The sequence below is a fragment of the Trichomycterus rosablanca genome, chromosome 17 (assembly GCF_030014385.1).
Source record: "Trichomycterus rosablanca isolate fTriRos1 chromosome 17, fTriRos1.hap1, whole genome shotgun sequence".
Classification (NCBI taxonomy): Eukaryota; Metazoa; Chordata; class Actinopteri; order Siluriformes; family Trichomycteridae; genus Trichomycterus; species Trichomycterus rosablanca.
Genome location: NC_086004.1, coordinates 27,967,552 through 28,111,730, shown reverse-complemented (window position 1 = coordinate 28,111,730; position 144,179 = coordinate 27,967,552). Strand labels below are relative to the sequence as shown.

The 144,179-nt window shown below is 40.5% G+C and overlaps 4 protein-coding genes across 4 annotated transcripts; 3 read left to right on the top strand and 1 right to left on the bottom strand.

Moving 5' to 3' along the window:
* Nucleotides 1-28,673: 28,673 nt before the first annotated feature.
* On the bottom strand, nucleotides 28,674-117,084 carry LOC134331909 (A-kinase anchor protein 13). Its single transcript, XM_063013446.1, has 37 exons — nucleotides 117,058-117,084; nucleotides 105,420-105,585; nucleotides 100,779-101,066; nucleotides 96,249-96,432; nucleotides 93,867-94,062; nucleotides 88,929-90,552; nucleotides 86,647-86,729; nucleotides 72,304-72,391; nucleotides 67,409-67,524; nucleotides 64,408-64,712; nucleotides 61,446-61,493; nucleotides 61,204-61,269; nucleotides 58,495-58,663; nucleotides 58,301-58,403; nucleotides 56,064-56,100; nucleotides 55,869-55,980; nucleotides 52,573-52,723; nucleotides 49,333-49,394; nucleotides 49,170-49,227; nucleotides 48,258-48,405; nucleotides 47,613-47,719; nucleotides 47,227-47,370; nucleotides 45,142-45,383; nucleotides 44,162-44,287; nucleotides 43,947-44,064; nucleotides 42,309-42,560; nucleotides 41,072-41,148; nucleotides 40,112-40,293; nucleotides 39,052-39,134; nucleotides 38,754-38,936; nucleotides 38,423-38,575; nucleotides 38,160-38,221; nucleotides 37,576-37,620; nucleotides 36,869-36,919; nucleotides 34,771-35,187; nucleotides 33,630-33,927; nucleotides 28,674-31,835 (listed from the first exon to the last, which is right to left on the bottom strand). The coding sequence occupies exons 1-37, from the start codon at nucleotides 117,082-117,084 to the stop codon at nucleotides 31,777-31,779; spliced, it is 6,630 nt and encodes a 2,209-aa protein (XP_062869516.1). The 3' UTR covers nucleotides 28,674-31,776.
* Nucleotides 117,085-120,463: 3,379 nt separating this feature from the next.
* Nucleotides 120,464-127,887, top strand: sv2ba (synaptic vesicle glycoprotein 2Ba). Its single transcript, XM_063012734.1, has 12 exons — nucleotides 120,464-120,926; nucleotides 121,864-122,044; nucleotides 122,156-122,307; nucleotides 122,630-122,763; nucleotides 122,853-122,942; nucleotides 124,032-124,145; nucleotides 124,235-124,323; nucleotides 124,424-124,588; nucleotides 125,964-126,097; nucleotides 126,182-126,385; nucleotides 127,463-127,622; nucleotides 127,704-127,887. The coding sequence occupies exons 1-12, from the start codon at nucleotides 120,464-120,466 to the stop codon at nucleotides 127,885-127,887; spliced, it is 2,070 nt and encodes a 689-aa protein (XP_062868804.1).
* A 5,296-nt stretch (nucleotides 127,888-133,183) lies between these two features.
* Nucleotides 133,184-134,723, top strand: mespba (mesoderm posterior ba). The gene is made up of 2 exons (XM_063013445.1): nucleotides 133,184-133,900; nucleotides 134,682-134,723. The coding sequence occupies exons 1-2, from the start codon at nucleotides 133,184-133,186 to the stop codon at nucleotides 134,721-134,723; spliced, it is 759 nt and encodes a 252-aa protein (XP_062869515.1).
* A 5,853-nt stretch (nucleotides 134,724-140,576) lies between these two features.
* mespaa (mesoderm posterior aa) lies at nucleotides 140,577-141,464 on the top strand. Its single transcript, XM_063013444.1, is given in 3 exon segments — nucleotides 140,577-141,055; nucleotides 141,057-141,225; nucleotides 141,363-141,464. Coding segments are annotated over 3 exon segments (750 nt in total).
* The last annotated feature ends 2,715 nt before the right edge of the window (nucleotides 141,465-144,179 follow it).

Genomic DNA, 144,179 nt, shown 5'->3' with positions numbered 1-144,179 from the left:
CCTTAGGACCAGGGTGTAACACAACACAACACAACACACACAGTGTAGATTAAATAAACAGTAAATAAATACAAAAACCTACAAAACATACAAGGAACATTTTCTAACCACAAACTGAAGGTGTTTTAATGAGTGATTAAGTGGATTGGGACAAATCCTAAATATTGTCTAACCCAGGGGTGTCAAACTCACGGCCCGCAGGCAAGATCCGGCCCGCCACGTCATTTTATGTGGCCCGCGAGAGGTTTAACGACTGTATGATTGTTGTGATGGTTCGAGTCGTTACAGAGACGCGCTTATAATTTAACGGGACTCCTGCGCCTTTAAGAGACAACCGTGACATCGTAGTCATGGCAACTAACTTTAACCTTCGCTAAGAAGCCATGTGACTTTTACGGCAAAGAGAATGCGAAGTAGCGTAGTCAGTAATGTAAACAATAATAAATAAATACAAATAATTATCTTTCAGTATAATACCAAAGCATCGTCTGTAAGTAGTGGCCTTTATATTCTCAGTTGTTAGTAAATGTTTAGTGAGTATATCACAGCGTTTTAGTTACAAATTTACCGTAATTAAATACTGTTGTTACCGTTACTATAGCAATTAGTATCTTTACACACAATTTTTAACTCGTTAGCGTTATTTTACGTTTGGTTAAATCTCATATTGTACCAGATGTAACACTTGACTACAGCTGTGTGCTTTTTACTGTATTAAGTTCTTTATTGTTTTTATTGTTTGTATTTTTACTTCATTTTGATGCACACAGCTGGGGAGCAAATAAACCGACTGTATTCTGAAGAGAGCTGTCTGTCTGTCTGTCTGTCTGTCTGTCTGTCTGTCTAGCTGAGAAAGGGGGATAAACTATTAGTGAGGACAGAATGATTGTCTTAAAAATACACTGTAAAATCCTAAACAAACTGCATCTCTCAAAATGCATGCTGATTTTGTGACCTGCAAAGTGACACATCCCACCAGTAGATGATGTTACACATATTTACACATGATTCTAAAATGTACAAGAAGATAAGTAAGAAAATTCAGCATAAGGAGGAAATTTAATGAAAGTGAAAACAAGTTTGTGCTTCAGGAAGAGAAACCGGTGCGTCTCTTGTGTTATGAGGCCGTGTCTGTGGTAAAGTAGAACAATATAAATGCAGAATTCAGCCTCCAAGAAAAACAACAGACTGCAATCACAGCAGGATACGTTACAATCGGCCCTTTGAGGGCCACAATAATGCTGATGTGGCCCTCGGTGAAAATGAGTTTGACACCCCTGGTCTAACCCCTTTACTTACACTGATCAGCCATAACATTAAAACCACCTCCTTGTTTCTACACTCACTGTCCATTTGATCAGCTCCACTTACCATATAGAAGCACTTTGTAGTTCTACAATTACTGACTGTAGTCCATCTGTTTAGAAGATGACCAACTCAAACAGCAGCAATAGATGAGCGATCGTCTCTGACTTTACATCTACAAGGTGAACTAGGAAGGAGTGTCTAATAGAGTGGACAGTGAGTGGACACGGTATTTAAAAACTCCAGCAGCGCTGCTGTGTCTGATCCACTCATACCAGCACAACACACACTAACACACCACCACCATGTCAGTGTCACTGCAGTGCTGATAATGATCCACCACCTAAATAATACCTGCTCTGTGGGGGTCCCGACCATTGAAGAACAGGGTGAACGCAGGCTAAAAAGGTATGTAGAGAAACAGATGGACTACAGTCAGTAATTGTAGAACTACAAAGTGCTTCTATATGGTAAGTGGAGCTGATAAAATGGACAGTGAGGGTAGAAACAAGGAGGTGGTTGTAATGTTATGGCTGATCGGTGTATATGTACAAATAGGTAGAGACATACCTTGGCGAAGGTTCTGAACAACAATAAACATTTTCAGAAAAGGTGGTTTCTCACAGTGACCATCATGTATCGAAGGTTAATCCAGTTGCTGGTATGAGTAGAGAACGAGTATGTAAAGCAAGAAGTTTTGAGAGTGGTGTAAGAAGCTCAGCTAAAAAAAAAAACCCAGTGGCTTTAAAATACAACCCTGTTAAACTGAAGGTTTGCAAAGGAAATCGCTCCTAAACGAAATATTGCAGAATCTGATTTGAAACGCATTTCTGCTGAGACCAGCGACTTTGGAAAAAGAAAGTTAAATAATTCAAGCGGAATATTTATCATAATAAAATATTGGCCAAGAGCAGAGCTAAATGATTACACTGGGGTATCATCTCATTGCAGCTACAGTGAATTTCAGTGGAAATTTTGCATGTTTTCCTGTGTGTTAGAGCTCTGATGAGAAATAAGGCCCGATGGATTCACGACAGCACATTACATTAATGGTAAACTGGACATGAGTACACAATAGTGCAAAAACACAAACAACTAAAACAAAACCACGGCTGCTTATATTAAAATGAACTGTACAGAAGCGCTTGTACTGTTTTAATGTGAGTGAGATGAGGAGATGAGGCTGATTTTATTAAAAGTAAAGCTTAATAGGTTTAATAATAATAATAATAATTTAATAATTAATAATAATAGTGCTGGTGTAATGGCTTAAAAAGAACATGATCTTGTTTCTGGTAAGTGATTATTGTCTTTTTGGCAGTATGTGGTGTTAATGGTAAGTGTGTTAGAGCTTTGTTAATCCCTGGTTATTGTTTTTGTACATTAAATTATTATTAAACTGATTTTACTTTATGTGTTTGGGTTTTTTTTGTTTGTTTTTGGATCTATTAGCTCCACCAGATTTGTAGTGTGAATAAAAATTAGCCCCTAAAGATCCAACACAGTGCAGAAAATATCACTTGTTTCCACCACTGAAAAAACTGTGCCATAATAGAACTGCATTGTCGGTGTAATTTTAAATTATTTACACACTGATTGAGATTTTTGGATATATCAGCCTCCCCCTTGTGTTGGGATAGGCAAGGAGGCTCGAGATGGGAACACACAACACACACATATGTATATACACCAGTTAGGCATAACATTATGACCACCTTCCTAATATGTGTCCCCATTTTGCTGCCAAAACAGCCCTGCAACTGTGATGCTCTGTGTATTCTGACACCTTTCTATCAGAACCAGCATTAACTTCTTCAGCAATTTGAGCTACAGTAGCTTGTTTGTTGGCCATGGCCACACGGGCCAGCCATGACCTTGTCCCCGCTTTACCACTGTTTCTTCCTCGGACCACTTTTGATAGATACTGACCACTGCAGACCGGGAACACCCCACAAGAGCTGCAGTTTTGGAGATGCTATGACCCAGTCGTCTAGCCATCACAATTTGTCCCTTCCTTGTCAAAATCGCTCAGATCCTCATGCTCGCCCATTTTTCTGCTTCTAACATCAACTTTCAGGATAAAATGTTCACTTGCTGCCTAATATATCCCCCCCACTAACAGGTGCCGTGATGAGGAGATAATCAGTGTTATTCACTTCACCTGTCAGTGCTCATAATGTTATGCCTGGTTGGTGTATATATAGTGTTTTTCTGTATAGTTGTAATTTGTACATGTACTCACTCACTTCGAATAAACTGATCAATTTTTAAGCATCAGATTTTTAAGCATCAATCACTTATGGCTTTCAAATGCACCAGTAATTCATTTAAATGCCTAACAATCATCCACATGTGTAAATAAGACTCCTAATTCTGTGAGGAGGTACAAAGAGCCGAGGTGCGATTTGGGAGCAGCGTTTATAATGCTCTATAAAACGTATCATTTACTTTGAGAGGTACAAAGTTCCCTCTGTTCATTGTGTGATTTAAATTAACCAAAGGTGCATTTTACAGAACAAACAAACAAATAAATAAATAAATAAACTGTTTTTCTACCAGGCTGAATAAAATGAACAGTGATTAATTACCCTTATATTTTTATTTTATTTATTTATTTATTCCATCTTTAACTGTGCTTACTCTGTGCTGGAGTTGATGTAAAGCTCAATTTTCCTTCCATAGGGATCAATAAATAAATGAAGAAATCTTATATCTTATATGAATTTAATTTCTGAGCTACAGATCTTCCCTTACGGATTTCAAATGCACCAGCAATGCATTTAAATCCTGAAAAATCATGCACATGTGTAAATAAGACTCATTTGCTTAACAGGATCACTGCCTGTGCTCGAGCTGAAGCTTCTAGCCGTACAACGTTTGACCCCAATCACACACAATTACCACACTTCATATTATTTGCCACTGGGAAACAGCATTAGAAATTACCAAAACGTTTACAAGGGTGGCATTAATCCTGTCTCACTAATGCAATTGACCCAATTTAGTCCTGGAAAAAAAAAACAACAGCACGTCTGCAACCGATTTGTTTTGTTAATAACAAGATTTCCCACAAGATAAAAGCAACATCATTATAGCAGAGTGCAAGATTCAACAGTGGCCGTGCACATAAACTCTGTAAGAAATACTGTAAATTGCATCATTATTTGTTGTTTATTTGGGTTTTAATGTCTCATTCATTCATTTATTGTTACATTCATGACAGGACAGGTAATTACTGGTCACCCATGATTAATCAGACTGTTAAACACAGTCACAGTTCATTTTGTATCTCTAGTTCACCTCACTTGCACGTCTTTGGACTGTGGGAGGAAACCCACACTGGTAGGGGGAGAACATGCAAACATCTCACAGAAACAACCCGGACCGCTCCACCTGGGAATCGAACCCAGGACCTTCTTGCTGTGAAGTGACTGTGCTAGCCACCGAGCCATTGTGTCGCCATTGTGTATTTCCAAAAATCCTATAAAGGAACTTGCTCCCAATTGGCTGATTTAAAAAAAAAAAAGCTTGAAAAAGGGGGTTGCTAGTATTAATACTGTAACGCTATGGGCTATGACAAGACAAGAGGGGAGGACACACATGCAGAGATGTCGAACAAAACTTTTATTAATAACTAAAGACAAGACAAAACAAACGGACACAAGAGCAAAGGCTAACAAACAAAGACAAAGGCTGAACTAACTGAGAGACAGACAGATGCTAAACAGGCTAAGTTCAATTAATGGCAAACCAACCAATCAAACAGTCTCCAATGAGTCCTTCAAAGCTGCCCTCTTATATCTCTTGACCTTAAACAAGATACAGCTGTAGATGATTAGCTGGAGACCAATGACAGTGAAGGGTGCGTGGCGGGAGACTAAAAGTGCTCCCAGAGAGAGGGGCAGGGCACATAGGAGCACAGAGAGGCTGGATTTGTGACAAATACATTATAGTAGTACACACCTACTGTTAGAGCAACTGGAGCTGGAATAGGTGGTTGTAGCCTAGTGGTTAAGGTACTGGTCAGAGGGTTGCTGGTTCAAACCCCACCACTGTCAGGTTCCCGCTGTTGGGCCCTTGAGCATGGCCCTTAACCCTCAGGTGCTTAGACTGTATACTGTAAGTTGCTTTGGATAAAAGCATCTGCTAAATGCTGAAAACGTAAATAAAAATAAATCAGTAGACACACACTAATTCCACACACTACATGTGGTTTGGTTTAGGTTTTTTATTAGGTTTTTATTTATTAGGTTTTTATTTTTTATTACTACTACTGATTCAAAATTATCAGAAATCTCATATGAACCTTTTATAACCTGACTGATAAACAAACACACCCTGGTTTAAGCCAGCACAAGTAAATATGTTAAGAAAATTGCTCAAGGACCATAAGGGGGCATCTTGGCAGTGGTGGGGCTTGTACCAGCGACCCTCTGATTGACAGTCTAGTAGCTAAAACACCAAGCAACACAGATCAAATAAAAAAAAACAATAATCTTAATAAATAATCATTTTTCTTAATAAATGAACCAAATGAATCATTTGTGTTTCTAACTATTGTACTTTTTAAATAATAACCTGACTTTTTTTTTGGCCGTTTACATTAAGGGTCGACACAGTGGATTATTTGTCTCCGTCTTGCCCTGTCCTAAACATCCTCCTCCCTCACTACATCCATAAACCTCCTCTCTGTCCTTCCTCAGTCCTTACAGAACTCTCATCCCTTTTCTGCACATGCTCAAACCATCTCACCCTCTCCTCCCTGTCTCCAAAACTCCTTCCTAATCCTGTCTGTCCTCGTCAGTCCCAGTAAGAATCTCAGCATCTCCGTCTCTGCCACCTAATAACCCAGTAAATACAGCGACCTCCCCCACCCCTCAGCTCGGTCCCTAACCTGAGACACTGATTTTAACATTTACAAAAAACACAGAACCTTGTGAAAATCATACCGAACTTGCTTACGAGTGTCCCAGGGGCTGAGAGCGAGATTAAAAACTCATTTTCCGGTGCTTAGGTGGAGTTGTTTTTGGCAACAGTTCCGGTACAGCAGCTCTGAACTAATCCTGTGAGGAGGTGCAAAGAGCCGAGGTGCGATTTGGGAGCAGCGTCTGTGGTCCAGGTCTATAAAACGTATCATTTACTTTGAGAGGGTACGAAGTTCCAAAAGATCATTGTGTGGTTTGAATTAAACAAAGGTGCATTTTATTGAACAAATAAACAAATAAATAAACAAACAAACAAACAAATAAAACAGTGTTTTCCTACCTGGCTGCGTAGAACATACAGTGATCAGTCTGAATCAGTTCCGTGTGAGAACTGAGGTTGACTAGAATGACTAGATGGGGAAGCAGCACCGGTACCGGCTGAACACAGCACAGCTATCATGACATCAGAATACAAATTGGGCTTTATTGGCCAAGTATGCTCACACATACAGTACAACACATTTGACTTTGTCTTATCACACACAACTCTTTCTCACACACACACATTCATACCTGTAAACATTCACATGTGCTATCCACGTTGTGGGTTCAAAAATGCCTTTATTTTTCTGTGCAATATGGAAAAATATATAAAGTGTGACCAGTGTATGGAAAATTGTGTATAAAAGTAATTTGTAGATGTACAAGAGTCCCGAGGATGAACAGTTGTGTGCATTCAGCAGTGTTCACTTGTTCATGAGGATGATGAAGTGTGGAAAAACGCTTCTCTGTAGGCTGGTCGGTCTGATCTTCTGATCTTTGCGTGGCTGAAGCGTCGGCCTGATGGAAGCCGCTGAAACAGGCGATGGTCAGGGTGAGACGGGTCAGCGATTATTTTACCTTGTAGAGGCAAATTCAACCTTTTCTAATTTAGCCTGTAGAGGTTAGCAGAGAAGTCTCCTGACATGCATTTCCAGTAAGCAGGGACAGAGAGCAGGTCCCAACAACGAATACGAGGGATCTTCAAAAAGTTGAGACGCTCACGGAAGCGTTAAAGGGAAGAAGATTTTCCTGTGATGATGATGTGAAAGCAGCGCTGCATCAGTGACTACACGCTCAACCAAAAACGTTTTTGCTGATGGGATTAAAACGTTGGTACAATGCTGGGAAAATGCATCGGAAGGTGACGATGTAGAAAAGTCATATTATTTGTTTTTGAAATTCTTAATAAATAGTTTATTAGACAAAAAAAACCTCCGGTTGACTTCCCAGAGATAAAAAAAGGAATGCATATGATACAGTCCATGAGATAAGTGAAATAAATCCAGAAAACGCCTAACCTGACCCGATCCTTTTTAACCAGTCTGATTATAAGGCACACATGCGAACCATAGTGACCAAGTTACCAAGTTATGGCTCCTGGATCCTGAGATTCTTGTTTCCAGTTTTCCATTGTAATGGTTTCATGCTAAAAGCCACAAATGTTAGTGGTCCTTACACAAAAACCTCAACGTTTCTTTTCTGTCTGTTAAACGTGAGCGTGACTGGGCGAGTTCAAAACCAGGCGCTTCATATTAAGACAAATCTGGACAAAAAGATGGACAGAGGTTTTATCATCCTGACGATAACGTGTTACGAATTCAGTGAGAAAATAAAATTTCTCTTCCCAACTCCAGAAAAGTTAGATAAAAGACTCGCTGATGGCCAGTTATCAATTCTTTATATGAACTCCCATCCTGAGAGAGGCGAGGACGGACGTGAGGCGAAGGTGCCGCGGCGGCTTTTGATGGAGGTAATAGAGTTGGATTATGAAGCAGTAGGTGACTGGGTTAATTCCCCGGAGTGACGGGTGAGATGGTTTGATGTGATAATATGCTCTCGAGCCTTTTGTGCCAGCGCTGTCTGCCATATGCCCAAACCTTCACTGGGGAAATTGGTGCAGATGGCAGAACTTGCCGTTAATGTGCATCAAAGAAGGTGTGAGAGTGTGTGTGTGTGTGTGTGTGTGTGTGTGTGTGTAAGAAGGATGGACGAGGACGTCTCAGGTAGAACACCCTGGTGAATCACACACTGTCTGTAGCTACACAGGAGTCAGCACGTGTCTCCGCTCTTCACTGCACCTCACACATCCATCACAGAGGCAGCGGTGGGATGTTGCGCCTTTCTGACAGTTTCCGATCCTGGGATTGAACCTGATGAGAAGCTTCGCATGTGGCTGTGGAACTTGAGCTGTAAGGTAAACTTATATCTGCTTTTTAGGAAATGCATTCACTCAAAACCTGAGTAAACTTTACAGGTAATTGTGCATGCTAAAGATTTTTAATGCCATACCAGTTCTTGTCTCGGTCGCCTGCCTTCACTTGGCATTATTGAGCATGCCAGAGAAGTCGCTGTATGCTAATATAGGGTCTGTCTGAAAACCTAGTGAGCTCCTACTACCTACCTGATCAGCTGCCTCAGAAGAGAGGATTCTAATAAGACATCAAACTCATAAGTCAGATTATTTAGACGCATTACTTAGACAGCGATTATGTCACAGCAGTTTTAGCTTACTAAGCTAACACAGTTAGCCTCAGGACATTCAAACCAGTGGGCTGAGGCGGCACAACCCGCTAGCACTCCAGCTAACGTCTCCCTCAGTGTACCGAAAACGGTTAAACTGTCCCTGACACTTGTGCACCTTTATACAAATTACAAATCAATGAGAATTTATTTACATTTGAAAAGAACTCCGTTGGTTGCTCCGCATTTCATTCGTCCACCACGTTTGTCATTTTTTGTAAGAAAAGTCGTGCTGCACTGAATGCTGGGATTGCCTTCAGCGCTGAGGAAGCGTCGGACGCTCCCTCGTTATTCAGTCAGATTATCACTCAGAATTAAGGCACCTCAGTAGGAGCATTTTAATGAATCTAAGAATTTAGACACGCCCTCTTCTCTGGAGTGTAGGTTGACGTAAAATGTGTCTATGTAGAGAGATCACTAAGTTTTCAGCTAGCATCCCTCCAAACTATTGTTTTTACCTCTTTTTGGGGGGTCCAGGTGTTAATTAGGAGGGTCAGACCCACCAATCTCCCCATAATTCGAACCAATTAAGGTTATTTTTTCCCCACCGTTTGCATTTAACAAAGTATTTGCTGGTTTCTCACGACACTTTGCTTATGACTCTCTCTCTAAAATGGCATCATATGTACATAAACAACTGTATCTTATTATTCCAACTCGCTGCATGTCTTAATGAGTGATTTTTAGCAATCGTACTGGTTCAGTTCACTAAATGATGAAGGTTATTTATCATGCATTGTAATGTCTATGAGCTGTAACGCTCATGAGGGATTCACCACTGTGACTGCGTTTGTGAGTAATGTGTTTTGGTGAGTGAAACCAGACAATATTCTATAATAGATACGACACATTACATTTAGACGCCCATTACTGTGATTTACAATATGTTGTTTTTTTCATATCGTTCAGGTGGTTTGTTCTGAGTAAAGCTCAGCTGCAGAACTGAGGAAGGAAGCGCAAAAGGCTTCTTTATTTTACAAACCAATAAAATGCTGGAATAGATGCTCACAAAAAGTGGTGTGAATAACAACCAGACTTCTGCTACTAATGCATGGATGAGACGATGTAAGTTTCTTCCTGTCATTTTAAGGGAGTTTTTCCTTGTCACTGTCGCCCTCGGCTTGCTCAACAGGGGTTTTTGGTCTGTTGGTTCTGGATTCTGTAAAGTTGCTTTGAGACAGTGTTCATTGTAAAACGTGCTATACAAATAAATTTGACTTGACAATGTACATTGATCAGCCATAACATTAAAACCACCTCCTTGTTTCTACACTCGCTGTGCATTTTATCAGCTCCACTTACCATATAGAAGCACTTTGTAGTTCTACAATTACTGACTGTAGTCCATCTGTTTCTCTACATACTGTACCTTTTTAGCCTGCTTTCATGCTGTTCTTCAATGGTCAGGACCCCCACAGGACCACCACAGAGCAGGTATTATTTAGGTGGTGGATCATTCTTAGCACTGCAGTGACACTGACATGGTGGTGGTGTGTTAGTGTGTGTTGTGCTGGTATGACACAGGACGCTGCCCACATGGCGCTGTTGGCTGGATATTTTTGGTTGGTGGACTAATCTCAAGTCCAGCAGTGACAGTGAGGTGTTGAGAAACTCCAGCAGCGCTGCTGTGTCTTATCCACTCATACCAGCACAACAGACACTAACACACCACCACCTAAATAATACCTGCTCTGTAGTGGTCCTGTGGGGGTCCTGACCATTGAAGAACAGCATGAAAGGGGGCTAACAAAGCATGCAGAGAAACAGATGGACTACAGTCAGTAATTGTAGAACTACAAAGTGCTTCTATATGGTAAGTGGAGCTGATAAAATGGACAGTGGTTGTAGAAACAAGGAGGTGGTTTTAATGTTATGGCTGATCGGTGTATATATGAAGGCAGACAGAATTAGTTTAGGTCATGATAAACATCACCACACTTTTATTCTTTATGATTTGTGTCCTGCTTTACAAAGAAACACCTGATCCAGCAGCAGTGGTTCTTCTACTTGTCCTCTGAGCTTCAAAATGACAAAAGCTGCTGGCTGAGTTCCCGAGCGTTTCCGGCTCTGGTCATTGTGTGGGAATCCAGACACGTTCCTTCAGTCACTGGCTTCACGCTCCGATCAGCTCTTGCATTTCCATTCTTCTCAGCAGTCAATAGATTTGTCAGCATTAATAATTTGGAGGGACTCATTTCTTTGACTCATTGGTAATGTCGGAACGGTGACTGCAGTGAATCAATCATCGAACAGAGGAAGATGAAGAAACAGAAAGGAAAAAAAATGTTGCCCGGGCAACTCCCGTGACGTCTGTCGGATTTACAGCACTTTCGCAGGGAGTCACATTTGTCACGCCATCCATCAGGTTTTATAAGCAGCTCACCGCACCAACGACACGTCAGATGTACAGTATAAATAAAAGCTTTATTAATAATCTTCCCAAGGCTGTGTGCATTAGAATCAGGTCTCAAGCACCTAGACTAAATATAATAGTATGTTTAGAAAGATTTGCATGTTCTCCCCGTGTCTGTGTGGGTTTCCTCCCGGAGCTCCGGTTTCCTCCTACAGTTCAAAGATGTGCAAGTGAGGTGAACTGGAGATACAAAATTAAACTTGACCTCATGAATCTTAACCAGTGTAACCAGTAACTACCTGTCCTGTCATGAATGTAAAACATGACGTTAAAATCCTAATAAATAAATAAACATCTAGAGCTCTGCGAACATTTACTTTACTGGTGATGTTCGGACAGCTTTCAAGCTGCAGTTTACCAGAATGAACATTTTATTTTTAACATTTTTAATATTTCAAATTGTGGAGTAAGAGCAGAGAAAAACTCTCAGTGAAAATGACCAATTTTATGCAAGGATAAACAAGTTGTGCTCTTCACCGCTGGCACCAAAACGTTGTCCTGACCTTCTTGTGAGGACAACGAGTCCTCAAGATAGCACAACCTGGTCTCCGGAAGTGACAGGGCTTTCTTGGTTTCCTTGGACCTAAAAAGAAGTCAGGTCACCTTCAACTCAAGTGCTCAAGTCTACCATGACCTGGATGACTGAGAACCTAAACAGATATATTGGTCTGCATCACTGCCAGTCTAAATGATCTGGGTTTCGGTGCTGTGCTCTGTTAGTCCATTTTACACATGTGTGTATACATGAGAGACTGAATGAAGTCTTGTTTTCACTGGTACCGGCAGTACCGGCTTCCTACCACATCAAAACACATTATTATACTATTATTATTATACTATCCACAATATAATAATAGTATACACAGACCAGCCATAACATTAAAACCACCTCCTTGTTTCAAGACTCACTGTCCATTTTATCAGCTCCACTTACCATATAGAAGCACTTTGTTGTTTTACAATTACTGACTGTAGTCCATCTGTTTCTCTGAATACTTTTTTAGCCTGCTTTCACCCTGTTCTTCAATGGTCAGGACTGGTCAGCACTGCAGTGACACTGACATGGTGGTGGTGTGTTAGTGTGTGTTGTGCTAGTATGAGTGGATCAGACACAGCAGCGCCGCTGGAGTTCTTAAACACCGTGTCCACTCACTGTCCACTCTATTAGACACTCCTACCTAGGTGGTCCACCTTGTAGATGTAAAGGCAGAGAAGATCGCTCATCTATTGCTGCTGTTTGAGTCGGTCATCTTCTAGACCTTCATCAGTGGTCACAGGACGCTGCCCACGGGGCGCTGTTGGCTGGATATTTTTGGTTGGTGGACTACTCTCAGTCCAGCAGTGACAGTGAGGTGTTTAAAAACTCCATCAGTACTCATACCAGCACAACACACACTAACACACCACCACCATGTCAGTGTCACTGCAGTGCTGAGAATGATCCACCACCTAAATAATACCTGCTCTGTGGTGGTCCTGTGAGAGTCCTGACCATTGAAGAACAGCATGAAAGGGGGCTAACAAAACATGCAGAGAAACAGATGGACTACAGTCAGTAATTGTAGAACTACAAAGTGCTTCTATATGGTAAGTGGAGCTGATAAAATGGACAGTGAGTGTAGAAATAGTAGAAATGGCTGGTCTGTGTATACTATTATTATTATACTATACACATTATTAAACTAAAAGAAGCTTTTTATTAAACTCAGTGATTTTGTGTCTCGTTGTTTCACCACATTTTTACTCTGTCTTATTATTCCGCCACCGTTTACACCGGTTGATAGACTCTCTGTTCTCTGCAGGCTATTTTGATGTGCTGTGATAAAGCAGCCATCTCGTTGGTGTCATCATTGTCTGCTCTAATGGGTTGGCACAATGTGCAACACTTAACTGCTGCTAATATATCAAAAAGTTCCTTTTTCCACCAAGTTTTTTACTCACACCGATGTGTCCGGCCTGTGTAACACAATGACAAAATCATCTACAACAGCGACTGATGATCTGCCAACGGTGTGAGGACGTTAGAGATTAAAAATAAGCTTTATTTAGTTTCTTTTTGCCTTTTAGAATCGAAATAAAGGTTTTTTAATGCAAATGATTTAATCAACTGCCTTAAAAGTTGTCACAGGATCTTTTAGTGATAATAAAGCTTCGGTTCACACCGAATCATCAGCCCTCCTTCACCAGAATTCTACTGGGTCTTGTCTTGTCTACCTTATTAAATACTGTTGTTTTGATTCTGTGGTTGGTGTAGGGACAAACGTAGCATTTGTGGTTTAACAGGGTGGGACAGAGATCCAGCAACCAAAATATCTCATGCACACAGACCTCAGAGGCTTCGTATTTGAAACAAACTTAGTCTCATTAAAAAATTCAGCATAGCTGCTTGGGCTGCAGTAGCTCAGTAGTTAAGGTATTGCTGCAAAGTTGCTACTGTTGGACCCATGAGCAAGGCCCTTCACCCTCAATTACTCAAACTGTATTCAGTTATAATTGTAAGTCACTTTGGATAAAAGTCTCAACTAAATGCTGCAAAAGTAAATTTAATGCTTTCCTACTAACATTGTAAACTGTCGTTTTCTAAAAAAATATATATGCACACCTCCAGAGTATGTCAAGCCATCTACAAATTCTTTCATCATATTTCACTATCATTAATGTCGATCTTTACGTAAATGGTTTCTCGGTGCCATTTTTATGCCCACACACCCCTCACACGTTTATCTTCGGGTCTGTCGAAGCTTGATGGACGTTTCTGCTATACTTCTGTTTTGTCGGAGTCTATATTTACCCGTGGTCTTCGCCTCGCTCTGATCGAAGCCAGATTCAGAGAGCAAACAGATCAGTAATATAGCGGCAGCAGCAGCAGGAGCAGCATTGTGAACGACGTAAATACACCAGCGTACTATCAGAAACGTCTGAGCGATGCTGCGGGGATGTAAAAGCTTGCTATCAGCACCGACTCTCCTGTATAGCAACATTACTCTGCTGTAAACCTAAAAGTTTCTCATTTCTTGTAGCTTCTCTATATTGTTTTGTTCCCCCTGAAGCTGTAGCAGACTAGAAAAAAATCCTAATCCCTAATCCCAACTATCCCAATATACTCCTTGTACTTTCATGTCAATGGAACCCTCTCAAGCCATCTGACGGTTTGAAGGTCATGTAAATTTAACAGTGGTTTCCATTCTTGCCCTAAACAGACTGAGATTTCTCCAGATTCCCTGAAGACTGCAATCTTGCATTGAGAATGATTTTTTAGCTTATTGACAATTCTATCACAAAGTTTGGCAGAAGTGGTGAGCCACAACCTATCACTGCTTGTAAAGACGGATCCATTGATGGTCCTTTTTTATACCCAGTCATGATTCTCTCACCTGCTACTAATTCATCTGCTTATTGAGGAACATTTCAAAACATTTAAATGTACATTTAATGTTTCATGTTTCACTGCACCATAATGACTTTTTTGATGGATGCAGGCATCAAATTTGCTCATACTTACAAAATAAATAGTTGCTCAGACAAAATATTACGATTTATTTCTTTCTACTTTTGTCAGGTAAGTAAAGGTTCAAGAGAATTAACAATGAAAATGTCCAAAATGTTCTGGAAATGGTGTTTGTATGTGACACCAAAGCTATAATACCAAGGTTGGAAAAAATCTTACAACCTTCGATAAGATTCTTTTTGATAGTCACCACAACTAAAGAACTTAGAAAGTCTGTGAGTCTCAATTCAAGTCAGGTCAATTAGTTTTTTACAATGGACTTTGTTTCACAGCAACTTTACAGACTCCAGGACCAACACACCAAAAACCTCTGTTGAGCAAGCCGAGGGCGACGGTGGCAAGAAAAAACTCCCCTAATAATACAGGAAGAAGATACGGGGAGAACATGCTTACAGCATAACTAAAAGGGAGAGCGAGCAGGTAACAAGGTCATGAAGGCTTTCACAGGACATCAGCGCCCACCTCCACCACCGTCATCAAACTTGAGTGATCGGACAAGAGAGGCAGAACGACAACAACCCTTTGTCTATAGTCGGGGTGGGCAGCTTCAGTCCTAGGGGTCAGAGATCAGGCACATCCAGAAGCCAACACGTCAATTCAGCATTCATGACTCGAGAGAAATAATCACTTTTTTTTTTTAAACAAATTCACTCTTTTATTTGCTATGTTGTGCTAACAAACACTGTGTGTCATGTTTTCATGCTACTCTGTAGTTAATGACACTCTTTAAATAAAAATACTAAATGCTTACATGCCACGTCTAAAAATACTTCTGTAATATTTCAGTAATATTTCTGTAATCACTCCTGAAAAGTGGTCAGAAATCTCTAACTGAAGTGTTTTTCTTTATGGAGAATTGTTTTATCATAAAGAACTGAAGCAATCAGAGAAATCAACACATTAAATGCAGCTCTATGTGAAGCACAGAACTAAACATACAAGACAGAAACAATTTTTATTATTACTTCTTTATTTCTTTGGCTTTTTTGCACCTGCTGATTCAGGTACAGTGACTCAGGAACAGGTCGACATTTCATTCACCCCGGTGTACAGACAACATGTCGACTCATTTATTACGTGAGGAACATCGTGTCAAGGTGTCCGGCACTACGCTACTTTTTTGTACAGCTCGATCTATTCAAAAAATGATGTGGTGATAATGATGTGCTGAGAGGGGAGGACATTATTTCTGGAGTACTGAATTTTAAAGACATGGTTTATGGATAGAATGGCATAAAAAAGGGAAAATTCATGGTAGGAGAACCAGCAAATTCAATTTATCACTGTTTCACCTTCTAGCTTTACATAGATCTCAGTTTTTCCACCTACAGTTGGGAGAAAGAAGATGAAGAAGCCTTTACTTGTCATATATACTGTACATATACATGAGTACAGTACAACAAAACAGTGTTTCCACATATCCTAGTTTGTTTGGAAGCTGGGGGCAGAGCGCAGGGTCAGCCATTATACGGCACCCCTGGAGCAGACAGGGTTAAGGGCTTTGCTCAAGGGTCCAACAGTTCCTACATAGCAAAGCTTGGATTCAGACCGAGAATCTTCTGATTGATAGCCCAAAGCTCTACGCACTAGGCTACCACTGTCCAGTCATATGAGCTGAATCATTTGGTCCAAACTAATAACACCAACAGTTTAATGCAAATACTGATTAATCATTGTGAGTCCTGAGTAGAAAAGAAAGTATGTGAACCTTTAAATTTAGAAGCTCTTAAGGCTGCATTACCATTTTCTGGTGGTTAAAATCACTGATGAGGTTGAATTTTAGTCCATTCTGGTACTTCTTTCATGAACGGCTCTCAGTCGACAGCATCTTTAGTCCAAAGTTTAGACTTGGCTCTTCCAAAACCTACCATTGACATTGATTTACTTGTGTTTTAGTCAGGAGTCTTGTTGCGTCAACTTCTACTTCACGTCAGTGGTTTTTTTACCCTAAAATCCTCCAGTACAATTTCATGATATGATTTCAGAAACACCCAGTGGTACTTTTTGTTCCTTTTTACCTTTTTTATTTGAGAACGTTGACTTTTCTCAGAGTGTGCTGTACTGTTTCCACCTATGTGAATATCCTAATCTGAGCACTAATCTGTCACTTTATACACACAAACCCATCAAATCTATACTTCAATTGTACTGGTTCATTCTGTGTAAATACTCAGATGTTATGTAAATACTTTTACTTCTTTCTTTTTATCTTTTTTGGAGAGAGTCACACTAAATTTCGATGTATGCAAGTATAATGACAATAAACGTTCTTCTTCTTCTTTCTTTGCAGTGTTTTTATATGGACATTGTTGCGGGTCTATTTTCTTTAAGCTTTTCACTTGGAGCTTTGTAGGACGCCCAGTCTTGGTAAGAGTTTGGAATTATTGAATTTCCCTTATTTGTGGACAGTTTGTTTTATCATGAATTGATAACAGTTGTTGAACACAGTCACCTTCTGTTGAGCCAGTTCATACAGATCTAGCATCAGCTCTGATGTCGTGACTAACGTCTATTATTCATAGCAGTCAAATTTCAGATAAATGTAATGCCCCCGAGTTCATTTCAGCAGCCCATCATCGTCTCAGATGAGAGAAGTAAAAGAGAGAAAAGTAAAAGGGGCTTTTTGAAGCCAGTGGGATCCACATGAATCTGGTTTGCTGGTAATGAGAGACTTGTCTAAATGAGTCAGCTCAGAGTGTGTGCAGGACGTGATTTCAGACTGATTGAATGCGGATTGACTGAAATAGTCTCTGCGCCGACTCACTACAGGCTCTTCGGTGGTGGAGTGGGAGCTCATAACTCGCTCTAACCAAATTCATGAAGCATTTATTATTTAACTTTTAACAGAATTGATTTAAATGTCAACCTAGACGTGGTTGGTACGAGCTGCACGTTTCGGGAGTTTAATTTGAAGCAGTGGAGATCATTTTTATCCTTCATATTAGAGTTGTATGATAATTAGTGCAAAATGGATAGGCTGGTCAGATACCTGACCCACGCCTTAGACAATCAGGTCTGTGTAGACGCCCGACAGGCCGGTAGCACTGCTGTGATTCGAGCCCACTGTTCCACTCAAACACCCTACAATGATATATTAATATGTTACTTTAAATAAGACTATATAAATATGTGCATTTAAGAAAATGTAAAAAACACACATGATTTGAACAGATTTATTGTCTGTTTGTGTGTTTGTGCAGTTTTATCTGTTTATATAGAACGTATGACTGATGTTCGGTCGATCCTTCTGAAACATGGCAGCACATTCATCAGAGACGCTGTACTTATGTGCTGCAGGGCTCCAGTGAGGGTGAGTTGCTCCCTACTGCTGTTTGTGTTTCTCTGCCTGTAAGAACAACAAGTCATACAGCACGGCATTAGCTGCTCTATATCAGCTGTTCTGTATTAGCTGCTCTATATTTGCTGCTCTATATCGGCTGTTCTGTACTAGCTGCTTTATATTAGCTGCTCTATATCAGCTGTTCTGTGTTATCTGCTCTATATTAGCTGCTCTATATCAGCTGTTCTGTACTAGCTGCTCTATATTAGCTGCTCTATATCAGCTGTTCTGTATTAGCTGGTCTATATTAGCTGTTCTGTATTAGTTGTCCAATATTCGCTGGTCTGTATAAGCTGTTCTGTATCAGCTGCCTTATATCATCTGCTCTATATTAGCTGCTCTATATCAGTTGTTCTATATTAGCTGTTCTATATTAGCTATTATATATATATATATTATAAATATATTATATATATATTAGCTGTTCTATATTAGCTGTTCTATATCACCTATTATATATTAGCTGTTCTCTATTAGCTGTTCTATATCAGCTATTATATATATTAGCTGTTCTGTATCAGCTGTTCTAAATTAGCTGTTCTGTATTAGCTGTTCTGTATGTGCTGTTCTATATCATCTATTGTGTTGTAGCTGTTCTGTATCAGCTGTTCTGTATTAGCTGTTTTATTTCAGCTGTTCTGTATTAGTTGTTTTATTTCAGCTGTTCTGTATCAGCTGTACTATATTAGTTGTTCTATGTTAGCTGTTCTGAATTAGCTGTTCTGTATCAGCGGTTCTATCCTAGCTGTTCTGTATTAAATGTTCTATATAAGCTGTTCCCTATTAGCTGTTCTGTATAAGATGTTCTATATCAGCTGTTCTGTATCAGCTATTGCATTTTAGCTGTTCTATATTAGCTGTCCTGTATTAGCTGTTTTAGCTGTTCATTATGGGCTTTTCTGTATTAGCTGTTCTATATCAGCTCTTCTATATCAGCTGTCTATATTCGCTGATTTACATTAGCTGTTCTATATCAACTGTTATGTGTTATGTAATAGCTGGTCTGTATTAGCCATTCTGTGTTGTTGTTTGTCCTGTAGTCTTGTTATGCTACATTAAATGACATGAATCGTATAAATGTTATTTGGGAAGTCTGTAATATTGTTTTGACAGAGTAAATGGTCCATATTAGGGTTTTTTTTTTAATCCAAGGAGCCATTAAAGATTATTTGTTCTCAGAACCTTCGGGGACCCCATTTATACCTGCTCCAGATCTATACATGTTACATTATGTGTTGTTTTCTTCGTCTCCGGCGAGGTTCCATGTTTATATTGATTTTCCTGCACCGTGTGTAGTTAGTTGTAAAAGCTAATCGTCGTTGCACCAATAAAGAATATTAAATAGCCAGGAGACGTTTTAACATTCTAACTGCTGGTAGTTTTACACACAGTCTGTATTTTTTATGAATGAATGAGTGAATATCTGTCAGCACTGCTGAAGTAAAATGCGTTAATGCGTTTAACAGTGACCTCAGTAACCACGAGTTTCTCTACAGAATTCATGTGGGAAGCGAATATTTGCTTCATTGACGTCTTTAGTCTGAATGCATGACACACACACACACACACACACACACACACACACACAGACACACACACACACACACACACACACACACAGACACACACACACACACACAGACACACAGACACACAGACACACACACACACAGACACACACACACACACACTGTAACAGGTCTGAGCTCAGCACACAGAGCACACAGCGCCATCTGCCGGTCATCACAGTATCTCTGAATATAAACGATTTTTGCTTGCATTATTTTTCAAAATCACACATTTCTGTACTTTTATTTCAATTCCCCGCACCAAAAAAAAAAAAATAATAATAATAATAAACCATAAAAGTAATGATCTAACATGAAGTATTTGGCTGGCTTGAAAAGACGTCGTGTAGCATCAACATTAGCATCAATGCTGCCTTCACTGATGTGCAAGTTACAGATGCTAACACTCCATCATACCATTATAAACACTGGATTTTATTGGTAACAATCAAAATGTTCTTTTTTCTTTATGGTCCTTGGAATTATTATTTAAAACGCTCCTCCACTTTACATCAGTGTATCTCATGTTTGTTTACACTTAGTTCAGATCTTGAAAGACAATTTGGACTGGTGATCAGAAGGTTGCCAGCTCAATCCCCAGCACCAGTGTTGCCACTCTCCATTTTAAGAATTCCCAAGATCTTGCCAGAAAATCCCAAGATTGTACTAAAAATCCCAAGAAAATGACAAAATTGTGAAGATGTATATTTTCACTTATTCACAAAAACAAAAATCCTGAGTAAGCTGAGAAAGAAAAGCGAGATCATTATCAGTATTAACATTTACAAATTGCAATATTAAAATATATATATTAATGTCTTTTAAACCCAGAGAGAGTCCTGTCCTGTCTCAATCATCAAACAATGCCATCAGATTTTAAGCTGTTTGCACTACGACGAATTGCAAATCCCAAGTCGATCCTTCAAATCCCAAGATCTTGGGGAAAATCCCAAGGAGTGGCAACACTGCCTACCACTGCCAAGTTGTCCCTGAGCAAGATCCTTAACCCTCAATTGCTTGCAAGGTATCTGATCATAACTGTAAACTGGAGCTGATAAATGCTGTAAATGTAAATATTTGTGGAATATTACAGATAGTGTATAAAATGTTTTTTTTTTATATTATCATTATTGTTATTTTCTCATGTCTTGCTGTCTGGACATCCTTTGTTTTTAATTAGGTCCCCTGTTTCGGCTAGTCCAAGTCTAGTTTTAATGAGTAGATGACCAAATGTCTTCTATTTTATATAAAACAAGTGTAGCACAGTATTAACATAACAGCATCTTCTTGCAAGTGTGATGTCAGCCATCCATGTTTCCTGTTTGCCTCTTTGTCAGGCACTGTTTTCACATTTATTCATTCATTCATCCTTCATCATCCTTCAGGATTCATTCATCCTTCATTCATCAACACTTATTTGACCTGGTTAATGTGTTTAATAAAGCTAAAAATGAATTAATGGGTTGTTGGCTACTTGTTAGAAGTAATCTGGTCATCTAGAAAATGTCTATAGGTACATTTTTTTTTACAAGCAACGTTGCTGCACCTGATGAGCTCGTACCTGAGCAACACGTACCATTGCGGAGCCAGATTACAGTTACAAAAAATATTTGTATACCAGCAAAGTGTGTTGCTAAAACATTGCACTCCAGGTGATTTCAGCATCAAATACTAACTGGTGGCGGATTTTGTATCACTTGATACTCAACCATATTCCACTGGTTGCTCCTTTCAGTTTGCTGCCTTGTTGCTCGATGAAGCCTAACGTTTATCATTAGCAGTCAGTGAATCATGAAACGTCTTTACTCGGCGACGGCCATGATGCTGCATACAGATCCATTAACCCGCTAAGACAGAGGAATGTTACAGCTGTGATTAACTAGCCTCTAATCTACGCCATCTTCTATTAGTCTCGAGAGGTTCAATATAGCGTAACGGTGCTATCCAACAGCCAGCACCAAGATACTCATGCATAATTCACCATCAGCTGATTTATATGCACCTCCATTAGTCCTGTGGGCAAACACTATGAGTATGTGTATGTGTTCATGAGCTACTGGATTTACTGTACAGAACTGTTAAAAAGTATGCGTCTCATATCACATTCTAAGCTGCATGCAGGCTAGAAGCTTCTCTTTGCAGTTACCTACTCACTGCAAGACTAGCAATGTAGCTTTTATCTACACAAAAAAGTAGAAATCACTTCAGGAATAATTTGTGATCTGTCTCCCCTGTGAGAACTGATGTTTGTAGACTTCACAGGCTCTAATAATGCCTAATAATGCATCATGCATTGCTCTTTGTGTTTTTTTACTGAATTAACTTTCACAAAGTTTTGGTTGTTTTAATTGTCTACAACAGCACAGTAGAGTTATGTAATGGGTAATAAATTAATATGTATAATTAAATTGAGTTTCAGCTTTAATTTAAAGGTATTCAGATCCCCTTTCCAAGTACTCCTTTTATTTTAAAGGGACCAAAAGTAAGTTGACAGCTAATTGGCTGCTCAGACCTTCCATAGCCAGGGTAAGTGTTTCCTAAAGTTTGGATAAAGCAGTGGTAAACAGACAGTGAATGAATGTATTGCACCAGCTGAACACAGACCTGAAAACTGAGCACCCCTAAAACAAGCAGGAATTAAAGACAGCCTGGCAGAGAAGAAAGCTGGTGGATGAAGGACATCTGGTGATGGCTGTAGGTTCCAGACTTTCAAATTATCGACTGCAAATGATTTTCAACCAATTATTAGAAATGACATTTTAATTTCAAATTGTTAGTCTGTCCAATTACTTTTGAAATCTGTGCCTTCTGTTTAGAAAATGATTGCTATTCCCACATGGTTTGTAAAATTTTTTTTTTTGGACTTAACTTCTCAAAGCACAAAGTCTCCACTTTAATATTAGACCCATTACTAATCGTTTCAACTCCAGTAGCATGTGATAGACAGTTAAAATTACAACACCGTAATCAGCCGCCAAAGATCTATGCTTGATAGTCAGTGAAAGAATTACAATGTACAAGGAGTAAACTATAATGTTTTGAACTTTAAGCAGGTTAGTGTTAGATTATGGCGCCTCCACCAAGAACATTTGTTTGAATTCACCAGTTTGGGCTGAAATCTAGTGGACTCAGTGTGATACGTTTATTTTCAGAAGCTGGCGGAGATGCTGCAGACTTTGCGATCACTTCGGAACTTTGCGCTGACCTATTTTCCCGGTGAGAAGTGCTTCTCAAACACGGGCCATATGGCTGATCCGCGGAAAAGCTGCGTCCACAGATTGCACGCTCTGAACTCGATCTCGGTGAAGAGCTCCTTGGGCTAAAGTTATGCTGCTTTTCCTGAAGGAATAGCGTGTAAACATGATCGGTGTTTGGGGGGCGTGGGGCCGCAGTGGGTAGTGCTGTCACATCACAGCAAGAAGGGCCTGGGTTTGATTCCCCAGCCGGGCGTCCAAAGTTCTTTCTGTGTCTGTGTGGGTTTTCATCCGGGTGCTCTGGTTTCCTTTTTGCCTAATAAATTAGACCCACTGCAACCTTGACCAGGATGAAGCAGTGGTAAAACAGACAATGATTGAATGAATGATTGATCAGTGTCTGATGATCTTAATAAGAAGATATAGATACAATATAAACTTGCGGTGTCGTAAATGATGATTTTACCTGCTAAATATTTAATCCAGACCTTCAGAACGTGCTCTCTGCAGGTAGCACTTTCATGTGTGTGTGTGTGTGTGTGTGTGTGTGTGTGTTTAATTTTGGATGATGACTAAGTGCATTATTTAAAAGTTTAAGCATGAACAGATTCCAGAGAAGCACTTTGACCCGTTACCTCCTACAGAGATGAACTCCATTCATTTTATAACAAACCATTTATGCTAATTTTAATATGTTCCAGAAAGTTTTAGAACTGCAGCTCCTTGTCAGCTCCTCAACCCAAAAACTTTTATACCGGGAACCTTGCGGGTGTGAAAAAAGAATAGAAATGTTTTGATTACTAAGTGTGACTGATCAGCTTTGTGTTGTAGGACATCTGTACAAAGATGTGTGACTCTCTGTGCACTATACGGATCTCCATATGAACCCACCTCTCCTAGCAGACAGCCAAGCGCCTACACGGACGATGGTTGGCTGCTTCAATTACGACCTCTGCTGGCTGAATGATAGTGCCTGCACAAAGACGCGGGATCAGGACGTCCGTACAACGCTTCCAAAAGAAAATATTAGCTCTTTATTTTGGGTTGAAATGTTTAATGCTGTATTTAATCTCTGGATTAACACCTCAGCTACTGGGCAGATTATACTCTATATGGACAAAAGTATTGAGACACCACTTTTAGTTTTTGAATTCATGTGTTTCATCCAGAACAATTGCTATCAGGTGTAATAAATCAGTTATATAAAGGAAATTATGCTATAAGCTTCCATATTTGCAGCAACACTTTATGGATAGACCTCTGTACACAAAACAAGCTCTACAAAGACATGAAGAACAGCTCTGCACAGACCCCTGACCTCAGCCCCACTCAACAGCTCTGAAGTGAACTAGAACATCAATTCAGGCTTATTTGACCAACATCAGTGCTCAGTCAGATTATTCATTTGTCTAGCTTGAGCTGTGCAGCACCAACACCACTTGCTATCCCACTATGTGAGCTATATATTAGCTTGTAACAGTAGACGTTACTGCATAAAAGCTTCACACATCTATAAGTTCTCTAGAGGAGCAGATTCAGGATCAGGTTCTCCACTAAACCCTCTAAACCCTCCGATTCAAATAACTCACTGCAGAACTGGAAACGTTCAGAAAAGTTTATTAAGTCGAATTCTCTGTATAAACTTTCTAAAGAGGGTTTAACATCAGACTTTAAGATCAGAAAGCTCTTTGAACCTTTGTTCAGTACATGATGATGAAAAGCAAGAGCGCTGGAGAGTTATGAAACATGACATCAGAGTATTTTATTCACTGATGCTCCGACCGGCGGTCCAGTTTCATCCCAGTGGACGCTATTAGGCGTACTTAGAGTATGAGCTATGAAGATTTAGAAATTGAAACCCTCGAAACATTTCACTGAGGCATTAGAATAACTTCTTACTGTCCAAAAATAAGAATTTGTCCTGAAGTGACCACAACACCCAGTCAGGGGTGGACAAAGCAGCAGACAAACAAAAATATCTAGGCTAGCAAACTTCTGCTCAACTATATATGTTTTATTTATGAATGTTTTTGACCTCTTCGTATAGCTTGCTTCCTTTTTCCTGCCGCATTGCAGTCAGCAATCAGGACACTTTCTGGCTTTTTCTAAGAAATTCTAATGATCTACTTATTCCTCTTTGATAATCATATCCTACTACAGCTTGTGACGTTTCTGTATTTATATAAATAGGACTAGATGATTGTACCTCAAGTGTTACAGTGAAAAAGTCTAGAAAGCTCTGAGCAGATCTCAAAATCAGATCTTGCCACTTGAAGCCATTTGTAAGGAAGCTCAGGTCTCAGAGCTTGGAGATGAAACCCAAAATTGTCACCCAGTGATGAAAGGAAAATTTGCCTGGATGGTCATTCCAAAGACACCAGGTCTGCTCTCCGTCAGAAGCTGCTGAAGTACAGGTATCACTGTCCACAATCAAGCAAGCTTTATTTCCGTGTTAAAGCTCAGCTGAAGTTTTTAATGATCACATGTACAAACAAAAATGACTTTTGGCCTCAGTGACCTGAAGTATGGATGAGAAAACCTAAGGCATTTAAACCCAACAACACTGCACCTACTGCTGAGCATGGTGCTGGTAATATTATGACCTGTAGCAGATTTAACGCCTTCATAAATGGTGCATTGCAGAAAATAAACGTAATAAAAAGTAATGAATATTAATTCAAGGTTTAGTTGAAGAAGGTTAAATCTCGAACGCAATCGGGAGTTCCAGCAGAGCAGAGACCCAAAAACTCACACTAAAAACTACAGATCTTTAGGATTTGCTAATCCAGGCTGAACTGAAATATTCTAGAAGTGGTGAACGTAGCACTTTGGAATATACACCGATTAGGCATAACATTATGACCACCTCCTTGTGTCTACACTCACTGCCCATTTTATCAGCTCCACCTTTTTAGCCTGCTTTCACCCTGTTCTTCAATGGTCAGGACCACCACAGAGCAGGTATTATTTAGGTGGTGGATCATTCTCAGCACTGCAGTGACACTGACATGGTGGTGGTGTGTTAGTGTGTGTTGTGCTGGTATGAGTGGATCAGACACAGCAGCGCTGCTGGAGTTTTTAAACATCGTGTCCACTCACTGTCCACTCTATTAGACACTCCTACCTACTTGGTCCACCTTGTAGATGTAAAGTCAGAGACGATCGCTCATCTATTGCTGCGGTTTGAGTCGGTCATCTTCTAGACCTTCATCAGTGGTCACAGGACGCTGCCCACGGGGCAGGTGGACTACTCTCAGTCCAGCGGTGACAGTGAGGGTGTTTAAAAACTCCAGCAGCACTGCTGTGTCTGATCCACTCATACCAGCACAACACACACTAACACACCACCACCATGTCAGTGTCACTGCAGTGCTGAGAATGATCCACCACCTAAATAATACCTGCTCTGTGGTGGTCCTGACCATTGAAGAACAGCATGAAAGGGGGCTAACAAAGAATGCAGAGAAACAGATGGACTACAGTCAGTAATTGTAAAACTACAAAGTGTTTCTATATGGTAAGTGGAGCTGATAAAATGGACAGTGAGTGTAGAAACAAGGAGGTGGTTTTAATGTTATGGCTGATCTGTGTATGTGGTTTTGATCCCCTTTTTGTCGGTTTTTTTTTTAAGTTTTACACCAAAAATAACAGTTGCAACGATCGTTGAAATCCCGCTGCTACACCACACACGTCCTAGAAGCGACATTCTGACTATTACAGCGTGGAAAGTAAAGGGGTCTGAATGTTGACGAGCGTTTCCTGTCTCATTCTTCTCACAGATAGAAAATATCTGTTTTACATGAAGGCCACTCAACTAAAAAAGCAATTTGATTTTATTCAATGATCTCCGAACACGCTCGCTCTACCTGAACCCGAGACGGACCGTTTCCTTAGCAACAGGTTTCACCTTCCTGTACCCGACAGTTGGTGAGCAGTCGCTCCTCCACCGAGCAGCAGCTGCTCTGAAACAAACACACCACACACACAGCGTCATTACAAAAATCTCACATCTCAGCTACTGCAGACACGATGTTTGTTTCAGCCGCGGTCTGTCAAAATATCACACAGTGGTAAGACACACGAGTCCACCAGAGCTCGAGAGTTCGAATCCCGGCTCTGCTAACGGCCAGCTGGGTGCCTACACGCATGATATTTGGCTGCACAGATCTCCATGTGAACTCACCACTACATGGATGGACGATGATTGTCTGCTGCAATTACACCTCTGCTGGCTGACTGATGGTGCCTGCACAGAGAGACGGGGGATAATCGAGATGGGTGCATGACTCTCTGTGCACTATACGGATCTCCATATGAACCCGCCTCTCCGAATGACAGCCAGGTGCCTACACGGACTGGCAATGATTGTCTGCTGCAAGTATGACCACACGCTAGTCGATTGATGGCTCCCGCACACTGAGACAGGGGACAGACAGCCGGGCACCTATACGGACGATGATTGGCTGCTGCAAGTACGACCTCTGCTGGCTGACTGATGGTGCCTGCACATTGAGATGGGTGCATGACTCTCTGTGCGCTATACAGATCTCTATATGAACCTGCCTTTGCGAACGGACAGCCGGGCACCTATACGGACGATGATTGGCTAATGCAATTATGACCTCTGCTGGCTGATTGATGGTGCCTGCACAGACACAAGGGATAATGGAGATCATGCGTGACTCTCTGTGCACGATACGGATCTCCATATGAACCTGCCTCTGCTAACGAATTGCCAGGCGCCTACACAGGCGATGATTGGCTAGTCCGAGGAAGGGAAGGCCATAGGGATTCCTCATAACTGCTGCAATTACGACCTCTGCTGGTCGATTGATGGCTCCCGCACACTGAGACGGGGATAACGGAGATGCGTGTGACCCTCTGTGCCCGATACGGATCTCCATATAACCTGTGCAGGTAAAAAAGAAGTGGTCGTCTACTGCACATGTGTCAGAGGGGCCGTGTGTAAGTTACAGCACTCCTTAATCAGGAGTGAAGGTCTGCAGGAGTAGCAGTATTTAGAAGGTTAAATACGATCGGGTAATTTAGTATGACTAGACTGGAAGGGAAATTGGGGGAAGAAGGCATAAACAATTATGTTCATTCAACAGTTGATTCAGTCATTCATGCTACGTTCAGACCGGGTGAGATTGTGATATTCGAGCTGATGAAGTCAAATACAAGAAAGAAAACTTTTATAAATTTGTTCCAATTATTTAGTCACCAAAAAGTCAGAGAACAGCAGAAGTGGAAACTCTCTGTCCTGAGATCAGGTCACTACTTATTTTATTTTCAAAATGCATCTCTAAATAAGAATTACAAACATTTTAGTCATGTAATTTTTATTCCAGTATTTTATGATAATTAAACCGTTGTTTGTTCACATTTTTATATCTGTTGCAAAATCATTGTTTAATTAAATTGCAGAAAAAAATGCAAGTTATTTTTTAATTTTGTGTGGTTTATATTTTATATGATAAAGGATCAAACAAAGTGATTGAATCCTTTAAACACAGGACGCTCAGCTGGTGCTAATGAATTAAAATCTCAGCAGAACCACCAACCTGGTCGGGTGTGCACACAACACAATTGTGGAGGGAAGGTCAGACGGTCCTTGGACCGGTCCAGGTGTCTGCGTCACATGGAGCTTAGCGTGGCTCTCCGTACACAATACGGCTCTGTGTGGAAACTCAAAACTAACAGGTGATTAGAAGTGGCATCAGATTGGACGTGTCGAAGGGGGCGTGTGGTGATTCAAGGGTTGTGGAAGTAGCAGTGGATTCACAATGGGGAATGAAAAACAACTTGTTTGGAAGATAAAGAGGAAAAATAACGAAACTTAGACGTTTCACATTTTCTTAATTATTATTTTTATTATTTGAGTAAATTACATATTTGCCTCCAAATGCAGGAATGATAGATAAATAGACTTTACAAAATAGTAAAATTAACTACAAATTAAACACACATGGTCAATTCTCATACAGTAAATATATATAACATTCACAAAATATTAATATTTACAAATTTATTCTTTAGTTTTGTCCCTTTACACAAATCTGCATAAAAACAATACTGTAACCTCTGAGTACAAAGTACTTCTGACTTTTAATTTACAAAAGGATGAAACCTGAGAAGATGCTGCGTCTTACTTTAGTGCATTTTGTGATCAGTTTAAGCTAACGTGGACTCGTGAGTGAATATAAATACCTGGTCTGATCTGATGTTCCCTGTTTCATCCTGTAGAAAACGCAGGTCCTGAATTCTGAAGGGCCGTAACAGGAAGTGACTACAGACGTGTTTTATCAGTGTGTATTTACAACTACATCAGTGTTGAGGAACACGAGACTGGGTGTCACCTCCTCCTGGGACAGATATTTAGTGCAAGCAGGTAAAACAAAAGCTGAAGTGTGATTTTGATCAACACAGCAGGGGCCGAACTACTGAAACATGTAAAATACTGTAAATACTGTAATCTGTTCCCTAATCATGATTCAGTTATTACAGAATAACGTTTCCTAACTTTATTATCAAACCTCCACATATAAAGAACTTTTACCTTAAGCTCCTGTTTCTAACACTAAACATTCTAATAAGTAAATGCTGCACGTTCCATAGTACTGTCTACCTCACACATTCTGTATCTGCAGAATTATATACCCATTATAGTTACTTATTTTACATAGTATTATTATTATACACACCAAATATTCTCATTCTGATCTTATTTTTATTATTATGTATATTTTACCATGTATATAGACCTAATACCACATATGTAAATAGCTATAGGAGTAATATTTTTATACTATTCATAGATATGTACGTTTACTGATGTTCTATCTATCCATCCATCCATCTAGCTATATATCCATCCATCCAGCTATATATCCATCCATCTATCTATCTATCCATCCATCCATCCATCCATCCATCCATCCAGCTATATATCCATCCATCTAACCCTATATCTATATATCCATCCATCCATCTATGCCATCTGCTTCGAATAAGCCAGCATGATAGCATTTACACATCTCTCTCACCCATCATATCTGTGCAGACGCCAGTCTGGCCCGATAACGCAGCGATTTAAACCAGGGATCCCCACATCTCAGTGGTAGTGGGCTACATCTTTACAGACATTACGGCTACGTCCCTATAGCGCCTACACAGCTAACATGCCAAACCTGAACTGCTGAAGCTGTGTGTAACCACTGTACACACTAAACTGAAACACCTTTTAAAAGTTGCTACTAAAATAAGTAAATAAATGATTAAATAAATGACCTTTAACTTGTGATGGACCTGTAAATTGTACCCTGAACAGGTGGTGGTAAAAAACAGACAGTGAATAATTGAATGACCCTGCATTTACCTAAGTACCAGGGAAATCAAGCAATTGAGGGTTGAGGGCCTTCCCTAAGGCAAGGCCACAACCTGGCAGTGGTGGGGTTTGAAAGAGTGACCTTTCAAGTACTAGTCCAGTTGCTTAACCACTAGGCTACAACAACCTACAACTTGCCGGTCAACTTGATTTGCTGTGTACGAGTTCCTGACATGAGGAAAATAATTTATTATGAATAAGAAAATGTAAAACATCATATCTTATATTTAGACTTAAAACTAAGGACAGATTGTTTCTGTAATTCGGCCCCTGATGAGAGAAAGAATTCAGTCTCACACCTCTGAAACAGGATGAACATTTCGGTGCATAATAAAAGTAAATCATTTCCTGTACTGTAACACTGCGACTCCGGTTTCAGTGGTTTGTGTATGAGATTGAGTACTTGAGTTGATGCAGTATTGTGTGGGTGTTGCATTTATTGTGCAGACTCGCTACCTGTCCAGCAGGTAATGAAACTTTCTACACTATTTACACTTTGTGTCTTTTGATTTTTTGCTAGAATCAAACACAGTACTAGCAAGACGTCCACAGTATTAAAATCCCAAACAATAAAATCTCAGAACGGTAGAGCGGGGTGAAACTTTTACTTAATAGATTGTATTAAGCTGATACACTATATGGCCAAAAGTATTAGGACATGTGCTAATTACTGAATTCAAGTGTTTCAGACACATCCAGTGTCACGAGGTGTTTAATGTGAATGACATAAAGTAAATCACATGCTTTTAACTTAGTACCAACAGTTTAAGGAAGGCCATTTTATTTTTCAGAGCCATTTCTATAAAGACATGATTTGATGAGTTTGGTGTACAGAAACTTCAACCCCAGTCATCACTACTGGGATGAATTGGAAGGCTAGTTTCAAGCCAGGCCTTCTCATCCGACCTCAGTTCCCGACCTTAATAAATACTGTTTTGATTTACTCACTCACTCCCTTGAGGGGGGTGGGGGGCTGTTGGAGCCTATCCCAGCTTTTCAGTGGGCGCAAGGCACACAGTAACACCCGGGACGGGGCGCCAGTCCATCGCAGGGCAGACACACACACACACACACACACACACCCATTCACCTATAGGGCAATTCAGTGTCTCCAATTAACCTGACTGCATGTTTTTGGACTGGAGAACATGCAAACTCTGCACAGAAAGGACCCAGACCGCCCCACCTGGGGATCGAACTCAGGACCTTCTTGCTGTGAGGCCACAGTGCTACCCACTGAGCCACCATGCCGCCCCGTTTTGATTTGAAAAGTTTCCCAGAAAAGTATAGGTCTTTATAGCCACAATCAGGATCCCAGCTCCATAATATTTCCATGGTTTTGGAACTGAATGTTCAAATGCTCATGGTTCAGGTGTCCACATATTTTTGGCTATATAGTGTATATTCTTTTTGTCTGATTGTCGTTGCTGTAATTAGCTGAGGTCCGTAAAGTGCTTTCTCTTTCTGATAATCAGAGGCAGAGCGTATAGAATAAAGATTGCAGTGAATAACCGGCGTCCTGCATGGATTTACATTCAGCAGGTACAGGCCGAGTGAAGAAGTGAAGAGGAGGTTCAGCAGAAGAAAATCTCTGGTTCCAGTGGAGCCTCGGTCAGCAGCAGCAGATGAGATTCTGCAAAAACACACAGAGGTGACGTTTACACTCGATGAAAAATGACTGAGAGTCGCAACAGCAATACAGAACTTCACCTGAGAAACGATGTGGGATAAACTGATAAACAAATAACTGAAAACCATTTTGGAAGTAAACAAACCTACAGTGATAGACTGAAGGGTTTCATTTTTATTTGATAGTTTAAGGTCACAAACAACTGATTTCATTGGAAATTTTCCACTGAAAATTTGCAAGGGCAGAACAGTAGCACAGTGGGTAGCGCTGTCGCCTTACAGCAAGAAGGGCTTGAGTTCTATTCCCTGGCAGCGTAGCCAATCTGTGCTTGGAGCTACTAAAAATTTGCACTAATGTGTGTGTCTGAACTGTAATGGACTAACGATCTGTCCGGGGTGTGAATATGAATAGGACCCACCACGACCCTGACCAGGATAAAGTGGTGGTAAAACAGACAAAGAATGAATGAATTAAGAGATTCATGTTAAAAAAAACAGTACAGTAAATAAATAATGTATATTAGAACTGAGCCGAGCTTTCGACTATTAGGGGTTTTGCTCAGGGGCCCGACAGTGAAACTGGGATATGAACATGCATCCAGAGCTCTCACCGCCTCATCAAGTAATTCCATTGGACAAGTGCCTTCTAAAGGGTTTTTACTGTATGTATTACTCCGCTTTACAGGTGTAATTATCATTAATTACATACATTGACAATCGTTACTGCTAAGCTTGCACCACAATGACGAACATTTCCACAAATAACAAATAACTACTGATTTAAACTATAAATGGAAACAGGCCTGAAAAGTTCCTGCAGAGCATCATGGAGAGGAGAAACGATGGAGCAACAGTAGAGCAGGGTGAAAACTTTCTGTTTAATAGATTGTATTGAGCCGATACACGATATGGCCAGAAGTATTGAGACATCCGCTAATTATCAGCTTGAGTTCGTGTTTCAGCCACATTCACTGCTAAGAGGTGTTTAATATGAATGACATAAATCATAAGCCATTATACTTTGTTCCCATGCACACATGCATTTTAATAGAGACGTGGTTTGATGAGTTTGGTGTGCAGAAACCCCAACCACACTCATCACTATTGGGATGAATTGGAAGACTAGTTTCAGGCCGGACCTTCTTATCCAACATCAGTGCTCAACCTTAACAAATACTGCTTTCATTTAATAAGTACAAATTCTCCAAATCTTCTGGAAAAACTGCATAATATTGTCCATGGTTTTGAAACCGGATGTTCAAAAAGCTCATGGTCAGGTGTCCACATATTTTTGGCAACATACTATCTGACTGTACTGACCAATCAGAATCACGCACGTCACCAAAACGCCTGTGAAAAGACTTTTCACATCGCTGAGTAAATGGAAACGTACTAATAAACGTACATGGTATAAATCAGTCGACCTGCGAGCCTGTATTTACAGTGTGCTGATATTCAGTACGACATCATGACGTGTCCTGATACTGTTTAATCAACACAGGTGAATCCAAATCTGTCAAAAACTGTTCAAATGAATAAATGCGAACATCAAAATGTCAGCTGTAAAAGACACGTCAATCTAAACAAACAGTCAAAGCAGGTCATTCTTTAATCAATCTGGGTAAACATTTATATTGAACTACTTTCATGTCTTTTGTGTCATGATGATTCACGGATGCAGAAAAACAGAAACGTTTACACATTTTAAGGTAATTGCAGATTAGAAACAAATGCACCTGTCTAAAATATATCAAAAATAAACATAAAATAATGAGTTGTAGATGCACAGAAACGTTACCTGCTTCCTGAGAGGGTTTGCACTTGTTCTTCTTCTTCTTCTTGTCCTTTTTGTCCTTGGACTTGGTGAGCTGCAGCAGCCGGTTGGGAAGCTGCGACTGTCCTTCCGCACACAGAGCTTTAGGAGCGAAGCCGCTGAACGGATTGAGGTTGCGACCCTTCTGTTTCGAGTCCATTCTGGAGAGGGAGTTCTTCTTGGGACTGGAGGAGAGTCCGGCCTCGTCTTGCTCCGCGTAACCGCCGCTCTGGACGCTCACCGCGTCCGACGACGTGTTCGACAGAGTCCGACACACGCTCCTCTGGAAAACACGGCCGAAAGAGAACGATCGGTTATTTGGACTGCTGTGTTTTAGATCCTTTCGCTTCTTAGAAATGGAAACTAGAAGGTATGTGACGTTATACACGGCTTTTATTTAAGAATCTGAACAGTATTCTAGTCATCGTACAAGTGCAATAAAATTAGAAGGTGTTAATGAATCAATATAAATCAAATGTTTGTTTTCTTTGGGTCTTTTTGTTTGATTGACATTGCTGAAAAGCTTATACAACATAATATGGTTAAGAACTACGAATAATTAAATTCATTTTTATCAGCAGCTGTATACTGGTCAGGGTTGCAGCAGGTCCAGTTCCACCTGGAAACACTGGGTACAAGATAGGAATACCCTAGACAAGCAGCAGCCTCTAAGCACTCCCTGCTTCCTGGCGTCACAACCCACTAGCGCCTTTATACAAATTAAACATCAGTGAGAATTTATTTACATTTGAAAGGAACTCCGTTGGTTGCTCCGCATTCGTCCGACAGAAAAGTTGTGCCGCACTGAATGCTGGGATTGCCCTCAGCGCTGAGGAGGCTCCCTCGTTATTCAGTCAGATTATCACTCAGAATTAAGGCCCCTCAGTAGGAGCATTTTAAGGGAGGAAGAATTTAGACACGCCCTCTTCTCAGGAGTGTAGGATGACGTGAAATGTGTCTGTATAGAGAGATCACGGAGTTTTTAGAAAGACCCGAACATTGGCATTATAATCTGCCTTATGAGTTCGATGTCTTATTAGAATCCTCTCTACTGAGGCAGCTGATCGGGTAGGCAGTAGGCAGCGAGGCAGCTCACTAGGTTTTCACACAGACCCTATAGTCTCACCTCAGCCTTCCGAAGCTCTTCCAGAGTTTCCGCCTCCCTCTGCATCAGCTCCTTTTCCCTCTCCAGTCTCCTCTGAGCGTCCCTCAGCCTCTCCAGATCTTTCTGGTAGTCCTCTTTCCTCGCCTGCAGCTCCCGCCGAGTCTCCTCCAGCCCGCCGCGCCTCCTCCGTGCCTCCTCCTCTTTCGTTTGAAGGATGATCTCTCTGCTGCCGAGTTCCTTATCTCGGGCCTCCCACTCCCTCTCCCTGCGCCTCCTCTCCTCGGCGTGAGCGGCTAATTCCTGCCGGTGGCGCTCGGCGCTGCGCTGCTTTTCCTGCTCTACCAGAGACGGGAGCCGAGACGGGGGACGGGCAGATACGCGCTCGTTCAGAGCGACGCGCTGCTCCTCTAGGTAGGTGTCCTGCTGTACCACCACTGCCTGAGCATACAAATACACACAGGGTACATTATTATAGATTATAGTTGGGAATTTAAACACACAAATCAGGTTAATGAACCAAATAACACCTAAAACTGGTAACTATTGCATTATCTTTTCAGAGAGGATAAAAGGAATATAGAAATACCAGCCTGTCATCTAAAGAGATAAATGTATATACACTGATCAGCCATAACATTAAAACCACCTCCTTGTTCCTACACACACTGTCCATTTTATCAGCTCCACTTACCATATAGAAGCACTTTGTAGTTCTACAATTACTGACTGTAGTCCATCTGTTTCTTTGCATACTGTTTTAGCCTGCTTTCACCATGGTCTTCAATGGTCAGGACCCCCACAGGACCACCACAGAGCAGGTATTATTTAAGTGGTGGACCATTCTCAGCACTGTAGTGACACTGACATGGTGGTGGTGTGTTAGTGTGTGTTGTGCTGGTATGAGTGGATCAGACACAGCAGCACTGCTGGAGTTTTAAACACCTCACTGTCACTGCTGGACTGAGAATAGTCCACCAACCAAAAACATCCAGCCAGCAGAGTCCTGTGGGCAGCGTCCTGTGACCACTGATGAAGGTCTAGAAGATGACCGACTCAAACAGCAGCAATAGATGAGCGATCGTCTCTGACTTTACATCTACAAGGTGGACCGACAAGGTAGGAGTGTCTAATAGAGTGGACAGTGAGTGGACACGGTATTTAAAAACTGATTCACTCATACCAGCACAACACACACTAACACACCACCACCACGTCAGTGTCACTGCAGTGCTGAGAATGATCCACCACCTAAATAATACCTGCTCTGTGGGGGTCCTGACCAATAAAGAACAGCATGAAAGGGGACTAACAAAGCATGCAAAAAATACAGATGGACTACAGTCAGTAATTGTAGAACTACAAAGTGCTCCTATATGGTAAGTGGAGCTGATAAAATGGACAGTGAGTGTAGAAACAAGGAGGTGGTTTTAATGTTATGGCTGATCAGTGTATTTACATATAGAATGTATAGTGTTTTATCATATGGTTGTGATTGTCATACTGCTGTATAATAGTAATTGCATTTTTATATTATTTACTCTATCTACTGTACTTACACTGTACTGGAGCTGCTGTAACACTCGAATTTCCCCCATGGGGATCAATAAAGGAATCTTATCTGAAGAGCACAATCAGTTCTGCTTTTATTCTATATGCTGTAGCAGCTGCTGGCACTGATTTCCCTGTTGTGTCACTTAGAAGCCCAAGATGATCATTTTAATTCTTTTATTTCACCTTAATTTCTGTTTAGATTTGTTCCATTTCTTTATATAAACCTTCGTGTGCTATGGGACTCTAAGGGTTGCATGTGAATTTAGCTTTTTGTTGTAATTACCGCTGGGATCTTTGGAAACCTTTGGTTCTTTGGTTCGGTGGTTAAAGGTGGATGATTCCTTATTATTTTTAAATAAAACTTAAAGCTTTTAGCAGGCATATTTGGGCTTTAGACACATCTGCATTCATTATTTAAATATTTTTTAGAGGTTTTACCATAGGGAAATGTTAGAAAAACAGCACAATAGAAGCTAGACAACACTCAAAGCAACAACTTAATAATCATACATTATAAATACAGCATAATATACTGTAGTCTAGAGGTAGTAAGAGCTCCAGCACTCACCTGCAGTGAACTGAGGACGTCATGAAGGTGTGTAACACTACTCAGGACCTGCTATTAAAAATAATAAATACATAAACAAATAGAAAACAGAGAAATCCAATATTTTGTTAATCCAAATTACATGTAATTATTTATTCATTAGGATTTTAGGGTGATTTTAACATCATGTTTTACACTTTGGTTCCATTCATGACAGGACAGGTTACTGGTTACACATGATTTATCAGTTCAAATTCAATAATAAACACTGGCGTGGGCAATTGTGCATCTCCAATTCACCTCACTTGCATGTCTTTGTACTGTGGGAGGAAGCCGGAGCTCCCGGAGGAAACCCACAGAGACACGGGGAGAACATGCAAACCCCACACAGAAAGGACCCGGACTGCTCCACCTGGGAATCAAACCCAGGACCTTCTCGCTGTGTGGTGACAGTGCTACCCATCAAGCCACCATTGTGCCCTAATTTAATGTGAAACCTTTCACCTATTTAATAAATGGATCTCACTGGCAATAACTAGCATTTCAGTTTAATCCCTAATGTACCAGATTCGTTGAGCTCTTAAAACCCTGTCCAACACCGGAACAAAACAAATCACTAGCACCCCTGCTGTATGTGTCACTTTTGGTCTGTTAGGTTGCTAAACCCAGCAGCCATCGACTACCGATAACACGACTCGTCGGAAAGGAAGCATGTTCAGCAGTGTTACCTCTTTGTTTCTCTTCAGCACGAGCTGCAGGTTGGTGTTCCCCCCCTGTAAAGAAGACAAAGCGCAGAGTGAAGCCCAGCCGAGAGACTCCTTTAATCAGCTCGACCCCCACAGGTGGACAACCATGAGCCCGGCACAGCGCTGCTCATTACAAGCTCTACGGAGCGGTGCTGCACTCAACAGTCCTTTAACTTACACTTATTTATCCACTTCCACCCCCTTATCTCCACGGACATCAGTGCACAGTGCGTTTTGTGCCGAATTTGCAGTTTTGAATAGGTTTGCATTGAGAGTTAAATAATTTTTGGTCTGATGTTACATTAAAGGTCAAACTAATGAAGACGGCAAAGAATCTAATATGGAAAAATCTGTAACATTAACAAAAGATTTTAAGTTAATTAAAAAAAACACCAAACAGCTGCTTTGGACTTGCTTCTCTCTCTTACTCTGGCGCCCCTGATTGGATAAGACAGTGAGAGTGAGTGAGTGAGTGAGCTGCTTGGTCAAGGGTCAACTGTTACAATCACGTTTTAACAGAGGCTCTTGGGCAATCATGTGACTTGGCATCGAAATTGTGACTTTACCTTCTTTAGAACGCCGTCAGACTCTGTCCTCCTCAGGTCTTCAGCCTCTTCTTTATCTCCATCTGCAAACACACACAAACAAACAGACAATGTTTAACTGTTGATTGTATGATTGCATTAAAGACCAGAGATCTTCCAATATAAAAACAATCGTGATAGAAACAGGCGCAGGCACAATTCCATTACAATCGCATCAGACACGTGTTTTTTATGATTAACAGATTATGACACAATCTGAAAATGATACAGAAAGCAGGTCTCACGTTTGGAGCTGCTCATCTGGTGGCTATCAAATCCTCCGAAGGTCTCAGATCTGCGTGGAAGAAACACTGACGTGGTGTTTACGGGATCTCCGGCTGCCTGCTGTCCCACGGCTCCGCCCAGGCCGCTGTGCACCAGAGTCTGCAGCATCTCCACTGTGTAACACACAAACCGACAGCGACAGACGCGTCACTAACCACATTACTGTAAACCAGTTAGCACAAGGGTCCTGCAGGACTGGAAATGAGCCCTAATGACTTCAGCAGGGATTCTGCTTTCATGAAACAATAATCTACTGATTCGACAGGACACCAGAACTCTACAGAAGTTTACCTTCTTTAATAGCGTCCTTCAGGAGACGATCCCCTTTGGGCCTGTCGTCACTACAGGATCTGAAAAGCATTCTGGTGGCTGAGGGCGCGTCATCGGCGGATCCAGATCCACACATGTCGTGAAAGAGCTTCATCTTCTCCTGTAGGAGAGTCAGGATCTGATCGTCCTTCCTCTGGAGCATGTCTGTCAGAGAACAAAGTAGAAACGGAGCTGTCGATTAGAACAAAAGGCTGTCGGTGACGATTATATTACAGAATAAAAACCTACAGAATAAATCATCACCCTCGCCTCTGCTCACCTCTCATCTCTTTCGCTTTGGATTCCAGCAGCTTTTTATCTTCCTCTGTCTCGCTAGGGATGCCCTCGTCGTCGTCTTTCTCTCTGTGAAAGCAAAAACGGTTTGTTGGATTCAATTTAGTTCAAACTGATCTTTATCCGTCGCTGCTTTAGTTTCTCTTTTAGAATGACAACTCTTAGAAGTACGATTCGTTTAAAACAGCGAAACAATGGCTGCTCGGTGAGGAACACATTAAGCTGGTCGTGATAGAGCTAAACAGCTGGGTTCCTGGAATTAATGCTAATAATAAGAACAATAAAAATGACTTTTTAATGGATTAAACTGAACCTATTTTAAGCTATGAGATGTGTTCTCATGTGGAAGCTGTAAGTGAACTGGATTTAATAATCAAAGTCCTAGTAAAGTGTAACATTGCCCACAATTCTCATATGTTGCTGTACCCGGTTACTGCAGGCAGATTTTGTGGCTGGACTATTTGTTATTAATTTATAATAGCTTGGTAAACAAGTTTAATTAGTGATATTTACATAGAGAGTCTGCAAAAAAGGGCATTTTAGATGTAAATTTAAGATGTAAAACTTTAAAATTACTGCTGAATGTTGCTAATTGCTGAATATACTGTATATTGGTCTAAAACTAAACTGCATCTATACATTTTAGCTAGACTCCATAAAAAAGCCCTGTACAGCTGATGCTGATCCATTTTGCTTGTTATGCGAGTGGCATGAGCGGCTGAATCATCTCTGACTTCCCAAAAGTCAAGAGAGGCTTTTTTTCATTTCAGATATATAAAGGTACATATTGAAATGAAACAACGTTCCTCCAGGACCAGGACCAGGGTGCAACACAGAACAAAAGTGCAAAACAATACAATAAACACAGTGTAGATAAAAAAAAAACAGTGCAATAAATACAATAGACATGTCTGATGTCTGAAATTGAGTTGAACAGGACCAAAGACAAGTGTAGCGTTGGCCAGTAAATAATAAGTGAGGTAAAAACATATAAAGCGAGTGCTACCAGTGCAAGCCAGCGCTGCAGTGCAGCTAGTGGTACTTACATCGACTGCATGGCGTCCTGGATGAGCTGCATCCAGGTGTTGCGCTCGTCCCGCGACGTGGCGTGAACCTCCACCATCTCGGGCTGCTGTATCCCAGCGGTGATGAGAAACAGACCCCGGTCCTCGTTAGCCACCTCTCGGACGATCAGCTTTTGTAAAGAGATGACGGTGGCGCGCCGGTCCTGGTCAGAGACGAAGTGAATATGGAGGAGGACACGGGTGGACAGAATGAGAGAGAGAGAGAGTGAAAGGTAATCGAGTAAAAGACACAGAGGGAATGGGTGAGGGCGGGTGGCGTCAGAGCGAGGTAGAGAGAAAGAGAAGCAGAATAAAAACAGATCAATAAAAACACACGGCCATGATGTACGGTGTGTAGTAAGCAGTTAAGTTAGCAATTATTTTCTGGTGTTTCTTTAATTCTAGCCAAACTTTTTTGCATATTGCATATAAAGGTATGTGGACATCTGACCAGAAGCTGCTTTTGCAACTATAACAGCCCCCACTCTTTTGAAAATGCTTTCCACAAGACTGGAAGGACTGTGTCTGGGGAAATATGTGACTATTTTCCTAGTTTTTATTGTGTTTTTTAGAAACAGAATTTGTAATTGGCATATTAATTTGTTGTTTGGATTCATTTTGGTGTTTGGGTACCCGGTCGTATCACTTTGACGTCGCTAACCATCGTTTACACTGGTGTGCAGATGTACTAGCATTCTAAAAATAACAAACATAATAATACGGCCCTCCACGTGTGTTCACAGTCTAAGGGAACGTGAAAGGAAGTATGTCGTAGGCTAAGCATTTTTTGCAGCTGACTGAGGCATGAAAAGAAAACCCAGTAAATGTTTGTAAAACCATTTTAGTCTTCCAAAGAAGCATTGTTACATGACAGCAAATAATCACTGCAGCTCTACCAGCCAGACATTAAATCATTTACGTAAATAAATATGAAGAACATACTAGTGAAGCGAAGACGTATTTTTGATCCTTTTCCTGCAGGAACACCAGGACGTCCGAGAGCAGCAGGGCTTGGACATCTGTTCAGTCAGAAAACAGTTGGACAAATGAATATTAATAGATTGAAATGATTAGGCAATCATACATACATAAAAAAGCTGTTTAACACTTTATTAGAGGCTTATCTGATTTGGCTTAAGGGTTTTGGCTCTCCTGTGTTTCCAGCATACTGTGAATTTACTGTATTTTATATAATTTTAGTGATTTTTCTGATAAAAAGAACCATATATGTACATTAAAATGCTGTTTAAGGGTTTATTAAAGGCTTGTTTGATTCGACTTATGGGTTTTGGCTCTCCTGTGTTTCTAGTATGAAGTGAATTTCCTGTATTTTATATAATTTCAGTCAGTTTTAATGATTTTTCTGATGAAAGTAACCATATATGTACATTAGAAGACTGTTTAATGCTTTATTAGAGGATTTTCTGATTCAGCTTAAGGGTTTTGGCTCTCCTGTGTTTCCAGTTTACTGTAAATTTACTGTATTTTATATAATTTTAGTTGATTTTAGCAATTTTTCTGATAAAAAGAATCATATACATACATTAAAAGGCTGTTTAATGCTTTATTAGAGGCTTATTTAATTCGACTTAAGAATGTTGGCTCTCCTGTGTTTCCATTATACTGGAAATTAATTGTATTTCATATTTCAGTCGATTTTAGTAATTTTTCTGATAAAAAGAATCATAAACATTCATTTAAAGGTCGTTTAAGACTTTATTAGAGGATTATTTGATTCAGCTTGAAGGTTTTGGCTCTTCCGTGTTTGCAGTATGCATGAATTTACTTTATTTTAGTCGGTTTTAGTGATTTCTCTGATGAAAGTACCATTTTCCATTCAGCTTGAGCTATTCTGACATTTTATCTCATATCCAATCAAATTCACAGTGCAATTCTTTACCCAGATCTTCTAAAAATTTAAAGAGCAGGTTTCTGATTCCTACACATCGACAGCGCTCGTAGAAAAGCTGTGCATGTGGAGCCTGATTTTTCCATCAGTTTCTGGGCTGAACTGTAAATAATCTGGCCTGCATTCAGCTGGCATCTTCACGCCGCTTTCTACTGATCGTTTAATAACATAAACATGTTTTGAAACAATGGAAGCACTGTTACAGAGAACCCAGCGGCGCTTCGAGTCGATGTTCAAACGCATTAAACGATATCGAACAGGACGCGTTACCCTTCAGTCGTCCTGTTGCCATTTTGAGCAGGAGCGGACCGTCGTGGATGAGCTTCCTGGCTCGTATGAGATCTTCCCGAGCGAACATCTGACCGCTCTTCATGCGCATGATGGATCTGCCGTCGGTTCTGTTGTAGATCTCCTCCAGCCTCCGCTTCTTCTTGTGCTCGTTTACTTTGCCGTCCACAGCTGCTATTACTTCTTTAATGAGTTGCAGAGCTTTGGTCAGGTCCTCCAAGTCCTCTTCATTCTCTGTTTGTGCACACACACACACACACACACACACACACACACACACAGAAACACAAGTTGACGCGTTTAGACAACACTAAGCTCTCTAAAAAACAAAACAGCTGATGTTTACAGTATGAAAATGACTGCATTGATTAATAAGCACACTAACTGTGTGCTGCTTTCATAAGTGGATAAAAAGGAACCCAAGATGTGCTGAATTTTGAGCACCCGGACGCTGCTTGGTCCCAAATGTGTTCAGATTTACTGCTTATATAAAATAAACATTCTGTTTACCTGATGTGAACAATAAAGCACATAAAGTAAATTCCGGGGTTCGGTACATCCCTACATAATTAATACGTAGAAGAAATGGAGCAGACGGTTAGTGTCCAGACCAGAACTAATATAAAAACAAACAAAAATGGGAATGAATCTAAACCTCATTGTTCAGACAGGGTCTCAGAAGTGCACGTTTAGATGTTGTATAAACACGTAAAATAACAGTCCTGCACAATGAATGCAACGTTTATACTCGGGAACAATCCCCTGATGGTAAATTATAAGAACAGGGAGTTCAGGGCTCCGAAAACTCTTTCAGACAGTGGGTCTGTCTGAAAACCTGGTGATCTCTCTGCATAGACGCATTTTACATCATCCTACACTCCCGAGAAGAGGGCGTGTCTAAATTCTTAGATTAATTAAAATGCTCCTACTGAGGCGCCTTAATTCTGAGTGATAATCTGACTGAATTACGAAGGAGCGTCCAATGCTTTCTTAGTGGTGAAGGCAATCCCAGCATTCATTTTATCCCAAAAAATGACAAATATGCTGGACGAATGTGGAGCAACCAACGGAGTTCTTTTTAAATGTAAATAAATTCTCAGTGATTTTTGTTCGGACTCATCAGGGACAGTTTAACTGTTTTCGGTACACGGAGGGAGATGTTAGCTGGCGTGCTAGGGTTGTGCTGCCTCAGCCCATTGGTTTGAATGCCTGAATTGAATAATCTCTGTCTAAGTAGTGCGTCTAAATAATCTGCCTTATGAGTCTTGTTAAAATCTCTCTACTGAGGCAGCTGATCAGGTAGGCAGTAGGGAGCTCACTAGGTTTTTTGAACAGACCCTGTATAGTCAGGAACCTCAAAATTGCATGCTACACAGCGATATGTAAAAGTTTGGACACCCTTGGTCAAAGACTATTATTAATTATTACTAATTTGCTGAATTTTACTGACAGGGAAACATATAAAAAGTGGCATGTGCACAGTAATAACAAATGTACTATTTTGACCAGGATCTGACCAGGGTGTGGTAACTTTTGCACAGGACTGAGCTACGACTCTAGCTCTGATGTCCAGATTTAAACGGTCACTGAAGAATTCCACTCTGCTATGAAGATTCTCACCTTTGGTGTGCTGAAGGACCCTCTGCAGCAGGACCGGGTACTTGGTTATCCGCTGAGTGACTAATAATATGCAGTCTGGGATCCCCATCCGACGTACAACACTACTGCTCATCTTATTCTGAAACGAGCCGATCAGAACGAAGCGCTGATTAGTGCCGTTCATGAGGACAGAAACGTGCAGTAGAAGCAGGTGTAATGAAAGGATGAAGTATTACCCTGATGAAACTCTGGAAGCGCTTGTCTTTGGTGTGCAGCTCCTTGTATAGGTTCACCGCTTCGTTATGACGGCTACAGAACTTGCTGTAGACTTTCTTCATTTTCTCGCCGTTAGTGCCCGAAAACTAAAATGCACATTTAAAAATGTGTTAATTATTTTATTTGTATTTTTAAACTTAGGTTTTCTAGTTTCTATTTAGTATTTCATTTCATTGTATCTGGCAAACTGCAGACGGGCAGATGGTAAACATCTGTACATCAGGTGAACAGCAAACAATCCATTAGTTTTTTCCTCAATTTTCCTCCCAGTCTCGCTTGATCCTCTTGGGGAAATTAACCATCTGCTCCTGACAGAGAAGGGTCGTGAGTAACACAAGCCCTCTACGACACGTGCAATAGCCGACCACTTCATATAGAGATCACGCACTGATCTCCATTATCCCCCGTCTCTGTGCGGGCACCATCGATCAGCCAGCAGAGGTCGTAACTGCAGCAGTTATGAGGAATCTCCTCCAGCTCTTTCACTCTCGGATAAGCCAATCGTTTTTCATGTAGGCGCCCAACCTGCTGGTAGCAGAGCTGAGATTCAAACTTGTGATGCAAGCACTGGCGTGCTAGCATGATTTAATGCTGCGCTACTCGAACATCCCCCAATGTCTAAACAAGAATGAAATAATGCAGCATTTATGCAGCATTTAATCATCCACCTTTAATCCAGGTAAGGACGGCCATGTAAGACGTCTAAATGTGAAAAGCAGCAGTAAATAAAGACTAAAATGTTCATCCCACTACTCACACTACCAAAATAAAACAGTAGGTCATTTGCTCTATGATTTTCTTAGGTAAGATGAGAAAACTGCATCTACCTGGCCAATCAGGACAGAAATAATCTGGTCCATTAAAAAAAGATTAACAGAATTTTTGGTACATTTCATTCTGTATTTGGGAAATGTCACCTGAGCTCTGAGCTCTACTTCACCTGGTTGACCAGTATATCTCCTATCCTGCTGACGATGAAGGATCCATCCTGTTTGGCCTCCTTCCTCCTCTCCAGCAGGCTGCTGAAGAAGTTTGTGTGCAGTTTCAGCAGATCATCCAGCACTGGGAACACGTTCTCCACCGTCTGCAACTCCAGGTGAACCTCGTTCAGCAGGCCCTTAAAGTACACGTCCTCCATGATCCTCAGCGTCCGCAAGTGGTGCATCTCCGTCTGAATGAGCTCTGAGAATAAACAGAACGGACGACATCAGATTATGGTTTGTAAATGACATACTTCCTGTCTGACGAGTGGTTTGTATGAGATCAGACTTCACATAGTGCACACGACTGCAAAACAAGAATGACCTTCAGCTATATGCTGATCATAGATACACACGACTCAACAGAGATATTTAGAGGATGACATGGTACCTGGATCACTTAGCAACTAGCTAATGCTAGTGATGCACAACACAGTACAAGAATATGAGGTGGACACTATAAAGGAAACCTGTAAAAATATAACTGAGCTAATGGGATACAGGTCCACCCTTGGCATCCGGAACATCTTTAAGTCCTGAATGATTTGTGGTGGGATGTTGGTGTTTCTCTGAGGTGTAGAATGAGAAGGAGGCGTACTTTGCAGTCATTGTTCCAGAACCTTGCCATAAAGCTTTAATGGTGTTTAAATGTGATCGTAACATTAGATAATACAGCTTTGATATGGTGTTTTTTATTTAAAATAATTTTCCCCACTTTTTTCCTCAATTTTCTCTGCTGACCGAGTTCATACACCGACGGGCACTGTGTACGGAGGGCCACACCCCCATCAGCATTATTCCTCAGCCCTGTGCAGGCGCCATCAGTCAGTCAGCAGGTGCCGCAGTCGCACCAGTCATGAGGACCTATGATCCGACTTTTTACCCCTAACCCTGAACAACAGCCAATCGTTGTTCACGCAGCCGCCCAGCCCAGTCAGAGGGCAGAGCTGAGATTCGATACGATGTATTCGAAACCCCAACTCTGATGCGCTAGCGTACTTTACCGCTGCGCCACCTGAGCGGCTGATATGGGGTTTTAATTACACATTTAAAAAAGTGTTGGATTAAAGTGCTGGATAAAAAGTGCTGATGAGAAAGCACTGAATCTGATACAGGTGATCTGAGATATTCTGTATATTTGCATAAAATATGCAAAAAATTGTTCAATAGTATTTATTTACTTTCTGACTGGGCTTTATTTTTATTTCTCCACAGTGATTTCACTTTGAAATGTTTGTGTTTTGTCTCATGGCTTTTTATAATTACCACGACTCAAACATACGCAGACTGCTCATCATTACACGCCTACCACTTCTCTTTAAAAATCACCTGTTTCTATTTCAGATGTGGTCTGGTGTTTCCACGGATAGTGAATTAAATAACATGCAAGACTGGATACAGAGCTGGATGATGAAAAACAAATCACTTCATAATGTAATATGAGACACGGTTCAGATGGATCCAGACACATGGGCCACGTCTGGATTTATTACTGCAAACTCTGCAGGATCCCAAAAACTCTGAAAATCATCATAATATATATGAAGTCTTCGAGGTGCCACACAGAAATGTAAGCCCTGAGGACGTGGGTTTGATCCCTTTCTTTGTTTGTTTGTTTATTAGGATTTTAACGTCATGTTTTACACTGATTACATTCATGACAGAAACAGTACGTTCATCAGTTCACAAGTTGTTGGAGGAAACCGGAGCACCCGGAGGAAACCCACGCAGATACGGGGAGAACATGCAAACAACACAGAAAGGACCCAGGACCTTCTTGCTGTGAGCCACCGTGCTGCCCCCCAGTCTTTGTCAACGTGGGTTTTCTGTTCACCATTGTTTATAAACAAATAGAAGGTGGATACTTTTTCCTATATGTGTTAAATAATAAATGAATGAATGAATGTGGGTTGATTAGTGCTCGTTCTGTGTATGTGTGTGTTTATTCCTGTCTGATTCACCAGCATCCTGCCCAAAAAATGAATAAAAAAGTCTCTAAAATGTAAAGACGCTTGATTTTAAGCTTTAATCAGAAGGTTTCCTACCATAAATGACCTCTTGTTTCTTAATGACGTTCTTTTTCAGTTTCTTTAGAAAGTCTTTATCCGTGGTCGAACTCCACAGCTCGGCCTCCAGCTCTCTAGCATCTGCTTCGAATTCGCCCATCAGCTGCCCATCGGTCTCTGTTCCTATAAAGAGCACAGACAATCCCATTCAGGGAGCACGTGTGATAAAGCTGGCGGTGCTGAACCGGGAAGACGCAGCAAATGTCACAAATTTATAGCAGTCTGTTTTTCTGGGTTGAGTCACACGCTTGTTTGAAGTCCGGACCAGCTCTGAAGCTGCTCTGAAGCTGGTAGACAGGATGCGAGGAAGCTCCAGGAAACAGAAACAGACGGAGATCTGTTCGGGAGGAAATTAAACCGCTCACCTTCATCTATTAGAGACTCTGTGGACAGGTTGACCTTGTTGACTTTGGCCAAGGAGTCGGTGGACTGGGACAAATATCTCGGACCTTTTAATGGCATCTCATCCAGTCTGGAGAAAGAGAAGAATAATTGAGTTGGTAAGGCTTTTAAATGGATTCAGAGCCTAAATGAATTGGCAGTTAACGGAGTCCCTTTATGACCTGTATTTTCGGGAAAAGGTGCAATTTTTGGACACGGCGGAGCAGTAAAAGGTTAGCAGTTACCATTCTGGGCTAGTGATCAGAAGACTTTTTCCACATGTTGTTGGTGCTTGTTCAGTTAATCCTGGTTCAAATATTCTTAAAAGAATATAAAGAAGCAATGAAATTTAACACTGGTTTGAGATGTGTGAGTTCACTAATGCAGGATACAGATGTTTTGGGGCAGGTGGAAGGTCTTTATTTGCCATATATGCACATAAACACATGAACAGTACAATGCAATTCTTTTTCTGCATATTCCAGCTTCTTTAAAACTGGGGTCAAAATGCAGTGGCACTGTACCACATTACGGGAGGTGAGAGGGTTAAGGGTCTTGCTCAAGAGCCCAACAGTGCATAGCAGCTCACAGCTTGGATAAACATGACAGAAAGAGCAAAGAAGACCCACCCTGCTATGTTGTTGATGGACATGCTTTTGGAGAGGTTGCTGTTGGGTAAGGGCATGATGCTGGTGTGTCTGCGAGGGGCGGTTAGCAGTGGGTGGTGGTTTTCTGGAGATAAGATTGCCGACCAGGGCCTTTCCCGTGGTGCAGAGGCTAAATAAATGAAACACACAAACATGAAGTTAAAAATGCAGTGCTATGTTTATAAAAAGAGCTTTTCGGTACAGTCTGGAATATTGATTTGTACATGCTGCTCACAGCTCTGTAATCACTAGTCTATAGCACAGTTATTAATCAAATAAATAATGATTATTTAAAACCTTTTCATTCACAATTTATTCATGTCACAAAATTATGAATTTCAATATACAATTTAACCCTCATAAAAGGTCTTTCTGCTATATTTTATATATTAAAATAAAAACTTTAACATGAAAATCTTCTCAAACAGATAATCATACACATAAGGATACACACAAAAAAGGTACTAAAAAAGGCAGATAAAAAAAAAAACATAAGAGCCCTAAAAATACATTAACATTTATGTGCAGCTCATTGTCTTAGAATATTAAATCAGTATATTTTATAGAATAAACATTTTTATTGTTAAGGTACAATAGAAAACATCTTATGTATAGGAACACGAATCATTTAAAATGTATAACTAATTTTAATTAAAAATGCAAATTGTTCATTTGTTATTTATAAGAAATTACATCCTGATTTCTCCTAATAAAATTATGCAGAACAGATAAACTTAAATGAATAGTGTTCAATATGTGGCGTAAACATTATTATAATTATATGACTGATTGGATTACTGTTAACACTAATGTTTTGGAATATTCCTCGACTTTATTTATTAACATTACATACTTGGTTCTTACTTTGGGTATATAAATACTTAAAACACTTACTTTTTGTTCTTAAAGTAACTCCAGGCATGCTGGTCGTGTCTGGTATGACAAACTGGGGCTGTTTTTGAGACAGAACCAAATGAAAAAGTTAATTAAAGCATATTGACAGTCTGTAATTAAGAAAGCCATTTTAATAGACTTTAGAGATATAAAGATGCTCTACCTTCCCCTTTGTGCAGGTAGGAATGCTGTCCTGGCAGCTCTTGTGAACATTCACACTACAGCCTGTAATAATAAAAAGACTTTATATGACCAACAGGTCATGAACAGCTTCACTTTGGCTCGTTTCCTTTAATGACCATTTCATGACGATTCATCAGTGGTTACTTACTGACCGTACAAGCGTAGTGAACCTACAGCATGAGATAAAAATCCCGAACCTCAAAGACCATAAAATAAGAATGTAAAATGAGATTCTTCACATGATCAGGTTTATTGGGTGTGATTTGCTGAAATCATAGTCTTGGGTTTTCCATTTTTTGGCCCAGTGTCAATGTGGTAAAGACAGTGCCAGCCAGGAAACTCCACCAAGCACGCAAATAAAAGCTGGGCTGGAAGCCACACGCTTCTAAAAACCAGAGGCTTCCCTCAGGAATCTTACTGGAACAACTACATCAGCTACATTTACCAGCAACTTTCTGTTGCTGCAACATTTACCAAAATATACGTACTGTAAATCCTATATAGCTATAGAGTATTTTAGTTCAGCTGTTTTCCAATAAAACAGTCTTTAGAGACAGCTAAAAGAAGAACAGCATAATACTCATTCAGAATGTTCCAGCTCACATTCTTACTTACTATAAAGGAGTCAAAAAATATGAACCTGTTGTTATTCAGTAAATACAATGATGTGAGTTCTGCTAATAATTTTATCTCATTCCGTTTTACTGACCTTCTAAAGTTATTAACTAGGATTTTTGGTTCATTCATGACAGGATAGGTTACACATTATTCATCAGTTCAAGTTCAATTCACCATCATGGCCGATTTGTATCTCTAATTCACCTCTCTTTGGGAGGAAACCGGAGCTCCCAGAGAAAACCCACACAGACACGGAGAGAACCTGCAAACTGCACACAGAAAGGACCCAAAACTGTCCACCTGGGAATCGAACCCAGGACCTTTTTGATGGTGGTACCCATCAAACCACCATACTGCCCCCCAAACTTCCAAAGAAGTAAAACCCATGCAGCTCCACTATTGATTTTACTTTCTAATGATCCTAAACTCTGTATTAGTGTCCCAAATGACATCTTCTTGCTGTGAGGCGACAGTGCTACCCACCGAGCCACCGTGCCGCCCCATCAGAAACATAAGATCTATAAATGGTTTTCTAGTCCAGGTTATACTTCCGGGTTATTATTACAATGTGCAATATTCTCACATGTGCAGTTATTTGTAAATATTTTTCAGAGTTTTTCTGACTATTTATTATTATTATTATTATTATTATTATTATACATTGTACTATTTTTATTTTTATTGTCTATTTTTTGTACTGAGTGCTGTACTATCCCTTTGCTGCTGCAACAATGTGAATTTCCCCACTGTGGGACTAATAAAGGATTATCTTATCTTATCTTATACTTCTTTGTATAACTTCATAATGAACCTGTTTTCACATCCACCACCTGTGATTTTTATAGGTTCAAGGTTAAATATTAATTTAAGATGATTATTAGATTATTAGTGGTTAGTGTAATCGACTAGTGATCAGAAGATTGCTGATTAAAGCCCCACCACTGCTAAGCTGCCAATGCTAGGCTCCTGAGCAAGGCTCTTAGGTCTTAATTACATGCATTTCTTCAGTCATAACTGTACATCTCTTTGAATAAAATCATCTAATTAATGCTCTTAATGTGCTACTACTAGTAATAATAGTAATAATACAGTATCACACTATCAGTAATCATAACTGTTACTGTAATGTGTATTAAAAAGTCAGAACATTTAGCATTAAAGTAAATCCAGAGTGAATGCTAAATAATGCATCTATTTAAAGTGCTGGTTCATTTAAAACTTATAATCTACATTCTTTGATAAGTGCCTGACTTTTGTACAACCATTAATTTTTTTAATTATTTGTTTACTAAAGATCATGAAATTGCACTTAGTTTCATTGCTTCAACCTAAATTTACTTTACGTAAGACAGGAAAACAACATTAGCATAAACAACACCATAAAATCAGTACGAGTTTTTCATTTGGCTGGTCTTACAGTGAAAGCAGGTCGGTGCATGCGGAAGCGAAACAGAACGGCCACCAGAAATGGTTCCACTGTTAGGCAATAAAATAGTGTTGTGAAATGACAATATGTGATGTACGACCAGGAAGTCGTATTAGCTACCACAGTGTCTGTTCTAATAGATCTTAATAATGACCTGCAGTTTAACACATGTCTACTTTTTAAAGAATGATAAACATCAGTGCAGGATTAAAGTCAAGACTTTTGTGTGGTTGCAGACGTGGTGTCCAAATGATCGTTTCTGATTTCACTTCAGTGATGTAACTGTATCCGCTGCCTGTAGTAATCATTCAACATATAATATAAAAAATCCCTTAGAACTGAGCAATAGAGCAATATAAATTTTTTATTAGCACATAAAACTAAAAAACGAACGTTATTTAATCTACTTATGGTGGAAATGCCCACTTCATAGTACACGCACCTTTTGACTTTGCACTATATAACCCAAAACGTAAACAAACACATAAAGAAAGATATTTATACACCCGGGGCGGCACGGTGGCTCGGTGGGTAGCACTGTCGCCTCACAGCAAGAAGGTCCTGGGTTCGATCCCCAGGCGGGGTGGTCCGGGTCCTTTCTGTGCGGAGTTTGCATGTTCTCCCCGTGTCTGCGTGGGTTTCCTCCCACAGTCCAAAAACATGCAGTCAGGTTAATTGGAGACACTGAATTGCCCTATAGGTGTGTAGGTGTGTGTGTGTGTGTGTGTGTGTGTGTGTCTGCCCTGCAATGGACTGGCGCCCCGTCCAGGGTGTTACTGTGTGCCTTGCACCCATTGAAAAGCTGGGATAGGCTCCAGCACCCACCCGCAACCCTAATTAAATAAGCGGATAAGAAAATGAATGAATTAATGAATTTATACGCCCCAAACTATTAACCGTAGTACTTTATGCATGAGACAGAAGAGGTAAAAAAAAAAGACAGATTTTGCAGAACTGTGGTTCAATTTTGGCCCATTCTCTTGGCAAATGGTTTTGCAATTTTAAAACCATCCATGATTTATAATTGCCGTTACCATGAAATACAACTAACAGCACAGTAAGATTCGAGTTCAGTAAGAAAGCATGAAACGTGTGACTGTTGGTCACTGAAAATGATAATGATGATGTTTACACTGTGTAGTGTAAGCGAGCAGGATTCTGAGTGAACGTTCATACCTGAACAGCCGACGGTGTCTTTAGCGGTGAGGGTTTTGTTACAGTTAGGACACAGAGCTGTATGGACGGAGCTCACAGAGCTAAACACGTGTCCATTTACAGCTTTCTTCTCTCTGGCTTCTCGCTCCTTCTCCCGGCTCTTCTCTTTCTCCTGTGTGGGGGTGAAAAATAGAGGGATGATGTGTCGGTTTTACAGGGTTTATAAAAACATGCAATATAACAACGGTAGTCATTTACACACTTCTTTATACTCATCATTTTCTGAATAAAGAGCATTATATTAAATTATATAGAGGGTCATGTTGAAGTCATTACTGCTATAAGTGGGGCAAATTATAGACAAATTATTTTTCCACTAAATGTTTTGCTAAATAAACTGCACTGATCTAAAATGTGCTATTTTTTCTTTCTGGGTTGTGTTCTGGTTTTTCTTTACAACTTGGTCTTGAGACTTATTTACATTTACGACATTTAGCAGACACCTTTACCCAAAGCGACTTACATTACAGTTACAGTCTGAGCAATTGAGGGTTAAGGGCCTTGCTCAGGGGCCCAACAGCAGCAACCTGGCAGTGGTGGGGCTTGAACCAGCAACCTTCTGATTACTAGTCATGTACCTTAACCACTAGGCTACAGCTTGCCCTATTTCACAATTATATCTAAAGTGACTTACAATTGGGACCAAGAACAAAGCAAGAAACAGAGGATTAGGGCTCTCGCTCAAGAACCCAATACTGGCAACTTGCTGATGGCGGAAGGGGCCTGAACTAGCAACCTTCTGATCACTAGTACTCTAACTGCTGAGGTACCACTTTCTTATACCATTTCAATTTAATAACACCAGAAAGTAAAATGCTCTTAAAACAAAAAGCTTCATTTGAACTTTTCCTTTAACCTGTATTAAAGCACCAACTGCAGGCAGGCCATTCTAGCACCTGGGATTCCTGATTACATGTTTATGTTGTTCTAACAGGTGCCTGGTATGTTATTCTGTTTCAAACTAAAACACAGAAATAATTCTCCAGTTAGGTAGGACACAAGCGTGTTGAAATAGCAATAAAACCCCAACAACCTCGCTCTCTCAGGCACCGATTATGCCTGTAGGATTGCCGGCTAGGTTGAGACCACTGCTGGTTTTTCATTTGTATAGAAGCATAAACGGTTGAATTCTGGAATAATTAATCTTAGCAAACTAACAGAAATTAAGTAAGTAATAATAATAACATGCCTCACATCTCTGAATTTGTATTTCCTTAAATAATTGAAGTATAAAAATCATGACAGGCCAATCGGTTGTTTGTTCATCAAGCAAATGTTCTATTCTGCACTATAATGCACGTCAGTCTCAGACATGAACCTCTTAGCCTAAGTTCCCGTATTACCAACTTCCTGTTTGCAACAAAGCAAAAGAACATCAACAGCAAGATCAACACAATGCCAAAACTGTTCAGGATTAACGTCTGAACGTCACACATTTCCTCAAATTAACTCGGGACACAATCCGTCAACAAGGTGTCACCTGGAAGCGCCAACAATTCGATATGAAACTCCTGTCAGCTTCAGAAAGTCTGAGCACTGTCCGGTTCACTGACCACACATATTAAAGAAGTGAAAAATGCTGAACATCACACGCAACCACGACGACAATCAAGCCGAACAAACAGATTCCATCTCCAGATCAATCCTACCTCTTCTTCTTTAGAGCCGGGGATCTTAAGCGAGCGCCCGTGTTCAAAAAGTTTTCTATAGCTTAACATAACGGAGAGGAACTGGAGCCTTCGGAGGCTCGCTCGAACTGAGAGACAGTTCAGCTTCACACCCAGCAGAGAGGAAGTGATGCTCTAAGCATAGGAGGTGCGCTTCCTCTGCTGACCTCGGATCAGCCTAATCCTTATCAATACTGCGTTCGGAGCGGGACGAGTAAAGCCAAGCTTCCAGCATGACAATGACATGACGGCAGCTTCCCAAAAGGAAGTGCTGTAACTGTGGGACTTCAGGAGGCAGAATGAAGAGCTTACAAATCACGCTGTGCCTCATCTTCCTGCCTGACTTCCTGTGCAGCGGGGGCAGATCGGAAGCCTGTAACGCTTTAACAGTTCTCAATGCTGCACGGGTTTATCTCGCTGGGTTCTGCAAGTAATGCAAGTAATGCAGCAAACTACAAATAAACCGAGGCTTTAAGGCTTCAATATTGAAGAGCTATAGCTATTTATTTTTAGTAACACTTCTATAAGTATGGGTTTAAAGGAATGCACAAGCTATATTATAGTACTTATGTATAGTACCAATAAAATGTCTGCAGCCCCAACCAGACCACATCTATCTGCCTGCTTCTCTGTATATATTCACAATACTTATATAATATTGTTTAAGCAAATCCCCACTGTTCACCACTGTAATAAGGTAACATAGCGCACATAGGCTGTAGTACAGGGTTTTTTAAGCAACCCACACCTTGCCCATGATTTTTTGTGACCCAGGCAACACAAACCTCATCAAAAACATCAAAACATAGCCGCTCAGGTGGCGCAGCGGTAAAAAGACGCGCTGCAACCAGGGCTGGATTCTGAGTACGTGGTATCGAATCCAGCTCTGCTTCACCGGTTCAAAGCCGAGTGGCTATATGAGCAACGATTGGCCGGTTGCTCATATGGGGGGGGTGGGACAAAGAACCAGATGTGGGTCTCTCTCTGTCAGAATGCGATTACGTTCTCTGCCGGCTGATTAGAGGCGCCTGCACAAGAGATGCCCTTAGGGTGTGTCTCTCCGCATGCAACGCTAGGTGGCGCCAAACTCATCAATGTGCGGGTGGCAAAGATGCATCTGGCTGCTGCTCGTGTTTCGGAGGGGATATGGGTTAGCTTCGATCTCCTCGGTCAGGGCGGGGTTCGGCATAGACAGAGAGGAAGCACGATGCTAATTGAACAATTGGATGCGCTAAAGAATGGTGGCAATCTGGTCCCACTGTGGTTTGCAAGATGTCAAGTAAAGTCTCCACAAGGGGGCGTTCGTGTACAAGTTCATTTTGTTTCCATGTGCCTGTTAAAATTCGTTTATTTAATGATTATTATTTTTCTCTGTGATCCATTTTTTGGGCTTGGTTTAAAAAAACATGTAAACAATTCTGTATTGCACAAACAGCATTTCACTGGCCCTGTATTCATACTCTGCAGAATGACATTAAGGCTAAATCTAATCTCATCTAATGTGGCTTAAACCAGCATCCTTCTGATCACTAATCCAGTATCTAAACTGCTGATGTACTCGAGAAAACAATGTGAACTACGTGAACTTACCCTGCTTTTCTTGTACATTTTACTCTTCAGGTAGCTGAAAGTGCGGCTGACTTTGTTTTCATTTTTTTCTTCAAAACCCATGCGTAATGAGCCCGGCTCCTCTTCCGTTATACTGGAAAAAGCAACGTTTTCAAGCCGGTATTATAAAAACAAACGTTTAATGTATGATGAGATAATAACCTGTTAAGAGTTTACCTGTATCGGAGAGAATTGCTAGCAAAGTATCTCATACCTGGGGGACATAAACAGAACAATAATGTATGAATTAAACATTTAACTATTTAAACTGGTGTTACTGGTACTAAGCAGGTTGGTAGAGTATTTTATCTCAACTCTTTGCTTATAAGCAATTATTCCTTTCTTATTCACCTCCAATCATTTTCACTTTCAGCAATTTTCAATTGTCATTTAATTTAAAAAGGAAGGGCGTGGGTGCAGCAGGTAGAGCTCTGGAGCTCTGCATCTAAGAAGTCTTTGAGAATATTTGGCATGTTCTCTCAATATCAACAGGGTTTGTTTTTCACCTCAAGAAAACCTTCACGTAAAGTGGATTGGCTGAATTGTCATTGCTCTTGGTGTGTGTGAACTGGCATCCTTGCCTCCAGTGTTTCTGGTCAGGCTCCTAACCAAGATCTTCGTCCTGCTTCGTATGGAGCAGTTATTGAAGATCTTGGAGCCCTGGATGCATTTGTTTGTGCTTTCATGTCGGTAAGTGCAAGAACGAGTGTTACAAGAGAAAATTCTGAAACGCTTGTATTGAAAAGTCGTGGGAAAGCAGGAACATTCCAGTTTGAAATATTAAAACCGCGGAAGGTCTGATGGTTCTACAGTCGTGCTGACAGACAGTAATTCTGGCGCTTTAGGACAAGCAGCTTCTAACGGAGACAAAGTGGAAAAGTTGGCAGGGTTGTGTTGCTAGCAACTCCTCCATGGAGATGGAAAATATCTCAAACATTTCAGTAAGTGCTCATTTTTAACCCGGAGTAAAAGCATTGGCAAACGTCTGCTTCAAAAACAGTCATTCTGCAGAGTTTTTATTAAGTTTAAAGATATTATTTCTGAATATTTTATTAAATATTGGGTTGGGTTCTACTGTAGTAATCTAACATAGTGCTACGGTGCTACAGCTAAGACACAGGACTGTGTTTCTACTAGAATCTGTCTGGGATTGTTTTAGCTTGTGCTAGGGATGTAACGATGCACCACAAGGCAGTTAAAAATCAGTGCACATGAATTGATATTCACTTTAAACAGCAGAGGGCACTGGCACTATTCACCTCGCCTGGTTGACGTCACTACAGGGTTGCCAGGTTCGGAATTTTTCAGCCAAATTTATTTATGTCAGGATAATTTCTTTATTTGTATTATTCATTTATTTATTTAATGTGGGATTTGTTTTAAAATTTAATTTCAGCTTTCTTTACAGAAAAAGGGAAATGTGCAGCATTGTTTGGCATAGTTTGTAGTTACCTGAGAAATAAAAGGACATTCATTATTTAGATAAATAAAAGATTTTATTATATTTTTTTAAGAGAAATAATAAGAGAACTTTATCATAATTTGTCTTCATTTTCATTTTGTTTAAAAAAATCGGAAAAAAAACATATCGTGAACCCAGTATCGTGAATCGTATCGCATCGTGGGTAGAGTGTATCGTTACATCCCTCGCTTGTGCTGATACTCTAATGCTGTGACTTACTGACAGACTCGTCCTCATCACTGGATGAAGAGCTGACTGTGAAAGCATGTTTAGATTTTTGAAGAATCGGAGAGACGCTCAGGGCAAGAGAGATCCCTCGTTTAGGATGATCCCTTGCTTTAGTTGGTCATGGGTAATTCGGAGAAAAAAAAAGAAACCAGAGCGACAGTGAGGAGTTTAAGTGACTATGATGCTTTAAAATTAAAAAGGGAATGAGCAAACTCTAAATAACAAATATTTCATAATGTTCAATGGGCGCAAGGCACACAGTAACACCCTGGACAGGGCACCAGTCCATCGCAGGGCAGACACACACACACTCACACACACACACACACACACACACACACATACACACATACACACACATACACACACATACACACACCCATTCACCTATAGGGCAATTCAGTGCCTCCAATTAACCTGACTGCATGTTTTCGGACTGTGGGAGGAAACCGGAGCTCCCGGAGCAAACCCATGCAGACACGGGGAGAACATGCAAACTCCACACAGAAAGGACCCGGACCGCCCCGGCTGGGAATCGAACCCAGGACCTTCTTGCTGTGAGGCGACAGTGCTACCCACTCAGCCACCGTGCCGTAAATAATGTATTTCTGATATCTAAATAATAAACAAAATATTAAACACATCATTGCAGAACGTTGGATGGTTAACACAGAGTGAAATCCAAAATATACTAAACAATGATGGAAGTTGTAACATGACTTACCATCGATGTCCCTCTGGCTGATGGACAGCATGGACACGGACTCTCGGAGGGGCAGAGTCATAGACTGGCAGGCGCGTCTCAATGGCCGAGATTTCCTCAATTTCTAGAAATGATGAACGTCAGAATCAGTTTATCAGCTATATGTGATCTTTCCAATCTAAGAGAAAACTGGCCACACTGTTCCTTTAATCTACCTGAATGTCCAAATTGCTGCTGTCCCCCAGGTCTGAGTCCAGCCCCTCCTCGGTGAGGGACACCTGGGAGCCCGTGTCTTCACTGAGCTGGCTCCGAGATGAACGTGCCTCCTGCGCCTGCCATTGTTTCCCATCACTCCGCCCTGCTGCCAGACCCTCCAGACTGACACTGTCAGAACACAGAAGAGTTCAGCTGAATGTAAAACACACAAACACACAGAATTCGGTCTCTAGCACCTACGATGCATCTAAGTATTTGTTTTTAACTACAGACGTGGTACTTCGGTTCTGAAAATGCTCCATCATTTAAATAATGTTTTTTATTAGAATAAAATAATGCTTTTCGGAATAAAATAATGCTGGTCAGGTTTTCGGTGGTCTTTATAATATGCACACATTACATATTCACACTGAGTGATGTTTATTTATTAGGATGTTAACGTCATGTTTTACACACATTCATGACAGGACAGGTAGTTACTGGTTACACAAGATTCATTACTTTATATATTTAATGTCAAACACGGTCATCTCCAATTCACCTCACTTGCACGTCTTTGTACTGTGGGAAGATGCAAACTCCATATACAGAAAGGACCCGGACCGCCCCACCCGGGGATCGAACCCAGGACCTTCTTGCTGTTAGGCGGCAGTGCTACCCACCGAGCCAACCCAATTCACACTGAATGATATTTATTTTTATTAATAATTCCTTTATCTATCTGCTTTCGATTTTCAATTGGTTGCTTAATACTAAGATTTTGTGAAACATGACGTTTGTCCTTTTTGCCATAAATAGGATTAAACATCTACAAACCAAATGTCAAAGAAGGTGTGACGGTAGGAAAGTGTAAATGAAAGCAGCCAGCAATAATTTGCACGTCTGTTTTGGTCTGTATTTGACTTTAAAGTAATAAAGCTAATCAATGTTTGTATATATAAGCTAATTCTTAATTTAATCTTTAAAAAAACTGTTGGGATATGGGCGTGTTCACTGCTGCATTAAATGAACTACAGTTAACGTTTACTGATTATAGCTGTGAACGTAAATGTTTCTTCCCATGCTCCTGCTTGATATAACACTTTAGCTGTTCAGCAGAGTCCAGGATCTCCGTTTTTAATGAGAGATGGATCTGGACTACAGGCAGACCATTCTAGCACCTGCACTCTTAATATGAAGCCATGCTATAACACATGCAGAAGCAGAGGCTTTATTGTCAGATGTCTTCTAGATGGCAGCACACTTTGCTCTAAAATGTGTATGTAGTTCTGTCTATGCATCTCATAGCATTGATTGAGCTTTTACAGATGGGTAAGATACCCATGCCCCTGGCCACTGCCACTAACACCCCTATATCATTACAGATGCTGGCCTTTTGAGCTTTGCATTAATAAGAATCATGACGGCCCTTTTCCTGTTAGGCCAAGAGAACCCGACTTTCATTAATGCTAAAAACTATTAAACTATTAAAACATGGACTTTTCAAACCGCAGCACACATGGTCCATCTCAGATAAGCTTTAGCCCAGAGAAGTTGGTGGCATACCTGGATATTGTTGATATATGGCTTCTGCTATGCATGGTTTCATGTTTACTGACCAGGTTCTTTTTAATATTTTCGAGCCTGTGTGGTTATTTTCATTGCAGAAGCTTGTTGGTTTCAGGGCTGTACCATCTGAGAGATCGAAAGTCATGAGCATTTGATATTGGATTTTAACCCTGCCCCTTACGAACAGAGATTTCTCTCAGTTCTCTAAATGTTTAATACTTGTTAAGGACTGGAGATAGCTAAATCTTTAAATGTCCTGACATTATTATTTTTCTACACCGTGGTGGTGAATCTGGATCCATCCTTTCTTGTAAACGTCTGAGCCTTTTATTAATCTTTCTTTTAAACCCAATTCGAATATCATCATCTGTTAACTACTAATACCTGTTTACCAAAACAAGTGTTTTTAATTGTTCCATGAATTTCCCAGTCTTTCATTACATTATCCCAGTTTTATTGGAATGTGTTGCAGACATTAAACTGAAAATTAATGTGCATTCACTAAAATCAATAAAGTTAAAAAGGTAAAACATTAAATACTTCTTTGTAAGCAGACATGAGCAGCAGTAACTATAGCCTGTGTTTGTTTGGGTGTTACATACCCTTTAATCTATGGATATGTGCATATGTGCTTTTATTAGCAGAGAAACCTTTACGTGCTTACTGTGGGCGTGTAAGTGACCGAGTAAGCAACATGCTAGGTCTATGAGGTGCATAACATCACAAACAGCACAATAAGTGGCTGAGTAATGAGCAGTATGGCTACAATAGTACATAGTTTACACTGTAAACCTCCTGCATATAAATCAGTATCAAAAAACCACACAGTGTTTTGTCAATGTAGGAATTTACTATGTAGCATCGGCTGAAAATCCAGCGCTCGTTTGACGCAGACTTGCAGAGAAGCTGCACAAATATGTTATTAGCACAAGTTACGACGATGACCGCATTTGTCATCCTGTTTGAAAGTCATGCAGCGAAACACAGGAGCAAATTTCAGCTCTGTTTAGCTTGGCTAAGCGAAATTGAACAAATGAGAACATGGTGCACAAAACAAAAGGGACAATACTTTATCTGAGACTCTGACAAGCAAACACACCAGCACACACACACACACACACACACACACACACACACACACAAAGCAACACGTGCAGTACCTGAGGAGCTGACTAATCTCATCCAGGTCTGAACTGAAGGGGGCATCAGTGGGACACCAGCTAAGACTGCGAGAGGGATGAGGGTGGGTGAACCAAAAGTGAACAAAGGCACTTTAAGATTGATTGATTGATTGATTGATTGAAGAAATTTGCTTTGAACAGTTATTAAATAAGACAGGGTGAAATGAAAAGCAGTCTTTGATATGAAAGCGGTTGGAAGAAGCTTTGAAAAGAGGTAATACCTTCTTCTATGAAACATGGGCTTTTGGTCCCGGGACCTCCGTACAGAACTGGAAATGAACATATAAGGAAGATAGAGATGAAAAAAGCAGAATTAATGAGTCAAACAGAAAAGTTCTCCATAATAATTACTGAGCGTGCAGCCTTATTATTATTATGTGTTCAGATGAGAACTGGATTACAGATGATAAAAGTAATGAAGAATGAAGGAAGGTGAAAGCTGTGTTCCTGGAACAGTTGGTTTACTGATGATGAACGTAAATGAGAGGAAGGGAAGGTGACTAGAAGAAGATGGATGGATCATCTTGGCTCCTCTGATGACTCATCAGCACTAGGTATGAATAAATGTGCCCGTCAACACACACTATAGGGACAAAAGTATTCGGACACCCCTTACAAATATTGAATTCATGTGTTTAAGCCACAACAAATCAGTTATTTGAAGGATATTACAAGCGTTCTTCAAAAAGTTTCCACACTTATTTCACTCTATTAACTAATGACATCACTTTTCTACATGTTCACCTTCAGATGCATCTTTTCAGTGTCGTACCAACTTTTTAATGTCATCAGCACAAAATGTTTTAGGTTGAGCGCATAGCCACTGATGCACCGCTGCTTTTTCACATCATCATCACATGAAAATGTTCTTCCCCTTAAAGCTTCTTTGAGCGTTCAAATAGATGGAGCTAAATCCGAACTATAAGCATGACCGATTACTACTCCTCCCACCCTCACCGCTTATAACCAAAATATATAAGTGCAGAAACTTTTTGAAGATCCCTGATACATGCTTCTAACTTTGCATTAAAAGTTTAGGTAAGGCCCTTTCCATGAAGAAAAGCTCAGAGCCCTGACCCCAGCCCCACTCAACAGCTCTGGAATGAACTTGAGCATCAACTGAGGCTTTAATGACATGACCAACATCAGTACCCAGCCAATCAAATGCTCTTTTGACTGAATAGGCACAAATTCTCACTGACATACTTTAAAGTCTTGTGAGAAGCCTTCTGAAAAGAGTGGCTGTGGTTTTAGCAATAGCTAGAACACATAGAGGTCACCATTTGCATTAAAAAAAATATCCAACAAGCTCATGATAAGGTGTCCAAATACTTTTGGTAGCATATATGGTCTTCCATGTATCTCAAGGCCAAATAATTTCGGTTGATATTCTGTGCATCAAAATTACCTTTAAAATGGAGGTAAATTAGGATGCCCATCAGATTCAGTGCATTTATTATACTGTATGTATCCATCATATTAACAGTGTATTCACATGAGGTTGTATTAACTGTGTTATGGTAGGACAGCAGGTTGCCAGTACAGGTGCCACCCCTGCCACTGTTTGGCCCCTGTGCAAGGCTATTAACTCTTATAAGCTTAACTCTTATATCCAGTCACAGTTGTCGCTTTGGATGAAGGCATCTGCTAAATGCCATAAATGTATTTTCTCTGCCAGTGGTCGTCATTTGGAGATGTGAGAAGATAAAAAAGGAAGTGGCTTCATGAAACTTTAATGCTTCAATCAAAGTGCGCTTTAAATCTTATTAAACAGCTACAAAGCTACAACAAGTGATTACAGAGTTAGCACACGTGAGACTGATATATATATATATATAATTTATCCCAGGCTTACAGTTTTACAGCTCACTAACTGCTGTGTCGTATTTTTCTCACAAAGTCGTGGTTCTAAATTAAAGTGGAATCCAACAATTCAGCGTTTTGTGAAACGGTGAGAATCAGTTTCTCTTCACCGTGTCTGTCTGTGTGTCACTTCTGTACAAGTCATTTTTTTCAATAATTTCCTTTGGGATAAATGAAGTATCTGTCTGTCTGTCTATCTATCTGTCTATCTATCTATACATATGTCTATCTATCTACCTAATCTATTTATATATATATATACTGTATATACTGTATATCTATCTATCTATCTATCTATCTATCTATCTATCTATCTATCTATCTAATCTATCTATACATACGTCTATCTATCTACCTAATCTATTTATATATATATATACTGTATATACTGTATATCTATCTATCTATCTATCTATCTATCTATCTATCTATCTATCTATCTATCTATCTAATCTATCTATACATATGTCTATCTATCTACCTAATCTATTTATATATATATATACTGTATATACTGTATATCTATCTATCTATCTATCTATCTATCTATCTATCTATCTATCTATCTAATCTATCTATACATATGTCTATCTATCTACCTAATCTATTTATATATATATATACTGTATATACTGTATATACTGTATATCTATCTATCTATCTATCTATCTATCTATCTATCTATCTATCTATCTATCTAATCTATCTATACATACGTCTATCTATCTACCTAATCTATTTATATATATATATACTGTATATACTGTATATACATGTATCTATCTATCTATCTATCTATCTATCTATCTATCTATCTATCTATCTATCTATCTATCTATCTATCTATCTATCTCTGTCTGTCTGTCTGTCTGTCTGTCTGTCTATCTATCTACCTGTCTGTCTATCTGTCTGTCTGTCTATCTGTCTGTCTGTCTATCTACCTGTCCGCCTGCCTGCCTGCCTGCCTGCCTGTCTGTCTGTCTGTCTGTCTGTCTGTCTGTCTGTCTGTCTGTCTGTCTGTCTGTCGTCTAATCTTAATATACCATATACAGGTGTGCAGTACGGCACCCCTAGAGCCGAGAGGGTTAAGGGCCTTGCTCAAGGGCCCAACAGTGGCTGCATGGCAGAGCTAAGATTCAAACCCTCAAACTTTAGATTAATAGTCCAAAGATCTACCCACTAAGCTACCACTGTCCCATGTAAGTAGCCTGACAGTGACCTTCTTGCGAATCTCGTGAAAAGAAGAGGTGTCTACATACTTATAGCCACGTAGTACATTAATGTAATCAGCACAGTCGTCTACGTCTGTCCTCCACTGACCTGCGCTGATTCATGTCTTCCTCTCCGGCCGGGTTCTTGCCCGGCCCCCAGCTGTGCCGACGGAACGGGGAGAGCGATCGGATAGACGAGCGCAGCAGAGCCGAGCGCAGCGGAACCTCGGTCACGCAGTCGTTGGCTTCCTCCTCGGCCTCTGCTCCTCCTCCTGCGCCTCCTCCTCGCCGCTGCACGTCCTCGCAGCTTTCTGTAGAGGAGCTCGGCTGGTGCAGGCTGGCAGTGTCGTCTGTGGACGAGCAGGACACGGACACTTCGCTCGCGGTGTCGCTGGCACCTACAGCTTCCTGACCCTGAGAAAGAGAGAAAGTACTTATTTATCAAACTCCACACAGAAAGGACCCGGACCGCTCCACCGGGAATCAAACCCAGGACCTTCTTGTTGTGAGATGACAATGCTACCCAACGAGCCACAGTGCCGCCCAATTAGGAAACCGGAGCTCCCGGAGGAAACCCACACAGACACAGGGAGAACATGCAAACTCCACACAGAAAGGACCCGGACCGCTCCAGCTGGGAATCGAACCCAGGACCTTCTTGTTGTGAGACGACGGTGCTACCCACCGAGCCACCGTGCCCAATTAGGGTAATGAATTAATGAAAAACTATGGCAGGAATTCAGGGTTCGAATCCCCAGCGGTGCTATCGGTCAGTAGGGCGTCTACATACAGACATAACTGGCTATGTCTGAGAGGGCGATATGAATGAGGCCCTGCGATAGATTGACCCAGAGTGACCCTGAACAGGATAAAATGAGATGAAAATGAAATAAACAACAAAGACGTGCATAAATAAAACGCCAATATCCATTTGTCATTTAATTTATGTGATTTTAATTGATTGTAGTTTATATAGCTTCTGAACCTGTGCCATCTCACTAGACTGCATCATAAATGCAGGAGCTGCACTTATACACACAGAAACAAACCATATACCGTGTGGAAAGCATTTTAAACAGCAAGTTTCAGCACTAACTACATAAAACACCTAAACCACACCCTACTAACCCAAATGGAATCCCTGGGTACAGGGTGTGAGGTTGTACTCATTCCCTGGTGCGGTGTAGCAGTTCCTGAGAACAAGCGAAGGTGATGAAGGATCTGCACACACACACACACACACACTAAAGGGTTTGTTAGGACTCTGGGGATGAAAGCTTTCCATTCATGCACCCCAGAAATCATTTCCAACACGTGTGTGTGAGGAAGCCGAGGAGCGGGAGGGGGGGCGGCGGCGAGCCGAGGCTTGACGGAGCAGAGACGAAGCTACCAACGCTGTGGTCACATGACCTCTAATGAGAGCGTCCCTGCAGCTATACGGCTGACAAAGTGAGTTCATGAGATTCTTGTGGAACTATGCAGAGATGAAGACACAGTTCATAGTTTTAAATAAAAATATATACAGTTTTTAAAGGGTTTATTATTGCACAATGAACTAAAATAATCTAAAATAGTGAACACATCCTGCCTTGCCCCCCCTTAAAAACATACATACATACAAGTTCAACAGTTACATTTGGTTTACTGTATGTTTTATTTATGTATTTTTATCACGACTGCTCACGTATTTATGTTTAATAATTTAACTTGACTTCTCTGTGGCCATATACACCAATCAACCATAACATTAAAACCACCTCCTTGTTTCTATACTCACTGTCCATTTTATCAGCTCCACTTACCATATAGAAGCACTTTGTAGTTCTACAATTACTGACTGTAGTCCATCTGTTTCTCTACATACTGTTTTTACCTGCAGTGACACTGACATGGTGGTGGTGTGTTAGTGTGTGTTGTGCTGGCATGAGTGGATCAGACACAGCAGCGCCGCTGGAGTTTTTAAACACCTCACTGTCACTGCTGGACTGAGAATAGTCCACCAACCAAATATATCCAGCCAACAGTGCCCCGTGGGCAGCGTCCTGTGTCCACTGATGAAGGTCTAGAAGATGACCGACTCAAACAGCAGCAATAGATGAGCGATCGTCTCTGACTTTACATCTACAAGGTGGACCGACTAGGTAGGAGTGTCTAATAGAGTGGACAGTGAGTGGACACGGTGTTTAAAAACTCCGGCAGCGCTGCCGCGTCTGATCCACTCATACCAGCACAACACACACTAACACACCACCACCATGTCAGTGTCACTGCAGTGCTGAGAATGATCCACCACCTAAATAATACCTGCTCTGTGGAGGTCCTGACCATTGAAGAACAGGGTGAAAGGGGGCTTACAAAGCATGCAGAGAAACCATGCAGACCGGATAACAGTCAGTAATTGTAGAACTACAAAGTGCTTTCAAAGTTCTTTTCAAGCCTAAAGATGCTATTTTTCCTTGTACTGCCACTTCTAAGTTCATGATAGTCTAAGTCCACTTTACATGATGATCTAGCAGCTTCTAATTTATAACAGTCCTATTTTTGATAAATTTCTAGCAATGAATACTAAATTTGGGGTCAGTAACAGATTGCTTGAATATGACCGTCCGATTCCGTTTGCACTTCCAGTGACTCATATTTAGCTAAATAACAGATGTTCATTGTATTACTCCAGCAGCTTGAGCCTTTTTTCATCATGCTGTCCACACAGTAAAATTTAAAAGGAAGCACTAAACTGAAAGCAAATTATCATGTACTCGTACCGTATAAAATTAAACAAGTTCTATGGAAAACGGCATTTTTACTGGGTTAAACATCCACATGAGTTTCTGTCTGGATTCCGTTTCCTCCCACCTTTCAAAAACCTGCAGAAAGTGGATTGGCTGCTTTAAATTGTCCCTATGTATGTAGGTTAATAGGCGATTGGTACTCTGTCCTGAGCCCAGTGATCTTCTGTGTAACTCTATTCAAAATAGATTAGAAAAACTCTAAAAGTAAAAAATTTAATGTATGGATATTTTTATTTGTTAATATTCTAAAGCCTCAATTTTAGTATTAATAGTCGAGGTTTTCAAATATGTTTAGCCACAATAAAACAAAAGCTGTTTTACCTTTCTGAAGATGCCCTCCTCTCCCGTGTCGGTGCTGGTACAGCCATCCGTGTCACTTCCTGAGTCTCGGAGGGTCGTGCTGCCTGTACTGTGCTGGACCGAAGACGGAACGCTGTCTGTAACAAACACAATCAATAGGTTTTATTCCCAGGAGTCATAAAGAGCCAAAGAGTCAAAAAGAAGAGACACACAACATGTCCTGCACACACAACACTTCCTGCACACATAACATGTCCTGCACACACAACATGTCCTGCACACACAACACTTCCTGCACACACAACACTTCCTGCACACACAACACTTCCTGCACACACAACACTTCCTGCACACATAACATGTCCTGCACACACAACATGTCCTGCACACACAACACTTCCTGCACACACAACACTTCCTGCACACACAACACTTCCTGCACACACAACATGTCCTGCACACACAACACTTCCTGCACACACAACACTTCCTGCACACACATCATGTCCTGCACAGACATATCCTGCACACACATATCCTGCACACACAACACTTCCTGCACACACAACACTTCCTGCACACACAACACTTCCTGCACACACATCATGTCCTGCACAGACATATCCTGCACACACAACACGTCCTGCACACACAACACGTCCTGCACACACAACACTTCCTGCACACACAACACTTCCTGCACACACAACACTTCCTGCACACACAACACGTCCTGCACACACATATCCTGCACACACAACACTTCCTGCACACACAACACGTCCTGCACACACAACACTTCCTGCACACACAACATGTCCTGCACACACACACACACACACACACAACATGTCCTGCACACACACTTCCTGCACACACAACATGTCCTGCACACACACACACACACACAACACTTCCTGCACACACAACATGTCCTGCACACACACACACACACACAACATGTCCTGCACACACACACACACACACATAACATGTCCTGCACACACACGCAACATGTCCTGCACACATAACATGTCCTGCACACACAACACTTCCTGCACACACAACATGTCCTGCACACACACACACACACACAACATGTCCTGCACACACACACACACGCAACATGTCCTGCACACATAACATGTCCTGCACACATAACATGTCCTGCACACACACGCAACATGTCCTGCACACACACACACAACATGTCCTGCACACACACACAACATGTCCTGCACACATAACATGTCCTGCACACACACGCAACATGTCCTGCACACACACGCAACATGTCCTGCACACACACACACAACATGTCCTGCACACATAACATGTCCTGCACACACACACAACACGTCCTGCACACACAAGCAACATGTCCTGCACACACACATGTCCTGCACACACACACACACATGTCCTGCACACACACACACATGTCCTGCACACACACACACACACACACACACACAACATGTCCTGCACACACACACACACGTCCTGCACACACACAACATGTCCTGCACACACACACACACACACACGTCCTGCACACACACACACACACATGTCCTGCACACACACACACACGTCCTGCACACACACACACACACACGTCCTGGACACACACAACATGTCTTGCACACACACACACGTCCTGCACACACACACACGTCCTGCACACAAACACACACACACACACGTCCTGCACACACACACACACACACACACATGTCCTGCACACAAACACACATGTCCTGCACACAAACACAACACTTCCTGCACACAGAACACGTCTTGCACACACGCGTCCTGCACACAAACACACACACACACACACACACACACACACACACACACACACACACACACACACGTCCTGCACACAAACACACACACACACACGTCCTGCACACACACACACACACACACACATGTCCTGCACACACACACACATGTCCTGCACACAAACACAACACTTCCTGCACACAGAACACGTCTTGCACACACGCGTCCTGCACACAAACACACACACACACACACACACACACACACACACACACACACGTCCTGCACACAAACACAACACTTCCTGCTCACACAACACGTCCTGGACACGCAACCCATCACATGTCCTGCACATGCAATACGTCTTGAACACGCGACATGTCCTGCACACGCAACATGTCTGCACACAGAACACGTCTTGCACACACGCGTCCTGCACACGAGACACACACACACACACACACACACACAACATGTCCTGCACACACACACACACATGTCCTGCACACACACACACACACGTCCTGGACACACACAACATGTCTTGCACACACACACACGTCCTGCACACACACACACGTCCTGCACACAAACACACACACACACACGTCCTGCACACACACACACACACACACACACACACACACACACACACACACACATGTCCTGCACACAAACACAACACTTCCTGCACACAGAACACGTCTTGCACACACGCGTCCTGCACACAAACACACACACACACACGTCCTGCACACACACACACACACACACACACACACATGTCCTGCACACAAACACAACACTTCCTGCTCACACAACACGTCCTGGACACGCAACCCATCACATGTCCTGCACATGCAATACGTCTTGAACACGCAACATGTCTGCACACAGAACACGTCTTGCACACACGCGTCCTGCACACGAGACACGTCCTGCACACCCAATATGCCCTGCACACGCGACATGTCCTGACGAGTTTCTTCCCACCTCTTAAAAACCTTTCACTAAGATGACTGTCTGCACTTTACTACACTTTATTGTCCCCTGGTGTGTGTGAGTAAGTACATGGGTGGGGGTATGATGCATTGTAACTGACTAAAGCCCTGCAGAGGTTCGCTGCCCCCAGTGTTTCCAGGTTAGGCTCTAGATGCATCAGAAAGAATGAAAGTGTATAAAAAATTTTTTTTATTAAATTACACTATAAACATCTTAGCTTTTATTTAAAAAACTTTTCAAAGAATGAGTATTTCTGCTCAGTATTTATGTAATTTCTTCTTATTTTGTATTAGCAGCGAGACAGATGATCTAAAAACAAACTCAATTTAAACACACACTGAGTCTGATTCATTACGGACTCGTCTGTGAGTGAAAGTGAATAATAAATTGAACCATCAGCGATTTATGACTCCAGTGGCGTCTCAGAAGTCAGAATGTAGCAGTGAGCTTGGAACTGAAGCATTTTTCTTCACAGCAGCACTATTCATGGTATTGTGAGTTATCTATAGCACATCCTGCTGAGCATCCTGTCATGTCACGCTCAAAACATCGATGCACGAACCAGACCTACATACAGTCGGCGCAGACGAGGAGCCACCACGCAGTGACCTCGGCTCGACCAGCGGCGCTTTTTATTTAGCTCTCGATGTGACTCAGTCGATGTGAGAACGACATGACATCTTTTTTATTCATTCAAGCATGAGGTCACATCACCAGACGTTACATCACGGATCTCCACACATCTGAAAACTTCCAGCTACCAGAAGACATGAACATTTTTAAATGCTGGAATGAATCAGACTTCCTCCTGCCGTTTATAAGAAATACAAACTTCCCTAATCCTGTCTTTATTTATTTACATTTAGGGCATTTAGGAGACACCTTTATCTAAAGAGACTTCTAATTTTAGTTCATTAAAGCCAGGGGCCCAAGTGTAGCAACTTGGTGGTGATGGGGCTTGACCCAGCAACCTTCCAATTATGATTCCAGCACGTTACCAGCTGAGCTACCACTGCTAGCTGCACTAGGTACGAGCACTGAGATCTTGGGTCTAATTTTGACTGTGCTGTCAACCAGCAGGATGCCCACACAGACACGACTGGCTGTCTTACGGGAGGCTGGTGGTTATCTGAGTTACTGTAGCCTCATCCTCAGCTCAAACAAGTCTGGCTAATTTATTTCAACCTTCCTCATCAACAAAGAGTCTCTGGCCGCTCAGGTGGCGCATCTGTAAAACACGCTAGCACACCAGAGCTGGGATTTCGAATACATCATGTCGGATCTCAGCTCTGCCATCCGGCTTGGCTGGGCGGCTATATGAACAACGTTTGGCTGTTGTTTATACAGGGAGGGAGCCGGATAGGGAGCTCATAACTGATTCAATTACGACGTCTGCTGGCTGATTGATGGCGTCTGCACAAAGTCGAGGAATAATGCGTTGATCAGGGTGTGGCTCTCCTCAATCAGGGGCGAGGGTCAGCACCAGTAGGAGAGGAAGCATAATGCAGTTGAGTAAAAATTGAACATGCTAAAAATCGGAACAGAAGCAACAGAACTGCTGCTTACTGGATGTTTTTGTGTTACACTGTGAACACTACTGTAGCACAAAAAAAAGAATCTGCAGTTTCTGACTAACTTAACTCAGCCTATGACCACTGGGGTCAAAGTTTGTATCTCAGCTGTGCTAATGACCGACCGGGCGCCTAAACAGACATGATTGCAGCCTGAAACAAACAGTAAACACATCAATTCTATACAGAAACACCTTTAACAAGTCTCATTAATAAGAAAGGTGATGGAACATGAGGTTAACACGCCTCTGTCCCAACTTTTTTGGAGTGTGTTGAAGGCATCACATTCTAAATGTGTTTCAATTTACAAAATACGAAGAAGCTGATCAGTAAATCACTTAATTATTTGATATTATTACTGATTATTGTGTTTTACAAAATGTTACCCAGCTTTTTTGGAAATAGGGTTTGTTATTCCAAAGTTAAACAGCTCCACATATAAAATGATAGCACCTGACCTGCTGTTAGGTGTGTTGTATTTGCTATAATCTGTGTAAAGACTCATAACATGCGTCCAGCTCGTCATGCCAGTCAAACCCCCCCGATCCTTACCTGTGGACTCTGAGCTGTGCCTCTTTTCCAGAGACCCGTTGGCGTGCGTGGAGCCGTCGAGACCGACCGAGTGCCCCTCTCTGTGAATCTGGAAGTAGAAACAGGAAGATACGTGAGCATGTGACAGCGACTGACTGGAAACAGTAGGCTGCGGCGCATATGCTAATGACACATCAAACCAGCCAACGTAACCGAAATTCATCGCTTCTCATCATCAGAAACGAATAAGAGTCTCCAAAATCTGGGAGTCTCGGATTCGGTTTCTGCTCCCGGACCCACATGACTTTGGCTCGCAAACTTTATGAGGTAAAACCCCAGGCTATAGTTCTAACTAGCACGCTGCATAGGGAAGTAGAGCGTCTTATTAAAATTAGAGTTATATATTATCGAAATGCAGAAGTAAGATATTGAAACTCCTCACACACACACACACACACACACAGCAGAAAGAGCGAGAGAATTCAGAGCTTCCTCCGCATGTATGGCCACAAGCTACAGACAGGATGAGGGTTGAATTCAGTTCAGACCAGATGCTGAAGAGCCTCTGAAACAGCTGTGAGTCTGTGGTACCCCGCACCACACACACCACCTCACGCTAGCTGAAAAAAACACCGCAGCGGCCTCGGCTGGACCCTCAGAGTGGGCGTCTGTGTTCAGCATGTTTGAGGATGACGTGAAGACAGAAACTGAGAAAAACGTTACAACCGTTGGGAGTCTACATTTTCGGAGTTAGGGGCCTTGCCCAAGGACCCAACAGTGAAAATATGGCAGTGGTGGGGCTTGAACCACAGCCTTTTTGATTACTAGTCCAGTACCCTAACTGCTAGGCTACAACTGTTTATTATAAGCAAAGCCTGGTCAGTGAAGTATCAGAGGTAAAAAGTACTACAGAAGGCACTTGTGCTTTGTAGGCTGGATGCAAACATGATTGGCTATGTCTAATAGGATAAACCCATATCCAGAGTATTTCTAGCTTGTGACCACACCCTCTGCAACCCTGACCAGTTATAATAACTGGTAATATAAAGTTTAAACCCACCCTACCTACCATACTGTAATGCACAGTCCCAGAGTCCCAAGAACCTATGTAAGGTTATCGATACCCAAGAATCTATGTAAGGAGTTTGGTATGTTCTCACTGTCTCCATGTGTGTACCCCAGGTTTCCACACACCTCCCAAAACATATGAAAGATGGACTGGCATTTTCTGCTGCTAGTTGTCAGCAAACAAATGGGGAAGTGGAGTCAGATGATGTTTTCAGGTGGTGCCAGTTTCCCTGTGACCCTGATCAGGATAAAGCTTTGTGTCAAGCTTTGATTCACTTCATATCACAGCATGAGCAACATATACACCGATCAGCCATAACATTAAAACCACCTCCTTGTTTCTACACTCACTGTCCATCTTATCAGCTCCACTTACCATATAGGGGCACTTTGTAGTTCTACAATTACTGACTGTAGTCCATTTGTTTCTCTACATGCTTTGTTAGCCTCCTTTCACCCTGTTCTTCAATGGTCAGGACCCCCACAGGACCACCACAGAGCAGGTATTATTTAGGTGGTGGATCATTCTCAGCACTGCAGTGACACTGACATGGTGGTGGTGTGTTAGTGTGTGTTGTGCTGGTATGAGTGGATCAGACACAGCATGTCCAGTTACTGTCCACTCTATTAGACACTCCTACCTAGTTGGTCCACCTTGTAGATGTAAAGTCAGAGACGATCGTTCATCTATTGCTGCTGTTTGAGTCGGTCGTGTTCTAGACTTCATCAGTGGTCACAGGGCGCTGCCCACGGGGCGCTGCTGGCTGGATGTTTTTGGTTGGTGGACTATTCTCAGTCCAGCAGTGACAGTGTCACTTATTCCAGCACAATACATGTCCTTTTTGTTGTGACTCCCACCCTGAGCTTTTGTCCAATACAGCATTTACCAAACATCCTTCTGCCAACATTTTCTGGACAGTGGGAATTCTTTACACTATCCACAAACCCAGTAACCGGATGATCACAGTGACTCTATCCCCAGAATTTAACAAACACTATACTACTCCTCATACAATATTTTTATAGATTTGAAATATCATGGGAAAGAATTGGAGCAAAACACCCCAATAATTAGAACAATATTTTTTAAAGACACAAGTGGCACGGTGACTTAAAGCAACATGGGTCCTAATGACCTTTGTTCAATTCCCACCTTCCGACACTGTCCCAGTATGTCCGGGTTGTTTTCCTTCAGGTATTCCGGTTTCCTCTAACCTCTGAAAACATGACAGGAGGCAGAACCTCTAAACTGCCTCCAAGTGTTCTGCCTCTGTAGTGTCCTGACTACACTATATTCCTGGCTTGTTCCGATGTTTAGGTAATTAAAGCGACATTTTGGTAAATAAACCTTCCTAACTGTGTGTGTAGAACTGAAAGTGCTGCCAGGCGTGTGTATGAAGCTAATTCGGTTCATGTGCCGCGCCTCCCCATGAATCAGCGTTGATCATATTAAACAAGATCAAAGGCAACAATTATGTCAGTTTTTGATCCAGAAAAGGCGAATGAATGAACTCGATCAGCAATGTTTACTCAGCTCTCATGTTACGCTGCTAAAAGCATCAGGGCACAATGCTTTCCAGACAGCGAGTGGGAATAAAGCAAACGGCATGTTCACCTGCCTGGAGAACGTACAACATACGAACGCTTTGTTATTAGCAAACAGCATTTAGTTGAAGGGCCAAAAACAGGTTTTTCAAAAGCAAGGACTGGTTAAAGAACAACAAAGAGAATCATAAGGGAAGCCGTACAAAAAGAAAAGAGAAACATTGTGAGAGAGATGGGGGAGGAATCGTAGCACAGAGATCCAAACAACAAGTGAAATAAGCCTGGTCCAGATCAGGGCATGTGAGGATCTAAACTGGGTCCATGTAGATTATTTCACTTGCACCACTACAGCTTGTCAAAAATAAAGAAGCACAGCGTCCCTGCACAGTTTAAAAGCAATTTAAAAACACACAACACGCCATTGATGGGCTGAACTTCCTCCATGAGGGACTGAGTGGGCACTGTGTGTGTGTGTGTGTGTGTGTGTGTGTGTTTGAGGAACCAGTGGAGTGAGGAAACACAGCCCTCTGTTGTCCCATGCACAGGCCTCAGGAAGTGCCTCCAGAGAGCCCAGATAGGTTCTTTAGCTCACACACACAAACCAGCACTCAGTAGTTCCCACCACACTGTGCACCACTAATATCCCACAGCCAGCTCTGAGGAAAACCCAAATACAGAAAGTCCAGTGAGGACCGGTGAGGAAACCAAAAATGAATCACAGCGCCGCACTCACACACTGGTTTTATTTATTTATACACACCTACCAGTCTCTTTATTAGGAACCACCACGAAGGAACAACATTTATGTAAGTCAGTCATGCGGCAACAACACGGTGCAGAAAATCCTTCAGACACACGGCCAATTTCAAGTGACAGCAAAACTGACCAATCACGTCTTTCCTGGGGTGTGATACAGAATTGTTAATAGTGATGAACATGTTTAGCACATGGACAGTGAACATTTACATATATGCATTTCACTAAGTAAAATGAAGTATATAAAATAAATCTTTTATGCAGTGATATGGTAACATCACATTGTTCATAATGTGCATCTCTCAAAGCTCAGTAGATGCACCATAATGTAACAATCACAAACAGGTATTCAAACATTTGTTTAAGCTTTATCTGCTATTTTGATTTAACTTGAAACACTAGAAGCTTTCATATCTGCCACTTGTCCAGTTCCAGAAAACCTCATCAAACTACACCACATACTTCTGCTTGGCTGATGTTGCCAGATATGGCCCGAGTTCTCTCACTAGAATCTGGCACCACAGCTGTTCTCATTACAGCTTTGCAGGACCAGAAGAATGAATGCAAACGACCGTGCCAGGACATGCACCCAAAAAACCCACATCTGGTATAAAAATAAACGTTCCTAAGACTAGGCCTTGATGCATGCCTGATTCAAAAGCCTGGGAAAAAAACAGCTTGGAATTAGAAACGTCTTACTTTTCATAAGAAAGGCATGTCGATCGATTATTAAAAGTGTTGCTATGTTCTTGCTTCCGAGCTCGTTCATAAAACTGTTAGAGCGTCAAACTGCTGCTGAGGGTAGGGGCAGGGATTTGCAGTGGTATGAAGTCACTTGGCCAAGTGCCTTGTTTCCATCGGTCTCTCTAGGCCGTGAGCCAGAGGAAACCGTTAGGATCGAGATGCTGGCTCCCAGACTGCCACCAAATTCCCCTCACCCCTTTCACATACAGTACAGTATGCACGTATAAAACACAGACACGTCCACAAAACTGAGTGACGCGGGACTATTTTGAGCCATTAGCTGCGATTTGAACAGCAAAGGGACAAAAGTATTCTGGCTTAAGTTGATATGTAGTGCTGTGGCTTTTCTAAACCAAATACATGAGTGTGTAAGTGTGTATCGACTCTTATACCTTTATACAGAACACAAGTCTGTTTTTGTTACTGAATGTCATTAATGGATTTTTCTGATTTATCCTCATGATTTCACACTGTAAAATGACTTAAATTGATCCATTTCTGTTTCATCGTGCACGTTTTAGATGCCATGTGTTTATTTTTGAAGAATGAAGATGATTGTTGAGCGTATAACTGTTGTTCCTGCTGTTTTCAGATCATCCTAAGGACTGCTGGCCTTCTTTTTACTGTTCATATCACAAGTCTATAGGAATACTGTAAAATTAAGTGTGATGCGCCTTTTTAAGGACAGTTTTTGGTTCTTTTCTATTAAGTGTTGTTAAATACTTCTGTCCCTAGGAACTTTAGGAAACTGCTACACCTTTATTACACCATTATTGCTACATGCTACATGTTACATGCTAATTAAACCAGGTAATTTGCACAGTTGAAACTATAACTTTATATTTTGTTTTGCACTTTTACATTTTCAGTAACATAAAACCCTCCATCAATTTCTTTCCCACATATAACTTTAATTATGCTTTAAAATATGCACACTTTTTACATTCACTGAGTGTGTAAATGTGAAGTTAATAACTCCACTGGAAGTATGTAAAATGGTAAAACAGAAGTGGTTGGATACTTTCACTCCTACAATCTACACTGATAAACCACCCAACCAAAACAGTGCATGTTAAAGAGCATTTCGCACCAGTTGTGCATGTGAGGGTGAGGAATATATTACATGTTGGGCTGATTGCTGTTACTCGTAGTTCCTGTGTTGATCTGACCAGCATGAAGACCTGATTGAGATTGATAAGCAGCAGATCATTGTGGCCAGACGACTGGGTTGAAGGATTTCCAAAACAGAAACAGGAGGCCTTGGTGAGTATCTCCTTGGTGAGTATCTACTGACAGTTATCTGATGAGGGACAAGTCACAAACCACCAGCAGGTTGTTGGATGGCCAATAGTGTGATTGTTGCCAGAGCACATGGTGGTTGTGGTGATGGTACGGACCAACAGAAGAGCTGCTGTGGCTCAAATTGGTGATGAGGTGAATGTGTCACAACACACATCGACTCTTATATGCGATAAACCCTTCTGTATAAGAGACTGGGCTTTCACAGGCAGGTCAAAGTGTCCACGCTAACTCATTTTCTATTGTTTCTCCATGATGTTCATCTGGGATTTTGTTTACATGTACACACTATATGGGCAAAAGTATGCATCCTGTCCTAATTATTGTGATCAGGAGTTTAGACACTTACAAATTACATATAAGGGTTTGATGAAGGTAAAGATTTGGTAATGTCCCTTTCCTGTTCCATCATGACTGTGCCCCTGTGCACTAAGTGAGGACCATAAACACACTGTTTGACAGGTTTGGTACGCATTTGGTACAGTGTAAACCCAGTAGAACACCTTTGAGATGAATTAGAACACTGACTGAGAGCCAAGACTTCTTGTCCAACCAGCGTTTGACTTCAGAGCTTCTCTTTTGCCTGAATAAGCACTAATTTCTACAGACAATTTGAAAAGAGAAGAGTGAAGACTGTTAAAGCGGTAAGTCAGGTAGGGCGAACCTCCAAATTAATGACTATAGGTTTGAAATAGTTCACACTTCTAGCCCTAATCAGACAGTATGTTTAATAAAATATGAAGTCCTGTATTACAGTACTAACTGTACACGTCACAATTAAGGACTTTCCTCTGTTTATAAAAGTGAAAGAAACTACTGATCTTGACTTTTATTTGTTTAGACCAGTTTAATCAAAAGTGTGTCGTTTCTACACGGCATCTAATCTGCCTAATAATCACAGACTGTGGAGTCCAGGGTGAATAAAATCTTTCTCCTCTGTCATGTTTGCTCATCTCTCACACACAGAAATGACAAAGCAGTCCTGCCCTGTTCATTCAAAACGATTCAGCATTTTACAGCACAGCTTTAATGATCTATTTATACCATGGTATTAACACTAGACCCACAGTTTTACTGATGTTTATACAATTATGTTATTCCACGAAATACGACAAGCTTCATAAAGACAAAAACAAAACATAAAAATGCCAAAGCTGCAATCCAGGACCCAGTGCTAAATCTAACACGAGTCCACTTAAGCTAAAAGACAGACTGCCAAGCCATCAAATACGTCATAAATAAGTTCGCCAAGTCTAGGGCAATCAATAATATGTTAGATAATGTTGTCTTATAGCCATTTAGGGGTGGGTAATCAGGCCAGAATCCATGTTCACCTCATATGTAGATGTATAACATGATAACAGAACATATCCATCTATTACTCATTTATAAAAAGTGTAGAAAAAGATGCTCTTGATATAATTTGCTTAATCATCTACATTCATTCTGCAGATCTGATTCACAAGGTCATTCCTCATTGCATCCTTCATTTGCCATGCACACTCCCCCTCCTCTAAGACCCGGGGTCGAATCGCAGAGGTTCCATGAGCCGGCAGGGCGTCTACACAGATATGACTGGCTGTGCCTGGGGATGGATTGGGTATTCTTTCCCTTCACCCTTTGTTTCCGGGTGAAAGCGGACCTGTCGCAACCAGGCGGTTGATGGAAATGAAATGCAGCACTGGGACAACTGGTAACACTGTCATATTGCCTAGTCCTAGATTGTTACCCATCTGATACTACTAAATACTACGTTTTTAAATAAAAAGAATCATTAATATGGTAAAATCACAAGTGAATAACTGTTTGAATAAAAAAACCGACCAACGACCCATTAATTAAGTCACAATTATGTTCATTACAATATTTTAAAGATATACCACTTAAAGAGAAAGCAACAATATCACTAAAGTAAGGAGATCTCGCCCTGCTCACCTTCAATAAAACCACGTCCACATCTCTCCCTCTTTTGGCACACAAACTGTACCTTCGCTTGTGTCTCTCGTACATTCTTCCCAAAGATGTTGAGAAAGTTTATTCCACAGAATTTCCAACATGAGGTCGTGACGAGCGGAGTCTCGGCTGCTGCTGGAGCTTTGGGAAAATGAGAAGCTGCTAATCTTTCACATCTGTGTGAAGAGCCAGCCCCTTTCACTCGCTCAGCCTCTGGGCCCTCTGCGTTCCCCCTCCTCTCGCTCTTTCCAATCCCTCTCTCTCTCTTTTCTCAGCTGCTTGTCCTATACTTTCATGTATCCACCCAAACACACCCATGCAGCCTCTTGCACCCTGTCCATGCAACATTCGCCGTCCCTCTACGAGTCTGAATCACACCTATCAGATCAGTTCCTGAGGGGCGAGGAAGTCCGAGCCCTGTGACAGACTGATAGCACGGCTCTGTTAGACTGCTAGCGTTTTAACGTTCACCCTGTGGTGCTGATGACATGTATTCATCCCTGTACACACACACACACACACACGACAGGACACACCCTTTATAACAAAGTATAGAATGAAGTCTGGGGGCTGTCTGGACAAAACAAAGCAACACCTTTAGCAAATTCTTACCATCTGCTTATAATTCCAGAAGCTGAGATAAGCAGAAATCGTAGTTTGAGCTCGGCAGGGTGAATCTAAAAGCGATTTAGCAGAAACAACGCTAGCAATTCAGTGCAAACGTGGTGAAAAGTGAACAGACAGCTGACCCCGAGGCTAGCGCATTAAACTGACAAACCCAGACAAGACAGTACTGAATCCATCAGGATAGACTGTATTTGCTTACCTGCAGCTACAGAATGTACTCTGAATAATGTTAAGAAACAGATGGAGGTTTGCAAAACATTGTAAAACATTTTTAAGCTCTGTTGAGTTTACAGAAGTACAATAGCTGCAGTATTGTGTTTGGTAATCGTAACATGGAGCTCAGTTTTGGCCTCATGCAGACTGATCGCTCCGTCTCTGTGTTTAACTGTTTAAACTAACTCACTAAACACTGACGTTCAATAGTACAGGGCAGTTGTAGCCAAGTGGTAAGAGTACTGGACTGGTAAGCAAAAGGTCGCTGGTTTAAACCCACCACTGCCAGGTTCCCACTGTTGGGCCCTCAATTGCTTAGACTGTATAATGTAAGTCACTTTGGATGAAAGCGTCTGCTAAATCCTGTAAATGTAAATAGGTTTTAGTTGCTCTTATATCATTTATTGTTTTACAAACATGAGGCGTGAGTGAAATAAGTGATATCAGTGAAATAATTCGATTCCGCAAGTAAAAACCTGTTCTGTTTAGCATTTTTTGTGTTACTTTGTGATTCTGTGTTATTTGTGCTTTAGCTTTGCCCTCCTACTGACACAAGGGTGTGGAAGGAGGAGTGAGTTTAATTAAAAGGACAAAAAGCTTTGCACAAAAAGTAAAGCCAGAAGTAATGGATAGGTATGGAAAACTAAAAAAGGACTAAGAAGTGAAGCCTGTAGTAATAAAAAGGTATAAAGAAATAAAAAAAGAACTAAAATGAATTAAAAAGTGATGTGATCTTTTCAGATCATACAGTTAATTACATCATTTTATTATCTATTTTCTATTCTATTTCTATTCTATTTTATTATCTATTTATATTCTATTTTATAAATCATTTTATTATATATTTTATCTATTTCATTATCTAATTAATTATCTATTTCTATTCTATTTTATACATCACTTTATTATCTATTTTATTATCTATATTCTATTCTATTTGTATTGTATTTTATATATCATTTTATTATCTATTTCATTATCTAATTAATTATCTATTTGTATTCTATTTTATACATCATTTTATTATCTATTTTATTATCTATATTCTATTCTATTTGTATTGTATTTTATATATCATTTTATTATCTATTTCATTATCTAATTAATTATCTATTTGTATTCTATTTTATACATCATTTTATTATCTATTTTATTATCTATTTTATCATCTATTTCTATTCTATTTTATACATCATTTTATTATCTATTATTATTTATTATAGTCTAATAAGCATTTTCTATAAACGACGAATGATGAAGATGCTGTGTGATGAAATGAAATAATTAAACTACTGGCCTCTATAACATGAGTTTGTGTAAGAATATTTTCTGAAGCGAGGACTCCAGCCTTTGGACGACCAATTTCAACACTAACATTTACAGAACAGAAAGTGATTTAAAACTTAAATAAATGTGAGGCAGTTTTATCTAAATGTTAGCAGTTTGGTCCACACTATCACGGTGACGCTAAATAACCTTCTTAAGCTTTATTTCTTCTTCCACTTAATAAACACTGTAAAAAAAACAGGCCATTATGAGCTCTGGGTTTCTGACAAACACTGACGGACTTAAACTGCTCCACTGTTCTCACCCCCACTCCACACACACACGGCCACATGGCTTCCTGTTATCTGCCGACTCACTCCCACCCCCTCCAGTTTGACCTCCGAAAAGTAAACACTTCCACATTGCTCCTGACTTCACATGCTTGCTTTAAGCCCAGCTAGCTTTGCTTTGACCAGCCACGCACAATGGAAGCAGCTCGACCCGGTTAGTCCGCTCCACTCTGCTACACACACGTGAAGTGTGTTAGCTAAACAGAATAGAAATAGGAAATGTTACCATGGTGAGAAAAGGTACCGGACAAATATCTGTTCAACATGTGGTCGAAACATCCAGCATGTGATTTAATCTGAACAGTAAAAGATTCAGGATGTAGTTTGGGATTTTTATGCCTTATGGTATTATTTTAAAAATCCAAATCAAACATTAATTACTAGTTGATTACATAATCATTAAGAATATCATGGTCCTAACATAAAATAATTTTTTAAGTTCCAAAAATGTCAGCCTATCTGAGCCTGATCATATATACAGACATTAAATTAAAATGGATCATTTTTCCCCGGTTCGAAACTCGGTGTTGCCACCGGTCGGCTGGGCGGCATCTAGCGGGCATAATTGGCAGTACCTGCAGCAGATACTAATTGGCCACCGTATCTGCTGGGTGGGGGCCGGACTATGTGTGGGTGGGTCTTCATACGCTGTTTAAGGACCCGGATTGGCGGAAGAGACGCCTGTAATCTAATCTATCAATCTATCTGACCCTGATCACCACAACCCTGATCAGGATAAAGCAGCAGTAAATGAAAATGAAGTATAAAGAAAAGAAACTGGTGAGTTTAAGCAGAAAGTAGAACTGGGGTTGCCAAATAATACTGTATTATGACATGTTTTCGAATAAAAAGCTAACTTTAAGTAAATGTAGGGGATTTTAAGAATAATACCTGGCACCCCGAGTTACAACAAAATGCAAATAAATGTATACGTTTCTATATAACAGCTCAGCTACACATTGTCTCTATATTTGTACTTATACATCAAATAACTCAGTAAAACATACTTTAATAAACCTAAAATTCTATAAAACAAAATAATTGTGGAATATAATGAAAAATAAAATTTTAGTTTATCTCACCTTTTTTTTTTTTTACTGTTTTGTCTATTTCTATCTAATCTTTATTAACATTCAAGCACATTTCAGACAATAAAAATGCTGAAATGAAACCTGGTGCCTGTTATATCAGAATGGCACTAGAGGGTGCCAATCACAGCACAGCATCAGTGGGGAACCAGTCTTAATGGCAGTAACAAAGGCAAACAGTGCCACCAGTTGGACGTGTGTACCCAGGTATCCTGCATGTTTATCATGATTTCATCTAAACCATGTAAACACAGCATACAAAGCAAAATCCTCTGCTAATAGAGGCAGTCAGCAGCATTAATAGCTGAACTGAATACTGAATTAGAAAAGTCCTTCAAATCCAAACACTGTAATCCAGTCGCGCCCAAAGCTTTTGTGAGCGCCGTATCCTGGATTTAAGAGGAAACTTCCCTTCCTGTTATGGGCATCCATGTATTCTCTTATGACAACGTGAGCTACAAGTAACACTGAACACATAACATTTAGGTCATGCACTACATTGCCGAAAGTTTGTAGACACTTGGTACTACTTTGGTAGTTTAGTCACAACCATTAATAACAGGTGTATAAACTCAATAATGAAGCCATGCAAACTTTATAGAGAAAAACTGGCAGCAAATACTTTTAAACATCTCACTGTTTTCATTACTGCACTTATTATTAGTCTAATAAAGCAGATTTTCATATTTCTGCCCTGGTAAACCTGGATCTTTTAACTGTGGATGGATGGATGGATGGATGGATGGATATGTGTATAGGTTAATGAATGGATGGATGGATGGATGGATGGATGGATGGATGGATGGATATGTGTATAGGTTAATGAATGGATGGATGGATATGTGTATAGGTTAATGAATGGATGGATGGATGGATGGATGGATGGATGGATATGTGTATAGGTTAATGAATGGATGGATGGATGGATGGATGGATGGATGGATGGATGGATATGTGTATAGGTTAATGGATGGATGGATGGATGGATGGATATGTGTATAGGTTAATGGATGGATGGATGGATGGATGGATATGTGTATAGGTTAATGGATGGATGGATGGATGGATGGATGGATGGATATGTGTATAGGTTAATGAATGGATGGATGGATATGTGTATAGGTTAATGGATGGATGGATGGATGGATGGATGGATGGATGGATGGATGGATATGTGTATAGGTTAATGAATGGATGGATGGATATGTGTATAGGTTAATGGATGGATGGATGGATGGATGGATGGATGGATGGATGGATGGATATGTGTATAGGTTAATGAATGGATGGATGGATATGTGTATAGGTTAATGGATGGATGGATGGATGGATGGATGGATGGATGGATGGATGGATATGTGTATAGGTTAATGAATGGATGGATGGATATGTGTATAGGTTAATGGATGGATGGATGGATGGATGGATATGTGTATAGGTTAATGAATGGATGGATATGTGTATAGGTTAATGGATGGATGGATGGATGGATGGATGGATGGATGGATGGATGGATGGATGGATATGTGTATAGGTTAATGGATGGATGGATGGATATGTGTATAGGTTAATGGATGGATGGATGGATGGATGGATGGATGGATATGTGTATAGGTTAATGAATGGATGGATGGATGGATGGATGGATGGATAGATAGATTTTTTTTATTTTATTTTATTTTTAACGCCGTGTTTACTCTTGTGAGTTATATTCACGGCAGGAAAGGTTTATGTGGGTGTTTTGTATCTGTTACGTTGTCTCTGATATTGTGGCGCCGGCGAGTAGGAAGGATAGCGTCAGGGCCGCGAGTGAGCTGCCTTTGGCAGTTCATTCAGTGGTTTAGGGACAGACACCCATTCATACACACAGACATTCATACAACAGACAAACATAAAGGCTACTTACCCAACCCTCACCGCAGCCACCCCACTCCCAACAACGGGATACACGGCTACGGTGAGCTTAGACACCACTGCCGCAAGGCTTTCTGGGTAAAGCCCGTGCCGGCCCCCAGTGGCGACGCTACACTGCCCCCTCCCTAATGGTCAACCGTCCCGGTGACCCACTCACCAGCGTCCACTGGGTGGCTCCTCGGCCAGACCGCACCCCATTACACTGCCGAGCCGCTCTTCCACCCACTGCTGGACCGGGCACCCTGCCCCTACAGCCACCTGGGCTAGCGCACTCAAACAGACCGGACATATTGGCCCACTGTACCACCAGAGCCACCCAAATGCCACAATCCCACTTCTGACACCAATGTGGCACCGGCGAGTAGGAAGGATAGCGTCAGGGCCGCGAGTGAGCTGCCTTTGGCAGTTCATTCAGTGGTTTAGGGACAGACACTCATTCATACACACAGACATTCATACAACAGACAAACATAAAGGCTACTTACCCAACCCTCACCGCAGCCACCCCACTCCCAACAACGGGATACACGGCTACGGTGAGCTTAGACACCACTGCCGCAAGGCTTTCTGGGTAAAGCCCGTGCCGGCCCCCAGTGGCGACGCTACAATATTATATGTATATTCCTAATTTAGTAATTGTAATGAATTTTAAAAGTGGATGGATGGATGGATGGATGGATAGATAGAAATTATTAAAAATATTAGCTAAGCAACAGTGTTAGACCACCTGAGCGTATAGTATGGAAGCAGCAAGTTTTAAATCATGTGTAGCGCCTCAATTGTAACACTTACTACCAAAATGCAAACTGCCTCTGACAGCAAGCTTAGATAAGGTACTTTTTAATTGATTTGAATTTTTGAACATTTCAATAAATGTGTAATGATGGTGCAGCGGTCTATTACAGTAGCCCATCACCTCTGAGGTCTGGGTTGGTGGTCAGATGTCAGTGGTGCTATCGGACATACACCAGACAGTCCAGGGTTTTCCGGCCTTGCTCTTATTGTTTCCCGGTGTAGCCAGACAAGTGGTGCAAAGCACAACAACATAGGACTATAGAGCACATTATTCAGTCAGGCTTCACTGTCTGGCAGTCTGATGGAGCATTCTGGTGTACTGATGCCAGAAGAAGGATATCTGAGTTTGTGAGGGAAGAATAATGGTCCGGATTGTTTTTACATTGTTTGTTCTAAGCCCCTGTAGTTTCAGTGTTACAGGATACAGTGACATTGTAAAATATCATATGCTTTCACCTTGGTGTTAGAAGCTTGAGAAACAGCCTCATTTATTCTGCCTTGATTATGTGCATGTGATGTCAGTAAAGAAATGGTTTGCTGAGTTTGGTGTGGAAGAACTTGACCGACCCTTCTAACAGGCGGTCAGGCGGGCCTCATTACCCACCATCAACGTGCCACCTTACTAATGGTCTTGTGGATAAATAAGAGCGAGTCCCACTTTCATGTTCCAAAATCACTTGACAAGCTTTTCCAAATGCACTGTTAACGTCATAGTGTATAAGATGCACTATAAGGACGACACTCACCACAGATGCATCATCATTTGTGCTTCTATCAGGAATCATCTCTGTATCAAAGTCCATCTGATGTTCTGAATCACCATCCACTCCTGTGAGGAAACATTCGGACACAAACATCATCGTCAGCCAATCAGATAACAAGTTAACAGAGGTCGAATCTGACGAGAAACTAATTTAGCAAATCCTGGTAAATGGCACAACAGGGACCTGGCACGTCTTTTAACTTCCTATCTGAGAGAGGAAAATAATCGTCATATTTGGAAAATGATCGCTGATTTAAAAACATGCCCTGCCACGCCAGTCTTTTAACAAAACAGAGCAATATCTGAAAATAGATGGAACAGCTATTTAAGCTCTGTTATGCAATTCTGCACAGGGAACAATAATCTATTAAAACATGGGTGTAGTCATGTACTGACAGTCAGGAAGAAAAATAGCCGGGAAAAACAGCTGAATGAAGGACAGCGTGTTTTTTGCTTTTCCTGGACATCTTAATGACATCAGGAGTTATTGAGTTACATCTGTTGTAAATAAATCCTGAGATACAGCAGCGCATGTTGAGCAGGAACGGCAGAATAAATACTCGTTACTTTTTAGTGATTTTTGAAGCCACAAACAAAATAATTATTGTTAAAATGTAGAGAGTTTCAGAGTCTGGTTGATCTTACATTCACATTTCGGCATTTAGCAGACGCTCTTATCCAGAAAGACTTACAGAAGAGCTTCAATAGTAAACATTACCTTACTCTAGTTTAAGTAGACAACAGTCCAAGAACACAAATCTGCTAAAACCGGTTAGAACCAAAGTGTTTTTTGCGTTAGTAAGTAAGTAAGTACATGTCAGCTTAGTGTGTAGTAAAGAGGTGATGAAGGTTTTATCGTTTTTTAAAGATGGCAAGAGATTGAGATGTTCGGACAGACAAGGGAAGCTCGTTCCACCACTTGGGTGCCAGTACAGAGAAGAGCCTTGATGCTCGTCTTCCTGGGTGGAGGATCAAGTCGAGCGAGACTAGTGGTACAGAGCGGGCTTTGATTAGCCCTTGAAGGTAGCTTGGGGTCCATTTTTGTCTTTGTAGACAAAGTGTTTTAAGCTGAATGCGTGCAGCTACAGGAAGCCAGTGAAGAGAACGCAGCAGTGGGGTGATGTGGCGGTGTTTAGGTTGGTTAAAAACCAGACAGGTCGCTGCATTTTGAATGAGCTGCAAGGGTTTAATAGTGGACATGGGAGCACCTGCCAGGAGAGAGTTGCAGTAGTCCAATCTTACAATGTCCCGCCACAAAGAGAGCTTGTTCGTTTTAAAAATTATGCAAATGGTCAAGTGATGCCAGAAAATGTAACGTAACTGTAATGTGGGTCACCTGCAAAGGGAAGATGCTTGACCAATGTAAAAACAAAAAAAGTGGGCAAACGCAACTAAATAAGGTGGACAAAATAATGGAAACAAAGTACTAAATGAAAGACACGAAACAATCGCAGTCCGCAACTGAGAAGGTGGAGAAATTGCACCATCACAACCAGTCAGGGCCAGCACCCCAATCCCACCAACTGGTACAGCACACAAGTATCATGGACTTACGGGCAGACATCAAAAAGGACATCACAGTAACTATAAGGCATTCGACTCTCATGTGTGCCAAAAACGCAGCAACATCAGGTTAGTTCCCAGAAAGAAATAAGTTGGCATCACACACCAGTGAAAAACTGGACCAGACCGAGCAGCCGGGTATCCCAGTTAAAGAGAAAAGCAGGTTTGCCAACAAAGTAGCTGGCCATAATGTATAGAAGCAAACTCACAACTAAAGCATATTAACGTGCCTCTGTGCCCCCTCTACCGGCCAAAAATGACCAAGCAGGAAGACACGACTCCCATGTGACTCATTTAGAACTCATTCAGACGCTCTGGAACATTACAGGAATGCAGAGAAAGACAAACAAACACTGAAACTGTGATGATATAGTGTCGGTATAAAGCAGGGAACTCCTTTTTAATCCCAAATAAGACCTGTTCTTATGAATCTGTTCATTCTTAGTTAATGCTGCCAAACACAGTAACGTCATTGGTCCATTTTCTCTGTTTTTTTTCTCATGCAGTGAGTAATTCTTGCTGAGACACAAAATCTAAACAAACATACACCCTTCTTTCAGTAAAGTCTCACAAGTTTTACTGTAATCTAATGAAAATGATTCAAATATGGCATTTTTAATGCATCATATCAGGGCACCAGGGAGGTAAATCTCGTGAATGTTTTTTAATCTAATGGATACTGAACAATAAAAAACAGCTTACCTTTTTGAGGAACTTTGACAGGTTTATCCTCATCCTTGTTCTGTAGTCCAGCCCCTGTTTCCAGCGTTTCTTTAACCTCAATACATTCCGTAACCACAGAATCTGAGGAGTCCAATAATCCGAGATTGGAGCAAACGGCAGGTTCAGGCATCCTTACTTCCTCTCCAAATGAGACTGAACTCTTTACTGTATCCGTTTCATTTAAAGAAAACGATCGACCGTCATTACAGTCCAGACAAGGCTGTAGATTTTTCTCTACAATGTTTACGACACTTTCTAAACTATCAGGGTTTTCTGTGTTTTCTGTCGAGTCTGCCTCTGAAACCTGGTACTCGGGCGTGTCCTGAACGTAGCATTTCTGGGAAACATTCGGTTCTGGGGGAACTTTCTGGTCACTACGAGAACCTGATTGTTCCTCGTCTGAGGATATACCTTCAGTTTCCTCAGGATTCCTCAGTGTTGAAGATTCTACACCTAGATGAGCATCATAGGAGCATCCCAAACTTTGTCCATCACTATCACTTTCACTTTCCTCTGTTTGGTCTGGATCCTTCGCGGCTTCCTTGGTTTCAGCGTTCGTTTCTGGTGAGACAGAGATGATGTTATCCGTCACGTCAGACATGTCATCCGGTTCAGAACTATAACCAGAAGGAGTACACAGAGCAGGCTTGGCGTCTAGGACTGTCTGAAGTTGATCAGAATTATTTTGACATGTGTCCTCTGGAGGACTATGATGACAGCTTGGATCAAATTGTTTGGGACTTTGTGTTTTAGAATCGAGACACGAAAGGCTATCTTCTTCCTGTACTTCAACGCTGTCTTCTTTTCGTTCACAGCCGTCACCTGGTGTTTCACAGGAGGCCTGACGGGAGGCATTTTCTTCCAGCCTGTCATGCACAGAAGGTGAAGACTCAGGCTCATATGATTCTTGCCCGTCCTTGTCAAATGAAGCATTTGATGACTGGGTCATTGCTTGGTTTGTATTCCCCAGCTCTTCATTTATTCTCTCGTTCTCCACCGATTCCTCTCTCTCGTCATCACGTCCTGTTCCCTCGGAATAAGACTCCTGGTCTGAACTTTCAGGCGTGCCTACAGACTGCGTGATTCCCATATCTTCTAGCTCTGATAAGTCCCAAAGCTGGTCTTCATCTGGTCTCCCCAAGCCGCTCTGCTTTTTCCTTTTCAGCCTCTTAGAGTTCCACTGTACCTGGCAGACCGAGTCCTGAGCTTTATCAGTTTCCTCTTGCTCCTTGTTACAGGATGAAGCTGCACTTTCTCCTTCAGGGCTGCTTTGTATGCTCTCACGGCTATCTTCCCCTTCGCTTAATGCTTGCACTTTATCATCACTGTTGATGTTTTTACAAGAACACGCCTGGTTCTCATCGCTCTCGTCACTGTCGCCGAAAGCCTCGGCATTAAAGGAGGGATCTCCGTCGCCCTCACAATGCTGGACCGGACCCGTACAGCTGTGCTGCTCCTTTTGGTATCCTTTCACATGAACAGGGGTAAAATTTTCCTCTGTGGTGTTGACGTCGTTCTGTTCCGAATGTTCAAAACAGGACTTGCTGGTCTCCGGGTCATCTGCACTGGGTGGTGGCGGAAGCTGACTGCAGTTGGCGGTGATCTGAACCAGAATAAAGTAATGACAGATTTAGTTTTATTCAGTTATGTAATAACGCAAAACAACTCACTCTGTGTGGCCTAAAGTATGTGAACACTCCTTTTGGGTATTGAGTTTAGCTAAATGAAATCAAATAAATTAGAGTATGAGAAAGAGCCTTTTCTGGTCCAGCATGACTGTGCAGGCCACCCAAGTTCCTCCACATCAAACCAAAAGTCTTTAGAGACATATTTGTGCATAAAAGCAACAACTTTTGGATAAATTGAAATGTCAGCTGCAAGCCAGGCCTTCTTTTCTGATGTCTGTGCCTGATGTCTGTGGATGCTTTGTAGACTAATGGGTACAAATTCCCACAGACACTTAAAATCTTGTGATGGGTCTTCCCAAAATACTGAAGGCTGTAACACAGATGCAAAAAATGTGTGTGGAAGGGAGGAGGGTATTGGGGGATTATAGAACACTCAATATCGCCCATGGTTTTGTACAGGCAGGTTTATCTCGCAACGTCTAACTAGACGTTAAAATTAGAGAGCACGTTTAGGACGTGAATTCTGTTTGTCCTGTTACGTCAGTATGGTGACTGATGTGGTAAAAATCCCATTTTGACACTCGATATAAAATGCTTTACTAACAGCTTGTGTGTGTAAAAATGTGTGTAAACGTGATAAGACCTGCAAAAGTGGTGCAAGCTGATATCCTAACGAGATTATTGTTCAAACACGTTATCTTTAATGACTAATTTAATTCTTTGTGTTGAAAAACTGCAAATAGAGCACGATCAAATCAGAGTGTAGTCAAAGGGTAAAACGATTTATATGATTTTACTTTATTTACATAAGATTTTGCACATTCTCTGTGTGTGTGTGTTAATAATTTTACAGGTATTTCGAGTGAATCAGCTACATGATTAGATTAGATTTAATCTAAACAATTAAGATTATAAATGATGGTTTTATATTAGTAGTTATGTAAAGAAATATTACCGAAAATCAAGTCCAACATTTAGAAATATGATTAATTTAATAAGTTAACCAGGGAAAAGTGACTTATAAATTCTTTGACTTTTATATATTAATATCAACATCACATGCCAAATTATATAAAGTATACAGTTGAAGGTTAAAACACACTTGTTGATGGACAGGTATGCTGTGCTATGGCTAAAAAAGCCTTTCATGAATTTTTGTTCTTTTACAAGTTTATTGTGATCAAAAAATACATCAATTTCATTATTTAATATGCTGGTGTAAAGTACAAATATATTTATATTTGAGCTCAGGCTCCTCTGATCCCTTATTAGTGTTAGAAATGTAAATGACAGGAACACAACTATCAGCTTTATCACTTCCTTATAATAATAATTTTTATAATACAGTTATATACTGCATGGTGCCTGGGTGGTACGGCGGTCTATTACTCTAGCTCTCCACCAAGGTTCTAATTCCAGCCAGCAGGGCATCTACACAGACGTGTCTGGGAAGGCGTGGGGAGTGGCATTGCAATCCTGCAATCCTGACCAGGATGGATTGGTTAATGCTGCTTGTTATAACACCAGCTGAATCAATCATCTTTCGTGTTGGATCTGACTTTGTTTACATTTTATGTTCTCTATCAGGTAGGGCGGCAAGGTGGCTTAGTGGGTAGCACTGTCACCTCACAGCAAGAAGGTCCTGGGTTCGATCCCCAGGTGGGGACGGTCCGAGTCCTTTCTGTGCGGAGTTTGCATGTTCTCCCCGTGTCTGCGTGGGTTTCCTCCGGGAGCTCCGGTTTCCTCCCACAGTCCAAAAACATGCAGTCAGGTTAATTGGAGACATTTATCAGGTAATTTTTCACCCTACAGACTAGCAAAAGGAATTTCCACTTACACACATACACACAGTTATTATGACTTATATCCAACAAGCATGGTGTTAACGTCACCTCAGTCCTGTTTGCGGCCTGACTGGTTGTTAGTGCTGGTGTAACAATAATTATTCATAGAATCGCAAACAATCGTTCAACTACAATTAAACCATTTTGCAAGAGAAAGATTATTTAGAATCATGAACCTATAATCTAAAAAAAATATTTATTACATCATTATTAGGTATTTTAGTGCTGTATTTTACACCTTATTTATTACTTGGCTCAGTTTTATTGCCTGCTTTCTGCATGACGGCTGACTCTCAGGGTTTAAATGAGCAAATTTGTAATGCACAAACCTAATAAACATATGATTTTACTTTAATTATATATGATTTTACTTTAATTATATATGATTTTACTTTAATTATATATGATTTTACTTCATTTATATATGATTTTACTTCATTTATATATGATTTTACTTTATATATGATTTTACTTTATTTATATATGATTTTACTTTATTTATATATGATTTTACTTCATTTATATATGATTTTACTTTATTTATATATGATTTTACTTTATTTATATATGATTTTACTTCATTTATATATGATTTTACTTCATTTATATATGATTTTACTTTATTTATATATGATTTTACTTTATTTATATATGATTTTACTTTATTTATATATGATTTTACTTCATTTATATATGATTTTACTTTATTTATATATGATTTTACTTTATTTATATATGATTTTGCACATTCTTTCAGTGTGTTGATATTTTTACAGGTATTGCGAGTGAATCACCTGCAATGTATTAGATTTAATCCAAACAATTAAAATTATAAACGATAAATATATTACAATGTTTTATATTAGTAGTTTAATTGTTTGTTTATTAGGATTTTTAACGTCATGTTTTACACACTTTGGTTACATTGATGACAGAAACGGTAACTTATTCGTTAAACAAGATTCATCAGTTCACAAGTTTAATGTCAAACACAGTCATGGACAATTTAGTGTCACCAATGCACCTCACTTGCATGTTTTTGGACTGTGGGAGGAAACCGGAGCTCCCAGAGGAAACGGGAAAAACATGCAAACTCCACACAGAAAGGACCCAGACCGCCCCACCAGGGGATCGAACCCAGGACCTTCTTGCTGTGAGGCGACAGTGCTACCCACTGAGCCACCGTGCCGCCCTCTATTAGTAGATAAGTAAAGAAATGTTACAGAAAATCGAGTCCAACATTTAGAAATATGATTCATATATTAAGTTAACCAGGGAAAAGTGACTTATACACGCTCTGACATGTCATTCTCTGACTATTATACATTAATATCAACATCATATGTCAAATTAACTGACTGTGGTTCAAATATTTTCTAAATGAAGAGAAAGATCAAGAGTAAATTTCCATCTGGCAAACAAGCCAGCTGAACAGCCTGACTCACCTCGACCTGCGTTGTGTTTTGGAGGATCAGGCTACGCAGTTCCTGCACGTCGACCTGCAGGCTGTGTGGCGCTGTGCCACTCTCGGTGGCCACTGACAGGGTGTAGGTGTTCACGCTCGGGTGGTGCCGAACCGAACGGGCTGCGGAGGACCCCCGTCTGCTCGTCCTGGTGCTATCCTGGGTGCCTGTCTCCTCCCTGCCAAAAACATACCACCTGAGCACATGACACGCCCAGACAGTCCAAACAAACTGCTGCCTGCTTCTACGCTCCTCCAAACAGAACAGCTCAGTAAATACCGCACTGTTAATCAGTTACGCTAAACACACAGAACCAAACCACAAGTAAACCCAGGACTCATGAGCAGCCTCAGCTGTCGTTAGTTTGTTCAGCGTGGAACATAATAGCTGAAACACTTACAGTCTGACCTCACGTATTGTGCAATCCCAGTTTGGGTGGAGTGGACTTTCACATTCAGGCCGAATGAAAGCGAGTGTTGTGCCCTTCTGAATCAGCGAACACTGATGTCACTGAAGTGGGCAAGCGATTTCTGTAAACATCATCTAATTATTCTTTAATAAAGGATTTAGTTTCTCAATCTCAACAGCATTTCACCAAACTCTGCATGAGCAACAACCAAAGAAAATAGAAAGAAAGAAATCATATTTTTTTTCCTGTTACTACTTTTGTGTTTCTGTTATTACTGCGTCTAGTTGAAAAGATAATCTCTCTCATCCCTTGTGAAGGAGGAAAGACATAATAAAGCTTGACAGCCCACTTTTGTCTACGATTATTCTAAAAAGGACTCATGCTATTAAAGTTATCACTCAAAAACACTTCTTGGCACCACTCCCGAATCCCATTTCAATATCACTGCTTCTATTTTGGCACTACATGCATATTCTATTGATGTGTGCTTTAGAAACATTGCTATCCTTAATGCTTAATCCTTAATGGTTTAATTACAGAGTATTTATACTGTAGGACTGTATTTCCTATTTCAGCATGACAATATCCTCATGCACAGAGAGGTATGATATACAGGGTGTGTTCGAAAACCTAGTGAGCTGCCTTGCTGTCTTACTGCCTAAATAGGCAGCTGCCTAAGTAGAGGATTCTAATAAGTTAGAATAAATTATTAACTAACGCTAACAAAGCTAAAACAGTTAGCCTCATGCCATTCAAACCAATGGGATGGGGTGGCACAATGCGCCATTATGTCAACTAACATCTCCCTTCGTGTACTGAAAATGGTTAAATTTGCGGACAAGCCCGAATTTGCAAATAAACGACACTTGTGCAAGTTCATACATATATTTGAAAACAGGGCAGTTGTAGCCTAGCGGTTAAGGTACTGGACTAGTAATGAAAAGGTCGCTGGTTCAAGCCCTACCACTGCGAGGTTGCCACTGTTGGGCCCTTGAGCAAGGCACTTAACTCTCAATTGCTTAGACAGTATACTGTCACAGTTCTGTAAGTCGCTTTGGATAAAAACGTCTGCTAAATGGCAAAAATATAAATGTAAATGAAAATAACTCCGCACCATCTGTCATGTTTTTTATTTTTCTGTGAGAAAAGTCGTGCCGCACTGAATGCTGGGATTGCCTTCACCGCTAAGGCAGCATCAAATGCTCACTTGTTCTTGAGTCAAAATACCATTGAAATTTTAAGACCCCTTACTAGTGAGCATATTAAGGCATCTAGGTTTTCGAACAGCCTCCTTCCCGGGAGCGTGCGTAGGATGACGTAAAATGCGTCTATGTAGAGAGCGCACTAGGTTTTCATACACACCCACAGACATATCTTGCCAATTTTGCGATGAATTAAACTGGCATGCTGTCTGTGATCAACACTAGTATAGTCATGTTTTAAAATCTAGTTTAAAGCATATTTGAAAAGTGGAAGGTGTTAAAGCAGCAAACGGGGGCCTGACTCTTGATGATAGATAGATAGATAGATAGATAGATAGATAGATAGATAGATAGATAGATAGATTAGATAGATTAGATAGATAGATAGATAGATAGATAGATAGATAGATAGATAGATAGATAGATAGATAGATAGATAGATAGATAGATAGATAGATAGATACTTTATTGATGCCCAAAGCTTTAAAATTACATGTGCAATGAATGCACATAAAAACGTGTTTTCACATACTATTGGATAGGTAACATATTATTTACATGACATTTTTACATGCTGAAGTGTTCAAATAAAATGTACTGACAAGTGCACCTCCCAGTGGCTAGGCTGTCCGAACCCTGGAGCGTTTTACCACTGCTCCACCTCAGCAATATTCCTCATTATTTATAATCTATCAACTATGAATATACCTCATGCCTCAAAGTTTTTGACTTTTTTTTTGAGGTTGCACTTACTGTGTAAGAAGGTCCAGCAGTGCACCGTGTCCGCGGCTCTGTGCAAGGCTAGCCGGGGTCTCGCCTTCTCTGTTGGGAAGTGCTAGTGCCTGTTGAGCTCCAGGCTGCTGCAGAAGGAAGCGGGTAACTCGCTGGAGTCCACGACGAGCGGCGAAGTGCAGCAGAGTCTCATGAGGCTCCAAAGCTACGACAGAAACACTAGCGTGATCAGAGGACAGAAACAGCTTGGAATATTACTGGCCATTATCATCAACGATGTTGTAGCTTTACTTATAGGCAATTTTATTTGTAAATAAAAAAAAGGCCACCATAGGACCAAACCCCTGAGCAAATATTATTTAGATAATGGACAATTTGCAACAGTGCATTACACTTATGCAGCACCCAAGCGCCTATCAGATAAAGATACAAATCATCTGTATCACTAATATCAACCAGTAGAAAATAGTGGAAGGAAGCAGCAATGACACCAGCATTCGGCCAGTAGTATTTCCTAATATTGTGTGTGTGTGTGTGTGTGTGTGTGTGTGAACAGTCTGAAGTCAGTGTTACTGTACGTTCTTACTCTCTTACTGTTTGAAGCATTAAAATGGTGAAAACTGGATAACAAACAATTTAAACTGGCAATGTCTCCTAGCTTACTGTCGCACAATACCACAGCTACCATGGTGGCCTAGTATGTAGCTGTACCTAATACAGTGGAAACTGTAGCTACTGCAGCTATGACTTTCATATCAGCTGATTTGATGAATGTCAGAGTGATTTGTGACCATTATGTGTTGACACAAAAAGCAGGAGGCAAGTTTAGCCTGGCCTAAATGATGCAGCCTGCCCCTTTTCATCAGACATGTAAGAGCAGGGAGGGATGAATGGCACATGTTCATCCTAAACTGAAGAGATCTTTGTTTAAACATGCACCATGCTCAGGTTGCTACAGGTTTCCAGCATGCATGATCTTTCAAACACACACACACACACACACACACACACACACACACACACACACACACACACACACACACACACACACACACACACAGAGCCAATTCCTCTGTTAGGAAAGGCTTGACTGAGGAGTAGGATACAAAACCTGCTGTGTAAACATCAAAACACTTGGTGGCCTTTTTCTGGTAACAATATTACAATAAGACCCCCTTTGCTATCAGAACAGCTTTAATTTATTGTAGTATGGATTCAACAACATTCGGTTAGCAACATTCCTCTGAGATTCCTGTCCATGTTGACATATTTGAACCACATTAAGTGCTGCAGATTTGTCAGCCACACTAGCATTCTGTTTTATTTAAATCAGGTTACTGGAGAAACCACTGATATACACCGAACTCAATGTCAAGTTAATGAAGTCAGTCTTTTTATTTGTGACGCGCCATATTACCATGTTGGACGTACCCATTATAAGATGGTAAACTGTGCCCATAAAAGGATGCACACAGCCTGCAACAATGCTCAGATATTCTGAGGCATTCATATGATCTTCTAATTGCTTGTTAGGGGTCTTCTGCTGTTGTAGCACATTTACCTCAAAGATCTAACAATGACTGAATTTTTTTGTATCTCTAGAGACTCCTATGTGTAAAAATCTTTAGCGATCAAAGTGTGAACACTGCCTGAAGTGATTAAGCTGCGTCTGCATGATATTAAGCGCTGCGCTGCAGCTACTTGTCTGGCTGACTGAATAAGCAGGTGTACCAGTGTTTTTAATACAGTGGCCTACAATACAACTAAACTTGTGGATAAACAATCACTGATTGTAGCCAACCTATTGCTCTGTGCATCCATCTTCCCCCAGATTCCAAATATCAATCAAAAAGAATGCTTATATGACCCCCACTGACCAGATGATGCTTTGGTGGTGGAGCATTCTCAGCACTGCAGTGACACTAACGTTGTAATAACATGATAGTGCGTGTTGCTCTGTTATGAGTGTATCAGGTGCAGCAGTGTTGTTGGGAGTTTTGGGACTCATTAAGAGTGTTGCAGTACTCGCAAAAAAGCAGAAACATTAAACCTGTAACTATAAATACTGATTTCTGATTTATTTATTAGGCACAACTGTAATTAGAAGTACTTAATGTTAATATCATTCCGTTCAGTAGGTCTACTGGGAATCGAGTATGATTTAGTCTAAAGACAGTTACATGCACAAAGTCTGTGACCCTCCAGTTCAGGGTTATTTTAATCAGCCAGGAATGTTTGTCCTGGAATGGCATACATTCTGTTCAGACTGTCTCATGGTTACCAAACGAGAATGCAAAATAGGGGAACAAAAACTTTGATAAAGAGGCTAAAAATAACAGCAGTGTTTCTGCAGCCACTTGAAAAATACTGGCTGTGGCCTTCCATTGATTAGACTGTTCATGTACTGATGTAGCTGCGATCATTTGGCTGCATACATTTACATTTACATCAGACGCTCTTATTCAGAGCCACTTACAGAAGTGCTCTGTAAATATTTCCTCACTGTAGCACAAGTGGACAACAGTCTAAGTAAACAAATATACTGAAACCCTGTTAGAACAAGAATACATAGGTAGAACTGAAAATGTAAAAAAAATAGATTCGGCTACAGTAAAGAGGGTGTCATTCCATCACGGGTGCTGGTACAGAAACGAGCCTTGATGCCTGTTTTCCTCAAGCTTACTCGAGTCCTGATTGGTGGATCTACAGGAAACCACTAAAGGAAGCAGTGGGGTGATGTGGCAGCATGTGGGTTGATTGAAAACCAGGCAAGCGGCTGCATTTTGTATCATTTACAAAGATAGGCGTTCAGGTAGCACAGTGGCAAAACACGTAAGCACACCAGAGCTGACATCTTGAACTAGTCAGTTCCAGGCACCAGGCAGGTTGGGCACCTACACAAACAACGATTGGCTAGTTGTTCAAGGAGAGGTGCCAGAGGGGGTGTGTGTTAGTCATGGCTCTCCTCAGTCAGAGTGGGGGGTCTGCATCAGTAAAGAGGAAGCGCAATGTAAACAGGTAATTGGATACGACTAGATTGGGAGGAAAATTGGGGGGCAAATGCAAAAAAAAAAAAATTCTTTACAGATTTATTTTTAATTTATGTTTGATTTACAGAAATCTGATGGTGGACATTGAAGGACCTGCGGGAAGGGGGTTGCAGTAGTCCGGCCTTGAAATAACGAGAGACTGCAGAAGAGTCTGAGTGACTTCTATAGAGACAAATGCCAGAATCTTTCTCGTGTTGTAAAGAAGGAACCAGCCTGACCGGATCAGGTTGGTAACATGAGCCGGACAACAGCAAATGTTGTAAATTTTTAAACAGTTTGATCCAAGTGTGGTTAGAAAAAATGACTAGTATGTATCAGCTCAGTCTTGCTGGGTTTAAGTTTCAGATGATAAGCTGACATCCATAATGAGATATCTGCCATGCTGACATGCTGGCATGAGATTTAAAGCTTAGGTGTCTGAAGGAGGAAATGACAGGATGAGCTGAGTATCATCAGTGTCATGCTGAACCTGTTACTCCAAGATTGGGAGGCTAGAAGACAGACAGACAGACAGACAGACAGACAGACAGACAGACAGACACAGTACCATAGATAGACAGACAGACCGACAGACAGACATTAGATAGATAGATAGATAGATAGATAGATAGATAGATAGATAGATAGATAGATAGATAGATAGATAGATAGATAGATAGATAGACATAGGATAGATAGATAGACAGACAGACAGACAGACAGACAGACAGACAGACAGACAGACATAGGATAGATAGATAGATAGATAGATAGATAGATAGATAGATAGATAGACATAGGATAGATAGATAGACAGACAGACAGACAGACAGACAGACAGACAGACAGACAGACATAGGATAGATAGATAGATAGATAGATAGATAGATAGATAGACATAGGATAGACAGACAGACAGACAGACAGACAGACAGACAGACAGACAGATAGACAGACATAGTATAGATAGATAGATAGGATAGACAGACAGACATAGTATAGATAGATAGATAGATAGATAGATAGATAGATAGATAGATAGATAGATAGATAGATAGATAGGTAGGTAGATAGATAGATAGATAGATAGATAGATAGATAGATAGATAGATAGATAGATAGATAGATAGATAGATAGACAGGCTTTATTTATCCCAAGGGAAATTATAATAATTATTAATTGTTAAACTAGACAAGAGAATGTTGTGATTTACAGGGTTGAAGGCTGCAGTGAGTAGGACAAAAGGATCCGAGCTGATGGTAGTGTGGAACTTATTTATTCTGATTCTCAGGTGCCCTCTACAGGTTTAAAAATTATTCAAACGATAAACATTAGTAATATTGCAGGGGAAAAAGCTTTGTAATGCTTTCAAGGAAAAAGAAAATCATAAGAAAGAATTACTGGGCTTAAACTTTTATTACAGTAAGTTAAGTTTATTTTTTTTGGAATATTTATGATCCAGATCTTAAATACAAGGCAGATTAACTTTAGACTAGAACAGCATAAACTGCAGAGTCTCACCTTCGTTGTAACCCAGAAGACTCCAGTCAGAAGGCAGCTCTAGGTGCGAGAGAGCGAGCGCCAGGCTCTCGTCCATCCTTTCACACTCCTGGAGAGGAATGTGACGCTCATCCAGCAACAGCGCTCCTTCCATCGGGTCGGCCTCTTCCACCGCACTCACCAGGAACTTAGCCATGTCTAAGGCCAAGTCCTGAACGAAACACATCTGATCTGAGGAGATGCAATGGACGAGACCGTCTGGAGTTGCAGAGCACAGGGTGACCTCGACCGACTCACAGCAGCCGTGAGCTAACAGAAAGAGCATGAGAGAGAGAGATCAATCATCAGTTTTGTTTAACAATTGCTTAATGTTGAAATTTACATTTTCAGGATTTAGCATTGATTTTATCCAAAGTGACTTACAGTACTGTGACAGTATATTGTCTAAGCAATTGAGGGTTAAGGGCCTTGCTTAATTTAAGGGCCCAACAGTGACAATCTGGCAGCTTGAACCAGTGACCTTTTGATTACTAGTCCAGTACCTTTACTGCTAGGCTACAACTGCCCCTACAAGTCTTGGTCAGGGGCTCAACAGTGTCATTTTTGGCGGTGGTCTGGCTTGAACCGGCAACCTTCTGATTACTAGGCCAGTACCCTGAAATGAGTAACTATGCAGCCCCATTCGCCCTGTGTTCTGACACCTTTCTATCATTGCCAGAATGAACTTTTTTAGCAATGTGTGCTACAGTAGCTCCTTCGCTTCCTTGGGTGCCCATGAGCCTCTCCTGTCTTCACCTAGTGACTGCTCACTGCTGCCAAATATTTCACACCCCTTGACAGATGCCATTGTAGTGAGATAACAAATGTTATTCATTTCACCCGTCAGTGGCTTTATGATATAAACGATCACTGTATTTGTGTTTGGACATCACTCCAAACTACTAAGGTGCTTCAGCTACACCTGTTCTTAGCAGGTGTATAAAACAACTACATAAAATAAATTATTTGCTTTTAATTAATGTGGCAACAGTTTACTATTATAGCATGATTGTGCCCTAGTGTAGTGATTCCCAACCTTTTTTTTCTTGAAGCCGGCGAGTATCTAAAAAAAAAAGCTGAGCCTCCAGCCCACACACACACAAACCAAAAGAATAAAAGTAATTCATTGCAAATCTTTATGGGCAAACACTCATCGGTTGTTTTCTAATTACCTGCAGGGTAATTTCACTCATATGCTTTCAATGTTGTAGATGAATATTGGGTTAAAAAGTACTCCTTTTAACTGACCTGTAATCATGCTTGTAATGTATATATATATATAGTAAAGAATGCTCCACCGAAAATCATAAATCAAGATGCCTTCGGATGAAGAAATGTTTCTCGGGTGCAAATAACAGTGTAAAAGTATCTGCTTCCTTACACCAGTAAACCCAGCTCATTATCTGTATGAAAACACACACCCTGCCCATAACCACTGTGGTAGGAACGTGTGGTTCCTGTAAACACGACGGCACAGCTTCACCCAACAGAGCCTTGGTTTACAGAGATTGGTCATCGTAATATGGTCACTCTTAGAAAATGGAAAACAATCCTTCACTTTGCCAATTTATTAACATGCCACAAATTACACGTATCATCACATACTGGTGAAAAATCCAGAGCGACTTACAGAAGAGCTTCCACAGTAAACATTTCCTTACTCTAGTTTAAGCAGACAACAATCCAAGGATACAAATATGCCGAAACTCTGTTAGAGCAAAGGGGTTTGTTTTATTATTATTTTTTTAATAAGATGCTATAGAAGGTTAGTGAGTTATTGCTCAGCCTAAGTGCGTAGTAAAGCGGTGGGTCTTTGATCGGCTTTTGAAGACATATTCACGAAGCCAATCAGCAATTTCATAACTCATCCGGCCTTGTCAGGTCTAGACTGGGATTAAACCTGACCCACAGAACCCCTGAATTACTAACCTCCCTGTCCCATCCCAAAAAGCTGCCATAATTACCACAGTTAACATCAAATCGTCAGTTTGTTCTTGTTTGTTTCAGAGTTTCTAATGAGTGGTGCAGTGGAGGTTTTACAGCTTATTCCTTAAATAATGTTTCGTTTTAGCTTCAGCAAACACATTCACTGCATATACAGCATTTTATTTGCTCTATTATCACAGTTTTAGTTTGTTCTGCATCTCTTATAGTGGGCGACATGCACGCTCATGTACTCTGCACTTCAATAACGGTTTATTAAATTCATAAGTACAGAAGTGTTATTTAATCAGCGAACAGAAGACAACAGCAAGTGTGACTATCAAAGCACCAGAGAGAATGATAAACATGATAAGGCTGATCAGGCAAATTCCCATTAGCGGAAAACTTCAGTCTGGTTTCACAGACTGTCACAGCACTAAAATCTAATTTCTTAAGATCTTAAATGATCTAAAAAAACAACATGAGTAATATGGGATAGCTTCTTTTTTTTGTTCTGTTGGATTTAAGTGCTGCTTTTGATACAGCTGATCATAAAATGTTACTTGATTCAAACATATTTTCTGGTTACAAACGTATTTAAGTGGTCACTGAGCAACCGGTGGAATCCCTCAAGAATCAATCTCGAGGCCTTTGTTATTTAACCTGTATATGTACCTGCTGTAATAAAGAGGCATTTGACCAGTAGGCAGATGATACACAGTTACATATCTCCCTAGTACCAATCGCTGGTAAGTCTATCAGCTCACTGTATAACTCAACTGCATAAATGTTATCAATATGTGGATGCCTTTTCTATCCTGTAGTTCTATCCTGCAATTGGAAATGAGACGCAAACAAAGGACATACCTATCAGGCCTATCAACAATCTATGAATCTGGAGGCCAAACAGTGTGGCAAGAATCTTGGAGTCATTTTTGGATAATGAGCTCAGTTTTAAATATCACATAAATATTTCTATCTTCAGAATATCTCAGAGATTAAGGACACACTAAGCCCTACTGATAGTGAAAAACATGTGTATGCTTTTGGCACATCTAGACTTGACTATTCTAATGGCTTGCACAAGAAAGTGGATTAATGGTCCCTGTACCATCTTAATTATCCCAAATACATTACAAAACATGTGTTGTGTTATGCTGAGTGCTGCTGCCTCTCCTGGTGGTGAATGGAACCAATATATGCACACGGGACAGGACGGTAGGTCCATCCAAGTTAAGAACAATGTAAAACAACACGAACAGAACTGGAACAGTAATGAGTCTGGACGTTCGGACTAAGTTTGTAAACAGACAGACAGATATGGCTCTGGGCACAAAGTACCCAGCACATCTCTTATTTCACTGTTAAACATTTACCACATGCACAGAAATGTAGAGAACAACACATTCCTAACCCTTCCAGAGTCAATCTAACCAGGAAACATTTATTACCTTAATGAACGGTCTAAACAGAAACTCGATGATCTACCAAGTCACTTCAGGCTGCAAGCAAAATACAGAAAATAAAACTGCATCCTGTAACTGAGGCCTGCTGATTTCTTCCTGTTTGCCTTCTGTCTTTATGTCCTGGATTCATTCATTCACAGTTCCTGCACTGAGAATGATGCTCCCCACTGTGCAGGTGTTGTTTAAGTGTCGTGTTGTTTAACTCTTAACAGTGGGACATTGAAAAGTTGAGCTCTGCCATGCAGCCATTGTTGGGCCCTTGAGCAAGGCCCTTAAACCTCTCAGCTCCAGGGGCGCCGTACAATGGCTGACCCTGCGCCCTGACCCCAGCTTCCAAACGAGCTGGGATATGCGAAGAAAGTATTTCATTGAACTGTACACCTGTGTATGTTTATATGACAAATAAAGGCATTCTTAACTCGCAGCGCCACCTGACAGCTAAAGACTGAATTTGGTGGGAGGCTGTTGTAAGATTAATCTGAACTAATCTGACAGTCAAAAATCCAATAATGTGATTATTCGAGATGCATTTTAGACCAAAAAATGCCTAATGTAAGGTGAATGTGAATGTAAGGTGGTCAGAATGGAGTAGTTGCCATTCTGCTAGCATTTATATTAGAGGGGCACTTTCAGTTTTCCAAAAATGCTGTTAATAATGACGTAGCTCTCAAAACCAGCAAAAAAAACACAAGATGAAGGCAAGATTGCCACTGAAGTACATGCAGTTAGTAAAAATAAGGAATTGTGACATGTCGGGGCAGTAATGTTAATGTTGAACTGAAAGATCACTCATGTATATCTGATTTTGTCATTTCACACATTATACTAAAAGATAGATTTAACTGATATAAATATAATTAATTGCAATGATAATAATGCATAATATAAATGCACATTGTACTTCCACAGCCACAAATGCCTCTACAAATGTGTGTTGTGTGTGCTGTTTTTCTTTCCCAAACAGTATCCTGACCAGTGATTGTCCCCGACACTAGGCCGGTGTTGTCTGAGCACTAACTCTCTTAATCCAGTTAAAACTCTGCGTGTGTGCATTCTGAGCTGATCCCACCTACACAAGGTGACCAGTTTGAAAATGTCCATTCCTAGTAACATATCGTTTACACTTGAACCAGTGCTGTAATCAAATCACACAGGAAATGTACCGGGTCTTACACTGGTGAATCGGCAGCTTAATGTACCTGGGAATTTGACTCTGGGGTGCGTTTAGACTTACCTGGACAGACCAGCTGTAGGGTGTCATGACTGACCCTTAAAGTGCTGCTGACGTGCCTCTGAGTGGATCCAGTGAGAAGCAAGAAAAACTCCACATCGTCTGTATTCAGTTCTGCATCACACAGCAGCTCTCTATCGCTGAGCTGAACAGTAAGAACACAACTGCCCTGTAACACACACACACACACCGTTAATAATAAAACTGATGCAATTATTTGATATCCATTGTATCCCTGCATGTGCAATTTTAAACCATTACAATAATAATGACTGAAGAAATTTTTCATATTTTCATGATTAAAATCGTCGTACTTTGAGACTAAATACTTGGGTAAAAAAGCTGTATTTAAATCATTTTGTTTGGGCCGTTTTTACTCATTGGTTGACGTGTTTTAAACTCAAATATATTGGTAGATGACACTGTGATTTTAAGAAAACAGCTTTCTTAAAACTAGTAGCTGAAGAATCATCCATGAAAGGTCGATCATCTTAACTGTTTGGTAGAGGCTCATTAAAAATACTGTGTGCACTAGTAATAAAATATTCATTGTTTGTTGTTGGTATAGTTTCAACTAAGAAATGCAAAGAAATAAATTTTTAACCATTATTTTCTTGGTGAGACCATTAAAGGGTTGAGGAAACATCTAACAGGGCATTTTTATATCTTAAGCCTAAAGAATGTTGAAACTGATAAATATGAATTAGTATTCAAATTACAATGCCAATCATTTTCCCCCAAAATACCTTGTTTACCCAAGGACAAATAACCAAATATTATTAGAACAGTCACATAAATCATTAGAAATCATTAGGACCCCAAGCTTGCTAAGTCCATGTGAACTTTTGGCCCCAACTGCATTTATAGTAATAGTTAGAAATTGTCAAAAAATCTGAAGTAAGTCATTTAAAACCAACTGAATGACAACGATTAATGATCTATCAATTGTGTGCCTGAGTAATTCCTGCTGTTTACACAGTTATGTATGGTTGTACATAACTGACAAGAAATAAATGGCTTTGACAGGAAATCAGTTCTTGTTGGCCTGCAGAGATTACCACACAGAGAAAGTTGCACAAACCCTTGTGCAAAAGGGTGGATCAACTTACCGGATGTAACAAACACAGCTGAGCTTCAATTACCTAAAGTGGATTTTAGACAAACTGACTCAAGAACTATTTACTGAACTCATGGTAGTTTAGATAATGGTGTGTATACTGCAATATGAGCAATTATGCATTGTTATTATTAGTTTTTACATATATCATGACTTTACATTACATACTACACACATATAGCCAATACTTTTATTTTCATTTTATATAGTCAATTTTATTTTATTTACTCTAACTGTATTTGCTCTGTGCTAGAGCTACTGTAACACTCAATAAAGATTTCACCCATAGGGATCCATAGGGAGCTACTGTTTCACCCATAGGGATCCATAAAGTAATCTTATCTTACATTATAATTATTTAAATCACTTATTATTATTTTTTTTTAATAAATATTCTGTTGCTGGTATGATCAAATCCCTTGACCAAATAATGAGTTAAATATCTAGAAAAGCGATATTATTATTAGTAGTAGTAGTAGTATTAGTATTATTATGATTAATATTGCTCAAAGATACTCAAAGATTGCATAATTTTCTGCACCTTACTATGTATGCTGCTATGTGCCTTTTTAAACTGCCTTAGTTTATTTCTATTTTTATTCTTTTGTATATAAAAAGCTTTTACAGTTTTATAGTTTTTGTATGTTAAAAGTTTTTATACTAAGTTTCTATTCTGTTAGTTTAACAAAGTGAGAATTTCATTGTACAGTGTAACTGCTGGTTTTCTGTGCACATGGCAATAAAACTCTTGTATCTCTTGAATTATTATTATTATTATATTATAATAATATTAAAACAATTTTACAATAATCTCAAAGTGTGATATCATTATCTGGTAATAGATTAGGCTTCACTTCAACCAAATATCATTTGATATGAAATCTAAAAATCCAATTAAAACATTACTGCGAGGTTCTGAGAGATTATCCCCTCCTCATGAATGCACTGTGTCAGTAACAATGCACGGATTATGTTTGTTGTGCTATAATCATCGCGGTGCCTTGACCGATCTGATCTGATATCTTTTCACCTGCATACCTGCACTGTGTGATGCTTCTTTGAAGCTGGGTCGGATATCAGAGCAGTCGGGGAAACTCCTGTGGAAGGGAGCGTCTCTTTGTTGACTACACTCAGAGTGTCAGCCAAGACTGAGATGATAGGAACCTGAACCTCTCCTCCCACCATCCACACACTGCTACTTCTCTTGTTGAAAGCTCGGGGTTACACTACGGTCGATTCCCACACAAGCTCGTTAATCGTTACCTGCTGTCTGGGTCACCAATAGCAGATAGAGATGTATCATAACAGGGTTGAAATGTATTTACTTTATTACAGTACTCAAGTTGCACTCATTAAGGTGCCAGGTTTAGCCCCACTCCTGCAAGAATTGATGGTAAACCCAATATGCAGGATGCTTAACCAAGACTTAGGATGCTTAACTGTCTTACTAAATAAATGTACCAAAATGTTAAAGTACTACGGCAAAAAACATGCTGGATTACACTGCAAACAATGGTCTTCAATACAGCGTAAATGCTTTTAATTTTATAGCTACTGAACTCTGTCTTGTCTATTATTGTTTTGAATAAATGTTCTGAATAACATCTCTGCGTGTGTGTTCACCCTCGTCTACTGTCTATAGCCCTTCGTTACAGATACTACTGGATTATTTCTGTGAAGAAAATGACCTGAATGAATGGAACATCCTTTGCTAAGTCGTGAACTGAACATGAGGGTTAATACTTTCTGATCTGACCTGAGGTAACCTACCCACATGACTAATGGAATCAAGAGCCAACCTTTCACTATGAGAAGGCACTTTACCTGTATGCAGTCAGTGTCCACTTTATATTGACTGAACTAGATGAATGATACTGGACATAAAACCGGTGTCTAGTTAAGTATGCCAACAGCCACATTATCTATAAAAACACTTAGCCAAAGCAGCAGGAGCACAGAAGGAGCCCGGTAACTTGTACTTACATATAAAGGAGCCTGGCGTGGATGAAGTTTCATGACACTGGACACTGAAAATAAAGAAAAGCAAAGTTACAGATAAACAACGTGTGACAAGTGGCTTCTCATAGATGTTTTAAACTGACGTTTCTCCAGGCACGCTTTTGTACCTTTTTTGTCTGAACCCTGAACAAAATGAATCAGTGAATACAATGAAAACAAAAGCGGCCCAGGTGCGACAAAAACGTACAACACAGCTTCCTGTTTCAGGATGAATACTTGTCTAAAAAACAGGATGTCAAACTGTGAAGTAACACTGCAGATGATCTGAAAATGCACGCCGTGTACACTGTTCACATTTCTTTGTAGAATTGCTGAAACCCTTAGAGGTTTAGAGGCAGCAATACTGGCCGAGATGATAAAGGTTTGCTGGAATGATAAAAATCATTGCTGGAGATAGAGAGCAATCTGACTGTAACTTCCTTCCTCAATGATGAATAGAGTTACTCTAGAATTAAGAAGGATCCAGTTAAACACTAATCAACCGGCTCTAATTATAGTCCTCCATCCTAATCCTCTTCCCTAACAGCTGAAGTTAAAAGTTTACATCCACCTGTAATCAACGTGCATATCTTGGACTTTAGGATTGTAATCATTTTTGCAACTGTTCTTCTTCTGTACCTAAATAAATGTAACATAAACAAACAAAGAAACATGAATTTACATTCTTCTATTAGCTTCAGTCTCAGACATATTCAGTCATGACTGTGCAGGGGCCAGGCCAGCTGATAGCACTGTTGAGATTTGAACGATGGGCTAGCATAATAGCATAATAATTCACTGCTGATCAAATACAAGTCAAATTACATTAATTTTGTTAGTTACTGTTGTCAAATGGAAGCGGATTAGAATCTTTTTGGTGATCCTGTATCCTCTGCTTATTAAACCATCATTTAAAAAATAATATAATAAAAACCTCAACAGTATGATGCATAAAATCAATGCAATTCAACACTACATATAAGCGCAATATAGAAGACAAAGTGTGGTCAAATTCTTGTCATTCCTGTAGAAATTTGCTGTTCTTATAGGTGAAAGGCAACTTCAGTTGTGTAAATCAATCACAGATGCCTCCACACATCCACTTATCACAAACTCTGCGTGTGTGCATTCTGAGCTGATCCCACCTACACAAGGTGACCAGTTTGAAAATGTCCATTCCTAGTAACATATCGTTTACACTTGAACCAGTGCTGTAATCAAATCACACAGGAAATGTACCGGGTCTTACACTGGTGAATCGGCAGCTTAATGTACCTGGGAATTTGACTCTGGGGTGCGTTTAGACTTACCTGGACAGACCAGCTGTAGGGTGTCATGACTGACCCTTAAAGTGCTGCTGACGTGCCTCTGAGTGGATCCAGTGAGAAGCAAGAAAAACTCCACATCGTCTGTATTCAGTTCTGCATCACACAGCAGCTCTCTATCGCTGAGCTGAACAGTAAGAACACAACTGCCCTGTAACACACACACACACACCGTTAATAATAAAACTGATGCAATTATTTGATATCCATTGTATCCCTGCATGTGCAATTTTAAACCATTACAATAATAATGACTGAAGAAATTTTTCATATTTTCATGATTAAAATCGTCGTACTTTGAGACTAAATACTTGGGTAAAAAAGCTGTATTTAAATCATTTTGTTTGGGCCGTTTTTACTCATTGGTTGACGTGTTTTAAACTCAAATATATTGGTAGATGACACTGTGATTTTAAGAAAACAGCTTTCTTAAAACTAGTAGCTGAAGAATCATCCATGAAAGGTCGATCATCTTAACTGTTTGGTAGAGGCTCATTAAAAATACTGTGTGCACTAGTAATAAAATATTCAACACTACATATAAGCGCAATATAGAAGACAAAGTGTGGTCAAATTCTTGTCATTCCTGTAGAAATTTGCTGTTCTTATAGGTGAAAGGCAACTTCAGTTGTGTAAATCAATCACAGATGCCTCCACACATCCACTTATCACAAACTTTATTATTTTTAAATGCTATAACACAGAGGAGATTTAGCATAGATTAAAATACATTTAGAAAAACTCTATCCTATTTCATAAACTCGCAAGTCAGTCAGCTTTACTTTTCTATATTAGCTTATATACTAACTGTACCTCCTGCAGTGTCTGTTCTATTTTAGATCCAGAGATCTGTCTCTGGGATAATCTCTCAAACTACATTAGCCACGGTTCAATGAATCTGTGTGTGTGTGTGTGTGTGTGTGTGAAGGAGATAAGTGTGTCGAATCGTATATGTGCTGTAAGTGCCCCCTAACCACAGCAAAGCAGTCGTTGACGTAGCACAGTGGGTTCACAGAAAGGCCAACTTTAGTCAATCTACAGAGACTTGCCGAAGACGTCTGCTGAACTGATGCATGAAAACATTAAGCTTTAATTATACAGCCAGGACACCATTCAATATTATTCATGACACCAGATCATCGTCTGATATTCTCAGAGATTCCATTATCCGTGGTCTGTGTACAGTCCGATACCGATACATCAATCTCTCTCTCTCACACACACACACACACACACACACACACAGACAGATAGCAGTCTAATAACATGCTGGATTGGATTGCACTGCAAACAATGACGTTCAAACTGTATAACTGCATTTAATGTTTTAATGTCCTTTTTAAATACAGTTTTTGACTATAAACAAAAATGTACAGTGACTAAATGCAGTACAAGACTTCTATTTTTGTCCTACCAAACTGAGGTTAATGTGTATCATTCTGCTTGTCTATTATAAAGTGTACACATTCCCTCAAGCCACGTTCTCAAGTCAAAAAAATCAATGGCAATGCATTGCTCAGCTACTTCACCAGACTTACAGGATGCTGTAAACTCCTGTAGTCTCACACACTTAACACACACTGTGTTTCTGATACTGGTTCAACTTTCCTCATTAAAAACAGAAGTCCTACCTGAACCCTTGTAAAGAACTCCAGTTGGACCTTGCAGATCCAACACCTTAGCATTTGATAGTAGAATCAAAAGGCCGTCTTTGTGTATTCCCTGTACATGGCGCGTTGTGTCACCCCTCTGTTATTACTGGAAGCTAAATGCGGCTTTGTGCTCGGGGCAGGAGATAAGGGAGTCGACGCTGTGTGGGGGAGGAGCAGCACTTCAGGTGTGTGTGGTGTGAGGCCTGCCAGGTTAATGTTTTGCTACCACCCTCACCCTCCACCCCCGTTATCCGTATTCCTGCGAAAGGCACGTTTAGTCGTGGTATTTACGGTTTAATGGTTTATGGGTTATGTGCTATTAAATGTTTCACTGTCACACCCAAACAATCGAAGCATGTATGATTGTTGTCTTGACACTAACAATAAAACAGCGTTGTGAATCATGAACTGTATATAAACCTCCCATTAAAAAATGACCTTTAACTCTGTACTAACAATTTTAACCATTTTAACCTTTTTGGTTTGAATATTTTTAGATTGATTGTATTAATCAATGATTAAATAATCATCAAAATCATCAAAGACACCGTATTTGTAGATTAATAACTAGTTTAAACACTATGCTACCACTAACATAGTGGGTAGAGCTTTAGGCTCTTGGGCCCTTGAGCAAGGCCCTTAACCCTGTCTGCTCCAGGGCCGTCAAACAATGACTGACCCTGTACTCTGACCCCAGTTCCCAAACAAGCTGGGATATACGGGAAAAGAAATTCATTGTACTGTACATGTGTATATGTATATATGACAAATAAAAGCACTCTTTTTCCTAAAACATGTATGTATAATTCATTTCTTTTTTAAGTTTTACCACCGCTTTATCCTGCTCCGAGTTGCTGTGCCTTCGGCTGTCCAGAATTTACCAGGCTGAATGCTATAACACACCCCTAACAGGGTGCCAATCCATCGCTGGGCCCCAATCAGGGTTACAGTGGGTTTAGTACACAGGGGGTAAAAATGGCCAAATTTGTTTTGGGTAATAAAGTAGTGTTAAATTAACTTTACATGCTGGACAGGATGTCTATTTATTAGAAGTGGCACCGTGGCTTGGTGGGTATCACCGTTGCCACACAGCAAGAAGGTCCTGGATTCAAGTACCAGGTGGAACAGACGGGGTTCTTTCTGCGTGGAGTTTGCAAGTTCTCCCCGTGTCTGTGTGGATTTCCTCCCACAATCCAAAGACATACAGTCTGATTCATTGGAGCTATTAAAACACCCTAGTTGTGAATAGGTGTGTGTGTGCCCTTTGATCGATTGGTGCCCTGTCTGGGGTGCTTTTTGCCCAGTGAATCGTACCCACCGTGACCCTGAATACGGAAATGCGGTGGAAAAACAGACAATGAATGAATGTCTATTTACTTTAGAGATGTTCGGCTTTTAAAGAGTTGTCCTGGTTATTATGAGGATGTCTGTATTGGATCAGGATCTGCTACCCACGGTGGCACGGTCCTGGGTGGGGGATTCCCAGGTGGGGCGGTCCAGGTCCTTTCTGCGGGGGTTTCCTCCGGGAGCTCCGGTTTCCCCCCACAATCCAAAGACGTGCAAGTGAGGTGAATTAGAGATACAAAACTGTCCATGACTGTCCAAAGTGTGTAAAGCATGACGTTAAGATCCTAATTAATGAATAATTAAATAGTATAGAAGAATAGTATACTACCTGCTGAAGTTCCTATTGTAACCTATGCAGGCCTACTATCTTGCATACTGTTTAGTATGGTAGTATGCTGCTCGCTACCTATACTGTATAGCCTCAGTCAAACTTAAACCCTAAAAGCACCTACAACCAAAGCAAAAACACATACAAAAACAGTTTATGTGCTTGTTAAGGTCTTAAAAGTTCACTTAAAGTTAAACAAGAACATTTAGCAGTTTATTTATATATATATTTCATTAACAGACCGGAGGCTACTACGGGTAGTTTACCGTTAGTGCGGTTATGAAGTGTCACTTACCTCAATTATTCCCCCTTTCAGACACATAAACAATCCTTAAACATGTTTCCACCGACCTATGAACATCGTAGTATTTTAAAAAGTCACTTTATCCTTGTTTAACAAGTTTATTTAGTTATTAAAACACATTAAAACGGAGGCGAAATTTGCCAACGGTTCGGCGGCGCTCTGTTACCAGGAAGCTTATATAGGCTTCAGCTGCCGCGTGCGTTTCTACTAGCAACAGCGCGAGGAGACGCGCGCGACACTTTCACGAGCGATGAACAGCATTAATGTGTCGTTTGCGAATGAGTAGAATCATTCATTCGGTTCTTTGAATCGACTCTATGAATCGATCCCATATAGGTGAACGCTGGAGGCTAAAATCGGCTTGTTACTTTAATCTCCTGCACTAAGAATGTAAAGAAATAACATAATTAACTGCATTTGGCTGTTTTTTTATGTTCTAATCCAAATAAGCCTGGGCCAGCTGTAGCCTAGTGGTTAAGGTACTGGACCAGTGATCAGAGGGCCAGGTTGCTGCTGTTGGACCCTTGAGCAAGGCCCTTAACCCTCAATTGCTCAAACTATATACTGTAACTGTAATGTAAGTCGCTTTGGATAAAGGCATCTGCTAAATGCTGAAAATGTAAATGTAAATGTAAATAAACACATTAATACACCTGTTAGTAGAGAAGAGTGCACACATTAAAGCTTGGCTGGCATTTATTTCTTAAATAAGTTGACTTATTAAACAAATTGCAAAACAAATTGGTCCTGTGAGAAGTTTTGCATGTTCTGTCTAAGTCTCTTTGGGTATTCTTTAGGTCAGTGGTCCCCAAGTACCAGTCCGTGGGTCATTTATTACCGGGCCACAAAGAAAGAATAAATAATCAGAGATCGCTACAGCGGCAATGAAAACACTGCTTTTTACAGGTGTTATTGTCCCCAATCACCACTAGGTGGGAGCAGCATCCGTTGCAGCGAAAAAAGCTCATTTGTGAGTAGAACAGTTATTCTATTTTATATCCCCCCCACCCCTGACGGTACGTGAAATTATATCTTATATGAAACAGGTCCGTGGTGCAAAAAAGTCCTGCCACTTCTCACAGCATCCAAACTGGGGCATGTTTGAATCTCAGCTGTGCTACTGACCGGTCAGGCACCTACTCGGACACCATTGCTATGTCTACAGGAAGGTGAATGTTCACGCAGGGGTTCCTCATTGCTGCTGCAATTACACATGTCTGTACATGCTTTGTGAGACCATGCCTCTGGCAGGTGAAAAGAAGTGGTTGTGCACATGTCGGATATAACGTGTGACAGTCTATGGCCCTCCTCAATCATGGCTGGTGGGCTGCAGCACTGAGAGAAAAGTTGCAATTGTGGGATATTGGATTTCTCCATCAGCCGATGGGGGGGTGGGGGGTGGGGGGGATAAATGAATAATTGAATAACATGCAAAAGGTGGATTAGTTGCACTAAATTGCCCTGGTAAAACATTTGTGACTGTGTATTATGGATTGTTATGGATGTATAAGAACTTAAAGCAGTTTTAAAAGATGCACAATTTATCTAAGCCCACGTTTTGTCTCTGTCTCTTATTTTATGTATGCCATTCTGATAGACAGATCTGTCTGACTTAAGAACATGAAATCTGCACAGATCTCTAATCCTAACCCCAAGAAACACATTCAAAATAAATTGGAACACAGACACAACCAGGCCTTACTGCCCCAAATTTGTGCCAGATTATCTAACGCTGTTGTGGCTTAATGGAAGTGAATCCCTGGAGTCAAACTGCAAAAATGAAAAAGCCTCCTGGGAAGGCTGTAAAGGCTGTTATAGCACCAAAGGGGGAATTGAAAACCAGTAAAGAGCGATGGAGTTATATAAATAGGAACCAGCATGAGAAAGGCGTCTCTTGGACTGGTCATTCTGAGCCATACTCGAACGCATTTGTTCGTGGCCGTGGGAGTAAAAACGTGCTCAGAATTGTAACACGTCGTCTGCAGAACTGTAAAGAGTTGTGAGACAGGGAGCAAGCGGGCGACAAAACAGTACATTGCAGCCTTTGTGCAGCAACAAAAGCAGTGTTGTATGTTGAAGTGCATGATGGGGGAGGAAGTACAGCTGGCAGGGGCTGACCCTTTAATGAAAGATCTTAAACTAAAGCTGCAGAAAAGACTGCTGTGTGGGGTCGACCTCGCGGGTAATATTTTACCCACGGATCAGGGATTTGTGGTTTTATCATTCACAGACGAGATGTGTTTAATCATTCATACTCGTCTAAAACAAGATGAAAGGAACAAGAATAATTAGGTTGTAACGGGTAATTAGACTTCAGTTAATCATACATTCCAAGTGTTAAATTGATAGTTGAGCCATTTTTGTACTCATTTAAACAGCCTTCTTTTTTAAATGTACTGAATGTACTAAGGCATGTTTATGTGTGTTTGTGTGGTTTCTGACAATGTATGTCATAGTGATTGCTATGAAAAATTAATGAAAGTATACTTAGTTGCAAAAAGTCTGTGAACACCCTTATAATACGGTTTTAGATATTTTGACCACACATGTCTAATCAAACAAATAAACATATATAATGACATATATTTTTTTCGACAGGACTAACCCCATACTTCTTCAAACATTGAAATATAAAAGACACAAAATTTTGCAATATGTTTATATATATACTGTATATACAGTATATCAGCCATAACATTATGACCACCTTCTTGTTTCTACACTCACTGTCCATTTTATCAGCTCCACTTACCATATAGAAGCACTTTGTAGTTCTACAATTACTGACTGTAGTACATCTGTTTCTCTGCATGCTTTGTTAGCCCCCTTAATGCTGTTCTTCAATGGTCAGGACCCCCTCAGGACCACCACAGAGCAGGTATTATTTGGGTGGTGGATCATTCTCAGCACTGTAGTGACACTGACATGGTGGTGGTGTGTTAGTGTGTGTTGTGCTGGTATGAGTGGATTAGACACAGCAGCGCTGATGGAGTTTTTAAACACCTTACTGTCACTGCTGGACTGACAATAGTCCACCAACCAAAAACATCCAGCCAACAGCGCCCCGTGGGCAGAAGATGACCAACTCAAACAGCAGCAATAGATGAGCGATCGTCTCTGACTTTACTTCTACAAAATGGACCAACTAGGTAGGAGTGTCTAATAGAGTGGACAGTGAGTGGACACAGTATTTAAAATCTCCAGCAGCATTGCTGTGTCTGATCCACTCATACCAGCACAACACACAAAGCCTGGACAGGGAACCAGACACTCACACTTACGCTTAATTTATCTCTACTTATTAATTATGCCTAATTATGACTAAGTCTCACTCAGAGGCGATTTAGGGCGGTCAGTCCACCCTCTACCACAACCTAATCAGGATGAACCTTTTGGAGAACATGAATGAATGAAAAGCTTAAGTACTCTTATGAACACAAACAGACAAGGATAAAAAAAACATACAGAACAACTTAATCTGTAAACTAAAGCAAAACCCGAACCCACTATGATGCATCTCCTCCTGCTGCTGCTCCACTGTTACTGCACGTTTATTTCTTCTCTGCTTACCTGACAGAAGTCACTAGATGGAGCCATCTCATTTTCTAATGTGTTAGACAGAGCTGAGCATGCTGGACCGAGTGCATGGGGGGTATTAAAGCCTGGTGATTATAAGAGAGTCACAAAAGACGAACCTACAAACTAGAATGTGGATCAACGATCCGATTTTAGTAGAAGTTTAATTATTTTAATGGATGTTTTAATGAAGAGAGCTCTCCAATCATGCTATGGGGCAAGTTGTTCCTGGAGTTTTTAGTCCTACTAGTCACAACAAAGGCTATAATGTCAAACTAAGATCTATGTTCCAGATAAAGCAATCCTACATACTATTCAAGCAGATCAGCCACCATGTAAAAACATGGTTTGCCATGTGATCAGTAGGTCTGTACCATTCCGCCTCATGGCTTTAACAATCACCAAGGTCCTGTCCTCTTCTTACTTCAAATCTCACATCAATTCAGCAAATCCCTGCAGATTACTAACACACCTCTTCCTGTTCATCAGTGAGAAACAAGCCACTGATAGTAGCTGGTCATCAGGAGAGGCATGCTAGGACTAAACTAACCCACAAAGTAAGATAATTCAGAGAGGATGAATCGTTTAATGTTACAAATATGTCCACAGGTAAAAGAAACGACTTCTAAATTATGAAAATTGTTTAAAAATTTCAAACATAAACTATGAACATACATTATTCTATGAACACCCGTTTTTTCACATTGAATTACACAGCATGTTGAAGATTTATGATAAAATCTATTGATGCACTGATGAAAACTGAGAGGTGAGGCAAGCGCAGTAAATGTGTGGTTTATATTTAGTCAGTGGCTTTGCTGAATTGAAGCTAATCCTCTTTGGTAGAATTATCTAGCTTTGGGATTAGGCAGCTTTACCTTTGTACAAAGCATCTCCTCGGTATGATGTCCCGTGATAGGACAAACCAACAAGACTTGGGCAAGGGGGTGAAACAGTGTTCCATCAATACCAACCTATAATTGGTACATATAAATTGTTATACTGAAGCATCATAGATCAACACAGGGGACATTAGATTTAAATCTAAAAGTAAATTAGATTTAAATTAGTCACAATTTCAGCCATGATGTAAATAATAGCCAAGAACCTCAGGTGGCACCACCGAGAGCCATTTATAATAATATTCCTTTGTATATCACAAGTTATATTCATAATAATTCCATAACCAACCACCAAACCAACCATCACCTAAAGTTAAAGTAATAATAATTGGCCCTTTGAATCTTTCACAGTACAACACGGTACAGAAACTCAGCTTGCAGTAATGTGTAGTCCATCCTTCAGTAGAGCTGTTGTGTACTGATGTTGCTTCTTTCTTTTTTACCACAATAGAGGAGTTTTACTGTATTCAGTAGATTGTCTTGTGTTGGTTAAGCCGGGATGGATTGTATCATTCAGCCTGTCCACTACAGATGGGGAAATCACTGAAGATGAGCTTGTGGGGGGTTGTGAGATTGCGTCCTAATCCGCCGGACTGTCCCATCGCATCCTGCTAATGTGACAACGTTTCCAAAAGTCTTTTCAAGAACTGTTCTTCATTTTACAATTTTTTGCATCAATGGAATAGCAGTGAAGCAAAAGGGAATGGTCATTCTGGTGAGTCAAAGTCAACGTTTTATCAGATATGATAAATAAATGGATATTTTTGGTTATGCTTGATTTACAGAGTTACATTAGTCTGAACAGTCTGTTCAGTAGTATAGAGGGTGTGCTGCACCCCAAATATTTAGCATTAGAACTACTTTTTGAGAACAATACTTAATTGTATTGATTGTGTCTGAGGCTTTAAACGTATATTGGCCTTGATGACCAATGTCATCTCCCACTTTTATATGTTACTAGTGCAATAACAGCATTTTAATTCAAGAGACTTTATCTCTCTGAAGATTTAAAAGCTTTTTATTTGATTGCTGATTTTCACAGACCTGATTAATATAATCTAATATAATAGTATAAAGCTTTCTTATCATTTAAGGAACAGCACTGCAAGTTGAACAGTATTTTACAAACTGTTATTACTGTTCCATGACCAAATATCACACAGTATTCACAGAATGAATGCACAATTAAAACAAATATTTAATTGTAATTAATTATTAAACTTCAGATTTTTGGGTGTCTTTAAAATGAAAATATGACACATGATAAAGTCAAAGAAGTGCTGCAGGATTTGTATTGATTTTGCATGTTTTGGTACTTTAGAAGGTGCAAATGTGTCCTTCATGGTCCTCCTTAATCTACTAGTCTCATAAAGCATCTCAAAGCTCCACCCTCTCAGTATGAATGAGGATTTAGATTCACACATTACTGAGCTTGTCTGCTCCATTAAAAATCATTTTAAGGTGGATTATTAATGATAAAATGGTGGTAAACAATAAATAAAGCAATGTCACGACATTAGTCAAATTTAGGACTGATGCTATGCTCAGATAATATTTAAAATTTTAAAATAATAAATAATGTTTTGATATTTGCTTTAACCATCTGGCATGACCGTGATGATTCATCAGCAGAGTGACAACAGCCCATCAGATGTAGAGGATTTTGCTTCCTAATCTCTCTTCATCTGTCACATCTGTACCATCAGATACAGGCTCTTGAACAGCACTGCATCATTTTAGCATTCAATCTACTGTGTCTTTTACTAATCTACATTGTTGTTTCCAAAAGTATATAGACACCCCTACTAACTATTGAGTTGTACTATTAACTATTGAATGTTTCAGACACTCACATGGCTAACAGGCATATAAAATCATTTATGTAAATACATTAAATGGTTTAAAGTTTGTGGGGGATCACAAGGTTGCCAGTTTAAACCCCACCACCATCATGCTGCGACTGCCGGGACCCTGATTGGGGCCCTATACCCACAACTGCCTGAATTGTCACAACTGTGAGTCGCTTTGGATAAAAGAATCTACAAAATGCCATCAATTTAAAACTAATCACTCTCAAGTTGAGCTCAAATTTATTTATTTATTTTGCTCTTGTGGGCCATTTAAAATATTCAACGAGTAAATTGAGATGAGGCTTAGTAATAGTATACACTATATGGCCAAAAGTATGTAGACAGTATGTACTAGTAAGGTGGACACCTACAGACACTTATGTTGTATTATTAATTAAATTAAGCTTCAGGAATTTTTTTTTTTAATAAACTAGAACGTGTGATACTTCTCAACTGTTTCTATTTTGTCTTACAGGTGCAACATGCATACAAGCATACGAAAGCCAACATAGACGCTGAAGCGTTATTAAAAAATACAAATATTACCACAAAAAATCATTACAGTATAACAGCACCTCTATTGGATCCAGACAAAGTGCCTTTTGAGAAATATGCTGATATAGCACTCTAAGTTTAAAATTATACAAAATGGACAGTACTTATCACAATAACATGCAGGACACAGAAGGAGAAAACTATCCCACTCATAGTGAAGAAGGCCAGGACGGGTATCCCTACCAGAGTGACTATCCCGCCCAGGAGGAGGATGCAGCCAGCGATGCCACCGAGGGTCACGACAAGGACGAACAGATGTACGAGGGTGAATACCAGGGCATCCCTCACCCGGATGAAATAAAAGAAGCGCGCCGAGCTGCTCGTCGTGAGGCCAAACTGAAGGCTAAGCTGGCCGCCCTGGAGGAGGAGGAGACGCTGGCCGAGCAGTACGAGAACATCATGGAGGACTGTGGCCACGGGCGCTTCCAGTGGACCCTGCTCATCGTGCTGGGCCTGGCACTTATGGCCGATGGTGTGGAGTGTTTCGTAGTGGCCTTTGCCCTGCCCAGTGCGGAAAAGGACATGTGCCTCTCTAACGCCAACAAGGGCCTGCTGGGTAAGTTAAGTCAAACACAGTTCCTACTGCTCTACCATGCTGCCCCTTTTATTATTACCATGTTTCCCCTTTTTATTATTACCATGATGCCCCTTTTATGATTACCATGATGCCCCTTTTATTATTACCATGTTTCCCCTTTTATTACCATGTTGCCCCTTTTACTATTACAATGTTGCCCCTTTTATTATTACCATGTTGACCCTTTTATTATTACCATGATGCCCCTGTTATTATTACCATGATGCCCCTTTTATTACCATGTTGCCCCTTTTACTATTACAGTTTTGCCCCTTTTATTATTACCATGTTGCCCCTGTTATTATTACCATGTTGCCCCGTTATTATTACCATGATGCCCCTTTTATTATTGCCATGTTGCCCCTTTTATTATTACCATGATGCCCCTTTTATTATTGCCATGTTGCCCCTTTTATAATTACTATGTTGCCCCTGTTATTATTACCAGTATTACCATGTTGCCTCTTTTATTATTACCATGTTGACCCTTTTATTATTACCATGATGCCCCTGTTATTATTACCATGATGCCCCTTTTATTACCATGTTGCCCCTTTTACTATTACAGTTTTGCCCCTTTTATTATTACCATGTTGCCCCTGTTATTATTACCATGTTGCCCCGTTATTATTACCATGATGCCTCTTTTATTATTGCCATGTTGCCCCTTTTATTATTACCATGATGCCCCTTTTATTATTGCCATGTTGCCCCTTTTATAATTACTATGTTGCCCCTGTTATTATTACCAGTATTACCATGTTGCCTCTTTTATTATTACCATGTTGTCTATTTTATTATTGTATGTTGCCACTTTTATTGCTGCTGTAATTCTGTAATTTTGAGATTGTATTATGTTATTTAACTTCTACGTACAATCTTTGTCTGGACATGGTCCTGAACACTGTGTGTGCAGGTCTGATTGTGTACGTGGGGATGATGCTGGGAGCTCTGGTCTGGGGTGGACTGGCTGATAAACTGGGCCGCCGTCATTGTCTCCTCTACGCTCTTGCCATCAACTGCATCTTTTCTTTCCTGTCGTTCTTCGCCCAGGGTTACGGGTTCTTCCTTTTCTTCAGACTGTGCTCCGGAATCGGGTAAGACCTGTTTTCTTTAATGATTTTAGGTAAACATAGAGTTTTATTTTTCCTGATGTTGCCCTGTTTAATGTGCCAGTGTCGATCACATTATTTTACTGTCCTCTACAGAATAGGCGGCTCGGTCCCCATCGTGTACACCTACTTTTCCGAGTTCCTGCAGATGGATAAACGGGGCGAGCACCTGAGCTGGCTCTGTCTGTTCTGGATGATGGGGGGGCTGTATGCCTCCTTCACCGCCTGGGGAATCATCCCTCACTACGGTAATAAAACCTTCAGTATTCTTATACTAATGATCACCAAGCTGAGAAATGTTATTACTATGACTGTTATCTGACTGTTATCCATTTTAGTGGAGGGAGTGACAGTAGGAATATAAAACACATATAAATATTACATATCAGTACGTCGTATATTGCTTTTTGTCGGTTGTATTAGATTTTTTTATACAGATGTAATGTGCAAACACAGGCAGCTAAAGATTTATTGCACCCTTGGAAATAATGGTTAAAAAAGATTATAATCTTTATACTAGTCAGATCCTTGTTGTTAGTGCTGTGATGACTTTGTGCTCATGTTTTGTAGGTTGGGGTTTCAGTATGGGCACCGAGTTCCAGTTCCACAGCTGGAGAGTGTTCGTGTTGGTCTGTTTTTTGCCCTCCGTGGCCGCTCTCGCCGGGCTTTTCTTTATGCCCGAGAGCCCACGCTACCTTCTCGAGGTAACTGAGCTAATGTGTCAGGGGTTAATAAAAAACAATACAACTGTTTTGTAAACCTGATTAAACTTTCAGTATGTGATTGTTTTTAGACTGCGAGGCACGACGAGGCCTGGATGATTCTGAGACGGGTCCATGATACCAACTGGAGGGCAAAAGGGGAGCCAGAGAGAGTGTTTCAGGTAACAGTAATTAAAACCTGTGGACAGGCTGATTTTTATCAGATTCGGACATCAAGTGCCAGACTGTTGTAGTAATGAAATATATTCAAACTACTGATGTTTCCTGTGCTGTTAGCTAACACACAACCCCAAAGCATAACAGATTCAAGTTTATATTAAGCAAATGGAAAGTGTTTTTTATCTAATGCTTTTCTTTTTCCTTTCAAACATACAATCCCGCTCCCCCTTATATCACTCACTTGTTGGCTAAGCACTCTTCTTCACACTCTCTCCGGTCTTCTGATTCCCATCTACTTTCTGTCCCTTCCTTCAGATTATGTATGTCTTTATGTATGTATGCCCCTGTGCAGGCGCCATCAATCAGCCAGTAGAGGTCGTAGTTGCATCAGTTACGAGGAGTCTCTATCCAGCTTAATACCCCACCCCTATATGAACAACAGGTCAATCATTGTTTGTGTGGTCGCTCAGCCCAGCCGGATGGCAGAGCTGAGATTAGATACGATGTATTCGAGATCTCAGCTCCGGTGTGCTATCGTGTGTTTTCACTGCTACGCCACCTGAGCGGCCTAGTGGGTCACTTTAAACTGTTTACATGTTGTTTTTATTGTTATATATTTCATTAAATATTTCATTTGTAAGTTGTTTGTTTTGTGTTATTGTATATATTTATATTATATTAATATAATTGCTGTGTTGTTTTTTGTCTGTGGTTGTACAGTGTCCTTGAGCATCTTAAAATCCATTTATAAGTAAAACTGTGGCCACAGAGCCTTTAGAGAACTTTACTTCAATGTTACTGTCTTAGTCTCAACAGTTAAAATTCTTGGTCATGTCTTGGTCTTAACGATTAAAGCCCTTGGTCTTCTCTTTGCATTGCCTAAGACTACAACAATACTGGACAGGGCCCCGGTCAATCACAGGACATCACACATTCATTTCATTTTACTTTCTTACACCTAGAAGCAATTGAGAGAAGGCAATTAACATACTGGCATGTTTAGTGAAAGCAAGAAAGCCACACCTGGATCATTCCAACTAATGACATGCTGCAGGTTAAAAAGTCATATTACATGTTCCTCTGTTTGTCAGGTTTCCCAGATTAAGACTCCTCACACACAGGACGATGAGTTCATCGAGATCCAGTGTGAGACCGGAACTGCCTTCCAGAGATTCATAGTCAGACAAATGACCCTGGTCAAGCAGGTAATCAGAATGTAATCAGATTAGGGCTTTTACCATACTTACATATGTAGAAACTCCTACAATAACTGCTGCTTGCTTATTTTTGAAAGGTAATGAAGAACTTGTTGTCGCTCGCTGCCCCAGAACTGCGACTCCATGGACTGTTTATTGTGATCGTTTGGTTTACGATGGCCTTCGGGTAACATGACGTTTCTACTCTCTAGAAATCAAATACAATAAACGTAACTTAGCATTTTAGTCACTTTAGTACCGGTTCAATTGTTTTCTACACTCTATAGATATTATGGACTCTCAGTGTGGTTCCCCGACCAGATAAAACACCTTCAGTATGAAGATTATCAGTCAAAGACGAAGACTTTCCACCGCGAGAAGATCGAACACTTTCATTTCAACTTCACACTGCAAAATCAGATTCATGTGGAGGGGCAGTATACCCGAGACTGGTACACTTTATCCCTCTTTACCTTTTATTTTACCTGCTTGTGTCTCCTCCTAGTATGTTCATCCTACCAATAACATTATACGAGCTGCAATTTATGTTTTTTGGAGAAAAGAAATCTCTAAATCACCCAAACATACAAAGACAGACAGACAGAGAGTCAGGAAGTCAAAGAACTCAGCCCAAAAGTTTGAGTACACTTATAAAGAGCCGTCATAGGTGCAGTATGCTTGATTAGGTGCGGAGAATACTTTTGAAGTGCAGTTTAATGAGAACTGTGCTTTCACTTACCCTACTGACCAGAAGCTGGGCACGTTACAGAATCTGTGTTTAAAAAGGCATTTTGTGTCAAAATATTTTGTCTTATGCAATAGTTGGTCTTAAGTAACCCTGGTCAAATTACGTTTTATTGAATTTCTAAATAAAAATAAGTTAACATCCTCAGCAGGGAGCAGCTTTCTTTAAAAAAGATGATGTTAAAGTATTAAACAGAATAACCAATTCCATTCTTATAGCCACCCCCGCTGTCCCGGACCATAATGTTGTTGCAATCTTTTGGCCAACATGGCTGATCTGTAGGGAGAACTCCCTACATATTTATCCATAGGCCATTGGTGCTGCCCCATACCAATTAATAACACAACTGACGTCTATAGAAATGAGGCCTCCCGGGGTGCCCAGGTGGCGCAGCAGGATATTCTGCTAGCACACCAGGGCTAAGATTCTGAAGTTCTCGGTTCAAAACTCGGCGTTGCCAATGGTCGGCTGGATGCCATCTAGTGCCTGCAGGGAGGGTTGACCATAATATATGGGAGGGGTCTTCAAAACGCTGTGTAAGGACCCTGATTGGCGGATAGAGGCGCCTGTGCTGAGTGCATAGGTGGAAAAGGGTTCCGTTAAGGGCTGAGTGCGGGTCGGAGGAGGCGTGAGCAGCAATATACCCTCCTCAACTGCAAAAAATCGAGGATCCCCAGCAGCGGAAGACAAACTGACTATGATAAATTGGGAGAAACTGTGAAAAAAACGCATAAAATATTTTAAAAAAGAAGTGAGGCCTTCCTGTATTTATACTGTCTTTTGGTAATTTATTGGGATTTCAGTGGGTGAGCGTAAATGTTTTTATTGGATGAATAAAGGTTAAAAAAGCAATTAGACAAAATGCAAATTGCTTTTAGATGCTTTAAGGTTATACTTTAATATTCAGTAAGTTGCCAGTTTACTGGTATAGTAAGTATTATAGTAAGTTCTAAACTTGACTGTTAGTGTCTATATGAATATTATAGATTTAAATATAACTTTGGTTTATGTTGACATAAAATCATGCAACACTGGACATCACACTAACCATTCATGATAAAAACTATATGTTGTGTGTACAGGTTTATCGGTATAGAAATCAGAAATGTGAAGTTTAAAGACTCCCGGATTAATAACTGCTATTTTGAGGACATCAAGTCTACAGACGCCTTCTTTGAAAACTGCACCATCGAAAACACCGTGTTCTACAACACTGGTACATCAAATTAAAGTTATTTTGTACTTAATATGGCAACTTTAAACACACTCGTTTTAATTGTATTATTTATATTCTCTTTAGATTTATGGCGCGATTCCAACTTTAAAGACTGCAAGTTTGTCAACGTCACGTTTTCTCATCCTAAACGAGGCTGTCACCTGAACTTCCAGGAGGAAAACGACGTCCTGATTTATCTAGTCAGCTTCCTGGGAAGCCTGTCGGTGCTACCGGGCAACATCATTTCAGGGCTACTGATGGATAAAATAGGGCGAATCAAAATAATAGGTGAGTGCTTGATTCAGTTATTTATTTTCTCTGGTCAGAGCACAGGTCAGTCACAGGGCAACACACACACACACACACACACACACACACATGGACATGTAGAGGGAATTTAAAGCTGGTGATCACACATGGACACAAGAAGAACATAACAAGAACAAGAAATAATAATCATTCAACCCTTAATTGTAATTGTGGTCAGACTAGACTTCTGTAACAGCAATGGTTTTAAAGAAGCACTGGCTGCTGGGTAATTTACATTTATGTATTATTACACTCCTTCTAGTGTGGTTCTTATAGAAACAGCTTGGTCACAGGGACCAAAGATGCAAAGATGCACCCTGTTTTTATTATGGTATTATGTTATTGTCAAACATAAATTAATTTTTATTGATTTTTATTTTGTGTAAACTTGCACACGTGTTTTTATTTGCAAATTTGGGCTTGTCAGCGAATCTAACTGTATTTGGTACATAACATGTTGCTGACATGCTAGCGTGTTGTGCCATCCCATCGGTTTGAATGGCATGAGGTTAACTGTGTTAGCTTACTGAAAACTGATGGAATCTCTGTCTAAGGAGTGCGTTTGAATAAGTGCCCTATAAGTCAATGACTTATTAGAATCCTCTCTACTTGGGCAGCTGCCTATTTAGGCAGTAGGACAGCAAGGCAGTGCTTTATGTTAATGTTTTAGCACCATCTAGCAATGCAGTTACACCATGCACCATCATACACCATCAAAATTTTATTTTGCATATTATGCAAATTAGCTCAAAGTCTAAGTGGGCGAAGCTTCATGGTTCTTGAAGATCTTTTGATCAGAGGAAAATACATTTTGACTCTATGTCATAAGGTAGGAGATATTGACCTACACTATATCACCACCATCAGGACAAACGGGATGAGCTTAGGGGCGTCTACTACCTGTTGAACTTATGTCTTATGTCTTTACAATCTACGGTTTGGTCTGTGTGTTTCATTTTACAGGAGAAACAGAATGATTCTGAGACTGGATTTCAGAACATTTGGTCCCCTTGGACATCTAATAATAAAACTGTGTGCATGTGTGTGCTTATACAGGAGTCTCTATGCTGGTTTCTTCTGGCTGTACCTTCTCACTGTTCCTGTGCTTCAGTCCCGGTGCAGTGATCACCTTCCAGTGTTTGTTCTACGCAGCGTGTGCCGCAGCCTGGAATGGAATCGAAGTCATAACCGTGGAGCTCTATCCGGCCTCGAAAAGGTAAAGAAAGAAATTCCATCTACAGAATATTTGCTTTGCAGAAAGACGATGTCAGCTGACCGTGTCCTCGTGTCTCGACAGAGCGACGGCTTTCGGCGTGCTGAACGGTTCGTGTAAGCTGGCCGCCATCGTCAGCACCGTTATCTTCTCTAAGTTTGTCGGGATCACCAAGGTTGTCCCCATCTTATTGTCCTTCTCAGCGATGGCATGTGGAGGACTGCTGGCGTTTAAACTCCCTGAGACGCGAGATGCCATTCTGCAATAACCAGGAATACAATCAACAAAAAAAGCCAAACTTTAAAAGTGTTAACCAGGTAACAAGCGACTGGTTCAGCTGAGGACTGGACTGTCTCATAATTACCAAATGTTAAAGAGGGAGTTTATTCTGGTAATTGATTAAATGTTAAATGTATGTGTACCTTCATTTGCTTAGCCTTCCTTTATGTTTATTGTGATTCTTTGGCACTCCTGTTATTTGAATTTATAACCTGTACTGTTCATGTTCATTAGTCCATTTTTACTTCTGTTAAAAACAAGTTCTTCCTTTATTTCTATTCCTTTTTTATTTGTATTTAGTTGTTTTCTTTGCTGTGAATTGAAGCATTGAGTAAGTGAGTAAATGTTTATGTTGCTCTTGTGTTTAGTGTTTCCAGCTGAAGTTACCCACTGCAACCCTGATTAGAATAAAATGGTTATTAAAGATGAATGAGTGGGTGAAACCACACAACACATTACCTCTCTCTCTCTTCTCTCTCTCTCTCTGTGTGTGTGTGTGTGTGTGTGTGTGTGTGTAAAGGAAGGCAGGTGGAAAAACACAGCACAAGCATACACACGTGCCAACTCCTCACACTTTAGCCTGCGCTGTTTGTATGAGTCGAGGTGTGAAATGAAATCTGGAGATTCATTTTGCCTGCAGAGCTTCTTCTCTCAGAGTCGCTGTTTTAATCCGCACAGCAAATCCAACTTTTCAGTGTTTATTAAAAGTAAAGTCCTCAGTTCTTACACATGTTTAAATCCTGGCAAAACAATGAGGGTATCATGTGGCACAGTGGGCAGTGCTGTCACCTTACAGCACTTCTGTGTGGCGTTTGCATGTTCTCCCTGTGTCTGTGTGGGGTTTTTTCAGGAGTTTCCTCCCACAGTACAAAGACTTGCAGCCCGGTTAACTGGAGCTACTAAAATGCCCAGTGTGTAGATGTGTGTGTGTGTTTGCCCTGTGATGGACTGGCAACCTGTTTAGTTTAATATCAAACACAGTCATGGACAATTTTGTATCTCCAGTTCACCTCACTTGCACGTCTTTGGACTGTAGGAGAAAACCGGAGCTCCCGTAGGAAACCCACGCAGACACGGGGAGAACATGCAAACTCCACACAGAAAGGACAGAGATCGCCCCACCTGGTGCTTGTACCCATGACTGTCTTGCTGTGAGGCGACAGTGCTACCCACCGAGTCACCGTGCTGCCCGCTGACCAGGATAAAGCGGTGGTAAAACAGACAAATAATGAATAAATAGATGAATGATGGAAGTTCTGCAGTTGTAGTAAATTAAACCCCTTTTCAAAACACAGTAAAAGAAGAATCTGATTTGTTAATTCTCCTAAATTTTGAGTTAACTGATACTTTTGTTTACTAATCAATTTCATTGTATTCTTTAAATTGAAACACATTTAGAATTTAATGCCTGAGACAAAAAAAGTGAGACTCCAAAAAAGTTGGGATGAGGCAAAATAAGTGAAAGTTGATAGAATAATTAAGTCACAGTGTTCCACAGTAAGCAGGTGAGGGAAACATGATTAGATATAAATGATCCACTAAAGCATCAGTCTACACAAGCAGTGATGGATCGTGGGCCATGTTCTCCCCGTGTCTGTGTGGGTTTCCTCCGGCAAAACTAAAACATGATGTTAAAATCCTAATAAATAAATAACACTACTGTGTTCCAAACTTTGTCCATCTTTTCTTTTTACTTGTCAGTTAAATAAAAAAAATCAGTACAATTAATTAATGACAGATTCTCAGATGTTACACAGTGTCCCGGACTCTATCAGGAATGGGGTTTGTACATAAAAGCATGGCCTGGTTGTTTTGCTTCACACGTGGGGTGTAAAATGCAGCACAGACTCAGGATTTCCCACAGAAGCAGCGGTCAGTACGAGGTCTCACGAGGTAACCGAGGATCACACACACGGGTCAGGGCTTAATACAGACAGAAATCTGTTCAATACCCAAACAATCTGATACAAATCATAATTTATTCATTCATTTATTCTGGTTCGAGGAAGATGAGCATCAAGGCTCTTCTCTGTACTGGCACCCAAGTGGTGGTATATATATATATACACACACACACCGATCAGCCATAACGTTAAAACCACCTCCTTGTTTCTACACACACTGTCCATTTTATCAGCTCCGCTTACCATATAGAAGCACTTTGTAGTTCTACAATTACTGACTGTAGTCCATCTGTTTCTCTGCATGCTTTGTTAGCCCCCTTTCATGCTGTTCTTCAATGGTCAGGACCCCCACAGAGCAGGTATTATTTAGGTGGTGGATCATTCTTAGCACTGCAGTGACACTGATCGGTATATACAGTATATACAGTATATACATATAGAAGTTCAAGCGGCCTGCCTTGCGCTAAGCAAAATCATCTACAATAGACTTCAAGTCCAAATTCCTGGCTCTGGTATTTTTAATGCACAGTTTTAGTTATTTTAATTTTACTTAACAAAAATATTGTAATATAATAATAACGACCTGGCGAGTGCAGCCAATGGGCGGGCAGTGAGGTGAGTGGTTGAGTTCATGTCCTGGAGGGGCCCCCCCACCATCGGCCCCAGTGCACCTACCCCTCCTGCCCGCCCTGTAGTTACGCCCCTGATCTGAGTCTCTCGCTGTCTTTAAAAAACGATTAAAAACCTTCATCACCTCTTTACTAAGCACTTAAGCTGACTTGTACTTACTTACTTACTAACCAAAAACTTTGGTTCTAACAGGGTTCCAGCAGATTTGTGTTCTTGGACTGTTGTCTACTTAAACTAGAGTAAGGTAATGTTTACTGTGGAGGCTCTTCTATAAGTCACTCTGGATAAGAGCATCTGCTAAATGCCAAAAATATAAATGTAAATGGTTAGTTTATACCGGTAGGTTCACCAGCATGAAGAGCTGAATGGAGGATAAAACAGAATAGACACACACAGGTGCCATGCTAACTTTCCCTCTAAAACACAGAGGTGTTAAAGCCAACACCACACTGGCTCACACTGGCTCACCCGCTCATTCTCCTCTGGGAGAGGAAAGCAGAGGACGGTTCAGGGAGGAATAAGCTGCACAGGTGAACGGGGCTCCCAGTCCTCCAGAGCTGAACACAACGGGAGGATCGAGTAAACGTGTGAGGAGCGCGGGACTCAGGGGTCAATCTGAGTGACCTTACTGTGCTATAGGGTCAGAGTTAGGTCAGCGTATCGGTCACGGCACTGAGATTCTGATTGTACTGCTCTACTTGTTTACATTTATATTAAGCAGACACTTTTTATCAAACAGTTCAAGCAATTGAGCTTTAAGGACCTTGCTCAGGGGGCCCAACAGTTGGCAACGGTAGGGCTTGATTCAACAACCTTCTGATTACTAGTCCAGTACGTAACCACTGAGCGACCACTCTCTGCTTATAAACTGTATGCAATGAAAGCTACACAAACCGTAGCTTATATAAATATAGTAAGAAAAAGTTAAAAGTAGTAATATACATTTCACCGACCTCTTTATGTGGGTCAGGGTTGCAGTGAGTCCTGTGTGAAGAACTACACCCTGGCAAGGCACTAATCCATCCCAGGCCAACACAAACCTACTCATTTACTTGGTTACTCATTTACAGGGCAGTTTTAGCCTAGCAGTTAAGGTACTGAACTAGTAAGCAGAAGGTCACTGGTTTAACCCCCCCCCCCCCTCCCCCCACTGCAAGGTTGCCACTATTGGGCCCTTAAACAAGGCTCTTTACCCTCAGTTGTTTAAACTGTATACTGTAAGTCGTTTTGGATAAAAGCGTCTGCTAAATGCCGAAAATGTAAATGTAAAACTTACATTGGTTTAAAGAAACGCCAGTGTCCTGCACAGAACCCTGACCTCAACCCCACTCAACAGCTCTGGAATGAACTGGAACATCAACTGAGACTTTTTGGACTAGCATCAGTACCCAGCAATACTGATGGGCACAAATTCCCACAGATGTACTCCAAAGTCTTGTGAGAAGCCTTCTCAGAAGAGCGGCTGCTGTTCTAGCTGAAAAGATCACATAAAGGTTGTGCTATTATAAATGCATGTCCAGCAAGCTCACGGCCAGGTGTCCAAATACTTTTGGCCCCACAGTGTACATTTAAAATGGTAAAATGTTCAGTGAAGTGAAGCTTAAAATAATCCAGTTTCTGAGTGCGAGTGCTTAATCCTACTGGTTTCTTACAGCTGTAGTGTGAACGACCTCCTGACTCAGAGACCCGGAGACGCTCTGATCACCATCCAGTGTAAATATCACACCTTAAGTGTTACGCACTAATGGAGCTTATTAAGCATCATTAAACTTCATTAAGGTCAACTACACCACTTAGCCTTTGAAATACAACCGAATACCTGTGATATTATCAAGATGTGCTGGCTGATGTGACTTTTACTCACTGTTTTTTAAATATTGCAAAAATAATCTGCAACTATTTTATAAACTTTATATATTTTTATTGTGTGGATGAGCATTAATTGAAAGATAAAAACAAATTTTAAATGGGCGGCGCGGTGGCTCGGTGGGTAGCACTGTCGCCTCACAGCAAAAAGGTCCTGGGTTTGATCCCCAGGTGGGGCGGTCTGGGTCCTTTTTGTGCGGAGTTTGCATGTTCTCCCCGTGTGTGGGTTTCCTCCGGGAGCTCGGGACACTGAATTGCCCTATATGTGTGTGTGTGTCTGACCTGCGATGGACTGGCGTTCCGTCCAGGGTGTTACTGTGTGCCTTGCGCCCATTGAAAAGCTGGGATAGGCTCCAGCACCCCCCGCGACCCTGACTGGATAAGCGGATAAGAAAATGAATGAATGAATGTTCTAATTTGTACAGTTTCTGGTATTCAAATTCCTTGTATGTGCAAACAAAGCTGATTCTGATTCTAATCAAAGTCCATTCTTTTTTAGTTCATAAAAATAATCTTAATAGTTTTAGTTTTCATTAACAATAACGTCCGTATATGGAAGGACTGCAGAGATAATGGCGATCAGATTGTCTTTGTACATGTAAACATACAGTTTCAGTCTAGAAGTGGAACTGGGCTGAACTGTTGTTTGAAAGAGGAGTCAGAATTCACACCTCAACTCCTGTGGCCTCCAGGAGCCCTTTTCCCACACTGGGTTCTGCTGCACGAAGCCTGCAGAGGTGTCACTTCACACCCCCGAATCCAGCATAAAAACCTCCAGCCTCAGAGTCCTGGCTTCATTCTCTCTCCAACTTTGTCGGATTAAAACCCTCAGCATTCGTCTTCAACCCTCCAGTATAATTCTTCGTTTTATTCAAACCCAGCAGCATGGATGCGTCCGGGCTCGTTCAGCATTCTCAAACCCAGTGGAGCAGCCCAAGTTCTGACTCCGAGCTCTACAGCATCTCCTCACCCGAGACAGTCTCTCCGGCTCCTTCTGTGGACCTAAATGCTTCTCTTCAATTTACCAAGCTTTCCAAGGTTGCTGCTAAACTTACCAAGGCGGCAGATTCTTCTCAAACCCTCGGCAGGAGGACACGCAGGTCCAGGCTGAAGAACCCCAGCGAACAGCGTCAGAACGCCAGTGAGAAGGAAAAGCTGAGGATGAGGGACTTGACCAAAGCTCTGCACCATCTTAGGACTTACCTTCCACCGACGGTGGCTCCTGTCGGGCAGACGCTGACCAAGATCGAGACTCTTCGTCTGACCATCCGCTACATATCCTACCTGTCAGCTCAGCTCGGCCTCAGTGAGGAACATCTGTCCCAGAGGAAGCTCATGAGCGGCGAGGAACAGTGGAGAGAAGCTCCGGAGATATTGGGCTACTTTCAGTGCACGTCCGCGTCCAGGCAGTGGCCACAGGGACAAAGATACAGTAATTATGCAGGACATGATCAGACCGGGAGCGGTATGGAATACACAGAGCAGAGGTCGGATGTGAGCCAGAACAGGACGCAGGTCTTACAGAACGATCAGATGATGGATCAGATCTACAGCTCAGACACCAGCAGCTTTCAGAGCAGCTTCCAGACTCAGTCATGTCAGGTAAATAATGATCACATTCAAATATCATGCAGGCATGCTCTCCGCACCAATATGTGTATGTACAATGAACATCAACTGAGGCTTTCGTGACCAGCATCAGTGCCCAGCCATACAAAAAGCTGAATGGGCACAAATTCCCACATACATTAAAGTCTTGTGAGATGCCTTCTCAGAGGAGTGGCTGTTGTTGTAGCAGAAAAGATCACATAAATGTCACTCTGGTTTAGAAGCGTTGACGCATTGTTTATAAAATTAGATGTCCAACAAGCTCATGATCAGGTGTCCAATTACTTTTGGCTACATAGTGTATGGTTTAGAAGGAAAAATAGAAGCCTACTTAGATAGACAACAAGAATCCTCTTTTACTTTCAGATATTTCAGATAGTTCATTGCTGAATAATGTCTGTCTTCCCTTGTAAAGTACTGTAAAGTACTGTGACACTGCAATTTCCTTCGGGATCAATAAAGTGTTATCTTATCTTATCTTATCTTATCTTATTTATATAACATAAAATACCCTGGAACTACAATGAACAAATGGCTTTTGGGTGGCACAGCGACCAGCCAGGCACCCACACAGACACAGTTAGCTATGTCTGAAGGGTTCCTCGATCGTTGTTGCTTTAAAAGCAGGATTATTTTTATTTGATTGTATTTTTAATAATTAGTCAAATCAATTTCAAACTGTCTGATGTAGCAGACTCAGATGTTTGTATCGTTCTGTATTAATAATGTGTCACTTAATTAAGCAGTTTGGTTAATTGATTCTTCTCTTTTTCAGGTTTACGGTTATCAGCTGGTCCCTCAGGCCTTCTGGAGCTGAGAACTGGATCACCACCTACCACTGAGGGGCGCCAGTGAGAATAAAGGCACATGAGATGTTTTCCCCACTTCGGACACTTATTATTACAGTCTTACTTTGGGCCCCTGGAATGTCCCTCCACCCTCATTACAGCGATCCTGCTTAAACCTAAACTAATTATTTAGCTACCTTATTTTTGTACTGAAATATGCGTTTTATTTTAATTTTGTTTAAAAATTGAATGTAGCTTTAGATTGAAATGTGTTAATTTTATATTTGATACTAAATAATATATTTTTATTTATTCATTGTGTTATCTGTGTCTGTCTGATGTAATTATTAATCTATATTTATTATGTATTTATAATAAAGCCATAATTTAAAACAAAAATATCTTGTTCAGCTTCTTTGATGTATTTTAAACAACGATAAAACCAGTGACAGAATTTATTTTTTATTAACTGCTAATTTATGGTCAGGGTCACAGTGGGTCCACTCTAGTGCACAAGAGGCTCAATATAATGAGATTTGAGATTCAGACGCAGGATGCTCCTTCACTCAGCACCTGTTAAAAATGCAAATCAAACTTCTACTTTTTATTATTATAAAATGCATTATATAAACAATTCTTTTTAAAGGGGACAAATATCACATAAAACATTTATTTATACACTTTGTAAGGGTGAAAAGGCTGAAAAAAAAAAAGTAAATAAACACTATGAAATGAATGATATTGAAACAGTGTTGGGTGTTTTTGGGTCGGAAAGTGGTAAGTTTCACTAGCAAACTGCTGCTGGAATCCAAGGTTCGAATCCCCAGCAGTGGTATCAGCCATTCGGGTGTCTGCAAACATTAAAAAATGTTATTAAGGTTTTCAAAATGTAGTTTTTATTGGTTGGTTCTGATGCAAAATGTGTACAAATGTGTATAAGTTTCAAATTTAATAGCTTTTCAGATTCTGTGCTATTTTTAAATTTGGCTTGATACTACATAGATCTATAGATCGTTTTTTAATAATAAGTCAATTTTAAACATAGACAGATTTTAATGTTTAATGATTTGGTTTTTATTTACAAATGAAGCATCAATCTGATATTAGTCTGATATTAGATATACTGTATTTTAAATAAAATGAAATACGTTTCTCAGTTTACCAGAAGAGGGAGCAAGAAATCAGTTTACTGCCTTTATGACCCAACATTCTCCAACTTACCTGTAAAACTGATTTTAAAATTATTCATTCAGTAAACATATAAGTGAACTTCATGACCTGAAATGTTGTGAATACCTAAACATCACATTTAAAACCGTGACCATCAATATGAAGTTGTTATGGGAGGCCATTTGTTGCAGTGCACAATAGCAAAATGGTGGAGTGACACAAATGGGAGCGCTTTCACCTCACTGCAAGAAGGGTTTGAGTTCGATTCTGTCCTTCCTGTGTGAAGTTTGCATGTTCTCCCTGTGTTAGTGTGGGTTTCCTCTGGGGTTCACGATAACTCCTGACTGTGAGCTTGCTGGACACCTTGAAAAGGATTCTCACTAGATTTTAAAGCAAGTCTGTGGGAATTTGTGCACATTCACTCAAAAGATGTCAGCAGTATGCAGCAGTATGTTGGTCAAGAAAGCCCCAGTTGATGTTCCAGTTCATTCCAGAGCTGCTGAGTGGGGCTGAGGTCAGGGCTCTGTGCAGGACGCTGGAGTTTCTTTAAACCGAGCTTTTATTCATGTCTTTATACAGTTTGCTTTGTGCACAGGGGCAGAGTTTGTTTGTTTGTTTGTTTATTAGTATTTTTAATGTCATGTTTTACATTTTTGTTACATTCATGACAGGAAACGGTAGTTACTCATTACACAAGATTAATCAGTTCTCAAGTTTATATCAAACACAGTCATGGACAATTTCAGTGTCCCCAATTCACCTCACTTGCACGTCTTTGGACGTGGGAGGAAACCGGAGCTGCACAGGAAACCCACACAGACACGGGGAGAACATGCAAACTCCACACAGAAAGGACCCAGACCACCCCACCTGGGGATCGAACCCAGGACCTTTTTGCTGTGAGGCGACAGTGCTATCCACTTAGCCAGCGTGCTGCCCCACAGGGCAACTTTTGTTGCCTCAAAGTTGGAAGCATATCATTTCCTTTATATAATTGATTGATTACAGCTGATAGCCGTTGTTGTGGCTGAAACACATGAACTAAAATGTAGAAACGGTGTCCCAATACTTTTATCCATATTATGTATATTTAGTTTGTTTCTAAATACAAATTATATTTTTTTGACAAAGATGAAGCAGTTTTAGCGTCCTTGGATGTAACAATGACGTTTAGACGCCCCTGAATGACGTGAGCTGTGATGTGATGTGTATTATATCATCAAAGCACTCACGTGTGTATTCAGTCTTAGCTGAGAGAAGCTTATTGTAACTAATGAGTCTTAACTGAATGTGAATAGGTTCTTCACACGGACACGTCTAGCCACAAGCTCCATCCACCCGGTGGCCACCTCAAACAACTCGCACACCTCCGGCCTGCTCAGGAGCGAGGCTCACATTTCAAATGCATAGAACGAGCTGGTGTGAATGACGGGATTTAGAGTAATTAGTTTGTTTAGGTGCTCGGTGTGAGATGCTATTTGATGTGCAAAGCCTCATCCCAATACACACCGAGCTCTTTTATCTTCAGGGACAAACCCACATTAAAACTCATGAATATGTTGATCTTAGGTGTTAATTAACTCATAATCGTGTGTGGTAAATAGTGTTTGAAGGGATTTTTCAGTGAGCTTCTTTCACCTTCTCTTCCACGTTTAACACTGATCACTTAAAGATAGTACACTTGGTGTCTATCTGTCTATCTATCTATCTATCTATCTATCTATCTATCTATCTATCTATCTATCTATCTATCTATCTATCTGGGCGGCACGGTGGCTAAGTGGGTAGCACTGTCGCCTCACAGCAAGAAGGTCCTTGGTTCGATCCCCATGTGGGGATCCATCTGGGTCCTTTCGGAGTTTGCATGTTCTCCCCGTGTCTGCGTGGGTTTCCTCCGGGTGCTCCGGTTTCCTCCCACAGTCCAAAGACATACAAGTGAGTTGAACTGGAGACACTAAATTGTTCATGACTGTGTTCGATATAACCTCGTGTACTGATGAATCTTGTGTAATGAGTAACTACTGTTCCTGTCATGAATGTAACCAAAGTGTAAAACATGACGTTAAAATCCTAATAATAAGCAATCTATCTATCTATCTATCTATCTATCTATCTATCTATCTATCTATCTATCTATCTATCTATCTATCTATCTATCTATCTATCTATCTATCTATCTATCTATCTATCTATCTATCTATCTATCTATCTACCTTTAAATGCCTTTTTAATGCTGTTCTGATAATGTTCTCTGTAAGCTGGATGAAAGTATTGAATGTTAACTCATCACTAATTGAAATGTTTAAACGATGAGTTAACATGGAGTAATAGGTGGGTTAATGTGAATTATTTATTCATCTCTATGTATAGTGTAGAATATTTATAGGGAGAATTTATGCTCAGAGTCTTTGTTTGTCAGAACTTGACCTTTGCCAACTAAAATAACGTCAAAGCTCCTGAGGTGCTAATTCACACGAGAGCCTCGGGAAAGAGATCACGTTCCAATAATAAACTGTAGTACAGCTTTATCAGAAATGTAGATGTTTTTAAAATATTGTAGTGCAGTGCTAACTTGTTAAGGAACCACTTATTTATTATGTTTCTTTTCCAGTCTAGTACAGACTGTCTAGTTATTATCTTTCCTGTTTCCAGTCTAGTGCAGAAGTTACAGAAATATGTAGACACTAAATAAATAATATTCATTTTAGGCATTTTGTTATGTTACGTTGCTATTATTTCATGTACATACAGAGACGAAGAGATGTCAGTGGGTGTGACTGTGTCAGTGTCGGGGTCAGTGGGGGTGAAACTAAACCCTGTGTGTGTTCTCTGAGGATCCAAGAGTCAAATGTGACACTTCAGATTTGTGGGAATGACTCTGAGTGAACTAGTCCACCGGTTTAACCTGAGTTCTCACCACAACATCTTACACCGGGGTCACATTCTGAGGGTAAACGGTGATATCTGCTGATACTGGGAGAGCAGAGTGAATTATTTTATATCTACTGTTGTTTGGTAAAGGTGGATGTAATAAAAGACTTATTAAAGAGATGTATTCTTCTTGGCTGGTGTTCTGAGGGTTTTCTTTTCTTATCTGTGTGGCAGGAGGGCACAGTAGGTAGTGCCAGCTGATGTAAATACCTATCTCTAGTCTTTAAGGTGTTTTCCATGTCCCCATGTCAGTATGCTCACTTTATTTCCCTTCAACTTCACAAAAACCCCCAGAAGGTGGACTGGCTCATTACAAATTGCTGATAAGTGTGTGTGGGTGTGAATAATTAAATAGATGAGCGAGTTTTGCCTTGTTATGAATTGTGTTCCTGCCCTGGGTTCAGTGTTTCCAAGTGATGCCAGACTCACCACAACCTCAATCAGAATTAAGTGATCATTTTTTTCAGGTTTACATAGATTTAAAATTATGCCGTAATCTGTCACCACATACTCAGGGTTTGTTCATGTATCATCTGAGGTGCTTTATGTCCCACCAGAGACGTTTGCTACAGAAAACCACTGCTTTATATTTTAGAATTACATGTACATTTACATTTCAGCTTTTAGCAGACACTTTTAACCAAAGCGACTTACAGTACTGTGACAGTATACAGTCTAAGCAATTGAGGATTAAGGGCCTTGCTCAAGGGCCCAACAGCAGCAAACTGGCAGTGGTGGGGCTTGAAACAGCGACCTTTTGATTACTAGTCCAGTACCTTAACCACTAAACTACAACTGCCCCTAATAATAATAATACGATTAATTTTAATAACAATAATAATAATTATAACAATAATAATGATACTACTACTAATAATAATAACAATAATAAAATTAATATTAATAACAATAATAATTATAATAATAACAATAATAATAATGATACTACTAATAATAATAATAAGATTAATAATAATATTAATAACAATAATAATAAAAATAATAATAGTAACAATAATAATAATATAACAATACAACAACAATAATAATAATATTATAATAATAATATAAAAAATAATGTTATAAAATTGTTTATTATTATTATTATTATTGTTATTATTATTATTGTCATTATTATTATAAGTATAATCATTTATTTGTATTTACAGGCTGTTACACAAAAATGGTTATAATTTTATCTCACTCTCATATAATAATGAAAATGTAACATTAAAATTAAATAATTTTGATAGATAGTAGATAGATAGATAGATAGATAGATAGATAGATAGATAGATAGATAGATAGATAGATAGATAGATAGATAGATAGATAGATAGATAGATAGATAGATAGATAGATAGATAGATAGATAGATAGATATGGAATTATATGGAAGATCAATTAATATTTGGTAGGACTCCCTTTGCCTTTGCTCCAGTGCTGATGCATTTGTAATTGTTTAGCATATACTTTTTTTGTATATCAGACTTTACTTATATATAATCTATACTCACGTATCTACGCTGCTACTTGACGTTTCAGTAACGTTCATATTAGTCAGAGATCAGTTGCTGGGTGTTTTGCTGGTGCTCACACCTCAGCCTTGAGCCTGGATGAGCTGGCCTTTCCCACAGACCCCCTGCCTGGGGTGTCGCCTCGCCTCTCAGGCCTGAGACCGACTCATGGAGGTGCCACCTCACACCTCATGGTGGATATATACAGGAGGACTCCACAGCAGCAGCATTCACAAACCTTTCAGACTCTCCAGTAAAGCAACCATGGATGTCTCCAGCTCTGTGTTCCAGATCCAGGATAACTGTGAGTTCCAGTTCGACTGTGAGAACCTTCTGGAGCAGAGCTTCTCTGCGACAGATGCAGGTTACTTCAGCGCCTGCAGCAGCCTGTCACCAGCGTCCTCCACCGATTCCAGCTGCTTTTCTCCACCGACCTTCCACCATGGAGCAGGACAGGAGAACTTCACTGAGATCTTCTCTGAAAGCTTCTGCCTGAAAAACAACATCAGCCAGGAGAACGAGATAAAGAACAAGGCACCCAAGAGAACAGGGCGGCCACGGTCAAAGTTCCCCGGAGTGAAGCGCCAGAATGCAAGCGAGCGAGAGAAGCTGAGGATGAGGGATCTGACCAAAGCTCTGCAGCATCTCAGGACCTACCTGCCGGCGTCGGTGGCTCCTGCCGGACAGACGCTGACCAAGATCGAGACTCTGTGTCTGACCATTCGCTACATTTCTCACTTATCCTCAGCTGGGACTTGGACAGGAAAATGTCACCCAAGGAAATGTTTTACCAGCAAGACCAGCTTCAGATTTACCAGTTTGCCAAGTAAACCAAGAGGTTCCACAGATGTCGAGCTTCTCCACTCAGGAGTTCTTCAACATGCCCAACATGCCCAACATGCCATACTATCAGGTGGGTTCTCTCTCTCTCTCTCTCTCTCTCTCTCTCTCTCTCTCTCTCTCTCTCTCAGATAATGAAGTAAATATTTTATTTCTTTATTATTTTGTTGCTCATCATGTCTAATCTTTGACCTTCCTTTGCTCTTACAGAGTTCAGATAACAGCAGCATCCTGCCAGCTTCAGTGCCACCCTCACCAGCTCAGGATAACTGGATCGCCCAGCAGCAATACTGCTATTATGGACAATGCTAACAAACATGGACAATATTTCTGCCAATTCCTGCTAATTCCTTTAAACTTTGTGCAATGATTTTGATAGTGTAAACTTGTGTATATTATATATTATATCCTTATTTATATTTTTTGTACTTTTTTAAATAATTATTTATTTACTGCAATATCCTTGAGAAAATAAAATATCAAATTATGAACCATCTTGCCCTTCATTTCATAACCTGGACTTCACACCAACACCAAGTCAGTATTGAATTGTTATTTGATTTATTATTATTGTTATTTATTTATTTTTTATTATTATTTATTTTAAAATAGCAAAAAACTAACATTTTTAGTCTTTCCTGTTTTGCTTTTATTGTTTTTATTTGACACTTTTGCATGTTGCATCAAGTTATGTTAAGTTATGATGATATTTGATGATAAATGCTGTTCATTTTGGGGGTTTTAATTTATTTTTTCTCAAAAACAATATACGTTGGCAGCACCGTGATGCAGTTGCTCTGTCACTGCACAACAAGAAAGGTATGATTCGATTTCCTGGCTGAGTGGCCAGGATCGTTACTTTGTCTGTGTGGGTTTCCTCCAGGTGCTCCGGTTTCCTCCTAGTGCTCCGGTTTCCTCCTAACACATGCAGCCAGGCCAACTGAAGCTAGTAAAGTGTGTGTGTGTGTATGTATGTGTGTGTCTACCCTGTGATGGACTGTGCCCACTGAATCAGACCCACCGTGACCCTGACCAGGATATAGCGGTGGTAAAACAGACAATGAATTAATTAATAAATGACAATAAACGAGATTGTAAATTTATAAATAAAAAAATATATTAAATATCACCTATAAACAATACAAATCACATTCATTTGGATCACAATAAGAAGGTCTGCACCAGAAAGTGCATCTGGCAAAAAAAAAAAAAAAAAAACTGTGCCTAATCAGAACAAAATGATCCACTGTGGCGATCCCTAAATACTAAGAACAACTATAAAAAAATATTTTATTATTTATCTTATTAAATAAATTAACAAAATCTGCCCTAGATTATTAAACACTTCAAAAATAAACAGTCACACTTGGCTATTTTACATTTAAAAAGGATGTGTAGTTCCAAAACATTTAAAAATGCATTCTTTTTTTTTTCTTTAAAAAATGATTTTATTGTGTAACGTTAAGCAGGGTTTAGATTCAGTTAATTTAGGCAAAGTTAATACTTCCAGTGACTGATTTAGAAACAATCATGTGATTAATCCAGGTTTTCTGGCATTTTTGTAAATAAAAAAATTATGTGGTTGTTCTGGCATGTGTTAATTGTTTTTAAAAATGATCCATTTTTTTCTGGCATTTGTGTTAATTGTTTTAAAAAACTATCCAGTTTCTTCTGGCATTTTTTGTTAATTATTTTAAAAATTATCAATTTTTTCTGGCATTTTTGTTAATTGTTTTAAAAAACTATCCAGTTTTTTTTGGCATTTTTGTAAATAAAAAAAATAATTTTGTTTTTCTAGCATTTTAGTAAATTAAAAAATAATGTGGTTGTTCTGGCATTTTAGTAAATTGTTTTTTCAAAATTATAATTTTTTTCTGGCATTTTTGTAATTATTTTTCAATGATTTAGTTTTTCTGCCATTTTTCTTGCAATTTTTAATGATCCAGGTTCACTGGTATGTTTGTAAATTGTTTTAAAAATGATCCAGTCCTTTTTTGGCTTTCTGATATTAAAGAATCTCCAGTTGCTGCATGTAAATCACTGACTTGAACTTCTGCTTTACCGAACCCTTCCCAACATGACCCGACCCCGACCACAGACAGGTGGGTGACAGGAGTATCACACTGTAATTAGCACTTCTTAGGAAGCTTCCCTGGTGAGATAAAAATAAGACAATCAGGACAGTAAACTCATTCTCACCATGTAGCTCTTTACATACGGCCTGTCGGTAAACAAACTCAGGCTTTTAACTCCACTCAGTGGGATTCCCTTCAAAAAGAAAAATCCTAATGTCTGCGCTCCTACTGGGCTAAAAAGGCAGGACATGGATTAAAGTTTACTGTAGTTTAAACCTGCACTGATGCAGCTGCACCACTGCTGGCTGTATTGTGGGATTGTGTGGTTGTATGTCTGTGGGATTGTGTATGATCGTTGTGAGGCTTGTGAGATTGTGTGCTGATGAGATTTGTTGTTGTATAACTGGGACCGTGGAGTTTGCGGGGCAGTGGGGTTGTAAGGCTGTGGATTTGTGGGACTGTGGGGTTGTGGATGGGTGTTTAAAAACCCAAACGTGATAAGACTGCAGCTGTTCCCAGACGCAACACCAACACATCACACTTCCTCTGTCCTTCTGTGCAGCGCGTCTCATCTACTTCCTCTAGCAGTGCTGGGATGAAAGCACAGCTTTAATTATCGGGTATGTGCAAACTATTATAATAGCTGCAAAAAAATCTTACATTTCTTAGCTGAATGACATTCCAAAAATCATGGGACGGGAGTTTGTTCATAGGCATGTGTGGACGTGGGGTGGGGGGCTGCTGGACCTAAAAAAGCTGATTACAGGATATAAAATGATCAGGACCAAAAGGACCAAAATTTGAGCATAACATATGAGCATTGGGCGTCACAGTGGCTCGGTGGGGAACCACTGTCACCTCACAACAAGGAGGTCCTGGGTTTGATTCCCAGGTGGAGCAGTCCGGGTCCTTTCTGTGTGGAGTTTGCATGTTCTCCCAGTGTCTGCATGGG

Coding starts and splice junctions, on each gene's coding strand:
- LOC134331909 (XM_063013446.1), bottom strand. CDS start 117,084: ATGGCTCCATCTAGTGACTTCTGTCAG. Junction 56,101..58,300: donor CAGCCAGAGGGACATCGATG/GTAAGTCATGTT, acceptor TATGTCCCCCAG/GTATGAGATACTTTGCTAGC. Junction 35,188..36,868: donor ACGTCCTCAGTTCACTGCAG/GTGAGTGCTGGA, acceptor TTGTATGCTCAG/GCAGTGGTGGTACAGCAGGA.
- sv2ba (XM_063012734.1), top strand. CDS start 120,464: ATGGACAGTACTTATCACAATAACATGCAGGACACAGAAGGAGAAAAC. Junction 122,308..122,629: donor GGGAATCATCCCTCACTACG/GTAATAAAACCT, acceptor CATGTTTTGTAG/GTTGGGGTTTCAGTATGGGC. Junction 124,589..125,963: donor GGGCAGTATACCCGAGACTG/GTACACTTTATC, acceptor TTGTGTGTACAG/GTTTATCGGTATAGAAATCA.
- mespba (XM_063013445.1), top strand. CDS start 133,184: ATGGATGCGTCCGGGCTCGTTCAGCATTCTCAAACCCAGTGGAGCAGC. Junction 133,901..134,681: donor TCCAGACTCAGTCATGTCAG/GTAAATAATGAT, acceptor TCTCTTTTTCAG/GTTTACGGTTATCAGCTGGT.